General features: G+C 32.7%; 3 protein-coding genes and 1 long non-coding RNA gene across 5 annotated transcripts; 1 reads left to right on the forward strand and 3 right to left on the reverse strand.

Moving 5' to 3' along the window:
• Positions 1-8913: 8913 nt before the first annotated feature.
• LOC143225610 (uncharacterized) lies at positions 8914-75710 on the reverse strand. 2 transcript variants are annotated; one of them, XM_076455362.1, is made up of 21 exons: positions 75116-75710; positions 74903-74996; positions 68910-69007; positions 39768-39907; positions 36861-37082; positions 35790-35918; positions 33061-33146; positions 30317-30393; positions 28829-28910; positions 27518-27688; positions 25967-26102; positions 24350-24481; positions 23550-23622; positions 23213-23347; positions 21889-22046; positions 20930-21486; positions 17848-20006; positions 16861-16999; positions 15998-16153; positions 12898-12989; positions 8914-10760 (listed from the first exon to the last, which is right to left on the reverse strand). In XM_076455362.1, the coding sequence occupies exons 1-21, from the start codon at positions 75208-75210 to the stop codon at positions 10649-10651; spliced, it is 5043 nt and encodes a 1680-aa protein (XP_076311477.1). In that variant the 5' UTR covers positions 75211-75710; the 3' UTR covers positions 8914-10648. The 2 variants fall into 2 exon arrangements, with proteins under 2 accessions (XP_076311477.1, XP_076311478.1); XM_076455363.1 differs by lacking the exons at positions 68910-69007; positions 74903-74996; positions 75116-75710 and adding an exon at positions 45010-45199.
• A 7811-nt stretch (positions 75711-83521) lies between these two features.
• Positions 83522-87492, reverse strand: LOC143227159 (uncharacterized). Its single transcript, XR_013014910.1, has 3 exons — positions 87346-87492; positions 86778-86925; positions 83522-83666 (listed from the first exon to the last, which is right to left on the reverse strand). It is a non-coding gene; the product is annotated as an uncharacterized LOC143227159 (long non-coding RNA).
• A 6760-nt stretch (positions 87493-94252) lies between these two features.
• LOC143227160 (uncharacterized) lies at positions 94253-108310 on the forward strand. Its single transcript, XM_076458664.1, has 4 exons — positions 94253-94401; positions 104116-104188; positions 106857-107020; positions 107576-108310. Exons 1-4 carry the CDS (start codon positions 94399-94401, stop codon positions 108287-108289), a joined length of 954 nt encoding a protein of 317 aa, XP_076314779.1. The 5' UTR covers positions 94253-94398; the 3' UTR covers positions 108290-108310.
• Positions 108311-126910: 18600 nt separating this feature from the next.
• Positions 126911-131935, reverse strand: LOC143227161 (uncharacterized). The gene is made up of 3 exons (XM_076458665.1): positions 131777-131935; positions 127584-127727; positions 126911-127301 (listed from the first exon to the last, which is right to left on the reverse strand). The coding sequence occupies exons 1-3, from the start codon at positions 131786-131788 to the stop codon at positions 126957-126959; spliced, it is 501 nt and encodes a 166-aa protein (XP_076314780.1). The 5' UTR covers positions 131789-131935; the 3' UTR covers positions 126911-126956.
• Positions 131936-144179: the final 12244 nt, after the last annotated feature.

The raw sequence follows: 144179 nt of genomic DNA on the forward strand, positions 1-144179 counted from the left end.
AATGGTATTGCTAAGGGAAACAATTAAAATCCTATTGTACAGAACTGATGCACTTAGCGGAAGGTTTGAGAGGTTATAACAATAAATACTGAGATTCGATACCTGTGTTGGGCAAATCACAGAGAGCTCATTGTGTATCTTTGTGCTTAAAAACCAACAGTACATAATTGATAACTTTCAGCGAGTTGCTGTTTATGTTTTAACTGAATTGGCTAATAATAATTCATTTGATATTTCTCACGGTTTGCGATGAACACATCATGAAGTAGTTTTTGTTTAGCCATCCTTAAATACTTCATGGCCTCGATAATAAACGAAGTAAAAGACAAGATATTCAGTTTATTCATTTGACATTCCACGTGACCGTCGCCGCACAAATCGTGCAATAGTTTCTGTTCATCAGACATCTCTTGTTTTTTTGTGCTGTACAAATCAAAGACAAGATGTAACTGCGTACTGGCCTGGCGTATTTTGCAAAATGATGGAAAATATATTGACTTTATATAACATCGAAATAAGGTCACTGGATACTTTACAACATAATAGAAATATAAGCGGTCAAAATTTACGAAAGGAATGAATACACTTGGGTTTGAGATTAAGTTAAAATAACGAAGCACTTTCAATGGAGAAGTTGATTCACAAACTATTTAACAAAGCTTGCAACAAAATACAGCCCGGCATGGCCAGGTGGTTAAGGCACTACACTCTTAATCCGTGGGTCACGGGCTCGAATCCCCGTCGCACCAAACATGCTCGCCCTTTCAGCCGTCGGGGCGTTATAATATGATGGTCAATCCCACTATTCGTTGGTAAAAGAGTAGCCCAAGAGTGTGGCGGTGAGTGGTAATGACTAGCTGCCTTCCCTCTCGTTTTAAACTACTAAATTAGGGACGGCTAGCGCAGATAGCCCTCGTGTAGCTTTGCGCGGATTTCAAAACAAAGCAACAAAATATAACCAATAGCATTTACGACACAGAGTACTTTCAATGTAGACATGAGAAGTCGCACGTTCGAACAAAAGTAACTCGAATCAAAGCAAAAGTAATTTGGAGCTTTTTTAAAGGATATTTTTCAACCATACAATTATATATTAACTTAATCATTTTTTAATATATGACACCTTACTGCATCTCATATATACAGTTTTAGTAACAAATGACCCCAAAAATGATACATATTCTAATAAATACATTTATAAACTCTGGAATGAAATTTTATATGTTATATACATATATATATATATATTCACTTGAACTTACTTATATAGGAGGATTTTCAATTGTTCAGATATTTTTACAAGTGCACAATTTGTGACCAACTGTACACTAGGAAACCCTGAAATAACTTCAAACTTAAAAAGCAAAAATGAGCCTTCTAGGATTAAACCGAAATCAGTCTAAGTAAAAAATTAGAATTTCAACCTAAGTTAGTGCAATTAAATTGACTTAAATTTCCAACTTTACTTAAAGAAGAAACCCGTAATTTGTTGTACGTACACAAAGATGCAATTTGTAAGGGATTTACCGTTATATATTTATTTTAATATCTGCGTTTGTTTCAGTTTAATGCATGTGTTGGATGTGTGTTGCGCAACTAAATTTCTAGAAGATTCTCGAGAGTAAGAATCAAAAATATATGTTTTACAAAAACACTAGCGTATTTTCGGACATTGTTGAATTTTCGAGAATCTCGCCTAATGAGTGTATAAAAACAAGCCATTACAAAACGCTAAGAAACATTATTAGTAATAGAATATTGTTTGCTCACTACAATTGGTGTATATAAGGCTTGGTAGCTATAATTGTAATTAACGTTTACGAATAGGAAAACTATAGAATTTGACCAGGAAAGTTTATAGATTTCGAACATGATAAACCGTTTAACTTCAGCGAATTAACTTTTGACATTTGCATTTCTTCGAGGATATTAGATATTGTTGTCGGTAAAAAAACTTACCTGTGCTTCACGCTATCTAGCCGTCAAGAGAAGTGTACAGGTGTATCAACAAATATTTATTTCGCTCCACGTGCAAGTTGGTAATAGAATAATTTCCAGACCAGATATAAGAGCCATTATTGTTTTTAAGTTTCTAAAACTCTTGTAAATAAACCATCATTTGTAATAACCGTTATTATAAATTGTATCGTTATTTGTATACTTGAAATATACTTGTGTTAAAGAAGAAAATTATGTGTAACTATCTTGTTGGCAAATATCATAAATTTAATACCTATTGTCATTAAATAAACTTCTAAATAAAAATTTCCATTTATTTGAAACTATAATATGTAAAGTACGTAACATAATAAGTTGGAGACTTATTCGAGATACATTATAATATGTAACAAATTATATTCAAAGTAAGTATAGAGAATTGTGACATCAAAGAATAGTGCATCTGACCCTCGAGCTTTCACAAGTACTCTGGGGGTCGCGGGTTAGAATCCCCGTCCTACCAAAAATGCCCCCTTTCAGCCGTGGGGGCGTTATAATGTTACGTTCAATCCCATTCATTATTCGTTGGTGAAAGAGAAGCCCAATTGTTGGCGGTGAGTGGTGATGACTAGTTGCTTTCCCTCTAGTATCACACTACTCAATTTGGAATAGCTAGCGCAGATAGCCCTCGAGTAGCTTTGCGCGAAATTCAAAAAACAAACAAACAAACAATCTTTCCTTCTCATGCCTTTTCCTCTGATGTAGGAGGTCCGCAATACTTCGTTGCGTCACTTTTGATTTACGTGCTATACGAGAGCTGTTCAAAAAATACGCGGACTGACGTTATAAAACAAAATGTACTTTATTTAGAAGTTACAGGTCTGGGCCCCTTTAAAGTACTCTCCTCTCCAACGCACACACTTATCCCAACGGTGTTTCCACTTGTTGAAACAGTCCTGGTACGCTTCTTTTGTAATGTCCTCCAGCTCCTTCGTCGCATTTGCCTTAATCTCGGGAATCGTCTCAAATCTTCTTCCTTTCAAGGGTCTTTTGAGTTTGGGGAAGAAGAAAAAATCGCAAGGAGCAAGCTCAGGTGAGTAGAGGGGTTGGGGAAGAACAGTGATCGAGTGTTTGGCCAAAAACTCACGAGTTCTGAGGCACAAATTTCGCAACAACGCGGTGCATTTTCAATTTTTCGGTCAAAATCTCGTAACAAGATCCAACTGATATCCCACACTCTTCAGCAAGCTCCCTGACCGTCAGACGTCGATTTGCCCGCACCAGGGTGTTGATTTTGTCGACGTGTGGGTCGTCAGTTGACGTGGAAGGACGTCCAGGACGCTCATCATCTTCAATGGACTGTCGACCATCCTTAAAACGTTCATGCCACTTGAAACATGCCGTACGCTTCATAGCAACATCACCGTAAGCCGTGTTAAGCATAGCAAAAGTTTCAGTCGCAGATTTTCCAAGTTTAACACAAAATTTCACAGCAAGTCGTTGCTCCTTTAGTCATTCATTCTGAAATCCGCCAAACGAAAAAATCGCACTTAACTTAAAACCGCATAGCTCATACACAAATGAAGATATCTGCAATCGGGAAATGGCGTCGTAATCAGCTGATCTGTGCGAACCTAGCGACACCAAGCGGATTCCCCTGAAACCAACTGGAGCCGCGCAATTCAAACAGTCCGCGTATTTTTTGAACAGACCTCGTATATTGCTGATGTTATTCTCCATAAATCTCCAGTCCAACTTTTTTAATGGTTCAAAAAATTTACTGAATAGTATTGTATGTGGTTTTATTTAACTTTGTACCAAACTTAACCATTAGAATTGTTGTTTTGACTTTAAGGCAGTATTCGTATTTTCAGGTTTATCATATTTGATTTAATGTCTTTCATCTTGTTTTTTCTGATTTAATCCACGATAATTCTGTTATTCTACAAATCCCAATTTTAGGTGTTATTCACAAATTAAGAGTGCCACAATTTTAGTTAATTAAAACATTTTGGTGTCGTTTCCAGGAATAATAATGAGTAACTGGGGGTGCTCTATGCAGGAAAAGCATGGTGATGAAATATATCCAGATTTCTGAATCAGGACGTGCTGAGATCTCACGAAGGGATCACGACAGCACTACTAGAATGTTGGTATCCATCACTGGATAGGCGCACATGCAATATGTGGCACCAAATGGTCAGATAAAATATTTGCAGCCAGGATAGCAGTAACTATATCAATGCTGAAAAATCTTTGCATCAACTGCCTTTAAAACACTTACACAGAACTGAGTGGGTCTGGTTGAAGTAAGAATAAGTCACATTAAGTTCTCTTAAGAGTTTCGTTGTCAGTGATAATATACAGCAGCTAGGACAGATGTAGCATCCGCTTCTTGAATGGCTATAAGATAAACAACAGAAAAGATTTAAACATGATGAATGTAAAAACTGATTAAAAAACAGAAATATCCCTTTCTTCACGTGCCACTAAAACTTCAACTCTAGTTCAGATAATGACAAAATTACAATTGCAATGTAATAAGACTTTTCTTGAGAAGATTTTGGTTTGTTTTGAATTTCGTGCTAAGCTACACCATCGTTGTCTGCACTCACAGTCCCTAATTTTGCAGTGTAAGACTAGAGGGAAGGCAGCTAGTCATCACCACCCACTGACAACTCTTGGGCTACTCTTTTACCAATGAACAGTGGGTTGACTGTCCCATTATAATGTTCCCACAGCTGAAGAAGTGAGCATGTTTGGTGTCACAGGGATTTGAACCCATGACTCTTGAATTACGAGTCAAATGCCTTAACTACCTGGTCATTGCAGTGGTAAGACATAAGACTTGGATTAGAAGTAGTGTTAGTAACTATTTTAGAAAGTAGAACCACACAATATTTTTTTTGAGTTGATAATGTCAGAAAGAAAAAGAAGGTAAATTGCAAGACAATTAGGGTAAAGATTAAAAACTTGTCAGATGCACTGACCTCCCACGTGTGATCAATGGGGAGAATGTCTGGAATACTCCTCCAGAGGCACAGTATCAAAATCTTCAAAACATTTTTCAAGATACATGAGTTGGCTCAGCTATTACCAGCAATATGAAATGCCCACTGTTTTGCTAACATTTCTGATAAGTTAACAATTTAGAGATGCCCTGGAAAACATTTATTAGAATAATGATAAAGGGATTAAATAAGGTATGAAACAGGCAAACATTCCCTTACTGTAAACCTTTAACTGAGAAAAAATTAGCACCAAGTGACTGATCCAGTTTTGTAAATGTAAAAAGGAAGAAAAGCTATTTTTAAATCTAATATATTTAGTTGAAGTAAATTACAGTGGTTATTAAAACAAATAAAGTGATCAACATTTATTTTTCATTATGCAATTACAATCATCATATACTGTTTTATCTATATTTAGAAAAGAAGAACTGATGATGGCTTCTCACAACTACAAGCTTAGTTATATGAAACCCTATACATAATTACTGCAGCTATCAAAATGGCTAATAATTTAAGAACTCATTGTCACTAAAATATATACCTATGCTTACAGTAATATAATTTCTTGACATATATTTTAAAAAGAGGAAAAAAAGATAAACACAATTCTTAAATAAGTGTAAGATAGTGTGTAATTCACAAGGAGAAAAGAAACATTAAAAAACATATTATAAAAATCAAACTGTAAGTCGAAGAGTGAGGTTAAATACTAATGTCTAATGATAAACTTAAGTTTTTATAGTAATTAATGTTTTTACACTTCAAGAAAATATATCAACACTAAACTATTGAGTCTGATTTTGCATTGTACCTTTTAAACATAACTTTAAAAAGCTAATTTGTCCTTAAACGACAAACTTTCAAAACTCACTTTTTCTCAATCCAATGTACAAAGAATGGCAAATAATACATTAATAGAATATCAAAGTTTAAAATCCAAAATAAAAATATAACAATTAATGATGGGAATTCAGAATGTAGAATATTTGTGCTTTAAGCAGAATTAATTACAGCACACATGTGCTGTTATGTTACAGAAAGTTAAAACAATGGTAAACTTATGGATAATATCCCAGAACCTTTATGAAAATGTTAATTTTACCAACAGTTGTAAAAGAACTCTGAAAAATATTGACTCTTAAAATTTTTAGTAGAGATTTTGCTATCAGCCTATGAAAAAAAAGGAAGATAAAAGAAAAATTTGGTCACTATTCACAGTAGCTAGATTTTTCTCATTGTTTTCCAGTCTATGCCATCAATTCTTTACTGGTGCAATAAGTTATTTTGAGAAATACTAAATGTGGCAAACAACCCTTTCTTCCATCATGCTTTATGGTCATTGGTTATTGCTAATCATAAACACTGTGAATACAAACACGTGAAGGAACTTGAAGTACACAGGTACTTTTGGAATTATAACCTACATCAGAGAAATCATATATGAATGATCCAAATCGGTATAGATACAGCTCTTAATCCCTGACTCAACTCCATATATTGATTAATAAGACAGTTAATGGTCAAGCTCTAGAGCCTAGAACACTGACCAGAAAATAACTTCATGGACATATTACGATGCTTTTTGTAACAGCGTTTCTTTTGTAATACTGACTAATATTTCATCAGCCAAATTGTATAGGTTCATTCTCCTTGTGTTTATTTAACCATTATTTCTTTCAGAATTTGCTCATTTTCATGCCTCATTCCCGAACCAAAAAAAAACAACTCTAAATGTTGTGTCCATTATAAAGTATCTTTCTATGATTAATTTTTATAAAAACAAGCAACTCTTATATTTGTGTTTTCTATTCATTCTCTGTAAGGACTAAGCTTCAAGTACCTTACAACTCATTTCTGGTTTCTGACACTAGCCTGGATACAGCTTGATTTCTATACATTCAGTCATTTTATTCACATTTTAAGAATACAAACTCCAAAATTCTGTTAATAAATAAGATTTTAAACATAAAACAAGCATTTTCATCTTCACCATCTTTAAATTTGGTTTGAAATAGGATTTATATGAAGGATAAAATGGTAAATGGCATTTATTGAATTTTACGAAAACCAATCGCACATTGAAACAATAGTTGCTAGTACTTTAATCAATATTAACAATTCCTCTTTCTTCAGTAAAAACAGAACATTAGCAGTTATCAAGTCAACCAGAAGGAACCTGCTAAGTACATAATTATTTTGTCCTTTTGTGAGATAGCACACTATTTAATTTTTTGGATTATGTTTAACATTCATTTATTATTTCCTTTTATCATTTACTTTACCAATGAATTTTTAATTGCATTAAAACACTAGCTTATCTTTTAGTTAATCATTTGTAATTTCAGTAAATATGTATGTATGATGAAACTGACACAAGCTTCCCTAGTGATGACATACACATACTATTAATGTAACAGAATATTATGTAAATTTATGATCACATGAGGTGTACTATTGTGACCTACTCAGTAAATAAATACCAGGACAAAATGTTCATTAAGATAGAGAGTTACAAGTTAGCTAGTGAATGATAGAGTTAGTGAATTATTGCTGTTGGTAACTCGATATTGTAATTAATAATTAAAGGTATTTTTATGTTGTTGTAATTTTTAAATTTTTCTTTTCCTGGTTCTGTTATTTGAAATAATATTGATATTTGTGATACATCATTCATTAATGTTAGTGTCAAGTCCTCATTAGACATGTGTTTTGATAAGTGTTGAATTTATTTCTAAGTGTTATTGTAGTTGAATAAATTGCTTTTTGTTATTGAACCCTAATCATGGTTGCATGTTTATTTCAAACTAGTACCTTTTGCCTCCCTTATTTTGCTGAATATTTGCAAGTCACAAAATTATTTCTCTTATTCTTGTCATTAAAATATTTATGACATCATATGCCACAAGTGGTACGTTTGCATGTTGCTTGCTGGATGTCACGAGCTACCCATGGTACATAGTACCTATAAGATATAACTACACTTCTCATCTCAAAAGTCCTATAAAGCATTTGTTTTGCATGGGTAGCTATAATAAATCCACATTTTCCATTGCGTACTACTGATAGAAGGAATGCCATGTTGAAAGGTCAACTGAAATAAAACAAATTTATATGACCAAATCACTTTTTATTTTAAATTGACATCTAGAGAATGGAATTAAATTTATCACTGTAACTGATGCAAGAAAACATATTATTTTGAGACTTCTTTCATAAATAAAACATTGTCATTGAAATTATTTAAATCATAGTGTACACTACTGGTGGCACATAATGATCATAGCTTAAAGGGTAAAAAGACTTTGGGTACTGCTGATCATAACATGGTGAAGTTTTATTCAATTACACATTCAGCTAAATGATATATATATATATATATTTTTTTTTTCTTATTGCACATTCTATGTTATTAGAAAACAAAAAAATTCAACATTGTAGTTATGATATTAGAATTAACAAGACAAGACGGTTTATATTTGGTTTTAAAATTACACAGACTATTTATTTTAATCTATTTAATAGTAAACAAATCTCAATGTGTGTATGTATTTATTGTAGCATATGATGAGTGACTGTAAATGTTTCATTTAAATGTTATAATTGAGTATTGTGATCACGACACCAAGTTATTCCACCACTTTTTGCTTTACATAAACTTATTTGTATCACAGAAGCACTGTGTTCACAAAAAACAACACTAGTCTCTCGCAGGTTGGCATTAACCACCCCTGCTTTTTTCCTGAGTGCTAATTTTGCACTTGTCTCAACCACATATTAGTAACCGAAACTATGTTCTGTTCCAAATGCCAGTTTACCTTTGTAAATACATTACTGTAACTAAATTATGAATGTAATTTTTAAATATTATAAGCATAATTCATAGCCTTCATGTGACATTTAATCAAACTTCAAGCTGAATTATAAATAAAATGAATAAATAAAACATCAGAAGCAAAACTTATTTAGAAGTTATTTATTTTATACATATAGAGTTACATTTTATTGTACAAAAATTTATCCACATTCGCTGTTGGTGCACAATGGCAAAGAAACAAAAACAGAGTACATTCAAGAACAGGTAATGGGTTTTAAATATGTGGGAGGGAAAGGTCAATAATCTTATAAAATATTTATTGAACAAATGTAAAAAAATAAAATAAAACAAAACAACAACAACATCTGAATAGTTCTGCACCCTTACAACTATACTTAAAAATACAAACAGTTCAGAGATCCAGTCCCATGCTAAGCTACTCAGAATTGGAAAAGTATTTTATGTATCAATGGTTAGGGTTAAGGAAAAGTCACATTTAAGGTAAAGAGACAATACATGATTAATAAAAGCCTATCAAGACTTAACCTCAACATAAATAATGTTTTTTGGGAATTCAAACAGAAAGGCAAAATTTATTCTACTTTTTCCCCCATGTACTACAAACTTAAGAAAGGAAAATATTATCTAATTTAATGATGGGTGCTTTGATATAATATAAACATACTTACTATGAACACTGAAAATTTACTTATGAAAACAAAATTTGCTTTTGATTATTTCCAAATAAAAGATAAACTATTTTTATACCTGGAATGCTTGAAAGTTCAATTCTCAATGACAGTACAATAAAGCCAAATTGAACATATCAGTACTAAAACAAAAACAACCAAAAAAATTCAAAAACAATTTATAAAAATATCAAGCAATTAGAAAAAGATGACAACACGTATTCTAAGTACATATGACTTTTTTGTACTTTTATGAGTGAAAACAAAATATCAGATAAAACACGTTTTCTAGTGAATTTCAAATTCTAAAAATACTCATTGTTACATTAAAAAGAAAAATTTAATTTAATTTCCAAATGTTGTAAATGTACAAGAAGCACTTCCTTCTTGTTTGGTCCATGTTTTGTAAAAAAATACACGATCAATGGAAACACAGTTATTATCATTGGCCATCTTACATTATCTTGTAAACAACGAGGTAAAGCATGTATATATATATACATATATAAACAACATTTCTTGTAGTCAAATCTAACAGGGCAAGAAAACTTAATATTACTACTGCATTTACAGGTACCCAATTACATTAAATTCAACTCTTAAATAAAATTTCTTTAGTTATTACAAAAAACATCACCTCAAAACATCTGTAAGATTGAGGTTTTTTCCAATACTTGGCTGGAAAGTTCACCAAGTTGGCTTGCATGACATCACAGATTTTCTTTCATATATACTGCATAAACCTTACTTGTGAAATCAGTAAAATACAAATTTACATACAATCTTGATCCACTTATATAACGGACAAGTTCAACTGGTAAAGTGTATAAAATTACCATAAAGATCATCGTGTGGAACAAAGTTCAACCAATAGTATATATTTAGGAAGAAGTTCAACTGGTCAGATATACATAATAACCCATTGATCAAAATGTGGGAAAGGTAAGCTATACACAGTGACTCACTATTAAACTGATTATATATACATAGTGATCCACTAATTGCACTGTGTGAAAATCCAACTGATAATGGATGCACTGATTGTACTGTTGAAGAAGCCAGCCAGTAACATTTACACAATGATGCATTGGATCACATAGTGCAAGTAGTTCAAAAAAGATATTTTTCACACTAGAGTATGCTCAATAGATTATGTGCATTCATAGTAAACCACGAGATATGTATACAGATGATGTTTAACTGTCTTGAATTCTAGCTGCTTCTGCTAAACAGTGGGCAATAATTTGAGACGCTTCCATTGAAGACATGGCTAGAAGGGTAAGATCTGGTTCATATCTTTTTAAGTATCTAAAAACAAAAGAAAGAAATGTCTATTAGTATAATGGCTGATCTTACTGATCACTAGTTGTTTTTGTTTCTGTGTCTTAATAAATATGGTGTGTTTGTACGTGTTCTGTGGCTATGTTTTCTTTTGCACAAACCATATTTCTTAACATTTTACACTTAAAATCAAAAGGATTCTTCACCATCCTCAAGGGAAGTGATCCATGAAAGTTGATTAATCTGTTCAGTGCCGTAGACGAGATAACTCGTCCAAACCGATCAATAACACAGTGCCATGGACGAGTTATTGTTTCATGTTTTGTATATATTTCTTCATTTTGTGTACTACTATAAGTTTGGCTTAGAGAAAAAATAGTATTTGTCGCTTATTTCCTTTGTTTTAAAAATTACTCATTTTTGCTGAAAAAATCCTAGCATAGGAGCTGCTGTAGCAGCTGAAATACTTGGCAGTCAACAGGTTAAAAAGACTCTATTTAGGATTTTAATTAGAATGCACAAAGTAGATGTTTATAGGCAGACAGATGGAACAATGTCACTTCTATATCATCTCAAACATTTTCAGTCATGGGGAGATGTAATAAAAACAAAGTACTGGGCATTAATTTCATATATAAACAGCTGACATTACATAAAAATAATAAATTTAATTTCACATGCAGGTAGTGAAAAAAATTGTAAAGTTCAATATATGCTTACATACAATAGAAATTAATTTTTGCATTTCAAAACACAAATATTTTACATAGAATGGTGGTAATCATAACACTTCACATATTATTCTCCATTAGATAACACTAAATAAGATTGCTGATAAAAGTTAGGTGAGAATCATCAGGCAAGGGTTGTTATTATCTGAATTTTATGTAAGTGGAATTAGATAAATTATTCCAAAAATAATTATTATCACATAAACTGAGTTCATAGCAATTAGGTGCTCACTGCACACACTGATAGAAAGTTATGATTATTACAGTTTAATGAATCTATAGTTAACAGATGCTGATTTTAAAATATAATAAAGATATTATGATAATTGATACAATTAATGGTGAGTGGATGCTGATTCTAAATTCTCATTAAACAAAAGTTCTGACTGTAATTGCTTATTGAGTTAATAATAAAAAGGTGCTTATTATAAAATTTAATACAAATAAAACCTATGGTTATTACTATTCAAGTCTATAGTATGCAGGTGTTTTATTTTAGAAATCTTTTAAAAAGCTACTTGAGAGCTATCTGCACTAGATGTCTCTAATTTAGAGGTGATAGACTCGAAGAAAGGCAGACATGTTGTTAACACTACCCAACACTAACTGCTGGTGAAAATGAGATTGGCTGTCACATATTATATTACCCACATAGTTGAGAAGGCAAACATATTCGGTGACAGGATTTGAGCTCATGACTCACAAATTGTGAGTTGAACACCCCAACCACTATGCCATGCTATCGCTGAGCAGGGGTTAATTCTAAATTCTGACAGAAACTTTGTGACTACTAATTGTTCACAGAGTACGCAATGGAAAAAATGCTTATTCTTAAACTTAGTGAAACACCTATGGTTATTACTGTGCACTGAGTGTATGATGAAAAGGCACACATTCTTAAATTTAATAAAACATCTATGATTATCAATGTTCAATAGCTGATAATGAGATGCTCATTCAATTGCTTTGTTCAAGCATTTGGAGAAAACATGGATATAGTTTAGAACAAATACAAAAAAAGTAAGAGGATTCAAGAATATTACTTATATATGTTTAAAGCAATCAGACAGTAAAGTTGCAATGAGATTTTTATACAAGTAACATTAATGTGTCATGAATAAAACCTTTAGATACACATCTTGCATACATTACAAGTATGTCAACAGTGAATCTGTATGCACATCAATAATATTAACTAATATAATGTTTTTAGGTAAATTGCACTTTAGAAAAATACATCTGGGGTAAAGTAGTATTATTTTACACATAATATACAATTTACAACATATAAAATCATAAATACTACATGAAGTAAATACTTAAATGTTAAGGAAGAGATATGTCTTACTTACAGTCCACATGAAACTATTCAAAAATTTACTTAAGTAATTTTCATCTTTAAAAATTACTTTTAAATGTTTCTAGAACTTTACCTGCGTGCTAATTCTGAGTTTATAGTAAGATTCCTAAGGATGAGAGCTGCAGTAATTCTAATACTTTTCTCCAGAGGGCTTTCTTTTTTTTCCTATACAAAAAAATAAATACATAAAATAAATCTTGGTACCATAAAGAACTGATACAGTTTTAGGGCTGCTTGCATACAGTTTGTATAACAATATTACAACATTTGAAGTAAAAGAATGCAATAAACTACTTAAATCATCGTTTATATTTTACGTGTTTAAAATATAGTGTAGGTGGCATTTCTATAATTATGAAATGCCATTCCCTCCACAAAAAAACAGAAACAAAAACATTACACTCTATACAAAAAAAAGGTAATACAGAGATTACATACCCTCACCCCACTGCTCCTTTTTGAAGTTGCATACATTTATACTGGATAAAAATGTTGATCCAAATGTTTTTTACATTTATATCCCGTTTTAAGGCAGTGAAGGCTCACCTCTGATATCATTCATTTACAGCTTAAAGAGCAGTAACATTTTAGGGAATATTCCTACTGTCTTTCACATGGTATACCAAAATGTCCAAGAATGGTTCTATTGGATCCTAGTCAGATTTGTGGTTTGCCCAATGCAGATTTCTTGCTGTTTGTTTTGAGCAATTTTTGGACATGATGTGCTATTACACAGGAAGTGAAACATTGTTGAAAACATTTCTATACCACCAAGAATTAATGTGTCCTTTATCTATTGGTAGCTTTCTTGATTTTATTTGTTTCAAGCAACTGATAAACATGACATGTGATAGGCATAGCGTACTATACAGGAAGTAAAACATTGTCAATAACACCACTCTACTGCCAGGAACTCATAGCTCCTTTATCCACTGGTAGATTTCTTGGTGTAGTTTTGTTTCATGCAACTGTTACCATGGTGTGTTATTATATAGGAAACAAAGCTGTGTTCACAATATGACAAACACTAAAACATTCATCGCTCACTTAGCTATTTCCATAGGAAGAAATCAAGATAAGCTAGAAGAGGCTTATATCATGATATTACCTTGCCACTCTTTATGATTAGGATGGCACAGTCACATTCAAACATTTCTCCAGCCAAATGCCAGATTTTGATATTTGCAATAGAACTAATAATGAAAAATTCATTGTTCCACCTTACTCTAACACTAAGGTACTATTATAACCAATGACATGCATTCCTAACTGTGACCAGTGGGTTGTGGACCACAACCCTTCTGGAAAATCCAACATGATCAGTGACCAATACAAATGTGAACATGCTGATTTGTAGTAATGGATTTTCATTACCGTCCTAGGTGAAAAATTTAATGCTGAAGACCAGGATTTCTTTCATGACACATTTGAAAGTTTGCATATAATAGATTATGATGGTCTTTATTTTCTTAAAGACATCACACACAGTACATTTGGTTTCTATAAGTGAGCAGAAATTTTTTGGACACACACGCCAACAATGCATCAAATAATTACTTTTCTTCTTCAAAGACCTATGAGGTTCTTTTTTAGGGCATGTTGACTAACTGATCATTTTACATTTACAGCATAAGACAACAGGAGTAATAATAGTGATAGACTGTATATATAGTTAAACAGTGAGGATGGGATTATTTGATTTTGATATTTGTCCAAAGCTACACTGGCTATATGCATTAGCCATTCCACTTTTGAACTGTCACTCTTATAATGCACCCATGACCTCAAAATGCAGTATGGGATTGCATGGAAATGGGACAATACAAAGCACTACCACTAGGTCACACCCAGCCAATAAGCATGAAAGAAAAAAATAGATAAAAAGAGGGAGTGAGATGAATGAGGTCTCATAAAACCTAATAGCTATGACATAAGTGTTATTAACTATTTATTGCTTTTCACTTTTTACATTTTTTCCTGTATGTGTTTTAGAAACAAAAGACAACAGTTTTTAGATATTTTTAACTTTTCTCATATAATGAATTTTATTGTCCTCATGTATGAAAAAGCAGTTTTGGATAATTTTCATCTTAGTCAAATTTTATGTTTAAAATTTCTTGTGTGTTTTATCGTTTGACATCTTAACAGATGTTTATTTCACAGATAACTTGATAATGTATTTTATTTTCAAATCTATTTAAACATTTTTGTAATGAAAAACTTGAATAAATTTGTTGAAATTTAGAAATTTCTTCTATTACTAGTAAAATAATTAAAAGTGTTTTTAAAATATTACAATACATTTAGCATATTATTAAATTGCCTATACAGGTGGTGGATTATCCTAAATTCATAACAGAATCTAAGTACAAAGCAATTTGTCTCTTGTTTTCATATTAAAGCTGTTTAATATAGAAGAAGCCTTCTTTATACAAAATGGTACTTTTATTTTCTTCAGTTGTCTATACGTAAAATTTAAAAAGAATACGTTTCATAATACATATTACAGAAAAATGATTTAGACAGTTTTTAATCAGAGAATACCTGCACTGTTCTCATAACATATCTACTACAAGGGATATTATATAAAACACTAGACTATTTTCACCAAAATTTTGTTAAATTTGTTGACTTAAAGATTTTTCTTTTTTGACTTTTAGAATAACTGCAGGGTGTAATTATTACTGAAGTATACACTAACGAAATGTTTGAAAAAATTAGCATGCTCCCTCATAACTGGCATTTTGAATATTTTGTTAAACTGTAATTACAGTTTTTAGTAAATTGCAGTTTCAAGGCCTGTAACAAGAACATATTTAAGCTAAATATTTTTAATGGTTGTCAACTGGCAACTTATTTACCAGTTCCCAGGTCTGTAACACAGACATATTTAAGTTGAATATCTGAGTTATGACAAATCACTTTTTTCCCATTTAGAAGCACATGGTAAAATGTAACAAATGAATATAATCAATTGTTAAAGTGACTTATTCCAAAATATTTCAACAGATTATATATTCTATGTCACATTGGCTCTCCTTTCTAAAATCCATATCATAAAGATATTTTCTTCTATAATAATTTCCTCAATTTTATATTCTTTAGCATTACTCTCCAAATAAAACAGTATTTGTTTCTTAAACTCAAAATATACTTTTGTAATTGGCACTAACCATAAACTCCCTTGGATTAATAAACTCTACAGCATGTCTTCGTATGGCTAATCGTGCAGCATCTGGTGCATACCCTGGATGAGGAGGTGGTAAAAAAGGATGGGCATTGGTTGACTTCCCATGATTTTGAAGTACTTGCTCCATACAATGATAGTCCTTTATGACAGGAAAATGTTTGTGTAATATATTAAATTTTAATTACTATTTTTTAAAGACAAACTGAGTGAGACAATTATTATGTGATATGTTACACACATAAATATATTTTGTAATTTTTATTTAAAATATTTATTGTATAACAATTCTATAAACTATAGCAAAAATAATATGAATAAATAAATAGCTTTATATTTTAAATTTTATTAAAAAAAAGCAAACTTAAAAAAAAAACATATTTATATGCATTTCCACTTATATTATTTGGTTTCTTTGATCTGTTTTTACAGCCAGATAGGTATTCTGGTATTTAGGGCAACAGTTATTAAGGCTTTCTGCTACTACTATCCACAATTTTGAGTTACTGTTGAGATGGTAGACATTTACTCAGCATTACTCTATTGCCTACACTAAGAGATTGACTTTTGTTATAGGTGTAGTAATTTACACATCAAATACATTTCCACAAACTTTATAAAAACACTCCTTTCACCTCTTGGACCATTAAAGAGTTATCTTAAGGGTTAACTGGTCTAAACATACAGATATATATGATATTTCAAAATTTTAATGCTGGAAAGGTTGGAGTTGCCAATTTCAGGTTAGTTTGAAAATGATTACAGATTTTTATTTCTTTCTAAAAACTTACTGATAATCTGACTTATTCTTTATGGGTTAAAATGTCAGTAAATTTATAACAGCACTACCTGAAAATGAGTAAGTAATGAGAGCTGTTTCCTTTTCAGTGTGTCACAGCCATTCCACTGACAAATAAAGTCTCCATTTACTGTGGGTGTATGGATTTTATAGGAGTGAACTAATACAGCTGAAGGTGTTTGGAATGTCCTGAGAAGATCAATATTTGATACATTTATAAAAACATTTTGGAATTAAAGATACAGGATTGAAACAGAAAATAAAAGAAGAGAAAATGATACATGGCCTTACAAATTAAAGCAATACTCATCACTTGGAGATTGTAATTTTTTTCTAAAGAAACTGTTATATGATGTGTCCTGAAAGTATTATTGGATGCTGTATTTTTATGAAGCTGTTTATAACATGTTTTTTAAAGGAACTACCAGATTATAATAAAGTCACAGGATAATGTTTTCTAAATACTGGTAATGAAAATAAATAACCACTGAAGAGTTACAAATCATCTGAAAATTCAGTACATGAAGATTGAATGTTCAATATTTTGAAAGTTAAGGCTGTCTCTCAATAGCAATAGAAGTTAGTTAAAAAAAGTTATTTATCAAATATTTTTAGAATGAATGATACACATTTTTTTTGTAAATTATGTATATTGAAAAATGGAAAAACCAATTATAATGCAAAAGTTTGGAGTAACATGGTAATAATTTGTAAAAAAAATTCTAATTCAAATTTGCTGGTAATAAAAAAATCTGGTGAAGATTTAGATTCTTAGATTAAAGATTAACTTTTCAAAATGGTAACTGATAAAGTTACATCTGTTAGAAAAATATTAATCTTCCTCTTATATCAAAATTAACATCCAAAAATGTTTTAGTACGACACTCTTTATCCATATCAAAATCAGAAATTTATAATCATACATATTTGTGTGAAGAGTATTAATTTACACATTATATAGAAGCAAAATGCTTAAAGAAACCACATCATATACACAATAAGTTCCAAGACGAAATTTTCAAGAGTTCTTAACTCACTTTCCACACCCCTTCCAACCACATGTATACTTCATTTCCAGAAATGAACTTGATTTTTGAGGTGGTTTTGTTCTTGATATTGTGTTAGAACTCTTACTGGACTGGACTTCTTCATTTTTCTTTCCTGTAGTGGAGTGTTTAATTGGAGGGCTGTCAGATAACTGATGTTGTTGCTGGACATTTACATTAGAAAATGAAGAGTGTAATTTTTTGGGAACTAATCCTACACACTGGTTTAAATTAATAACTTCTGGCATATCTGTCCTAGAAATAATTGCAGAACTAGAAGATTTCACTTTTTCGTTATTCTGTCCTATCACTGTTTGTGATTCATGCCGTAGCCTCTTAACCTCTGGCTGGTTTGTTGGTGATGGGCTGATACTAGTGGATGGTCGTTTGACATGTTTATTTTCAGAAAAATTAGTTTCAGCAGTTGGAAATTTAGAAGAGTGTTGAAAACACATTAACTTTATCTCACTATTTGGTTTCTTCCGTACTTCATTAGAAACTTTTATAAATCCTCTTTTAGAGTTTTCATTTGCTTTTTTAGTGTCAGGTTTCTTTCCATCACTTAGAAGTAACTTCTGAGAAGTTTCTTTTGAATTTACAAAAGAGGTGATGATAACAGATTGTAATGAATGTTTTTCTGACTCTTCAGTTTGGTTATTTTTAGATTTAAAAATTAACTTTTGGGCACTTTCACTTGGCTTGACATAAGAACTACTAGTAGCTTGCACCAACAACTTTTGTGGAATTTCAACTGGATTGACGGAAGGAGTAGCATTTGTCTGCACAAATATTTTCTGTGGATTTTCATTCAAATTGACTGATGAATTAACAGTGGATTGTATCAAAAACTTTTGAGAAATTTCCTCAAGATTTAGTGAAGAATTAACAGTAGCTTGAACCAAAAATTTCTGGAAATTTTCACTAGAATCAGTCTGAAGATTAGTAACAGGTTTTAAAACTACTTTTTGAGCTGTTTCCTCCGATTTATTTAAGGAATCAACAATTGATTGTAACAAACCTTTTGGGGGAACTTCATCTACTTTACTAGAATAGGCAACTGGTTTTAACAATAAATGTTGGTAATTTTCATTTGCTTTGGTTGAAACTGTACCTGTAGCACGCAGCAATAACTGTTTAGAGTGTGCAGAGTGGCTCGGATTAACAACATTCACAATAAAAGCTGCTTTGGGACAGTTACTGATAGGAAGGTTACGTGAAGTTACAACATTACTGGTGCTGCTTACTGTTGTTGAAAGCACTAATGTGTTGTTTATTGGTAACTTATTTGAACTACATTCTATGTTAGTCCTGGTGATAGCTTTGGATGCACAGTCTAAGGTATGAGCAATGTCAGATATGGAAGAAAGATCTGGGCTTTGACTGGGATGTTCCAAGCTGTTCTTTGAGCCATTTGTTATTTTAAGCCTTTCTTTCAGAAAACCTTTTTGCAAAGATAAACTCCCTGAAACTTCTGTACTGGAAGTCACTGAATCACCACTATCACTAATCTCTCTAAGACTAATTTCCTTAGAGACTGCACTTCCATTTTGAACTTCAACACTATTCATAAACACAGTTTCTGACATTGCACAGTTTTTTTCAATGCCGTCCTTGCCATTTAGTAAATGAGAGCTATTTACCAGTGGTGCCATTGGTAACTTTCCCTTATCTAATAGTCCATTTAAAAGTGGAGAATTCTTATATGCTTTTCCTTTAACTGTCTGTTGGCTACATCTTCCTTCCTCAGTTTCAGATTCCTGAATTCGACTAAGAACTGATTTAAGAAACTGTGTTGATGAAGTGACTTTGGTTGTTGATGTATGATTGGAGAGATGTGAAAGTGATAAAGGGGGGGCAGGATTTACTAACATATTTTCATTTTGATTCTTAATAGTTAAAGTTCTAAACTTAAGTGTATTTTCTACAGGGTTTTCTTTAGAAGAAAGAGGGGGACTAATGGTTGCACTTAAGTGATTGGGTAGTGGTAACCTGTTCTGGACTTTAGATGCATCATCTACTTTCACTTCCTTTGAGGACTGTGCTAAAATTTTGTATTTTGTTGGCATATTATGATCAAAGGATGGACCATTTTTGTGTACTTGATTCTCTGTATTCATGAGATCTTTGTCCTTCTCCTCTTGGAAGAAAACCTATTGAAAATACATTTCATAAAAGTAAAAATGTTTCATAATAGCAAAACTCGTACTTTACATATAGGAGAACAAAAGAAATCTAAATAAAACAACTACTGAACATTACAGATTTTTGTAAAATAATTTTAGTTAAAGATAATTATTATTTTACAAGACAGATGCTAAAGAGGAAAATCAATAATAGCTAATGTAAAAATTGTATGAATTGAAATTTATAAAGCTTATTATCCTAGGTTTAAATAGTGACAATAATAATTTCAAAAAGAGAGACAAATATAAAAACTTCCGAGTCAGTATTTGATGTTCAAAATAGTAAAAACAGAAACAAAAAGAAAGCAAACAAGAATACAGTGATGATATAGTCATGCACAGATCATCTCTATATGACTTTCAATATTAAAATTTAATGTTAAATATAAAATGCATGAATACAAAATGGTTACAAAGTTGGCCAATTTGACCAACCCCTGAGAGAGAGTTTGTAATACTCAAGGCATGTTTTGGCTCAACTTGACTTTCCTTGTACATAAATTCTAGGCTCTTAGTTACACTACATTGATAGCTGCCCTGATATAACTGTGGTATTATGATAAATGGTATACCAACAGTCAGGAATATCTGTTTTCCAACTGTAGTAATATTAAAGTCAATTATGTATTGTACAATGTAACAATAAATTTCTTGGCTTGTTTTTGTTTTTTTGGGGGTTGAAACACAAAAAAACTGAGTGACAATCATTTTTTCATGTAAAATTTTTTGCTGTTGTTTTTTTTAGCATACATATTTTTATTATGCTTATTGAGTATCTTGGCCATAGCTACACACAGAGTTTACAGACTCTATGATATGCCAAATTTTGCAAAATGATGAGGTTAAGTTTTAACTTTTGGCAAAATAACTGGGAAAAGTAAAGCATATACCTTTTTCTGAATTCCATTAAAATGAGTGGGAACTGAAAGTTTCACTTTAGCACACCTAGTATGGGTGATAACACTTTTAGTTCGATTAGGATTACTTGATGAAGTAAACAAGATGGTGGAAGATGTAGGTTTTGTTGTACACCCAACTTTAGATTCTTCTTGACTGGGACTAATATTTATGGATATTGTGGAAGAAACACGTGCTTGAGGAGATTGATTTGACCAATTATTTTGTGTCACTATAACAGAAGCATTCTGTGAATGACTGATAGCTGTAGAGACCTTGCTGGCCAGAAGGCTCTTGATAAGGGTACTAGATCCACTTGTTGTCCCTTTAAAGGATGTAGCACAATGAGAAGATAAGGTGGGCCTTGAGGGACAAGCAGCAAGAACTTGGCTTAGTACTGAGTTGTAGCATGGAGAAGGTGTAGAAGAACGGGGTGGAGCAGACAACTGTGCTTTCAAAATTGGGCTGGTGTTTGGATTTGTCACTGAAGTAGGTGGAGGAGATGGAGTAGAAGGTAGAGGTGAACTCAATACACTTGTATTGGTCATACCTTAAAATTGAATTGTAAAAAAACATATCAGTACAATAAAGGACCCAATATTTTAATTTTTGAGCCTTTATACAGATTAAACATTTTACCTAACATCTAGCTAATAATTATTATCCTAATAAAACAACAACTATGATTACTACAATGTTTAATAAAACTACCTCTCCTCCAATTTAAGAAATGACTTCTTATTAAAAACTTTTAAGATTAGAGAATATGCAAAAACTAATATCCCACACTGAGGTCCCTGATTTTTTTTAATTTTTTGACAGCTAAAGTTACTAATTACAGATTTTCTAAGTATCAATAATTAGCTCACATTTAATATCTCTCAAAAAGTTAATTTTGTACATTTATCACATAAGACTGAAATATTCTATTTCTAAGCTCTAAAATAATTACCTGGCTTTGACACTTGTGACTTTAAGTGGACAGCACTTGGAGATGGCTTAGATGGTATAAAGTTAGGATTTGACTTTTTACGGATACCTTTATGATGGAAGGATAAAAGGTAATTTTCTGACTCTAACATCTTTAGTGCAGACTGAGGAAACATTTTTCTATTAAAGAAAGGGTTAAAATAAATTCTTAAATAATGATGGAATGTATATAAAAAAAGAAACTGTTTTGAGGTTTAAATGATAACCTCAGTCCTTCAATAGTTCATGCTAATTTTTATTATGTTTAAGTATACATAATGAATTTGTACATAATTTACAAAATATTATTTACAATTTAACAGTTTTAGTATACATAAAACAGTCAATTCTGAAAACAAAACTAGATGAGGAACTTGATAAAAAACAAAATAAAAATAATTAATATATGTATTATAAAATTATCAGTAAGGTTTAAATAATCTAACAATAATTTTTATTCCAAATCAGATACAAATAAAAAACATGTAATTTCATGAAATCCCACTATTATTTAAATTAGCTTTTTGAAACTGTACAGAATTGAAACATTTAAATGAATGCAATGCTACTTATAATCATATTTACCAGTTAAATTTATTCTAACCAGCTTCAATGGAACATATTTCTGTTAATATTGAACCTTGTATGTATATATGTATACCTATTGCTAGTGTCTGACTGCATATATATATATATAAAACAATATACTAAATATCCCATTTATGTTTCCAACTCAAAGCTTAATTCTTATGCTCAAAATATCATCCTAAAACTGAAGCAGTAAAATATACAAAGGGGAAAAAAAACTTGTTCCAAATACTCAGTAAATAATCTTGATCCTGTTTCTTTATAGTACCACTATCAGTGTATAATTAGGACATCAATTTAGTCCTGTTTATTTATGCCACCACTTTTAGTGTACAATGGGGACATCAATTTTAGAATACATAAATTTTAAATTTACTTGTCAGTTAAATCTTTTCTAATTTTAATCATAACTGTGATATCTTTTTATTTTAAATATGTTTTATTTTCTCATGATTCAACTATGTGACTGAATGTATATCATTTGAGATTAGTTCTTATTTTTAATTCTTCACTGTCCATTTGTTTTAAAGCTTGAGCTAGGATATGTCAATTAAAAAAAAAGGCAACTGTAGATTAACATATTTTTACCAAATAATTTGCTGTTTTTTTACCCAAGTTTCTTAAGTATAATGATAGAAATATCTCATCCTAATGTTTTATAAGTAACCCTAAGCCCCTGAACAAAATTCACACTGTAATGTATAAAAATTTAAACTTACTTGACACAACTGTTAAAATTTGCAGCACTTAAAACTCCTTTCCTTCCTGCTCTACTGCACTCTTTAACATAGTCAGCATATAGCTCATCTCTTATTACTGAATAACCAGGTGCATATTCATAAAGACTCCTTAACCTAAATGTTTTAAGAAACAAGTTTAAAAACAATGCACTTACATCAAGTTATTTTGTAGAAAATATGTACGTGTTGAATGTGGAATTTAACTTCTATGATTGTAATCAGTAACTTTATCAAGTTTTGCATTACATTATAAAGCATATCTTTACTAATAACATAGGTCATTTCATTTTATTCTTAAATATTTTTTTATACACACCAGTGAGAAGCAAATGATTCAGAGTCCATTTCTGCAACACTGACAGATGATACACAGTGACTGTTGGTGTTACCTAAGAAGAAAACTATATTTTAATAGTGATTATAATAGTAATGTACATTACTACTAATTTTAATTAAGAGGAAAGATAGTGACGTTTTCCTTTTTTTTAAGTAATTCTAAAGGATAAATATATATGATACTAAATATATTTAATGTACAGCATTACATTTCTCTAAAAAGAATAATTGCATTGGCCAAGTATTATAGACATGGTATGTTAAGCTTACATTCAGTGCTTAGTAATTTGCTAAGCAGGCCCAACTTTGTGGTTAGGTGCTCTGTTGAAAAAGGCTGATTACACCACTAAATGATGTATATATCCAAATGACGACTTAAGGCTGAATTAGTCAGAGGGTTTATGGTTTACCTGTTACTCATAGTTTATTAATAATTACTATTAATTATTAGTGTAGATTTTTAGCAGCTTTTCTGATGTACATTTTTCAAAATGTTAAAGACACAAACAACAGTAGGGAAAGATACACCTGAGTTAATCAGTACACTAACTACTGACTAACATTATAAGTATATATATAGTCTGCAGTTTTCCCATTGCTCCAACTGGTTGAAAAATGAAACTTGTCTACATATTAAAATATCTGATCTTCAAGCAAATAAATATTTTTTTTGGAAGCCTGATGCTAGTACTGGGTTTGTATTTATTGAATTAGATACATGAACTGTCATTAACAGAAAAAAAATTAATTACTGATGGAGAATCATTACCATATACATACCATCATTTGACCTGGTAGCATGCTGTATGTTTGACTCATCTACCGGCTCACATACCTCCACTAGCTTGAAGTTTGACTGAGCATTAACACCATACATGCAAGGTTCAAAAGTCAATAGAGACACTAGAATTCCTAAAGCAAATATGAAAATTCAAATAATATACATTTGAAAATGCTTGTATGTATTACAAAAAAATGGCCACTAAAAGTAAGCACAAACCATGGAGAATAAAAATGTACATTACAGTGGTTACCAATGCTTGATTCTAAAAAAAAAAACATACTAAAATAAAATAACACATCTTTTAATATTCCACAAAAAATACATAAAACAGTTTTGGAATAAATGTTATGGTCTGATTCTATGATAAAAACATACCTCCAGCACAAAATATCAAGTAATACAAATAATAATGACACACATCTCTACAGCTTAAACTAGCACTTAAGTGCTACATCATCACAGCTTTAATTACAATAAAGGGACATATGTCATTAAAGTTTACAGTGAAAATAGAGTGAAACATAATTTTACAGTCTCTAGTTAAAGCCAAACAAATGTATAAGTCTTATAATGACAATGAAGTAATGCATAGTTTCAAAACTTATGTTGACAGTGAAATGAATGCACAAATAGTATTTCTAAGACTTGTAGTAGAGGAGAGTGAAACATCGTTTAATGATAATGATTCATTAGTAACAGTAAGTAACACAGCTTCACAGCTTGAAATTTAGTGAAATGATGCAATTTTCAGCTTGTCATGACAGTAAGTTATACAATATACATGGTGCCACTGCTTGTAGTGACACAGCTCCACAGGTTATAGTGACAATAACATAAAATAGCTTTACAGCTTGTCATAACAGTAAGTGATGCACAATTTCAGCACTTGTAGTTACGCATAGCTCCACAGTTTATAGTGACATAACTTTGTAGTTTGTCATGACAATAAGAAGCACACACAGCTCCAGAGCATGTAATAACAAAGCTTCATATCTTAAAATGACAGTAACATGACACAGTTTCACATTTTCATGTGGCAGTTAATGATACATATTGCCACATCTAACAATGATTGTAAAGCCAAACGTTTTCACAAGTTGTAGTGACAGCAAGTGACACACCACACAGTTTCAAGACTTACAGTGACACATATTAGGAGGAAAACACATCTACAAAGCTACGTTTACATCTTATTACCAGTTGTTTAAATAATTCAGAAATGTAATCCAGTATTCAATAATACAATGATGAAGACATTTATAAACAGAAAATCTTTTCTAGTTTCAAAATGATAATTGACAAAAACTGAGATTTGACATTTTGCCAGGCTTTTGAATAATAATAATATATAATACCCTTTCAAGATTAATACATATGACATGAAAGATTTTGACGATAAAGTTTAAGTGCACACAAATGAAATAATATTAAATTAAAATGTTAAAATTAGTTTTCATTTAAATTTGATATTGTTCTGTTGGTGTGCATTTAAAATTTCTTTACTCAGTACTGTGTATTAACCTATTATATAAATAACCTTCTTTAAAAATGTCCCTTAATTACAAACTTTCACACAGTTCTTATATTAACAGCAATAAACTGCCGTGACTTACCTACACATTTGTGAACTCGAATAAGCTTTTCACAAGATCTTTTTCCTAGTCCAGAAAAAGAGTACAATGCTTCCAGGGTATAAATTATAAGCATTATATCGTGGACAGTTAAGAAAGAGAATATTTTCTCCCATATCTACAAGTATGAAGAAAACAAAATATAGGAATCGGGAATGAAATTAAAAGCTCTTGTTCCATTTTACAATTAGTTACCTCCAGTTTTAGTAAGTAGTCAACTACCTACAGTAGCAAACATAAATACATTTTTTTATATTCATTTACCTTTCAACAGAATGACTGTCTTACTTTCACATTACATCGTCTGATTTTACCTTACCGACCTGGAAACTGTGATAATAGACAAGAAACTAAAATAATCAATTTAGATATAAAACAAGCTTCTACTAAATTCAAGAAAATAGAAATTCTTCACAGCTTTGCAACTACTAAAAGATGAAAAAAAATCAAGCTCTTCTATATCAAAACAGTTTGAAGTAAGATAAATCCAGAACTGCTATAGTGAAGTTTACTACAAATTTACCACATTTTTTCATATAAATGTAAGAATTTATGAGCAAAAACAAAGAAAAATATGTTAAAATATGTTAACCAGAACATATCTGCAGTGTCCAGTGCTATATATATATATATTGCTTACTAATGATAATAGAGCCAGGGTTTCACTAGGAATAGAATTTTAAAATGTTACCTAAGACATGCAAAATGCCTGTGGTCACACCTGTAACTAGTTCTTATTTAACCTATAAAATAAGTTATAAATTAAAAAATTCAACTGTGTTTCTACTAACTTTCGGTGGTACAGAGCCAATAATTACCTCTATACACATATACACAAATTGTCATAAACTTTTCCCTTAAAATCTTATTTTTGGAACTAACAATTTTTAAAATCAGATAGTAATTAAATATTTTAAAGAAAGAAAGAGAGAATGTACACACACATATATATATATAAAACTTAAGAGTACAATCACTTCCTATATTAAGATGATATAATATGATTCATGTTAGTTTAAAAAATGAATTAAGACCATGTAAATATCTTTTAACAACAAATAAATATTGATATAATTTAATTTAGAGTTTTTTTTTTATGTTACAAGTTTAGTCTTGAAATTATATGTATAACTGCTATTCATAAACATTAATTTAATAAAAACCTTTTAGTATTCTCCATTTAGTTCTCTTTCCTCTTCAAAAAGTTAATGAATCCTCCCTTGGTTCATGAACAATTCACTTTAATTACAAAAAATAATGTCACTCTCTCCCTGGTTTCTAAATGCTTGAGTTTTAAAAAGATGAGGCATTTTTTCTGGTTTCTAATAACTTTAAAAAGGTGGTTCATTCTTCTTTGATTTAAAAAACTTTATTTCAAAAATTGTTGCATCATACTTTAGTTTCTAATCACTTTATTATAAAAACTGATCTTCACACTAAGTTTTTGAATACCTAGCATAACAGTATGTTTCTAGTCGAGTTCTAACAACTAAAATGAAAATTAATAAACAAATTACAGCATTAATCTCTAACCTGAAATTTCAGATTTGAAGATATTATTTCTTCATTATTTTCACATAAACAAAGCTGGGACAAAATGTCTAGAGATCTGATGACAAGAAATCTGTCTGATGATAGAATGCCTTCTGAAACCATCCACCATACAAGTCTTGAACTTAAACTTTTCTCAAGGTTCAAAGATATCTGTCATGAAAACAGAAGGTGAAAAAAAGTATAAAGGTTTAAGCTGTCATACTATTACATAAACTTCAAAGAGAAGTTTAATGATCCATATACAATAAAATAATTTGTAAGTGTAGAATTAAATATTTTGTATTTATTTAAAATATACATGATTAAAGTAATTTCTCTCTCAGTACGCATACACATATTAAAATAGTAATCATACATACATCTCTTTATGCAAGGAGGTAAAATAAATACCACAAACCATTTCTGTATAAATCAGTATTTTCGTTCTTCTATACATTTGTTTCCTTGTTGTTAAGCACAAACTTACACAGTGGGCTATCTGTACTGTACCCATTATGGGTATTGATTTTTAGCATTACAAGTCTTCAGACTTACTGTTGAGCCACTATGCAGGGCCTTTTATTTATCTAAATTAAGAAAATGTTTGTGTGTTGCATGATCACTGACAAAGCTTTACATCAAAACTGCATACATATCATGTTCAACAGAGTTCCAAGTTATATTCTATATTTTATTTACTGCTGCTCTGATAAACATCAGAAAGCAAAAATCTTTAATGTCACTGCTCTTATTTCACTCATTTTTTCTCTGTATTTAACTTTTCTATACTTAGGATAGATTCCTAATTCAATGAAATCAAAAACCAACTTGCTTTATTTATACCTTCACGTCTTTAAAAGACAGTATATTTGTGAACAAACTGAGTACTTGTTTTTTTCTTTGTAATGTATAAATTCATAAACACAACCACAACCTATAGAGGCTTTTAATGAATATTACTTCTGTAGGAAACAAATGAAACATGACTCTCCAAGCCACCAGAAATTGTAACAAAATATTTCTTAAAGTAATACTTCACATGTTTATGTTTATTTTCTTGACCAACCCACTATAATGAAATCTTTAGTAAAACCTATCAGATCAGTTATTCTACAAATAAAAGCTAGTGTTCTGGATTTGAATGCTGAGAGAAAAAAATACACTATAAAAAAGAAGGCATACAAAAGGGTACTATTTTCTATGTACAGCAACATGATTGGATACTATAATTTTTTTTTGTGATATCTTGGTTTAGATAATACCAACACAATGTAATATATGTATTTAAGTAATTCACAAAATAAAAAATACCTGGGATGCCAGATTTCCTATTGTATCTAAAGCAATTTGCTTTAGTGATGACCATTTACAATGTGAACTTAAAAGAAGAAGCCTAAAGAGAAAAAGAAACAATAAATTTCAAAATCCACAATTATCCAACAAAGAAGCTGTAAATAAGTTACATTAGTTACACACATTAAAGTCACTTCCTATGTTTGAGAAATAACAAGAGTTGGTTAACCACTAAACATCAGGAAAAACTGCAATTACTTTGAAAGAAAAATAGAAGTGTAGTTTAATGTTTAAAATCAATAATAACTACATAATAATAAATAAGGTTCATAAAAATAATTCTAAATGACCTAATGCAACCAAGATCATTTATAATACTCCAACACATGGTCATTAATCCTCTAATTTTAGATACGTATTTTATTTAAGATAATAACTGTGACTGAGAGCAAAAATGTAACCCAAATCCCTGAAGCAGACCCATGATAAAGACTATTAACGCTTATATCTTATGTCAAATTTTATTCCAATATAATAAATATATTATACTTTCTGGTTATGTATCATACAATTATTTTAATATGCATCAAGAGTGTTTTTATCCTTTAATAACAATAACTATTCTTGTATTAAAGTTAGCAAAACTGTAAACAATGTTAGCTGCAGATGAAGTTCTATTTAGATTAACAGTTATACTTAATCCATAAAAGAATTTTGCATTAAAAACAATAAAACCAATTCTAACAAACTACCTTTTTCACATTAGCACAGACAATGTAAATGTATACACTTCTATCAAATTTAAGAAATCTTGTAACACTTTAAGTACAAATACGTAACTCACAGAAACCAATTAAAATACTAGGTTCATTTACATTTATTCAATTGGTGGTTCACAAAGAACAATCAATGCTAAGTCATCAAAAATTACTTAACTAAAATAAATATGGCAAAAAAAGTAATAAATCAATTTTTGATTAAGGTGTACAATAACCTCTGTATCATGATATAGATGACTAACATAACAAACATTTAATAGTACTAAAATAATTTGAAACATAGTGTGTGTGCTTTCTTACATATATTTAGCATTTTGAATAATAATACTCTTATGTATTACACTGTTATGTTATTAAAGTACTATTCATGTAATGAAATTCTTTCAATACACAAATCTTACTTAAGAAAATATTTATTTACTATGTTGCTTAAAATAAGCACTTGTGGCTAATGTGCTTTTTAATGTTTTTTCCAATCTGGCTCCCCATTATCTATAATTCTCAACATGAATATCCAGTTATTCCAATTTTGATATTTTCATTTTAAGTCTGGTATAAAATAGAAAAAAAAAAAACACAAAAAGAACAACACTGCATGTTAGAACATACATTTTTAGAATGCTTGGCCCAAGTGCTATATAAAGGAGAAGATTATTATAAATCACAATTACTTTATTTTTCCCATTTAGTAAAGTTGTTAATTAACCATTCAAAAATAGTGGCTTACCTAATACAGTTTGGGTTTTGAGCCAAAACTTGGATATTGTGTTTCTCAAAAGAAAGATTGTAAAGGATTACAAGAACCTAGAAAAAAAACCAAAAACACCTGTCACATAGTGCTGGTCTATTTCATTGTTTGCTCTAAATCTACAATAAATTTTCCTACAGATAATTTCATTGAATCAATTAATTTCCTTGGCGTGTGTGTGTGTGTGTCTATATATATATTCAATTGAAATATAGACTTTTAAGGACTTCAGCTAGTTATTTTACACAATAATTTACAACCCCTGACAATTCAGAGTACCTTTGCCTTTCATACAAACTGTTACATTCTTTATTATTAGTATTGTCCCTCTCTATTTCCTATGCTATTAAATTTTTTTTTAAATATAAATATTTGGATCAACTATATATGTTCAAGTATTTCTTAATTTTAACACTAGTTATAATATCTGATAAACTTGTTACAAAACAATCATTTTATCCTGTATAGAGAAGACCAATCAAGAAAACCAGTTCCAAGGGAAAAGGAATCACAGCTAATAGAAAAGAGGTTTGCTTTGTATAACTTTGTAATTTCATGTTCCAATACTTTGGTGCTAAAGATATAAGTACCAAAACCATTAAAACAAGTTACACTTTTTCATATAAATTAAAAAAATTTTTAATGCAAATGTTTTAAATTTATCTGGCACAACTAGATTTATAAGGCATTATTTGAAAAATATGTTCAAGTTACAGTAAGTTGCAACATTAATTTATTAGTTAGAATTTTGAGAAACATAAAGTGTCATATAAAATGCATAGAGATTAATTTTACAAAATAATGTTAAACATTGTTAAGAAACTTTTCATACTGTTAACAGGATCAAATCATGATCAACCTCACTAAACATGCCATAAAAGTTATTAGCTGTTGCAACACTAACATTTTTTTTTCTTCAGAATTTGTAGCTCATACTGGAAAAATTAAACATTTTAGCAATAAAGCTAGAAAAACATGACCTTTACACTTCAGATAAAAACTTGTTTTTAAATTCTAGCCAATGTTTTAGTACTGTGGCTTTGTATTGCCAGTCCTTGTTAAGGTAAAAGAAACAAGAATTAGTTTAAAATTTTAAAATATTTAGTCTGTAAGGGTTACAAAACACATAGAAAACTAAAAGAAATAATTAAGCATTTAGTATGTTCATTTAATTTAGCATGTTTCTATGATTAACTTAAATGCTTTCTGACAAGCAAGCTTGAGAAAAAGTTAAGAACACAAGATTACACACTGAGAAGAAACAGTAAGGCTCAGTTTTCTAGAAGTGACAAATTTAAATGCCATATTTAGAACTATGTAATGTGAACTAATTGTTTTTAGGCATATACAGATAATTTAAAAGATGAATGTCTTTTTTATTTATTTCTTAATTAGTCACAAAAATATTGTTGATTTTAATAAATACCACTTGATATATGGATAAAATCCAAGCTACATTGTACACTTTTGCCCTTGTTCAGTGCCCATGAATTATACCACATACTTGGGTGACTATGTATTAGGCAACTGGCCATCAGTTAATTTTTAACCTTCTCTACTTGGGAACACTTTTTTTTAACACAACTCAACAGGTTTCTTTTATTGGTTACTTTCAAGATAATATCCACAAGCAATCTTAGGTAAATGCAAAGCTCTATATAAATATAAGAATGTGAGGCTAAAATTAGCAAAGCTATTGTATAATTTTGTGGTCATAATAAACCTGTCAACCCACTGAACCTGTTATCATCACCCACCGTCAACTCTTGGGCTACTCTTTAAAAAACGAATAGCGAGACTGACCATTAAATTAATATTAATTTAATACTTATTTAATACATTAAATACTAATGGCTGGGAGGGCGAGCATGTTTGGTGTGACTGGGATTCGAACCTGCGACCCTCGGATAACGAGTCGAACACGTTAACACGCTTGGCCATGCCGAGCCCCCAGAATTAAATTTAATACATCTTTAAAGGGCATAATACAAAAACTTAGTGTAAATGGTGACAAACAAACAACAAGAAATATTGATTACATGATTTATGAGTTGTTTTAACAAGGTAGACCAGGTAAATATTTTGAGCAAGTTTTTTTCTCAAGTTTCTTATTTGACAGTTGGCTCAATGCACATAAAAGTCAACTGAATTAGTCAATGGTTCAGGTGTGATAACTGATCATGCATAAGTTCTCTGACATTGAACTATTATTACTATTTTTTTGCCTTTAACTATTGTAGTTTTAAACTTAACTTTGTATGCAGTTGTTTAAAATAAATAAATCCAAACATTAAAATAAAATAAATTATTTTGAAAAACTTCCTTGTTCAATTGCAGGGCCTGATGCAGCTGCTCTTAGGGCTTCCCTTGATAATGCCATGCTATTTAGTTACAGTTGTTGTGCTTACTTTCATTAAGGTTTATAAAAATAGTTATTTAAGTAAATATATAAATAAAATTTTTGATTTTGAAATAATATTTTGTATTATTACTTTTAATTTTTATTTATTTACAAAAAAGTGGAGAAATAAAAAAGAACCATCTCTTATAAATTAGAAAAAATAACTACAATGCACCAAAATTTTCTACCAAATTAAAAAATAAATTAAAAATTATTTGAGCATATAGTATTTTAAGCATAAATTCAATTAACTGCTACATTTGTATAAGATTGCTCAAAGACAAAATGACCACATTTTCCTAAATGATCAATATTTTTATACCTTTAATATTCTTTGTCCTTCTTGGCAGTAATCTTGAAGATCTTGATCTAAGTTTAAGAAATCACTGTCTTCATCTCTAGGGTTAACTTTAAGAAAGAAACTTTGTAGTTAAAACTTTCCAAGTCTTAGAAATCAGATAAGAAATCAAAAAAGTACCATTTAAAAACTATTAAAGGATAATTAATTAATAGTGAACTACTCCTTTGTGTTTTATCATAACACATTCAAATAATTATTTTTTATATACTGTAAACACAAAACTAAAACATAAATATAATTGGCAAAAAAATTGATATAAAGTAAGAGAGCACATAAACTGAAAATATATTAAACAGCATATATCTGTGTAACTACTCATTTACAAATGAACTAAAACTCACAAAGATACCCAAGTAATATTAATTAAAAAGTTTATTAACTTTATTAATTTCCTGAGAAAAAACAACAAATTAACAGTTTTGGTTGTGAAACTAAAACATTCTTTTGAATGTTTATCTTAAAATTAAATTAAGTAGTAGTTATAAATAATTTATTTGAAAACAGCTATGAAAAGAGAATTAACTTTTGCATAAAAATATGATCTACTTCTTTATCATTACTAGTGGGAAGTTAGTAATTAATAATCATAGTATTTATATCTCACTCAAAGAAATTTAGAAAAAGTGAACATTTTCTAAAAAAAATATTTTTCTGGAATGTAATGAACAGGAAAAGTCCTTGGATTGTTTTTATACATTAAAAATGGCACCCAGTTATCAAAAAAATAAAGTTTTTTAAGAACACCATTTTTAGTACCACATTTAAAAGTTACATCAATAGAGATAAAAGCAAATCCTATTTAAAGTTGTGTTCTTTCTGTGAAGAAAATGCTTTTATTTAAAATTGAATTATGTGATAAAAAATGGTTGTTGCATATAACATACTAATTTTGCTAATTGCTTGAATTTTGAACACACGAAGTGCAAATTGTTTTTATGAATTTTTGTGTGTGGTGCTGTAAAACACATGGTACCACACATTATTTATTATTTTGGACACATACATAGATACAAAATGTTAGGATATATTTTGTCATTCTTTTCATTTTATGGGGCTATTTCTTTCATGCCATTAGAGAATGTAAATTTTAATGCTATGATAATGCTTCACTGATTTCTATTGACAACTGAATACGCCAGGGTGAGAATACTTACCATTCTCTAGAAATCCCATCCATATACTTGTACTAAGTCATAAGGGTTCTGCTTGAATAAGCATACATATCAAATTTAGGGTTTGAATAAGTGTCATGGTATCCCATGCAATTTCTTAATTATATAGAAAGAAGCGAGCAATGATCTAGTATATGGTACTGGTATATGCTACAAGAAATCAATTTAAAAGCACTCCACAAATAAACCTTTATCAAAAGCTTTATGTGAAGAGCTGCTCCCCAAACACTGTCAAGTACACCCTAGATCATGAGATTGAGACATGAAAATTTAAAAATAGGAAAGAAAAAAGGCAGAATGCCTAAACTAAATGATACTGAAGACTGAAAGAAGACTGCCACTGACCTCAAGCATGAAAAGTGTCCAGACATACAGTGTCAATAAAGACTAAAGAAGAATGGAATATTTGGTCATGTAGCTGTTAAAAAACTTTACTTAGTCTTCAAATACTGTCAAGAGATCAAATTGTACTAAAAAGTACAAAAACTGGACTGTTAATGATTGAAAAATGGTGTTATGGATGGATGAGTCAAAATTTGAAATATCTGGTTCAAAAAGTAAGTTGTACATTTGGAAGAAGAGAGATGAAAAATACTTTAGTCAGTGCATAGCACCTACCATAAGGCATTGGGGAAGCAGTGTGATGATGTTGTGGGTGTTTTTCTGCAAAAATATGGGATAATGGAACAGCATAGGTGCCATCAGATACTGATCCATCATGAGATACTCAGTGGTTTGTTTATTATTGGTAGAGGGTTTTACTAACAAAAATATAATGACCACAAACATTGTTTACCCAACTTATGCAGAAAGTACTTAGCTAAAAAAAAAGCTACTGGAGTCATTCAAAAGATGCAATGGCCCCCACAGAGCCCTGATCTGAACCCAATTAAGCAGATATGGGATTTGTTAGATCAAAAACTTGGCAAATCAAAAGTTACTTTATAAGAGTGTACTGGAAACATTTGGAGTAAAATCCAAAAGAACACTTTTATTAAATATGTTGCAACAATGCCTGAAAGACTGTCCGTAGTTGTTAAGTTAAAATGTGGATACATAAAATATTAACTGTTTGCTGAATTCAAACACTTTCATTGAGTTTCTGTTGTACTAACTACAATGTTTCACCCATGATTTACCTTCCATTGCTTATTAAATGTAGCACAAAATCTAATTTTTGACTCTGTCTTAACACTTTTGCACAGTATCATCCTTTATAGTAAGAAGAAAGACTGTAGACATGACAGTAGCAAGGTCTATGGAAAGGAACTCAGAATAACAGTTAACACATCATGTTACTCAGTGACATATTGTTGCAACATATGCAACAAAATCTGAAGAATTACTAATTAGATTATTTAGAATGATATGCAACAATGGAACACTCAAATCAGCATATAAAAAACAAAATGTAGCATAATAAAAATGTACATTTAACTGTTGAAGAAGTGAATATATAAAAACTATTTTTATTTTCTTATTTTTTCATGTAAAAAGAAGATTATAACATTTCCTTACTATTCATCCCCCAAAGTGACATTATTTCAGGATTACTACAATCCAAAGTGGTTTTCCAAAATTCTTCCATCTTTCTTCCTTCTATATCTTTCCAGATTTCCAGGTACACTTCACGAAGTTTACAATCATCTAGAACAAATTTACAATAAATTATAATAATTATTATGTTTCAAAACGTATAAAAAATTTTACTTATATGAATCTACGTAACAATAAACCTAAAAAGCTGCTACAAATATAAACAAACTTCATAACTTTTAGATAAAATAAAGCATCAAGTGATTAATCACATAAACATATAAACGAAACATTTCAGCAGTTCTTGCATAAAGTACATCCATGTAATTTTCATTCTATTCTTTATGAAATGCTAGTGTCATTAACAATACTAGTTAAAACTGATTATTCATTTATATTATGGTTGTTTTACAAAATTAGTGAAACTAACCTAAATGTCCAAAGTTGGCCAAACCTTATGAAATATTAATGGGATTATATTTTAAAACAACATTATCAATGAGGGTACCCAACTGATGGCTTAATGTATTTTACTTAATTATATAATAAATAAAATTTGTATACTAAATTACCTAAACTCATTACTAAGTTACTGTTTCATTATTATTTTTGTGGGTAGCTTTATTTGATTTTAATTTAATTATAATTATCTGTAACAAAATAAAAGAAAATTAATTTGTTAACTTTAATACTGTGAACCTTGCAATATTTTAAATTTATTATCAGTACGATAAACACAGCTTTTCTATACTTAATTGAAGATTATACATATTAGTATCTACAGAAAACTAGACAGTTTGCTTTGAGTTAACTTACAGTTAACACAGGAAAGGTCTAGTAATACACAAAGTTATATCACAATAAGAATGATACGTTTTCTGTCTGAAATAATTTTTTTTCATAGCTACTTTCTCTCTCTCTCTCTGCTCAAATTAATTTAGAATAAGAAAAAATTCCTGTTGCAATTTAGATAGATACACCATGTTTAAACTAATATTCTGGAGTTTTTCTGCTTAAGATACATGTACTCAGAGAAGGTATTTATGAACTTACAGTAAGGCCAGATTCCTGTTTGTGCTATAAGTAGGTCCACCAACTGGGGAGTGTGTTTCAGATGAAGTATACGTACATGCTGTTCCTCATTTGATAAGATGTTGCAAGTGTTTAATGCAATTTCTTGTTCATTTGGTAGTCCACTAAGAAAAGATAGGCACAGTTTGTGGTATTCTGTTGTTTGGACAGACTTAGGTTTCCCAGCTAAGTTCCTTAAAGAATCTACACAGGTGAAGAGAAGTCAAATTCCATCATTTTAGTTATTAGAAATGATAGATAGAAGAGTATTAAAGCAAATGCTCTACATTTCATCACTTAAAACTAATACATTTTGACCAGCTCTTAAGTAATGTAAATCATAATTTTGATTTGTTTTGAATTTTGCACAACACTACACGAGAGCTAACTGTGCTAGCTGTCCCTAATTCAGCAGTGAAAAACTAGAGGGAAGGCAGCTATATATATCACCACCAATGACCAACTCTTGGGTCACTCTTTAGCAACAAACAGTGAGACTTACCATCACATCATAACACCCTCATATGGCTGAAAGGCCATGCATGTTTAATAGGATGGATATTCAAACTCAAAACCCTCAGATGGCAAGACAATCACCTTAACCACCTAACCATGCCTATAACGTAGTTTCAAGTAAGACATATGCTACAAGAATGTTTGTAAAAAAGATAAACTAATTATTAGAAAACTGAAAATGTACATGTATATTTAAAGCTTCTCTCATTTCTTTAGTTTATTATCGAAATAGTATACTCAGTAACTGCTGTTATCTACTGTTTTAATAATCAATCTATTATTAAATTACCTGGCAGGCTTTATTCATAGCCTCTTATATAGGTAATCCTTTTTTCCAATTGACCAAGAAAAGTAACTTTCTTTTGAAAATATATGATGTTATAATGTTATTCAAAACACATTTATGTTGATATAGGTTATACAGTCCTTTGTCTATATATATATATATATATTAACAACCAATGATGTTAGGCTAATAACACAATAACATCATCACACATTATACTTGTTTTATGGGTACTGATGGTCACTATTCACATTTTCTGGGTACTGATTGGTTACTAACTTGTATTTATAGATGCTGTATAACTTGTAATTCCAAAATACTCTCTCTTCACTAACTCATAATGTTTTGGTACTAATTTTGTATCAAATGGTCAGTAACATAATTTAAATACTGCCTGTTCACTAATTCATATTTATGAATACTGACTATTTTATTGCTTGTATTTATGAGCAGTGAAAAGTCTCTAACATACAATCAAACTTTGTAATAGTTGTAACACAGATTGACCTGGAACCTCTTGCATACTAGACAAATTCTGTACCAATTAGAGGATTAAGCCACTAGCTGAAACTACTTAAGTATTTCTTTAAAATATCCAATTACCACATATTTAATAGTTACACTGCTCCATCCATTAACTTCACTATAATAATAGAAAAAGCTGTTATTCAGTAGCCTGAGATCTAAAAAAAATACCTTGATAAGTCATTTAGCATTATCTTTCATTGCTTTAAACTTAAATTAGCTAAAATGAAAATACATTAGCTACAGAATACACTTAAACTAATACTGCTGTTTGTTCTTAGAAGCAATTCTGTTATTCTATCATTTTTCTTACTACTTATTATAGCATTATTCAGTTTAGTTCTTTCAGATATTTGTTTTATCAAAGATAAAGTTTTTGATTTAGCAAATTGTTTAATTATATGATTCATATTTATTCATTTAATTTAATTAATAAACAAAGGAGTGATCTACCTAAAAATTTATAATAATATAAAAGTTCTTTGGTTCTACTTGTTGAAAATTTGTTTTCTGTTTTCCAAGTGATATAAAAGAAGATTTCACTATAAAAACTATTTGCTTATTTTACCAAATCAAGAGAAAATGAAGATATAAATCACTATGCATACTATTTCCTAATACGACCAAATGTATGTAGTTTTTTAAATATATGTTGTGTACAGTTTAAAACTTAAACATCCTAAAGGCATGTGCTTCCTTAAAACAAAGCCACATCAAGCTATCAGCTGTGTCCAACGAGGGGAATCAAATCCCAAATTTCAGCGTTGGATCCAAAGACTTTTTTCCAACCATCCCACCAAAGGACCATCTTAAAAGACATCTGGTATATTCAGTTCCACACAATATTATGCGGCTGTATTTTCCAAATTAATAGAATAAACATGTAAACTTTTCATTCTCGAATAACAAACGACACACGACAAACTTTTTTTACGCCAGTAACTTGGTATAAACACTAGGTTTACGTAAATTACGAAAATAGATATAAAACTGTATATTCTGTAAAAAGATTCTAAACTTAGGGAGCTATCCATTGCTATGACGTTACAATGCAAAGTTATTATTATTTTCGTTAGATGTAACTAATAAATGGTACATTTGTGCAATAAATTATAATATTATGTAACCAGTTCCACACGAGATCGATTCCGGTTGCTATGGTCACCAGAATGTGAAATCGTTAAAAGCGTTCGTCGGTAGAATGTGTGAGACTGATAAAAGTCAACAGACACGTTTATCATCACGAAGTGATCGAAAGAATAAATGCGGCCTCGTGAAAGTGCTCGCGGCGCACGTTACTCGATAAATGGAAGAAGTGAACGTCTCTCATGTTATGCTCGAAGTGTCAGTATAGTTACACGCAAAAAAAAAAGAAGAAAAAGACTTATTCTAAGAACAAAACAGATTTAACTACAAATTAAAAACACGCTCATAATATATTTAGTGCAGTTTCTCGACAATAGTTCATACAGAATTTAAAGGTTGTATGCATATATACGTACTAACGACAGTTTCAAACTTAAAACTCCCATTGAACGATCTTATTTCTTATTTTAATTTACCTGAGACTTCGTGATGTACGTAGTTGTAGGCCATGGGCAGCGAGTGGTGCATAGAAGATTTGCGGGCTTGGCTTTCCAAAGGCTGACCATTGTCATGAATCTCTCCAAGAAAATATATTTTCTCGTATAAATCAAGATATCTAGAGTTAAAAACAGAAAGGAAAAATCGTAACATAATAAATCAGCTACTATCCGTATTTTTAACTGTAAAGTTTTCTAAGCTTGTAAAGAATGGAAAAATACCAACTGTAGATTCATTCAATCTGATATCTTATCTGCTAAAACATTATTTTTTCGAGTACACACCAACTTCACACTAACCATATTATGTTTGCTGGTAATTAACATGAAAACATGATCCGCAGTGTTTCAAAACATTTGTGAAATTTTAACGAAACTTTTACAGAGGTTAAATATGACAATTGTACGCATGCATAATAAACTAAGGGTAGTAACAAATTAGAAGTGGATGTCCATGACTCATGAATGATAAGCAAGGATGCACGAGTATTTTCTAAGCAAAAACATTAATGTTCTGGCCAAGTTAGGGGTTAAAAGGCTTTTGCCGAAAGTGGAGTTTCAAAAAAAGAGAAATTTTATACCATGCAGAGTCAAAATAATAATATAAACAACAATATGATATTTAAAATAACAAAGTAAAAAAATAATTATTTTTTAAATGTTTAGCAACAATTTATAAATCAAATGACGAAAGTGAATTCAGGAACGTTTGTTTTGTTTGTTTTTTGAATTTCACACAAAGCTTCTCGAGTGCTATCTGTGCTAGCCGTCCCTAATTTAGCAGTGTAAGACTAGAGGGAAAGCAGCTAGTCATCACCACCCACCGCCAACTCTTGGGCTACTCTTATATCAACAAATAGTGGAATTAACCGTCACATTATAACGCCCCCACGGTTGGGAGGGCAAGCATGTTTGGTGTGACCGGGATTCGAACCCGCGACCCTCGGATTACGAGTCGAACGCCATAACACACTTGGCCAGGCCGAGCCTTCAGGAACGTATCGCATGAAAGTCATGTTAGTGAAATATGTTGTTGACAATATTTAAACTGCGAAATATTTCGCGTTGACAACTGATAAATGACGTTCGTTACTGGAGGATGACCTGGCAAAATTCCAGCGCACCCACACAATACAAAGTGTAAAGTATAGTTCATGATTAGATGCTATTACTTAAATATGTATTTCACAATTACTTATGATTGCAATGTTTCTTGATCTAACTTGGTTACCATATAAACATGTTACAAAAGTATATAGTAAAGCATCAGTAAAACTAGATGGTTTTATTCTGATTCATCACTCTAGAAAGTCGAGGAAATGCCTGATGTTATATACACATATTTTTTTATTTTTTCTCAGCACTCGTGGCTGGCCAAACCATGACCTCTGCAGCTTTTGTTCAAAGTAGCCCATTGCAATATTAATAGTACAACGGCGGATATAATACTGCACTGGGCAAACATCTTTTCAATTAAACTTGCAAAAATTGCACAACTGTATCCAACACCAAGCTTCTTAAAAATACAATAAAAGAAAATCCTTACGTCTAATGATACGCATGCCTCTTCAAACATTACTGAGTTGTACAAAGTAGCCCTTATTCCCCAGTAACGAACTTAACGGCCAAGGAATTTATATTCTGCCTTAGGCCAAACTCAAGAAGTTTGTTTCTTACAGTTTCTTTTTTTTTTTTATTTCGCGCAAAGCTGCACGATGGCTATCTGCGTTAGATGTCACTAATTAGAGGAAAGGCAGCTAGTCATCACCACCCACTGCCAACTCTTGGAGTACTATTTTACCAACGAATAGTGGGATTGAACATTACCTTATAACACACCCACGACTAAATGGGCGAGGATATTTGGTGTCACGGGGATTCGAACCAGCGATCCCCGAATTACGAGTCGATCGTTTTAACCACCTGGCCATTCCAGGCCTCTTACCATTTGAGCCCATGAATAATGAACTGAAGATTATAAACAGCCATGCTGTGTTGATTGCAGGTGTTCATTTCCACGCCCTTGTTACAATGTTTAGTAAACAAATTAGATGTCTGACAGCGTGTGTGCAGCAGCTTTTCAACTATGCTCCAGCAGCCTCTATTTACACAAACAGGTAGCACAGCTACATTATTTAAATTTGAAAACCAGAGTGATTTATAAATCACCCTTGTGTTGAAGATTCTTTAGAGCTAGTACTCTGGGAGGTTGGATCTTGTGGTCTTTTCTGTACACTACCATTTGGGCTTTTTAAAGTCAATGAACTATACCTAGATTTCAGAGATACCTGACACCCACATATTCTTCCACCAGGGCAAGAGCGAAACGTGTGCATAGCTAATACATTTCAATTTTTATAATCTTTAGACTAAATAAAACGTCTATTCCTATCTTTAGTTTTTGGTGTAGTGTACATAGTTATCATTTCTGACGGGATCAATACACCTATAAAGATTACAAATAAAGCGTATCCCAGTAATGAATATACCGTTAGTAACTGAAATGTGGGGTTAGTATCTAACAGTAATAATAAAGGTAGATAATTAATAAGTAGGCTTAAGTGACTGTACAGGTTACTTAAATATCTGAAAGCATTTGACTAACAAAGTTAATATATGACCGTTCTTACTTTATGATGGTTAAAATGCATTAACTCATCAGTTGCGTGCTATCACTGTTAGTGATATTTGACCATAATGCCAATAACACAACACGGGGATCGGCCAACTCTGGAGATTTACGTCAGTCCTAAATTCATAAGTTAATGATGCAAAATAATTCTCATAATAATAATAATAATAAATAAATACATTGTACATATATCGAATATTTAACAAATGCTGTTAACGGAAGTAATATGAAAGAATACTTTAAAACCAAAGAAAGGTAATTTTTCCTTAAAAAGCGTGACACCGGTATAGGGAAAACTAATCTTTAAAAACATCTATAGAGAGCAATGACATATGGAAGTACACGTGACTGCTTAACTAAAGTGTTGATAAACAGAAAGAATAGCATATACTAATTATTATAGAAATAAAAAACTAAAAAACAACACACTGTGAGCACACAAGATAATTTTCAAGATATACGAATCTAGAAGAGATTGTGTTTTTTGCGGTACAGATCTACTTAAAATCGAGTCGGCTTGCTATAGCGAGCAGGCTCTTATCCAATTTAGGCTAACCACCACTTAACACAATATCGAGTTATATTTTCAGGTCGTTTCTATTTTGCAAATTTTGAAAGATATATTTTTTTTACTGTTATACCAATATTTGCTGTTTATTTTGTGCTCCATGCTTCACATGGTAGGTTGACCAAAAATATTAAAAACATACTAAAAAGATTCCAAAACTATTTTAAGGACTAACTTTGCAATCAAATAACAGAATCTCTCTCTATCTTTAACCTGTTGTCTACCGTTAAACAAGCTATGCAGACAGTGAAAGCTTCAGCAAGCTTATCTGCTCAGTTATAGAAATTAAAGGGTTGATTATTGAAATCAAATCGATTCGAACGGTTCCAACAAATCGTCGATCTATTACTTTTTAATAATATCATGAATCATTTGCTAGTCCGCGACAAATTCGGTTGAAAACTTGACACATTACACGTGCATATTAAGTCTAAACAACATAAAAAATGTTACAATAATATATACATACACGAAAATATTTCTAGTATATCTTCCTCTCTCGTGCTGAAATAAATACATACGCAGCATTAAGTTGCCAAGGTAAATAAAGAAAATGTTAATTTCAAGTTCTTAACAAAACTGCTGATACAAGTTCAATCAGAAAGAACAAGTATCGAACCCTTAATTTTCAGTGCAATATAAAACGTTAGATCCTATTATATGATACAAGGAAAACATGCTTGCGTCAAAGGGCTCTATAATACACAGTTGGAGTACAGAAAATTAATCGTTTATTGCACGTGACTGTCAGGAAACAATGTAAAAAACGAAACGAAGTCGTATTTAAGTTGAAGAGATGGCCCTTTATTTATTTTGTTCGATTTTTACTGTAATTCTCATCACTTGAAAGATAAGTTGTACAAGTATTTCTGTAAATATTAAGTTCGGGTTCCTTGCCTCGAAGGCTTAAACACAGCCATGACTTAAATTATGAAATGTAAAAACTGGATGGTTTTCTCTACCCATACCAGCCGTTTTTACATAGATGGGGGAGTGTTTAACAGTAGAAGCTGTTTATGCAAGCCCCTTCCACTGTACTTGTAACATATCAGTTTGGGCTGCAAATGACTGCCTGTCTGTGTGTGTGATCAGTGTGAGTAGATGTCATTTGTATTAAAGGCATATTTATACTTAATACAGGTGTGTGTGAACAAAGAGGAAATGCCGCAGTCTCATTTTCACCCCTAAGGTAAACGTCACGAGCTTGGAAACTGGTTTTGTCCAACAAGTCACAGCGTGGAATAATTCTGTTTTTTTTTCTGTGCAACTCATATTTAAACGACATTTCTCAGTAAACTGCCCCAAAATACTGTTCGGTAAAGTAAGTAAAAACCGCAAAAAATCAGCTCATTATTTTACAGTCGAATTGAATACGCCATTGACATTTAAAAATAACCCCATTAGTTTAGTTACAAAATAACTATTAACAAGAATCATACACGACCGGAAAAAAAGAAAGTCAACACACGAATATTGTGTGTGTGTGTTCATACAGCAAAGCCACATCGGCCTATCTGCTGAGTCCACTGAGGAGAATCGAACCCCTGATTTTAGCGTTGTAAATCCGTAGACTTACCGCTGTACTAGAGGGGGACGATATTGTTATCAAAAGGAACTTTATAATAATAAAAAATTGTTAATGCAAAAATATATAGTTTATTTCATGTTGAATTACGCAATGGTATAAATTAAATAAATTAACAATTGCAAATTTTTTATTCATGAAGCCGTAGTTCGAAACGCCATTCTTTTTCAAATAAAAATATTCAAAAACTTAGCAATTGTTTAACCTATTATTTAATTTTGATATTTTTGTCGCCTATACGATTTTAACTACGTTAGTCTATTTATGCAATGATCTAACCGTATTCTGTTCACCATACCATTGATATCAGAACAAGAATTGTAACATTATGTCAGAAATTAATTTCGCGCAAAGCTACACGAGGACTCTTTGCACTAGCCGTCCCTAATTTAGCAGTGACAGATTTTAGAAAAGGCAAACAATAAACTTCACTCACCGTCAACTCTTTGAGCTAACTCTTTTATCAATGACTGAGGGCATTGTCCATCACGTTATAACGTCACCACGGCTGAAAGGGAGAGCACATTTGGTAACAGGGATTCGAACTTGCGATCCGCAGATGCTAAGTCGAGCACCTTAACCAGAAGACCGAAATTAACTGAAGTTTCCCACTTTCTTTTGTAGGAAACTCAGACAAGAATACGTTATCACGCATGGCATCACACACGACACATCTAGAATAAGTTAATGACAGAATCAGAGTTGATAATAATTGTCAATATTGCTCATTACTACAGTGCCAACTACAGCTAAATATCTTGAAACAAATTCACTGCTGGCTAACTTTTCAACCAGCTTGTACTTTGTACAATGAAAACTGCTAAGCAGAATTCTGTAACACTACAAGTCACGTATGTCATGTATACACAAAATTATTTAACTTGATACACGTAAGCACTTCGAAACTTGTGAATCAAATTATTTATATTTTTTGTAGAAATATATACGGAGTTAAAATACTTTTATTTTGCGAGTTTTTGGGCGACACTGTACCGAATGAAGGCTCTGAGAAGAGGGCCGAAAGCAGTTTAACATTGTTCTGCATATTAGTTAACCTACGACATGAGTATTAAACAATTATTTTTATTTTATTAACTTTAAGTATACGATTACTCTTCTAAAATTTCATGTTAAATTTTTTTCCATGTTGCAAATAAATGTTCATAAAAATAGTCCTTGAGTGAATTACTTCATTATTTTAATAAAAAATAACAATCCACAAAACTGCTGTGCCTCTGGACTTTTATTTAAATTACAGTGGAGTTCTCCTCTTCATAACAAGTATTTTCCATGTTTTATTACTAATAGCGCAACAGTATACTAGTTTTCGAAGAAAAAGTAAACAAAACAAAAAGATGTTGAAAATTTAAATATGAAAATTTCACATGCGAGAGTAAATCGCTTAAACAAGAAACCTCAAGTTTAATTCTAGAATTCCATCCTTAATAAAAACAGCTTATTCTTCCGGGTGACCATCGGTCCATGTAACCCCTTCTTCATGTCTTAAATACATACAGTTGGAGAGTGAAAATGACTTTGACCTTAACCTTGTACAGTGTTGTAGGTAGGACTGGTTATGTGTCTGAACATTCAGTCGCATGTGCAAGGTCATCAACCCATATTATATGATGACGCCAGACAAGTTGGTGGTATAACGTTGTGACATACGATATCTGTATAAAATCAGCTATTATAATGTTACAACGCTTGACTTGGCAATTTCATCATCGTAGAAGCCAAAAAAGTTTTCAAATTTGGCAAATAAAACCCCCATCACATTATCGTGTGTTTTTTTAAAGATTCTTTTTCTAATTTTCCTCCAGTTTTGCTGAAGGAACAACTAGAGAAACCCCTCATCTTTACCAAATTACTAACTGACACAGCTTAAAGAGATAAACATAGATGTTAAAACTAAGGGAGATTCATGACTTAAATTTAAATTACTTTTACCCACAACATAATGAACTTATTTTAAAATAAAAGTCAATAAGAATGTTGTCCAGTGGTATGTATGTCTGGGAACTTACACTGCTAGAAACCGGGTTCTAACACGCGTGGTGGACAGAGCACACATAGTCATTTGTGTAACTTTGTGCATAATACTAAAACAAACAAACAATAATGAAAATTTCCATATTACTGTTTCTTTAAGGTAGAGTGTGACTTAGTGTATGGTTGAATGCCTCAGTTCAAGACGAAACAAATTGTTTCATAACTACGTATCTGACTGTTTCAGTTCGATATAAACAACTTTATAACTATGCATCTGACTAAATGAGCAGGCCATGAAACAAATGATTTCATAACTACATATCTGACTGTTTCAGTTCGATATAATACAAACAAATTATTTCATAACTATATAGGTTATTGTTTCATTTCGAGACGCAATTGGATATATAAATGATTGCTTTATTTCGATACAAAACTCACTATATAGATGATTAAGTTACTTTGATACTAAATTGACGATATGCTTGACTGTTTCGGTCCGAGATGAAACTATACATAGGATTGTTACTTCTATACCAGATTGTCTAACTATAGCCGACTTTCTCAATTCAATACGAAACAAACAATATCATAACTATATATGGTTCAAGATATGACAGTATATTTTGTTTGAGTTAGCGAATATAAATGATTATAAACTGTGATTATTTTAGGTTGTGATAAAGTACATAGCTTTAATTGTTTCTTCTAGAACTGTAAATTATGTCATAAAACTGTTTTAATTTTCTTTGTGTTTCAGCGTATATCATATATCGTTAAGTATTAGTGTACCTGAGTGTAACACTAACAGCAAATTAATGTTTAGAAAAATTATAAGTTCGTTTCCCACTCGTAAATCATAAGTAGGTCTAGAAATGCGGGTAAAACAATATCAAAATAATCAAATAAAAACTATATATTTCTCGTGTCAAATAAGTTGAACAATACGGAGTAAACCTGACAATATTTTTCTACCAACCACAAGGACATTTAACATCTCAACTGAAGCGTAAATATACGTGATAAACGTACAGTTCCCGTTCTCACTTAGTATCTAAGTTCCGGAAGTAATTTTAAAAATGTTCCTTCTTCACCTAGCACATGGTATGATACTACGTGACATTGTAAACGAGTGTAGCACATTCATCAGATATAAGAATTACTTTACCTTGCACACGTTATCTACGTGACAATTTTCATTAAAAATATTTCATAACGTACGGCATAGTGTATGTAAATATCAGCGTACAAAACGTATTTTATTCTCCATTGTCACAGATTTGTATGTATGATAATACGTATTGTTGCACTAACAGCTATACATTTTTTTGACCAATAAAACTATTAACATGTTTTTAAAGCTCTGCCAGTCAAGTGCTTCTTTTTGTAATGAAAAAACCTTACTGGGTTAATTTTATCGATATATATATATATATATATATGTATATCCTTTCCAACTCTGATAACTATTTACATTAGGTAGTCCTGTTTGACTGAAGTTCTAGAAACTTTCGTCATGTTCAGATTTTAAAATGTCTCGAGCAAAATCTAACTGAAGCTTCGTCATGTTTAACGCAATCCAGGCGATCAAAGATGAAGACGAGTCCACACAAACCACAACCAGCGCACATAGAAGCTTAAACTATATACCTTCAGCAAATGGGTAGTAAAGAAAATACATTGAACGCTAAGAAATCAAGAGTTCTACTTGCTGTTTGTGAAAAATTATCATAATTTATTTTAACAAATATTATCTCTATGTTCCTTAATGGGTTGAAACTGGAAATCACTTCTGTAATTTAAAACCTGGACTTTTACCAAAGAGACAATCTTTGGAAATTAAATGATATAAAACTGAGCTAATGTAAGCTAATTAAACTGTTTGTCGAAAAGACGTTGCTCTGCCTTGGGGCTCGGCGTCGCCAGGTAGTTAAGGCGTTCGACTCTTAATCCGCGTCTCGAATCCCCGTAGCACCAAACGTGCTCGCCCTTTCAGCCGTGGGGGCATTATAATATTACAGACAATCCCACTATTCGTTGCTAAAAGAGTAGCCCAAGGATTGGCAGTGGGTGGTGATGACTAGCTGCCTTCTCTCTAGTCTTACACTGCTAAATTAGGGACGGCTAGCACAGATAGCCCTCGTGTAGCTTTGTACGAAATCAAAACAAACATGTTCTGCCTTGCTGTCGTGTAAAACCCATCCTCAAATTCTAAGATACAAGTAATTATAAGTATACAGATATAAATTTGCGCTGTAATTTTTACATACATTTATACATATATATAATAAAACTAATATATTTCAACCAGAATCTCCTCACATTTAGAAGATGGTTTATTAGAGTAGACTTATTCGTCTAGCACTAAAAGAGACGCCCAGTTATAAAAGAATAAAATACGTACAATAAGAAATAAACCACTACCATACGTCCAATGCAGGCTATTTTATCGGTACTCGATCCTTTAAGTGGACCTGGAAGAGTCAGGTATAATCTTGACTTCTTCCCTCGTTTATGGGTGTTATTAATAGTTGTTACGTTTTGGGCAACTGTCAAATGTTGAAAGCACAATACAAGAGTGTATTGTTTTCACAAATGTGTATTTATATGAATGCAAACCCCTATCAGGGCCATGCCCATTTATTTTCTAACGTTCATCATTTCGCTGGGATACACTATATATTACAACGTTTTTCATATTGTTGGCTTAAACTAAGTGTATTTACATAAATACCCTTTTAATACGCTATATAATCCATAACAATATGATGAATTAAGTTGATTTACCAATAGGTGGCATATTATTAAACTTATGGTACAAATTTAAGGGTGACAGGTACTTAGGTTCATTTTCATCATGTATAATATATCGATCTAATGTGCGTAACATTTCGTTTTTATGTAAAGTTTTCTTAAAAGTACGTGAATGATCTGCTTAAAAGTCTGTCATGGAGTGTGTTTGCGTATTTACGTAAGAAGTTTGAATTTGTTGAGCGGGGAACTTTGAAGGTGTGAGTGTTGTATTTTGTTATTTTTGTAGTTTAATTTTAACTTCTAGTTGTAACATTGATCCACGCTGGACTAGTGTACTCTTGTAATATATTGGTTGGTATCGTTCCTGTATCATTTCCTGACAGACTTCTAACTTGATTTATCCTCTTCCAAATTTTGTTTGAAATTTCATTTATTTGTTTTTGCCAAGTTAATTTTGTATCATAGGTGAAATCAACAAATTTTGTTGATATAGCTGACTGGAGAAATATTCCGTTATGATGTAGTTTGAGGTTGATATTAATTAGTTTCTTTAGTTTTACCAGTAATAAGATTTGTGTTTTCGGTATATTAATTTTTATTCGTTTTTCAGAACATTATTTGGCGTTGTCATTTAATGAGTTATAAACTTGCGGCCGCTATTAATAGCGCTTCGGAACTTTTCCAAATAGCTTTATCACCTGCAAATTGTGAGGTGAAGAAGAAATTTTGGTCATATTATGGCTTGTCGCTTACATACGACAATATGTAAAACCACCACCATACGTGGTGTTTGTGAAGTGGATATTGTGTCAGTCCCATACCCTCACCAGAGCAGTTTGACTTCAGAGGGAATTCCTAGGTTCATTACTAGGAGTCTTGTTTTATCTTAGTGAATTGCTTTAATATAAATTGAGTTTGTTGCTAAGACATAATGAAATCATTTGTATGTTTTTGTCCACCACAGCACCTATGAAAAATATTTATGATTATCATACACTTATATTTTCAAAGGCTGAATGAGTGTTTTGCTTTCCTATTTGAGAACAAAGAACTAGATCTTCATGAACCTTATTATGGCAAAAAATTGATGAAAGTGACATTTAACTTGCTCTTTATTAACCTCAGTGAGTAAGAGCATGTGAGTGGTACCTTCACATCTTGATTAATAGTTAGCATAACAGACATGTGAGCATGTTAATGTGATCACTATAATAAATCAAAATGTCGAACTAACTGTCCTTTGATGTTTCAACTAATGTTTTAAGGCCCATATAGTTAACTGCCATTATGACTGATACAGTATCCTCCACTCAAGCAAGGCTTATATTCAACCCTTAAAACACAGCTCAGCTATCTTAGACTTACACTCCATAACTTAAGGAAACAGCAGGAAGTGTGCAATATGATATATTGAGGTAGTTGATGCCAGGCCAACAAACTCCAACACAGTTACAAACCTATAATACACTAAGTGAAATATGTAAGCAAATAGTTTCATTCATCATCTACTCATCTCAGATGACCCCCTTTTGAACATGGTTCATCATGAACAAGATGCCCTTATAATGTATAATAAACTATGTTGATGAAGTTTGGATGCAGGACTCTAAGCTCATATCTTTCCTCTAAAGCCAATACTCTATTGACTGAGCAACCAGAATTTGCATATAGAGCATTCAAGTCTCCCATCATGGCTTTTATAATACTCTTTAGCAACTTCACTGATTTAGAGTCATTGAGTGGTGTTCTCACATCCTGTATATTGATTGCTGAAGAGAATCATAAGGCATATGCAATTAGAATAGTTATGCAATTTGTGTTCTGTTTGATGATCAACTAAGTTCACTAGATAAAGCCTTTGCCACTCTAGAAATCCACTTTTTCTTATGATAAGTAAAAATATATGAGCAGGTACACCTTTATTATCTGACTTTGTTTTTTCAAGAGCCTTCCTGTTGTATACCAGACTTATTTTTGTAATGTTAATATGTAAATCATCATTTAGAAGAAAATGATGAGAGGTAATAAAAATACACTGACATGGTCCACATATGTGCTTCCCAGCTGAACAAGATTTTTCACTGAGATGCATGTAGTTGCATGATGATATAAGATTGTAGATCAACCTGATATGGTGCATTTACAATAGTTTTTCTCTGTCATAGAGTTACTCATAATTATGAAAGTTAAACTGATAAGACAGTTGTTTTCTCCCAATGGCACAGTGGTTTGTCTGTGGACTTGTACTGCTAGAAATCAAGTTTCAATATCCATGATTTGCAGAGCACAGACAGCTCTTTGTGTAGCTTTGGGCTTAATAACAAACAAACTGGACAATTGCCTATGCTACCTGAGCATGTGTGGTCTTACTAAAGTACGAACATAGTTTCAGGTACCTTTCAGTTCCCCTTAGTACTTCCTTCAGAAAGCACTATCCCACATAGAAAAGGGCACATCTTGGGTCATCTAAAGCCTGGCTGCCAAGTTTGATCCTGTTATCTTCAAAGCAGCCATAGGAGTTTGCAGACAAATTCAAAACATAAATGAATAAAAGATGCTTCCCCTTTTTTTTTTTCATTCTTAAGAAGTGCTCCATAAATGTCAGTTTAAAAGTAATTTACAAGTACACTGGTCTGTTAGTTGAACTTTGCTGTGATTGAAGATAATAAAAGTTTTTGAGCCATGTATACAGATAGCTTCAGTATTTCTAGCAATGTTTATTATATTTAATGTATAATTCCTTTTTTTTTTAACTTTTCATGTAGTCATAATAATATTTAGAAAGATTAATTACAGAGATAAATATACATTTTCAAGACTGTTAGCACAACTTATGCAGCTATATTAGTCTGTTTATCAAATTGAATGTATTTATTTTGAATTTAGGGAAAAGTAGGTCATTAGTTAATCCAAAAAACTTTATATCTTCTATTCAAGATTCTAACAGTCTTTTACTTAAACAAACAAATCTAAGAGAATGGTTCATTCGTTTCATGGTTCTGTAAACAGTCATGACTGGGTGACAAAGTGTGTCACACTCAAACAGTAAAGATTAACAATTGGCCTGATGCTATCATCAGCTAGAGATGCTATGTGTTAAGATTAATGATAATGAGTTGTTGTTCATATGACATCTAAAGTAAGGAATAAAATTTGCTTATGTATGGACATTGTAAATATAGAACACACAAGATCAGCAACTTCAAAGCATACAGTACTTGTTTGTGCTTGTATACATAATTTCAAAACAGTAGTAGGTGGACAGTGTTTGCCCTTGAGTCTAACTAACACTGGTTTAACAGTAATTTGTATTAATAGCTCACCAATACTACAATGTGGGTAACCTATTGATTTTTTTTCCAAGTCTGAAATAAAAAATGGTGTAAACAACATACAGGTTTTACTACAAAAAGTATTATGCAGTATATTATATTACTCTTGTTATGGTTACTTCTTCACATACAAGTATATGTGTAAGGTAGTTTCTTTCAATGCTTCACCAACAAAGCAGGTTCCCTGTAGATAGTACTGATGAGTACAGTTTTTAAAGATTTTATTTCATATAATACCTTCACTTTGTGAAGAAGCAGTTGCAGTATACCCACAGAATAATAAGGCTACAAAATCTGTAACAACAGTCCAGAAAGTGTGAAGTTGTGTAAATGGTTCCAAACCCTTTTTTTATAATTCAATAGTAAATCCAGTGACAATTGGAAAATCAAGTTAAATTTATAAAATCTCATAGGATACTAGAACATTTTTAAATGGTTATTATTGTATTTATCACTATAATATTTAAAAATATAGGTCAGTCATTCATTTCTCTACAATTTTCTATGTTTAAAATTACTGATTCTAAACTTTTATTCTAGAAATTCACATCAAAGTTTCATTGTAAACAGTTACAATTCTAGATATAACAAACAGCATAACATTCAATGAATTCACATTTAAGAAGCCTTAGTTGTCCTTACGCATAACACTTCCAAATGATATGTGTGTTGTCGAAGGTGATAAATTATTATAGTGTTTATTACTTTTGAGTCCCCAGTGAGACATAGGTAAGTTTTATAGAGTTACAAGAGTAAAATCCAGAGTTTAGTTTTCTACAATGGACACAGCAGATAGCTCAATGTGATTTTGCTCTAACACAAATAAATTACCTTTGAAAAAAGGGGCATATTTAATGATGTCACAGTCACAAATAACGTGGCTAACAAAACAAAGTTATAATTCTTTATATATATATATATATACAAAGAAGAATTAGGAGAGTGCTGCTAAACTATGGATGTATTGATACAGAGTTGTTTCAGGTTGATCCTTCAGTTTCTAAAGTTCAACCAAATAGTCTAACAGTATTTTAGTATATCAGCCTGGTGATGGTTAAGGCACACAATTAGCAATCTGCTGGTCATGAGATCGAAACCTGATGCTGAACAGGAGACATTATAAGTTAAACATCAGTCACACTATTTCTTTATGAAAGTAGCCCAAGTGGTAGTGGTGGGTACTGTCAACCAGTTGTTTTTTTAGTCTAGTTGGCAGTTCAAGATTAGAGACAGCAGCAGATAGCCTTGCTATCTTTGCCATAAAAACAGTTTTTATCAAATGTCAACCACTCCACATCCTAAAGATTTTTTTTTTAACTCTAATAAATCTCCAGGTTTGAAGTAAAATAAAAAGTGTTATCAGCACATATAACTAGACATTACAAATGAATAAATAAAGAGCTTTGTAAACTATCCTTTTAATAGTTTAGAAGCAACTATTTGCCAGTAGACTTTGGTTGTTATAGTAGCTGCTTCAGTTCTGTAACGTTTTTCATGAATCCAGTAAATCATCTGGAATATATGCATTATATAAAACCTTGTAGTATATTATTGAAAAATGTTGATTTTTTTATAGTATTTTATAGTTACTTCCTCAAAATGTACTTTATATTTTTAAAAATTAATAAAACATATTTTAATGCATGCATGTTTATGAAATATTTAATTAGATCTTTAGATTTATATTAATAGTTATTTTTATATTATGTCTATACAGTGATATTAAAAATGATTTACTTTAAGTGGATGATTTTTTAAATGTTGTCAGTGCTTGTGTTTGGTACTTTAAGAGTACTTTAAATATTGCATGTAACTGTTTGAGCAGTACTCAAAATATGTGAAAACATTTTCTTATTTTGTGATACTGTTTTATAGTAATATCTTATGTACACAGCAATACAAGTGGCAAAATTTCACTACTTTCTCCTATGTGATTCTGTAAAGAATGTTGGAAGCCAAAACATTATCAAGTTGTCAAAGAACACTTCAAAGTGAAAATTTTTTAGTGCCCGGATATTTGTGATATTTCTCTATAGTTTCTTTATTCCATGGAGTATCCCAAGTAGTGTTGTTCCATAATATATATTTGTTCATTTAATATTAAATGTTTATTCAAGCGTATTATAATTTCCTGGCTCATTGTAATGGAAAATTAGGGATACAAAGGGAAGGCGTGTATGAATTGGAGAGCAAATGGTGGTGAGATACAAAATTTGTAATTGGTTCATCTTGAAATACGCTTCACAGCATGAACAGGTTACTGTAGTAACGTTATGTAGCTTGTATATCGATCAGCTAAAGCTTCCAAAACCTGTACCTGTCTGAGAAATCACTATTGCATTGCTGATACGAATTATATATCATCATGCATCAATAACAGCTGCTCTGGGTAGAAAATGTATGTAAAGTTTTTACCGTGTAAAGAAGGTCACTCTAAACAATTTTATATGCCTAACAAGTATCAGCGAGCGATTCTATGAAATACGTGTCAATAATTCTCACTTCTGGCCTGTGTAAATTAACACACTTTTTGATCGTTTATATTTAACTTCCAGTTATTAACGTTAAAATATATTACGAAATATGTACAGTTTACTATAATGAAACTTACATAGTGCTTTCTCCGCTACAGATTCAATGTTTTGCAAATAATTAGTCTACCGTTCAAGCGTGATATGAAGCTGTTGTATTTCCCCTACCAGGAGTTATTTTCTGAATAACTAAAATCGTCTGTTGGGTGAGGCTATGATTGATATTCTGGCAACAAAACAGCGGTAGCTGCTATGCCATCGGTTAGTTTAGGTTTTGATCGAATCTCTGTGGGTGTTTGGGTAAGAAAAGTTCATACCCTGGAGGGTCAGGTTCTCTATGACCTCTTCCTCCTCCCCGTACTTATATTCTTGTCGGATTGGTATTTATAATTGTAGAACTGAATATTATTTTGATCCTTTTTCAGGGTAATGTCCATGTATTGTGGCTCATTTATAGTGATTATTTTATTCTATCAGCAGAATGTCAAGTTTGTTGGTGGCATTTTTTAAATTGTTTAATACATATATATATATATATATGTATACATATTTTTATTATTTTTTATTATTATTTTATATATATTTTTATATTTAAAATATAAATTAACTGGGGAGAGATATTTAGTACCAGCTTCATCATGTATGAGGTACCTGTTCGCATAGTAATTCGTTTTTCATCCAATTCTTATTAAAGTACATTATTGTACTATGTATGAGTCTATCTGGTATGGTTGGTATGTTCGAATATTTGTGAATGAACTGAGATGATATAGTTCTTGGAACTATGTATGCAGTTGTAAGGAGTGCGTTTTGGATTGTTTATAGTTTGGCTTTAATTATTTTATTGCTTACAGTTATCCATGCTGGAGCTGCATAATCTATTACTGGTCTAATATATGTTTTATAGATTTTTAGTATGTTATCTTTAGATGCTCCACTGTTTTTACCAGTTAGACTCCTAGCATAGTTAGTTCTTCGCCAGACTTTATTTTTAATTTCGTTCACATGATTGATCCAAGTTAGTTTTGAATCATAGGTCAAACCTAAAAATTTTGCCGATGGGGCAGTCTGGAGTAGTGTGCCATTCATATATAATTCTGGCTGTTGTTTATTGTGTTTTGTCAATTTCGTAAAGACTACGAGTTGTGTTTTTGCTGTGTTTATTTTTATTCTATATTTTTGACACTATTCACTTATTCTGTTTAGTTGCGGTTGTATGTTAGTGGCTGCTATTGTGGGTGTTGCGGCACTTTTCCAGACTGCCACATCATCTGCGAACTGTGAAGAGAATCCATGATTCGGATCCTTCAGTGGCATATATTTTACATACATGATGAAGAGTATAGGGCTAACCACCCCTCCCTGAGGGACACCAGCTTCAGGAGTAAAGTATTCAGAAAATGTTCCTTCAACATTTACTCTACACTTTCTATTTTACAAAAAGTTAGATAACCAGCGAATAATTCCTCGCGGTAGTTCTATTTCATTCATTCGGAACCTTAGACCATCGTGCCAAACAGTGTCGAATGCTTTCTCCATATCAAGGAAGCAAGCGACAGTACATTCATTTTTATTGAAGCTATCTATTATGGTTTCGGTTAATCTGATTAGGTGGTCTGTCATTTGTCTAAATTTCCTGAATCCATTTTGTTGTTTTGGTAATTTTGATGTTATCTCCAAGAATATGGAAAGTCTATTACTTATTCTTTCAAGAATTTTGCCTACACAGCTGGTCAGGCTGATTGGTCGGTAGCTATTAGGTTTATTTGCTGGCTTTCCTTCTTTATGGAACATTAATATATTTGCAAGCTTCCAAGAAACTGTGATGTATCCTGAGGATAGAGATAGGTTAAAAAGTGAAAATTAGGTTTTGATTTTATTGTGTGCGTTTGTTTTTGAATTTCGCGCAAAGCTACACGAGGGCTATCTACGCTAGCCTCTCTAATTTAGCAGTGTAAGACCAGAGGGAAGCCAGCTAGTCATCACCACCCACCGCCAACTCTTTTTTTATTTTTAAATCAACGAATAGTGGGATTGACCGTCAAATTATAACGCCCCCACGGCTGAAAGGGCGAGCATGTTTGGTGCAGTAGGGATTCGAACTCGCGACCCTCGTAGTATGAGTCGAGTGCCTTAACCACCTATTACGTACGTTTTCTTTCAGTTTAGGTAATTAGCATCTGTTGACTTCAGCTTTTCTAATATTCTAATGTTACGTTATGTCTGCATTAGGTTTGTCACCCGTTATTCATATGTTGGTCTTTTTGGTATAGCTTTAAAAACTACGAAAGAAATTGTTTTGTTTGTTTGTTTTTTAATTTCGGACAAAGCTACTAGAGAGCTATCTGCGCTAGCCGTCCCTACTTTAGCAGTGTAAGACTAGAGGGAAGGCAGCTAGTCATCACCACCCATCGCCAACTCTTGGGCTACTCTCATACCAACAAATAGTGGGATTGACCGTCACATTATAACGCACCCACAGCTGAAGGGACTAACATTTTTGGTGCAACCGGGATTCGAACCCGCGACCCTGGGATTACGAGTCGAACGCCTCGTCGGGCCACGAAAGAAATAGTAGGTATAAACGTTCTAAAGATTAGCAGTTTATTTGTGTTTAAGTATTGTAACTTTCTTGATTTACCTGTCCTTGAAGTCCCATGGTGAATCAGTGTTAAGTTCACGGACTTTGAACGCTAAAATCCATGGTTTGATTCTACGCAGCGGACAAAGTGCAGGCAGCTTCTTTTGTAGCTTTGAACAAATCACACCGTCTTTGAATGTAGAAAGTTAATGAAATGTTTAAGAAATAACTCCATTAATTTTTTTTATCGTCCGTAAAAGTAAACGTAACAGTATAAAACATAACCTTTCAAAACACTTCGTTGTGTGGTTTGGAATTTTGTAAAATCTCTAGATATTTCTCTCAGAATAATTATATTTCACATTTAAATAATGCTTAGTGTGTTGTTCATAAAACCGTGAAAGAGAGAAATGAGTTTATTTAATCACTTGTTATCTGTATAAATATTGAAACTGTGGCTTTTTAAAAGGCACGGTATTTTACAAAAGAAACCTAGTAGTCATTCTTGCGTGATTTTACCAACTTTAATAATCTGAAATTTGGAAATGTTTCGAACACTAGAGCAAATTTCCGTCAAGCCAAATCAATTTGAAAAGTCTAACATCTTCACAAGTGAATGAAAACTTACGATCTTTTCTGAAATTTCTCATTACCCGAAACTTAGTTTTAAGTCTTAATATGATAGTAATAATTTTTATTTATTTATTTTATAGAACTCCATCTGAATAGTGAGGAATTAAAAAGTGGTTTTAAAAATCATCCAACATTAGATTGCTGGTAGAGTGGGACTTTTAGGTTTAATCATTCTCTAGTACCTAACTTAATTGTGTGTATTTGATTATGAAATATTTCGTTGGTGCAGTTTCTTGACATAAAGTTCATTTGAATAAATTTTAAGATGGACAATTACGCCTCTGTTTGGTATGATGAACAATTTTCCAGAGTTGTTAAAATTGAAAATTAAAGAGTTAACAGCAACATGCATTAGATTGTTCACTTTACCACCCTTCCAGTGTTTTTATATATATATATTCTGCTTCCGGGTTCTTAGCTGTAACCTCACACAAACTACATATTGTCCCTTGAATATAGAGAAATTATTAAATAGAATAAATAGAAGTCAAAGCCCTGTGAAGCTCTTGGCTTTAGTACAATGGTTATTAATATACATCTACTTGATCATAGGTTCCAGTTGAACTATGTACGTTCATTTCATGCTCCACGTATTACGTATTCATCAGAAGTATAACGTATATTACGTACCAATTTATTGCATGAGAGGTCCCACCAAGGACTGTTTCGACAATAATTTACAAATAGAACGAAGAGCGTTCCTTGTTTAGAAATTTTACTGGCAGCAATTTGGATAAATTACATAAACAAAAAAGTGTTTGTTATTCTGATAATTAAGAATAGAAATTCACTGACATTATCTTCAACCCTCGTATGTGATAACTAAAACTGATCGTAATATAGTATAATTTCGTATTGATTTTAATATAGTTCTATTCCATTGAAATGTATAATTTTTATCATTCACATTATGATATTCTATTCTCTCGTGAAACACCAACTACACGTTGGGAATTTCATCTCGTACTTCAGGATTTGAAACAAAAACCATACTACTATAAAAAGGTCTGCTTCAGTATCATCAAATATCCGTTTAGAATTGTATGTTAAATAGCTTTCAAAGACTTAGAAACTTATTTACTAACAGTCTTCTAATATGTTTAATGTTGTAATATGAGAAAATGTTTTAAAAAGAACAACTTTTCTGTGACTGTATGACAAGAACAGTTCTTTAACGGTTAAACAATAGGTTTCCAAGTTTGAGTACTAGATTGTTTTTTGGACTATCCTGAATAACTCACACGATTCAACGTTACAAATATGTTCCGGGAGTTTGTTGTATAAAGCCATACAAGGTTCAAGAGACACCTGTTGAATTTTACTTATCAGGTGATATAGAGATGAGTCAATCGGAAAAAGTCAGGTGTTAAATTTATTACCAGGTTTTGTAATAGAATCAGCTGTTTTGAGTATTTGTATAATTCTAATTTTAATGGTTTAGGCAAATGAAGTGAAATTAAAACAATTATGAGATTTCCCTTACGAGGTCATATATCAAGGTTTAAAACTTGGGTGCGCGTGCACGATCACTCACTGCAATCAAGGGTTATTTGTTACTTTTGTAAAATATCACGTTTCTGGTTATACTGTAGAGGCACTTGTTTCAGTTCATATTGTACAATCAAACATGTACAGTCATTTATGTTTTTCGTTGTTGTTGTTTTACCTTAGAGGTTATACAGAAAATTCAATCACAAAATGTTTATGGGTTTTTACATTTCGGATTACATACGAGGGCTGTTCAAAAAATACGCGGACTGACGTCATAAAACAAAATGTAGTTTATTTAGAAGTTACAGGTCTGGGACCCCTTCAAAGTACTCTCCTCCCCAACGCACACACTTATCCCAACGGTGTTTCAACTTGTTGAAACAGTCCTGGTACGCTTCTTTTGTAATGTCCTCCAGCTCCTTCGTCGCATTTGCCTTAATCTCGGGAATCGTCTCAAATCTTCTTCCTTTCAAGAGTCTTTTGAGTTTGGAGAACAAGAAAAAATCGCAAGGAGTAAGGTCAGGTGAGTAGGGGAGGGGGGGAAGAACAGTGATCGAGTGTTTGGCCAAAAACTCACGAGTTCTGAGGCACAAATTTCGCAGCAACGCGGTGCATTTTCAATTTTTCGGTCAAAATCTCGTAACAAGATCCAACTGATATCCCACACTCTTCAGCAAGCTCCCTGACAGTCAGACGTCGATTTGCCCGCACCAGGGTGTTGATTTTGTCGACGTGTGGGTCGTCAGTTGACGTGGAAGGACGTCCAGGACGCTCATCATCTTCAGTGGACTGTCGACCATCCTTAAAACGTTCATGCCACTTGAAACATGCCGTACGCTTCATAGCAACATCACCGTAAGCCGTGTTAAGCATAGCAAAAGTTTCAGTCGCAGATTTTCCAAGTTTAACACAAAATTTCACAGCAAGTCGTTGCTCCTTTAGTCATTCATTCTGAAATCCGCCAAACGAAAAAATCGCACTTAACTTAAAACCGCGTAGCTCATACACAAATGAAGATATCTGCAATCGGGAAATGCGTCATAATCAGCTGATCTGTGCGAACCTAGCGACACCAAGCGGATTCCCCTGAAACCAACTGGAGCCGCGCATTTCAAACAGTCCGCGTATTTTTTGAACAGACCTCGTAGAAGAGTCATTCACTGAAACTACGTTGTGGATTTCTAAGAGTCAATCGTATAAATTTAGCTGTTACTTTGGAGAATATTCTTACTAATAAATATACATAAAGGTGTAGGTTTTTGTCAAATGAAGAACCTGTTGCCTCTTTCGGAAGAAAGAATACAAATGAGGAATTTATTTCGTGATAAAAAGGAAAGCTTAACGTAAGATTAATCGAAACTCGTATAATAAAAACGTAGCAAGAAGGGACAAAAATGCTTAGTTAAGAACTCTAAACCTTGTAATTATAAGACGCTTCTTTGGCTTCGAAATATTGTTGTCACTATTTGACCTATGAAATAATAAGTTGCAAATGTTATTTCATCTGGACAAGAAAAGATACACCCGTACAAGATAAAACAAAATAAGCATTCCTGTGCACTCGTCAGTTGCACAACAGAGCGCAAAATATCATATAAAATGCATTTAGAACTGTGAGCAAAAGAAAAAGAAATCGTAGAGGATGTCTGGACTTGGTATTATATATGACTATTCATGGCCGTGTTTGTTCGAATAACCGCTTAACTAGAAGCTGTCAGTTTGGTGTAATTAAGCTACATTGTGGAACCTATTAAAAACAGGTCTCGCATGTTTCTTTAAAGAAATTTAGTATGTAATAAAACTTGATTATGTTCATTTTTGTCCTTTTCATACTATGTTATTAGCTCAGAACTCGGTAGACTCGGATTATGTTCTTTGTATATTATGCACAATGTTAGCCAGTCCGTACATTTGAATTTTGATGCATATATAATGGCGACTCAAGTTTGTTTTACCAGAATTTATAACTTGTGTTCACGCAAGTGTTCTCTAAAATAATAAAAGCGGCTTCTTTAGCGCCATCATTGGAAGTTCTTATAACCCTAAATGTGAATGTGCATTTAACACAAGGAATTTAAATAAATATCATCAGGAGTGGCTATCTATAGTTTTAGTTAATAATTTTGTAAAACTGTTGAGAGAATAAATCACAAGTACTTACAACTTTTTTCAGCGCTTAATCGATGTTCTTAGCACGTGTATGTTTTTTAGATGAAATTAAAACGAACTGACATTTTCTTCGAACTTTTAGTCAGCTTATTAAAAATATTTGCACAAACATTTAAAAATGAAATAGGTATATAACCTTTATTTTCTTTAAAAGAGGTTATTAACCTCAACACTGAATGACGTGGTGAGAAAACATATCTTTATTTTCGAACTGAGAGATTCGAATTCCAGTTAGCAACCTGATAGCATACTAGTAAATCAGTTCATCAGATACTCAAGTTTTAAATCCCTTTGATGTCTGAATGGTCTTGTGTGTGTAAGTAAAAACAGGAAAGCGTTCATACAAAAAAACAATATGTGTGGACAACATTTTGATGTTAAGACGACGTTTTAGATTATAAGCTTCATCCTTTAGCATATTTAAAAAAGGATTCAATCTATGTATTGGAGATTAGTGGTTTCAGTTAGGAAAGTTGGTCCAGGAAGTTAGGAATAAAAAAACTATGGAGAATAATATTCGTCGACCCTCAAATTTACTGAGGACACCGTGATTGGTTAATAAAATTATGGATATACCAAAAGTGTGATTATTGTTAACCCATCCCGTTTATATATTCACGTCTCTGTTGTTGATGGCTTGGCATGACCCGGTGGCTAGTACTCTTAAATCTCAATCTATGGGCCAGGTTTATCGAAAATGCTCTCATTTTCAGCCGTAGGGTGTTATATGTTATGGTCAATCCATTATTCGTTGGCGAGTAGCTCAAGCATTTGGTGCTGGATGGTTTTAGCTAACTGCCTTTTCTTTAGTACATGACTTTTAAATTAAGAACGACTAGTGTAGATAGGACTCGTATAGTTTCGCGCGAAATTCAAAATAAACTGTTGTTGGTGCGTTATGTCAAGATTTAATCGAACCTTCAGAGGTCCATCCAAAGGACCTTAATACTGACGAATAGAAACAGCGAAAAAACAGCCCACATACGTCTAACAATACACACATGGAAACCGCACAAAAACATGATAAATATGATGAAAGAAATACCCAGACTACGAAGATATATATATATATATATATATAAACACTAAAAGATATAGCTTTGAAACTACAGATAAATATGCTACGTAAAATTAGAAATGGAATAAAATTACTTAAACAGAATAACCGGGATATTTATTGAAGTATCTTAAACGAAGAAAATAGCCCACGAAAATTTTGGAACAACTTAAGAAGATTCACAAAACAGCATATACTAAACACGCTAAAAGCTGCACTATTTAAAGAACACCAACAAAGTATTTTCTTAAACAAAACGATCCGGGTATGAATAGTTAGTATCAAAACCAAGTAAACAACAAAATTCAACAAAACAAAGATATTACACCACTCTTCCGGCTACAAAGTAATCAGAAACAACAAAAGAAACAGCCACCAAAACTCTAGACGAATACATGACAAGTGAAATAACAGTAACACAAGTATATATAATGATAAAACGCCAGAACACAGAACCAGATGCAGATAGCATACAAGTAATATTACTCAGTTTTTACTTGAATATCTCATGATACTCTTTAACCTTCCTCTCCTGAGAGCAAGCGAATATTCTCATGTTTTTAAAAGAAGGGAAACCAGCAAATAAGTCGCAATGCTACAGACCGATCTCCCTGGCCAGCTGAGTAGGAAAATTTTAAGAATAATAATAACTGAAAGATTAAATGATTACCTAGAATACAATTAAAAACTACCTGAAATACAAAACGGTTTCAGGAAATTCTGGCAAACAGCAGATCATTCAGTTAGATTGACTGAAACCGTAATAGACAGCTTAACAAAAACGTTACAGAACTGAAGCAGCTACTATAACAACCAAAGTCTACTGGCAAATAGTTGCTTCTAAACTATTAAAAGGATAGTTTACAAAGCTCTTTATTTATTCATTTGTAATGTCTAGTTATATGTGCTGATAACACTTTTTATTTTACTTCAAACCTGGAGATTTATTAGAGTTAAAAAAAAATCTTTAGGGTGTGGAGTGGTTGAAATTTGATAAAAACCGTTTTTATGGCAAAGATAGCAAGGCTATCTGCTGCTGTCTCTAATCTTGAACTGCCAACTAGACTAAAAAAACAACTGGTTGACAGTACCCACCACTACCACTTGGGCTACTTTCATAAAGAAATAGTGTGACTGATGTTTAACTTATAATGTCTCCCGTTCAGCATCAGGTTTCGATCTCATGACCAGCAGATTGCTAATTGTGTGCCTTAACCATCACCAGGCTGATATACTAAAATACTGTTAGACTATTTGGTTGAACTTTAGAAACTGAAGGATCAACCTGAAACAACTCTGTATCAATACATCCATAGTTTAGCAGCACTCTCCTAATTCTTCTTTGTATATATATAAAGAATTATAACTTTGTTTTGTTAGCCACGTTATTTGTGACTGTGACATCATTAAATATGCCCCTTTTTTCAAAGGTAATTTATTTGTGTTAGAGCAAAATCACATTGAGCTATCTGCTGTGTCCATTGTAGAAAACTAAACTCTGGATTTTACTCTTGTAACTCTATAAAACTTACCTATGTCTCACTGGGGACTCAAAAGTAATAAACACTATAATAATTTATCACCTTCGACAACACACATATCATTTGGAAGTGTTATGCGTAAGGACAACTAAGGCTTCTTAAATGTGAATTCATCGAATGTTATGCTGTTTGTTATATCTAGAATTGTAACTGTTTACAATGAAACTTTGATATGAATTTCTAGAATAAAAGTTTAGAATCAGTAATTTTAAACATAGAAAATTGTAGAGAAATGAATGACTGACCTATATTTTTAAATATTATAGTGATAAATACAATAATAACCATTTAAAAATGTTCTAGCATCCTATGAGATTTTATAAATTTAACTTGATTTTCCAATTGTCACTGGATTTACTATTGAATTATAAAAAAAGGGTTTGGAACCATTTACACAACTTCACACTTTCTGGACTGTTGTTACAGATTTTGTAGCCTTATTATTCTGTGGGTATACTGCAACTGCTTCTTCACAAAGTGAAGGTATTATATGAAATAAAATCTTTAAAAACTGTACTCATCAGTACTATCTACAGGGAACCTGCTTTGTTGGTGAAGCATTGAAAGAAACTACCTTACACATATACTTGTATGTGAAGAAGTAACCATAACAAGAGTAATATAATATACTGCATAATACTTTTTGTAGTAAAACCTGTATGTTGTTTACACCATTTTTTATTTCAGACTTGGAAAAAAAATCAATAGGTTACCCACATTGTAGTATTGGTGAGCTATTAATACAAATTACTGTTAAACCAGTGTTAGTTAGACTCAAGGGCAAACACTGTCCACCTACTACTGTTTTGAAATTATGTATACAAGCACAAACAAGTACTGTATGCTTTGAAGTTGCTGATCTTGTGTGTTCTATATTTACAATGTCCATACATAAGCAAATTTTATTCCTTACTTTAGATGTCATATGAACAACAACTCATTATCATTAATCTTAACACATAGCATCTCTAGCTGATGACAGCATCAGGCCAATTGTTAATCTTTACTGTTTGAGTGTGACACACTTTGTCACCCAGTCATGACTGTTTACAGAACCATGAAACGAATGAACCATTCTCTTAGATTTGTTTGTTTAAGTAAAAGACTGTTAGAATCTTGAATAGAAGATATAAAGTTTTTTGGATTAACTAATGACCTCCTTTTCCCTAAATTCAAAATAAATACATTCAATTTGATAAACAGACTAATATAGCTGCATAAGTTGTGCTAACAGTCTTGAAAATGTATATTTATCTCTGTAATTAATCTTTCTAAATATTATTATGACTACATGAAAAGTTAAAAAAAAAAGGAATAATACATTAAATATAATAAACATTGCTAGAAATACTGAAGCTATCTGTATACATGGCTCAAAAACTTTTATTATCTTCAATCATAGCAAAGTTCAACTAACATACCAGTGTACTTGTAAATTACTTTTAAACTGACATTTATGGAGCACTTCTTAAGAATGGAAAAAAAAAAGGGGGGGGAAGCATCTTTTATTCATTTATGTTTTGAATTTGTCTGCAAACTCCTATGGCTGCTTTGAAGATAACAGGATCAAACTTGGCAGCCAGGCTTTAGATGACCCAAGATGTGCCCTTTTCTATGTGGGATAGTGCTTTCTGAAGGAAGTACTAAGGGGAACTGAAAGGTACCTGAAACTATGTTCGTACTTTAGTAAGACCACACATGCTCAGGTAGCATAGGCAATTGTCCAGTTTGTTTGTTATTAAGCCCAAAGCTACACAAAGAGCTGTCTGTGCTCTGCAAATCATGGACATTGAAACTTGATTTCTAGCAGTACAAGTCCACAGACAAACCACTGTGCCATTGGGAGAAAACAACTGTCTTATCAGTTTAACTTTCATAATTATGAGTAACTCTATGACAGAGAAAAACTATTTTAAATGCACCATATCAGGTTGATCTACAATCTTATATCATCATGCAACTACATGCATCTCAGTGAAAAATCTTGTTCAGCTGGGAAGCACATATGTGGACCATGCCAGTGTATTTTTATTACCTCTCATCATTTTCTTCTAAATGATGATTTACATATTAACATTACAAAAATAAGTCTGGTATACAACAGGAAGGCTCTTGAAATAACAAAGTCAGATAATAAAAGTGTACCTGCTCATATATTTTTACTTATCTTAAGAAAAAGTGGATTTCTAGAGTGGCAAAGGCTTTATCTAGTGAACTTAGTTGATCATCAAACAGAACACAAATTGCATAACTATTCTAATTGCATATGCCTTATGATTCTCTTCAGCAATCAATATACAGGATGTGAGAACACCACTCAATGACTCTAAATCAGTGAAGTTGCTAAAGAGTATTATAAAAGCCATGATGGGAGACTTGAATGCTCTATATGCAAATTCTGGTTGCTCAGTCAATAGAGTATTGGCTTTAGAGGAAAGATATGAGCTTAGAGTCCTGCATCCAAACTTCATCAACATAGTTTATTATACATTATAAGGGCATCTTGTTCATGATGAACCATGTTCAAAAGGGGGTCATCTGAGATGAGTAGATGATGAATGAAACTATTTGCTTACATATTTCACTTAGTGTATTATAGGTTTGTAACTGTGTTGGAGTTTGTTGGCCTGGCATCAACTACCTCAATATATCATATTGCACACTTCCTGCTGTTTCCTTAAGTTATGGAGTGTAAGTCTAAGATAGCTGAGCTGTGTTTTAAGGGTTGAATATAAGCCTTGCTTGAGTGGAGGATACTGTATCAGTCATAATGGCAGTTAACTATATGGGCCTTAAAACATTAGTTGAAACATCAAAGGACAGTTAGTTCGACATTTTGATTTATTATAGTGATCACATTAACATGCTCACATGTCTGTTATGCTAACTATTAATCAAGATGTGAAGGTACCACTCACATGCTCTTACTCACTGAGGTTAATAAAGAGCAAGTTAAATGTCACTTTCATCAATTTTTTGCCATAATAAGGTTCATGAAGATCTAGTTCTTTGTTCTCAAATAGGAAAGCAAAACACTCATTCAGCCTTTGAAAATATAAGTGTATGATAATCATAAATATTTTTCATAGGTGCTGTGGTGGACAAAAACATACAAATGATTTCATTATGTCTTAGCAACAAACTCAATTTATATTAAAGCAATTCACTAAGATAAAACAAGACTCCTAGTAATGAACCTAGGAATTCCCTCTGAAGTCAAACTGCTCTGGTGAGGGTATGGGACTGACTGACACAATATCCACTTCACAAAAGCTGAATATATCTAAATACATTCAGTTAATGACAGTGTACATAGAAGGATTACTGGATCAAACCTTTAAGGCTAATATCTTATACCGAGTGATTTGTAACAGTGAAAGATAAAATAGGAATCAGTGAAAGTAAGTACTCATATTATAAACCAAAAGTCCTCATTGTAGCCCAAGAAAACAGACATTATATGCCTTTGAAAAAGATGAAAATTTGGTGAACCACAGACCAATATATGAAGCACAATACACAATAATAAGAGCATAAATATAGAATGATATCTTCAGAAAAGTAAAAAAATCAGTTTTAAATGTTGATGATAATGATATGGCCATGTATACCAAAGATTTCCTTGAAATAAAACCTAAAATAACTTATAAGAGCATATAAGTAATATAAATGTGTGTTTCATGCACAAAAATAAAATCCAGATAAAGAAATATTTCAACATAATTCAAATTGCTTTGAGAAATTCACAAAGACTGACCTTTGACATGTGATGGTCACTACCATCAAAAGAAAATATTAGAACAAAAGTTCTCTGTAGAACAGGTCACTAGAGATTAAAAAGCAAGTTTTTCACAAGATAAGAATAAAACTTTGTGTTGCCATCCAATAATTTACTATAAGCCAGAAATGCAGGTAGCCATAAAACAGAAATATATGTTTATTAGCTCACCACATTCTAGTACATACTACTATTTAATCAATTATTTAAATATTCATTCAATATTACAAGGTCAAACTAGTGGTTAAAATATGTCAAAGTTTAATATCTAACACCAAGTTGATAACAGGGAGTACTTTTTGTGGTATAAAGTAAGATCACTCTCGGAGGGAAGTATTAATGTAACCTTATATTTAGACATCTCTATTTATATTGAACAAAACAAAATGATACTAAAATGTATGATTATTCATGCTTTAAGTCTATACATGTTAAATACTGTTGTATAAATACATGAAGTACAAAACCTATGGTTACCTAATATAAATCTGTTTCAGGGCCACATCAGCATTAACACAGTTTTTTGCTATGTTTAAGGTTTCAAGAACTTCTTCCCACTTGCGATTGTCATTGACCTGCAAAAGATTTGTTAGAAAACAATTTTAATATGTTCAGTTACATACTTCATTCATCAAAATGTACACAATAACTAGATTTAATCTTAGTCACTTATGATATGAATATTTTACTAAAATATTGAATAAGTATGATGCCCTGCAAAAACGTTCTTTCATCCAAAGCAACTTTGATGGTCTTATTGAATAGCTAAAATCATCCAAAAATGAATTTTAATATTGAGAAGCACAAAGTTATACACTTATAGTATGAGAATTTGAATAGACTAATTAATTAATTTGTTAAAGGAGTGTTATTTTTATGAATAAATACTTAAGATGTGATTGTCAGTAATACCTAGAGGCCATCCTGAATGTATAATTAACATAAAAAAAAAGCAAGTAGAGTTGTTTAATCTGTTTACAGCAATATTTAGTTTAAGACAAAAATTTTCATAGTCTTATAGGAGGTTTTAGTGGCCCTTTTACTGCACAAATAATATCATTATGTTGGAAAGAGTGGGATACGAACCCTGGTTTAAATCATTAAAGCTACGTGTCGTAACAATTTACTAGAATGAAGAGGTGTCTGGACTTAGTCCTGGTGGCTCAGTTGGTAACAGCACACTGATTTCAGAGTATTATTGTAAGATGGAGTCCTGGGTTCAAGCCTGAGTCAAGACAGGTTTCTTCTCAGAATTATACTTATTTTTCTTAAAATACAGAACAGATTAAAAAGTAAAGCAAACAATTATCTTTTCTTGCTATGACCTTTGTACTCAGTTATTGCTAGACATAGGTTACTAAGCCTTTTAAAATTTTGTATGTGGGAAGATATAAAAAATTTTTTTTAAAGTTTTACACGTATAGTGTATACACACACACACACAGAGACAGTTGAATAACCAAAAAAAATCATAAATAACTACACTGATACCACAGAATTCCACTATAATTTATTAAGCTTAGTAACTAAGATGTATTTGGATTTTAAAAAATACGAAACTTCAAGCAGATTAAAGACACAACCTACTTCCTTGAACACAAGCATTTTTAAATATTAAAATAACTGAGTAAATCACTCTAGAGACATTTTAAGCTCTTGATTGGTTATTTGCATGTCATATACTGTAGCAAAAGTATATAGTGGACAGTTTTAAAACATAGAAAGAGTAGAACAGGGCCACTGTGTTTGATTCAGTACACAAGCCATATCTTATCAAAATAAAACGATGTGGGGTTCTAAGTTGTCAATATTAGTAATCTGAGTTCCTAATTTGTATAAAACTATAGATTTAGTATTTTGATATCATAAACATATAATTTTAAACAGTGCTGCATTCAACATACCATGTGACTCACTAAAATCTATACTTAGATGTGTTCTTTTAATGCTTAATTTTAAATTAAGAAATAAACTCATACATAATATTAAAGTTTGAATATTAACATACAATACGACTCCAAACTTATTGACATAAATTCATAAAATAGTAGTTCAATAAAATTTTAATGCAAGTCAACAAATGTGATAACATGACCTTTGACCCATGACCCATCATGAAAGGTTTAATTCTGTCCACAGCAGCTTCATTAACTGCATCTGTTCATGTTCAGTTTTCATCAGTGTTTTGCAAAGTTTTAGACAGAGGCCATATTTACCCCATGTGACTACTTATAATTTTTTACAAGGTCAGTTTATTTTCCTATGATTTTGATTTACTTGATCTTGCATTTTTTTTGTTTGTGACTAAAAGATGTCTTTTTATTCTCTCTCTATTCTTTTTTGACATTTTTCTGTTTAATCATTTCTTTTAGATGAAACATAAATTACTTCTTATAGATCTTCATATTGCTACTTTGGCTTTTATTTTATACAGATGGCTAAAAAAGAACTTTCCACTATTACAATATGTTTAAATGTCATAAGCCATAAGCTAAGACTTGTGTTATTCTATTTGTCTTACAAATAAGATTTGATAATAGAAAAAAAAAGAAAAAAAACATACAAGTTTTCAAATAATTTAAATAAATTGGGGTTATAATGACCTCAGACAACCACATGTTCTATTTTAATATACAACTAATTGAGAGCCAAGGAACAACAAAAGACCTGTTTACCTATCAAAGTTGTTCTATCCAAACTAAAAAGAAAAACACAAATCTAGCCCTGATCATTTAAATTAATCAAGCCTACTGTGCTAAAGTGCACTGCAGTCATCACTACTAAAGACAACCCATTCCAAAGGCCAACTACAATGTTAAAAAATTAAAACTGTCATATTAAACTTTGTTAAATGACTTTCTAAGGTATCTTTTATCAAGTGTCCAAAATACCGTCCACCAATGATGTGGTATTATTAGTCCTATCATTACCTGAACAATCTTTACTACCTCCCTTCAAAATAAGATAAATAATAGCAAACTTCCAAATTCTCTGTCACCTGTTAACTATTCCAAGACTTATGAAAAAGTATTAACAAGTGGCTGACATATCCAGTCCCTAATCTCATGTTTTTTTACAGATTATTTTTCTTCTGTAAGAGTTAAAAACATGAGGAATGGTTAGCATGATAATGTTGCTAGTGCAGTTGCATGTAGTTACTGCACAAGCAACATTATCATGCTTTTGGCTCACTAAAAGTATACACAGAATTTTCAACAAGCATGTCTCAGTCAGAAGAATATTGTTCATTGGTCTTGTATTATACATCTACAACAATGGGCATAACAGTATATCTATCAACTAAAAACATATTTATTTGGTATATTACCAAAGTTATCTTGGTTATAAATTTTAAGTAGTATAAATCTTAGGAGATGTTAATTTAGAACTATCTAGAGCAAACTTACCCTAAATTTATTTTTAAAATTCCTGGAGTTAAAAGTTAAGATACTTTTTATATATTTTGGAATAACATGCTAGTTAATTAACTCTTCTGAATAAACTTAAAAAGTCATAGAACTGTATTTCTAAAATTAAAAACATGTTAAACAGGTTGAGTTATTCCAAAAAAAACATTTACTGACACAGTTGCTCATTGCCAGAAGTTTAACAACAGTCAAGTTAAATTGCCTATGTAATAAGATTCATTCCAAGATAACTACAAACACAAAATGCAAATAACTACTACCCTGAAAATAAATTATAACCTTGTTACTATCACTGCACATGTATATGTAGGTAAGGCATAGTTACATTTTGTTATTAGTCAACTTATAACATTCGTAATGTGTTAAGAATATTTTACATATTATGTTACTGTTTTTTTGTGTGATTCTATATTATGTTTAAATTTTGAGTATTCTTCTTACAAAAAAGTTGAACAATTAAGATTTTTTGACTCACAGAATTTTAGATTTATTTTAAAATATAACTATGAGTTATTTAAACTACTCATTCCTAAACAGTTTATTATGAAATTGTTTTGAAAAGATAATAAAAACACAAGTAAAACAGCTTTTCATTTAAGATAAGCGAGTTTAACATATTTGGGTTCACTAAAATTATGCCATATAGCAAAGTAACATTAATTTGTTTATACAGGAGAAACAAAACAGACCACATCTCAGACTGACTATTCAAAATATACATTTCAGCAAAGGTATGACTTCCTCTCATACTTTATCACAGGTTTCTAAAAGAAAGTCATGATTACACTAGTTTAAGATGATCCATTAAGAATTTTATTTCAGAAAGAAAACATGACTTAAGTCTCAATGAACACTTTTACAAGATTTTATTGCTAAAAATGTAGAAAAAGAGACTTAAGTTGGTCCACTTAAGTGAGAAGGAATTTTCCTTTAAAAGAGGTTATCTTTTTTGCTGTAAACAAAATGTTATGAAAAACTTAAGATGTTTCTTGACAGTAAAGTTCCTTGTCCTGAAGGAAATTTACATTTTTAAAATGGTTAGAAACACATACTGGAAATTTTAAACCTTATATTTCCAAAGTTAATAGACATTAGAAAATTCCTAGTGACAGAGGTTCTCAGAGTGATTTATTTTTAAAAATAAAGTTTGAGGGAAACCTGATAAATTGCAAGCTCATTATTGTCACATAATATTTTTAAATTTTATTTTAAAGGTAACTCAGCTAATTTTTTGTTCTTTTTTCCATTTTAAAAGAGTCTTCCATAAAGTCTAGATTCATTAGAAAAGTAAAAAGTTTTGTAGTGAAAACTACTTGATATAGAAATTAAAGTGGGTGATATAAGGTACCTCAGAATGGCTGGTATGGGTATTAACACTTTTACTGAAATAAAGCAGAGAACAAAATTTCTAATTTCTTAGGTCATCCTCTGGTTAAAACTTAAGAAGGCTGAAACATCATTCTCTGCTTTATTTTGATAAAAGCATTAATGCCATACCAGCCTTCCTGAGATACATTTTCACTTTAAGTGGGTTTCTCATCATCATGCAAGTGGGTGATAAATAACTATTCTTCTGCTCACAAGAATATGATCACTCTGGAGTTTGGTTTGTGGCCATTCTTGTTATTATTTACACCATTGCTTTGGCTTGTTTTTTAGTTTTTTTTGGAATGTAATATCTTTAAAATAATCTGCTAAAGCTAAGATTTTGAAGAAGGAATGATGAGGGTTAGAATATTTCTTTTATTCTGAACAGCCTGGACAGTCTAAGAGATTAGTTAAAAAAAAAAAAGGAAATATTTCCAGTTCTAAGAACTTTTTGTTTTATGGATAAAGATGATTTGTTTATGATCACTGACAAAAGCTAAGAGTTCACTGAAAGTTTAGGAGTCACATTAAAACAACAAATATTCCAGGAAAAGTATTTGAGAGCTTATTTAATTAAAAGCAAGAAAAATTATTGTAAACTTAAACAGAACACTGGTAATGATTCATCATTTATTACACTGAATGTAATTTTGATTCCTTTAAGATCCAAACTTGCTAGATAGTGCTGCTACTAGTATCACACTTGCTTTAAAAATATTGAAATATACAAGAAGAGGCTCTGGAGATAATCTAAAAATAATTTAACTTAGGTGAATACTCCAGTTCCAATTATGATTATTTTATTTTTGTATCATGAACATGAGAAGAATTAAAAAATACTACTGCCAGTCAAACTTTGTTATAAGTTACTAAAAATGAAGTTTAATCCTTAAGTTATTGACTTGTTTATATATATATATATATATATTGTTCATTACTGATGGACCCACATATTGCATATATTGAATAATTTTATGATTTCCTTTGTTACAACAGTCAATGTAAAAAAACTGATCAAAAACAGTTGATTGAAATTACTTATTTTCTAAGTAACATATATAAAAAACAAGTTATTAAAGAGACTAACTGTCTTTTTTTTATGATATTTTGTTGTTTGGGCCAAGGTAAAGAACCGACAAACAAGTTGATGATGTATAGATAATTAGAAATAAATTTTTAAAATGCTGAAGGTAGCCATATAATATATATCTGTCAACCCTCTAATGTTGAACATTAAGTGTGGCAATTTTTTATGTTAGCACATTTCTTTTGTCTTGTTTATAAAGAAAAAGGAATGGTTAAAAAATGGGTAAAATTTCCTAAATATTTAATCACATTTTTCGTTATCTTCAGTTACTTTTGCTTTTGTGTATTTAAGTCCAAACGTTATCCATAACTTGTAAAGTTTGAATTTGGACATTTAATTGATATCATATAATTTTCAACTTACAAGTACTTATTACTATAAATGTAATTATTAAAAAAGCTATACATGCAGTGAAAAACCTTTGAGTTTGAGTTTTAATAAGTTTCAAACCTAGATATTAACATCTACATTAATATATTTTACATTATACCTAACTCTGCATTGTAAAACAAATTGAATTACATATATTGTGATTATCATAATAATTTGATTAATAATATTATCAAACAATGTTGAACTTAGCTTACCTTTTGCCAGCCACCTAAGGCAGTTACATGTTTGTAGAGAGAATACAGATTAATTTCTTTGCCATTTATCTGTGGTACATGACGAAACTTTGTCCTGAAAGAGAAGTTGAATTTAAATGAAGAAACCACGGAACGTTAACGATACTGGTATGTCATAAACAGTTTAAATAAATTCTTACAAATTATACATATTTTTACGTCAAACTTATTTACCCTGCATTTTGATGGAACTGCTTTAGTCCGTTTATGAAAGCATTGTATTCCCTTGTGTAAATGTATGTCGAAGGTTCTCTATGCAACCTTTCCATTAGTGGCTTTTTTCACAACACTTTAAACGACGACTTGATTTAACGAACGGTAACCATGCGGTCATTAACTTGTTAGATATCACAGCACGCCAAAAATATGGGATTCGGAGCAAATATCTGCCACAGTTGCAGTTTGTCTCACGTACACCTTAAACAACACAGATGCGCGCGCGCTACGAGCCCAGCGTTTGTTGACAAGCGGTGTCTGCCACCTAATCAATAGTTACTTGGTACACGATACCTTTAAATTTTCTCTTCATTAAGTTATAGCCACAGCTAACTTCAACACACCAATTCGACATAGTGAAACTTACAACCGTTTTTGTTATCTTAGTTTATAGTATCATACAGAACTTGACCCAGGCAACTTCATATTCGGCACTGACATAATATACCAAGTAGCGACATTGTACACAAGAAATTCAAGATGGCGGATAATTCAGCGGGCATTCTTTTAGTTTTATGGCAGCAGAGAGAATTTAAGTCTTTCTCTATAAAGCCATTTTATAAGCGTATGTACATATATGTATTTTTTATTGCTCATGCAAATCGTACCCCCTACGATTTTCAAGGAGGCTTGCCACATTAGAACACTTTTCAAAATAAGTTAGTCTCGTGCCACTTTTTAGTAAATTCTTCATGAAGCAGGAACGTTTTATCTTGTTTTTGAGTGAGTAAATCGTAATAATACATAATTAGTTGATAATAGATATATTTTAAAGTGCTAAGACTTTATTTCAAAAATAGGATACAAGAAGAAAAAGAAAACCAGTTCTTTTCGTTTTGCACTAATCGAATCACGTTTTATAATTTATATAAGGAACTTGTTTGTTTGTTTTGGAATTTCGCACAAAGCTACTCGAGGGCTATCTGTGCTAGCCGTCCCTAATTTAGTAGTGTAAGACTAGAGGGAAGGCAGCTAGTCATCACCACCCACCGCCAACTCTTGGGCTACTCTTTTACCAACGAATAGTGGGATTGATCGTAACATTATAACGCCCCCACGGCTGGGAGGGCGAGCATGTTTGGCGCGATGCGGGCGCGAACCCGCGACCCTCGGATTACGAGTCGCACGCCTTACGCGCAAGGCCATGCCAGGCCCCATATAAGGAACTTTCATACGGTTTTTGATAAAATTTATGCTGACAAATATGAACTTGAAACATTATTAGTGATATAAATAATCAAACTGTAGTAGTTTAATTAATTAGAAGTTCACAATAAATAACAAAAGTCACTTTTTCACGCCTTTATAATGTTAAAAGATGTTTTTCGTTTTAAAATAATCACAATTTTTACTACGTCCTATCTGACACAATACCAAATTTGTTTACAACCTACAGTCCCTCAGTGGCATATCGGTATATGTGTGGGGTTACAACGTTAGAAAACAGGTTTTGATACCCGTGGTGGACAGAACACTGATAGCCCATTGTGTAGCTTTGTGCTCAGTTACAAATAAACAAAAAATACAATCTACAGTATAAAAAAGCAAACGATTTCATAAATACTAACTTTTTACAAGTTAATTAAATTATATGGAAATAAACATCTTATAATTGTAAGAGATTAAAAACAGATATGCACCAGAACCAAAGTTTTCTCCAGGTTGTTGAAGGAAGTCGAAGTTTATATGTATGTGACATTCATTTTTTTTCCTGAGTCAATAGACAGTGCACAAGTGCTTAAAGATTGGAGAGTTTCTAATGTTACTCCTGTTTTCAAAGATGTAGATAGGCGTTGCACTAAAAAGTTTTGACCATTTATTATTACTTTTGTAGTAGCAAAGTGATGGAAAAACTAATAACCAGAAACTTTACATGATCATTAAGTAGTATATAGGAATTATATATTTAGTAACGTGGAATTACTAAACGAAAATCTGGCCTTGTTTACTTTTTAACTCGAATTTTACTTGTCGTTTGACAGGGGAAGAGAAGTGTAGACTTGATATTCTAGCTTTTCAAAAAAATTGTTAGGACCCTCAGTGGTACAGCTGTATGTCTGTGGACTTACAGTGCTACAAATCTTTTTTTCGATATCCGTGTAGCTTTGTGTTTAACTGCAGATAAATACATAGCTATGGATTGGAAAAGGTTAATTGGATTAAAGGTTGACTGGATGAGATAAAACAAAATGTTATTATTAATGGAATGCAATCAAATCACACTCTTTTTACTTGTGGAGTGCCTTAGGAGTCAATGGTGGGGCCTTTGCTTTTTGTCATTTACATTATTAATTTTGATAAGAGAATAATTAGTAAAGTATATTGGTTACATTAAATTTCGGGGCATTTCTAGCTGTATTAAATACTTTGAGGTACTATTGAAAAGTTCGACAATTGGTAAGTAGGAACAAAATATTTGGAAAATTTCCTTTAATTATAGTAAGTACAACGTCATACACTTGGATATCATAATTTGAATTATATGTCTAATATAGTTGGGAACCCCCTCAATCACTTGACTGAAGGTGAGGTTCTTCGTATAAAAATAGATAAACCACTCAAGCCATCGAAGTAGTGCTCGGTGTGTATTTGAAAATTTACTGGTTACAAGTCAACTAAGATAATAATCTCTCTACATAAAACACTAATCAGACCTTATTTTTGTTAATAAGAAGAACATCCAACATTTTTATAGCCCAGTATGACCAGCATAATTTTACAAAATTTGAATATAAAATAATTCTGCTCGGTTTTATCCTGTTACGAGGCACTTGAACAATTCTCACATCAATGTAAAGTGGTGAAATAGAGTTTACTAGATCACCATAATTATTTAGAATACCAGAAACTTCACTTCCTTTATCGTCAGAATCCTGGTACATAAGGTATCTTCTGTACTAGATACTTGGGTTTTTGCTCCCTTTTTCTATGATAAAGCCTTATGAGTGTTTAAATTTGGCTCATGATTATGGTTATTTCGGTGCATGTTGCCACATCTTGACATTTTCTATCTGACAATTATGTATTTTTAAAATAGCCATAGAGCATAGTTTCTGTTGCTAAATGCCGTGTCGTAGGGATGCCATGTCTAAACAACACCCTTCTTACCTACTGGTTTTCCACAAGCCATAAACTGTGTAATAAGTATGGTTTCCCAGTGTCCATTCTAACCGTATGATTACGCAGAAAGTCATAGGTGCTTTGTCTGGTGACTTGATTGGTTTGTTTGTTTGAATTTCGCATAAAGCTACTCGAGGGCTATCTGCGCTAGCCGTCCCTAATTTAGCAGTGTAAGAGTAGAGGGAAGGCAGCTAATCATTACCACCCACCGCCAGCTCTTGGGCTACTCTTTTACCAACGGATAGTGGGATTAACTGTCACATCATAACGCCTCCACGACTGAAAGGGTGAGCATGTTTGGTGCGATGTGGATTCGAACCCGCGACCCTCGGATTACGAGTCGAGTGTCTTAACTACCTGGCCATCCCGGGCCAAGGCTTGATTGGTATGTCTTCATGCAGAATAGCATAAATACCCATTTCATTCCTGGTTTGCTTGAGTTATGCGATGGTTGAACAGATACGTCGTAGAAGCAACTTGTGTACACTCCACTTGTTTGCTTTCCCAGGTAAAACTTCTTGATTTTGATGTATATATTAATTTCTCTTGTTGTATTAGAATACAAATCTCTGACTGCACGTTAGGATGATTGGTATGTACCAACCAGACTATCATATTTGATTTTGCTGAAAAGCACAACACAGATTCACGTTCATCTTACACAAAAGATCGCAAGTTTGCCTAGGAAGTTTATATAGGCAAATATATATTACAATTCACTGTAAAACTTACGTGATAAAACAGGGTTGCCAAATTCTTTCAGGTCATTTGTCACAATTTCAAGGCATTATTAACAGCTAAGTTAAATTGTAACTTTCATTTCACAATCAGAGCTGTCGCAGCTTTGTATTTAACGAGTTTCACAAAAACTGTGCCACAAAAAATCCGTTGCAATTCAATTAGCCAGATAGAGCAATTAATATGAAATATCAAACTAAAGTATTGCTTCCAGATATTTCCCATTATGTCAGAAAGTCAGAGTTTCATTGGCCTGTTGTAGAATGCAGCCATAACAATATTCCTGTTAACATTGTAGTACTTCTGCATTAGGTGGAGGACCATTTATAAGATCCATTGAAATTTTCACTTTATCTGTAAATATCAGGAAATTTTGTCTTAGCTCTAGTTTCATCATTTTGTTTCAGTTGTCCGTTCTCAGAAACCATGTATAGTGTTGATATAATGGTTGCCTTACAATACATTTATGTGCAGTGACGTCAAAGTGAAACACTACTACGTTCACTCGCCTGAAGTTCATATAGCTCCATAATGTTTTCTCCTTTTTGATAACTTCTACTGAAGATGACCACGCAGTCTCTGAGGGTTGTGTTACTTTATCCTTCACAATCCACCCAATTTAAGTAAAAACTAATAATCCTAGTACTCCAAGAAAGCCTGTGTGGGAACTGTTTATTGGATGTGCGTCTTTTATATCTATGTGATAATATGTTATTGTTGTCCAATCCAATTAGCCGTTTGGTCTCAAGAACACGCCAGAAGTTCCCTCAGTACCTGTCTGTATTCAGTTAAGATGACTTTCGTAATCCTCAACTAACTTCAACTAGGGAAAACTTGTGAACATGCCTTCGTATGTTGGTTCACTTTGTAACATATTATTGCGAATAGCATTGATAACATTTGCCTGTAAGACAATACTAATCAATCAATACTTTACAGGCTTATACTATAGATGACATAATTTATGTTATACATTTGCAACAACACCCTTTAAATACGTAAACATTCATTTCGATCTTTATCATAAGAGAGATACGTATGTTATGAAGCTATACAAACACATACTTAAATTTTTCACATGAGCAATCAAAAATGTAAGACTGTGTGCAAAAATCAATAATGTATATTCTTAAAACAGTTTAGAAGCAACAACAGTATACAAATGTGTGAAATATACGACAAATTTCTGTGTTTAATGACAAACACAGTCATATAATTAGATGTCAGTGAAGTTTTAAATCCAAAACACATAAGTTGTAAATTGTAAATGGTTTTTGATAATTAATAAGTCGGGCTTATTAAATGTCAAAAAGTTGACTTTATGTCATCTCTGTTTTGTTTGTTTTAGCCCAAAGCTACGTAATAGGCTATCTACACTGTGTCCATTGTGGGTATTGAACCTCAGTTTTTATCAAAAGCCTGTAAACTCACTACTGACTAGCTGGGAAGCTGGGAAATATAACCTAAATTTATTTATAGCGATATGTATTGCATAATGTAGTGCATACTCTACATGTATGCAAGTGATGCGTAGGTGTTTATGGTACGCACGAAAAAACAAAATATTATGACAAACAATAAAAAAAACGTTTTGAGTAGTTTTGACCGACATAGCTATGGTGATAAAATAACATTGATTTTTACTTGCTTTTACCTAACTCAAGATTATATAAATGGAAGCTTTCATACTAAACTATTAAAACTTATTAAAAATGGGCAAATTATGATTGACGGATTGTGTAAAACGTGTGTTTGTGTGTGTTTTCGTATAGCAAAGCCACATTGGGCTATCTGCTGAGTTCACCGAAGGGAATTGAACCCCTGATTTTAGCGTTGTAAATCCGTAGACTTACCGCTGTGTGTAAAACGAAACTCTATAATAGAGAACCTAGAAAAAGTAGAAGGTCTAAGAACAAAGTAATTATATTAATTGTATTTTTTTTTCAAACCAATATTTCACAACCACAAAAATGATGTAAGTACTGAATTCAGTTTTGTGAATTTCTTCATTTTAGTTGTTAGAACGCAAAGACTATGGAATATAAATGTTATTCCAGCAGCTTGGAAAGGGAGAAGTGATTTCATTTCAGGAAACTGCTTCGAATTCCTGGCGTCAGTAACAACTGCTGTTGTGTTTGATGCTATGTTTAAATGAGTCTGAATGAAATGTTATGGAGTACCTTGAACTTGACCAATTATGTATTTGAAAAGCCATTAACACAGAGTTATAGTAGTGCATCGAACCAGTATAGAACAGAACCATCTACTGACTAAAACTTAAGGCTCATAAATATAGTATGTTCGAAAACATAGCTGTGCACACTGGGAGGCTTTCATTATAAAGTATATTTTAGCATATCAATAGCTTACCAAAAAGATATTCTGGTTTGTAAGTTGATTGATGTAATGTTTGACAAGTCTATGCACTATTATTTGGGCATCACAGATATCACACACTTGAATTAAATTGTGCTGGTGACAAAAGAGTTTGTGGTGATAATATTGACTAAGTTTACCAGAGAAAAAGAAACCAACAGCAGTAGCCCCAACGGAGCTACAATACCTGAGTTTATCATGTTAAGATAGGTCACGATAGATGACACTACATTCACTGATTCATTGTGATAGTCATTCTTTTCTGACTTCATGGCTATCATAAAGAAAAAATAAGAGAAATATGTTTTAAATGTGTAGAGTTTAGTCATAGACATAACAGGAAAGACTGCTTTCAGCACTCAAGAAGGCTTGTTTGAATTTCATACCTTACCATTCGGCCTCTGTAATGTATCAAATATTTCTGAGGAGCTGATTAAATTCGCGTTGCGTGTTTTGCAGTGTGAACAGTGTCTTACTTTTATTGATGACATTCTCATTAATGTCTGGTCACACGTTTCAAGCCATAGTTGAAAACCTAGGCATATTATTTCTCGTATGTGGCGTAGATATGAAATTGGAGTTGGAGGAATGTCCTTTGTGTGGATGTGGACACAGTAAGAGTTTCTTGAACATATAATAGTGACAACGTACAGACCTTAGTAAAATAATAATACTGGTAGACTGGCCCAAAGATTTAAACAATAAGGAGGTACTAGGCTTACTTGGTTTTATAATCAACATTACAAAAATGACACCATCGCTCTCAGCTCTAACAGTTTCTGGATTTAGGGTATGTTTGTTTATGTGTTTGGTTAGTACCACTTCTTTTTTGTCTTTCTCATAGTGGAAATAATTAACTAAATTTCGTGAATCTTAGTAAAACTTACCAAATAGTAAGATTTAATATTTATTTCGCCAATTCCAGTGGTCATCATTTCTGGTTATAAATAGTAAAATAATCACGTCCAAAACAGACAAGAATTTATCAATGACCTTATACCTGAACTCTCACAATTGAGTCAAACTGAGTGAAAATACTCTTCTAATAATATTCATGGGAAGTATCAATCTATGCCTGGTAAATGTAGTTTCTTTACAATAAATAAGTTATTGTATTTATTTACGTAATATGAATATGATAAACGAAGCAGTAATATTCAATAAATAAGAATTTGAGTCATAATAGTATTTTTGTCTTTCTTATTTACCGTACAATGATCAAAGAACTACTTGGAGTTATAGCATTCATCAAGCATAAGTGCTCAAGTAGAATGTATCATTGAAAAGGGTTATGAATTTTATAGAACTGGAAAGTATGATCGCAGGTTGAACCACAACATTATAGAAATACAACTTCTCTGAACCGAATGGGTGATAGCACGGAATGCAGATAGACTATAGATGTAACAAATTACAGCTAAATCATTAGTAGGATGTGCAGATACTAGATGTAATATTCTGTGAGGTCGAAAGTCTCAGCAATTATAATGTACCTTGTACGTACACGTAATGAGCATTTCATTGACGAATGAATACTGAACATGTAAAAGGAGATTATTTAAGAAAATTTAGACTTAGAGAGGGCTGGTTCGGCGTGTTTTTTCGTCCTGTGCAAACTTTGACCGTAGTGCCCTCCCACACTTCCAATCTTAAAACTTTAAAGAATTTTCCGTGAGACATCTATAGGCAGTGTATTTTATAGCTATATGCTTTATCGTAGAATGCCAATTCTGCTTGACGAGTAATTTTTTGACACTTTTTTTTGTCGATCCTAAGAACATGCTGTCCTGTGTAAGTGCTTGCACTGCACTCTTGGTCATGTCGACACTGGACCTAGATGCATAAGGCGAAGCATTACGATCACAGATTGATGAATTTAATAATAAAGCATTTGAGCTTTGACAATCGTTCCATGAACTAAGGGGCATGTGGGAAGGTGATATGTCTCAACGACATTACAAGTAATTACAGTGAAATATACATCTACGTATGAGATTTTAAATTTTATTTTAATATAATACTTCTAATACTCTTTCAACAATTGTGTTAAGAAACATATGTTAGAATATACATTTTTCCATTTTTTTTACAATTAGTGTAGAAGGAAATGTTCCCAAGATTTCTGACATATGAAATTTTCAAATGCTTCATAGTATCACAGGAAAACATGGTAGTAAATCACACTACAGCCAGTCAGTAGATATGGATCACAGGAAAACATGGTAGTATTTCACACTACAGCCAGTCAGTAGATATGGATTTATCGGCCACATTGCTGCAAAAATTTAGAGTAATGTTGTAATTACTGCATTTTCTGTGTGGCTCAGGGAAAGAATTATAAATACAAAGGAAAACTATTTCAGCAAGTTATAAATTTTCCATTCCAGAGAATAAAAAGGTCGAATACGTTATACTAATACGATTTTGTAGCCTCACCATGTCGTTACAGTCCAGGTCGCCAAATTCAGTCATACACTATCTGGTTATTTTATATGTTGACATTAACCATGTAACATAGTTTCAATTGAAAAAGCTCTGCATAAAGCTGTCATGTCTAAAGAACATCATTCCTCTCTGCTGCTTCCATAATTCAACTATTGTATGAGGATGATAGTCCCTATTCTTTGTTTCAACAGTCTGATCGCACAGACATCCATAGAGGCTGCTTCTGATGACTTGACTAGCAATCTGTGTATAGAATATTATGAGTACCACTGTGATTCTATAGCTCCTTAAATGAATGGAAGAAATGGCTGTAAACCTTATTTTACTGAACTCATACCATGTTTTCTTCTTTTGTAAATAAAATGGGATACTTTGCTCCAACGGTTAGGATTTGGTTTATTGTAGTATGGAAGGTCCTGAAACCTTGAATGATCCACATTCCTTTGTTTTTAAGGGATATCTCCATTCTGGAAATATAAAATACCCCCCAAGGTCGCGGGTTCGAATCCCCGCCGCACAAAACATGCTCGACCTTTCAGCCGTGGTGATGTTATGATTTGACAGTCAATCCCACTATTCGTTGGTAAAAGAGTAGCCCAAGAGTTGGCAGTGGGTGGTGATGACTAGCTGCCTTCTCTCTAATCTTCCACTGCTAAATTAGGGACGGCTAGCGCAGATAGCCCTCGAGCAGCTTTGCGCGGAATTCAAAACAAAGCAACAAAATATAACCAATAGCATTTACGACACAGAGTACTTTCACTGTAGACATGAGAAGTCGCACGTTCGAACAAAAGTAACTCGAATCAAAGCAAGAGTAATTTGGAGCTTTTTTAAAGGATATTTTTCAACCATACAATTATATATTAACTTAATCATTTTTTAATATATGACACCTTACTGCATCTTATATATACAGTTATAGTAACAAATGACCCCAAAAATAAAACATATTCTAATAAATACATTTATAAACTCTGGAATGAAATTTTATATGTTATATACATACATATATATATATTCACTTGAACTTACTTATATAGGAGGATTTTCAATTGTTCAGATATTTTTACAAGTGCACAATTTGTGACCAACTGTACACTAGGAAACCCTAAAATAACTTCAAACTTAAAAAGCAAAAATGAACCTTCTAGGATTAAACCGAAATCAGTCTAAGTAAAAAATTAGAATTTCAACCTAAGTTAGTGCAATTAAATTGACTTAAATTTCCAACTTTACTTAAAGAAGAAACCCGTAATTTGTTGTACGTACACAAAGATGCAATTTGTAAGGGATTTACCGTTATATATTTATTTTAATATCTGCGTTTGTTTCAGTTTAATGCATGTGTTGGATGTGTGTTGCGCAACTAAATTTCTAGAAGATTCTCGAGAGTAAGAATCAAAAATATATGTTTTACAAAAACACTAGCGTATTTTCGGACATTGTTGAATTTTCGAGAATCTCGCCTAATGAGTGTATAAAAACAAGCCATTACAAAACGCTAAGAAACATTATTAGTAATAGAATATTGTTTGCTCACTACAATTGGTGTATATAAGGCTTGGAAGCTATAATTGTAATTAACGTTTACGAATAGGAAAACTATAGAATTTGACCAGGAAAGTTTATAGATTTCGAACATGATAAACCGTTTAACTTCAGCGAATTAACTTTTGACATTTGCATTTCTTCGAGGATATTAGATATTGTTGTCGGTAAAAAAACTTACCTGTGCTTCACGCTATCTAGCCGTCAAGAGAAGTGTACAGGTGTATCAACAAATATTTATTTCGCTCCACGTGCAAGTTGGTAATAGAATAATTTCCAGACCAGATATAAGAGCCATTATTGTTTTTAAGTTTCTAAAACTCTTGTAAATAAACCATCATTTGTAATAACCGTTATTATAAATTGTATCGTTATTTGTATACTTGAAATATACTTGTGTTAAAGAAGAAAATTATGTGTAACTATCTTGTTGGTAAATATCATAAATTTAATACCTATTGTCATTAAATAAACTTCTAAATAAAAATTTCCATTTATTTGAAACTATAATATGTAAAGTACGTAACATAATAAGTTGGAGACTTATTCGAGATACATTATAATATGTAACAAATTATATTCAAAGTAAGTATAAAGAATTGTGACATCAAAGAATAGTGCATCTGACCCTCGAGCTTTCACAAGTACTCTGAGGGTCGCGGGTTCGAATCCCCGTCCTACCAAAAATGCTCACCCTTTCAGGTAACATAGTTATAAGATATGAGTGAAAACAAACTGTTTAGGTTACATAGTTATAAGATATGAGTGAAAACAAACTGTTTAGGTAACATAGTTATAAGATATGAGTGAAAACAAACTGTATAGGTAACATAGTTATAAGATATGAGTGAAAACAAACTGCTTAATTAACATAGTTATAAGATATGAGTGAAAATAAACTGTTTATGTAACATATTTATAAGATATGAGTGAAAACAAACTGTTTAGGCAACATATTTATAAGATATGAGTGAAAACAAACTGTTTAGGTAACATAGTTATAAGATATGAGTGAAAACAAACTGTTTAGGTAACATAATTATAAGATATGAGTGAAAAATTCCTTTGACGTAGATGTTTTGTTTGTACATTTACGAGAAGCCGATGTCAGTTGTTGCGGGTTATGGTTAAAGTTAACATGGTATTATTTTTTTCGTCACATTCTAAAAACGTAAGATATTTTTTCATGTGACTATGCGAAAAAAGACGCAAAATATAATTTATGTAATTTCTTCTTCCTTGCGCTTTTAATTTTATGTATATTGTGAACTGGAGCTGATGACTGTCATGCCATCAAGAGTTGAGAGAGTAATCATCAGCTATGTAAAGTTGTCTATTCAGTTAAGACTTACATGTTTGTGATTCAACTGTAATCCTTTAATTAGGTACTTACATGTTACTTTGGCCCTCTCAGCGGAGTGTCATGTAGAGTGCAGTTTCTCTCAAAACCTGAGAATAAGGCATTTAGCCTGTAGGGTCAACAGCAGTAACGCTTTGAATCAGTGAACACCCAGGTGATTGGATATAGTAGTCCACTGAAACTGTTGTTGGAGAAATAACATTGTTTAAGATGGCATTTGAAAAATTCCTTTGTTTGTTTATACATTGTTAATATGAGAAGACAACACACACTTGAAACGGTAGGTTTTACCATTCAGAAACTGATACTGAAGTATTTACCATTAACCTGTTACAGAATATTTTGACCACTGATAATAAAATCACATTCTTCTTATTTTTCTTTTGGCTTAGGTCTAAATAATAATGAGTGACCATTCTTGGTCTAAGCGTGCATGAATTAGTTTAATTTATTTGCAATTGTGAAAGCTTTAGTTTAACTTCAACCTGCAAGATTTAGTTTATAATAACGTGTAGTTCACCAATGAGATGGAGGACTTGGTCAGTTTATAACTAACTACCAATAAAGTTTATCATCACTAGTAAACATCCAGCTACGTTACCTGTGGAAGTGAATCTTTCACACCACTGTCCAAACTAATGATAGAGCAAAAGACAATATCTTAAAAGCATGGAGTGAAGTCACAGATTCTAACTGTTTCCGTGCCACTCCTGTAATTGAATAGGCTGTGAACACATTAACTGCTTTGCCCTCCATTGATCCAGGCACCCCCTCTACCTTCCCAGTGGTAAAATAAGATAATCAAGTCAGAAAAGACAATAAAAAAATCTCTGGGCAGCTAAAATTAGTTACTTTGTGTTGGACATTTTCGAAGAGCTACATAAGGGTTATTTACATTAGCTGTTTCCAGTTTTAAAGTGATAGGTTAGAGAGAAACAGCTAACCAATAATACCCATTGTCAACCCTCCCGCTACTGTAACTAAATAATATATTTCATCATCGTTTCTATAACCTAACCTCCAAATTAGGATTTGCAATTTTGTAGAAAGGTCACAAACTATAGATCCTTTGATCCGTAGTGGATCATGATAATCTATGATGCCTAGCTCACCATTCAAGAAACATTTTGTTTGTTCATAAGAAGAGTGTAAGGAAACTCATTGAAGAAAATATTAAATCTGGGTCAATCTCCATTGTAAAAACTACCTTGAGAGACAAAGAATCGGTTCAATGGAGCTCTGAGAACACTAAGCAGCAAAAAACAGGCTTATAGTTTGTAAAAACATCAACAGATTTGTCCCCAAATTAGCTTTTCAATTACACAAAATGACTTCTCTTATGGCCTAGCGCGTTAAGGCGTGCGCTTCGTAATCTGAGGGTCGCGGGTTCGCGCCCGAGTCGCGCCAAATCATGCTCGCCCTCCCAGCCGTGGGGGCGTTATAATGTTACGGTCAATCCCACTATTCGTTGGTAAAAGAGTAGCCCAAGAGTTGGCGGTGGGTGGTGATGACTAGCTACCTTCCCTCTAGTCTTACACTGCTAAATTAGGCACGGCTAGCACAGATAGCCCTCGAGTAGCTTTGTGTGAAATTCCCAAACAAACAAACAAAAAAAACCTATTAATTTTATGCTGCTGCTGCCATCTGTTAAACATTACTGAATACAAAGGATTCTCAGAGCAGTTTTGGGTTCTACGTATATTGATTGTTTTTTTGTTTTTTTTTCCATTTCATTCAAATACCGCTAAAATAAATGCTCTGAAGTATTTTGAGCAAAACGAATTTTGTATTACGACTTATCGACCAAGAGTAATTCAACAAGGTTGTAATTCACAGTAGTGAAAAACAATAATTAACTTTAACAGGTAGCTTCATATTGCTGACAACCTATTGATTAATTCTAATCAGTTTAGAGATCACTAGTAAACAAAATTTCTGGCTAACATTAAAATATCAATAGTTTCTTTTTAATATTTTTTTCTATACAGGACTTGTACAGACTAGTCCATGGTCTGTAATACGTAAAGAGCGAACCGTGTCTTAACAAGAGTTTAGTTTTTATCTCGATTGTTTCTATTATCAACATCACTAGTTTCCATACACTTTTTAGTTAAACAAGAAATTTCGCCTTAATATGTCACGTGGTGTATCCTTGATCCATCTACATGTTTCGAACTTGACGTTTCAGCCCTAGGAGACATGAATGATTTCACTACAAACATTTCTTTTCCTGTCAAACTGCAGTATCGTAATTTAAAAGAAGTATTAGGTGACAAAGCCCCACATTACTAAATTAAACTTTTAACAACCAAGGTTAAGAAACAGTGACTGGGTAAAAATGATAAAACTACACTTAGGTGAAACTTATGAGGCTCTAATTAGTGCTACTTGGTCAAAATTAGTTAGACTTTCGTGATAGAGAGGGATAGCATATTATGGTGGAACTAAGGTGGAAACGTACAAAAACCAACGTTTTCGCTGGATGTGCTGATGTTAATCCTAAAATCAAAATTTCAGGTTTGAAAAATTTTATACGAATAAAATGAAATAATGAAAAAAATTTTATTATTACAACGCTAAAATCAAAGGTTCTATTTCCCTCGGTGGGTTCAACAGATAGTGTGATGTGACTTTGCTATTTAGATGAAATTGAGAATATTCTCTTGGTACTATTAGCAATTTAATGGGTCTGGCATGGCCTAGCGCGTTAAGGCGTGCGCTTCGTAATCTGAGGGTCGCGGGTTCGCGCCCGAGTCGCGACAAACATGCTTGCCCTCCCAGCCGTGGGGGCGTTATAATGTGACGATCAATCCCACTTTTCGTTGGTAAAAGAGTAGCCCAAGAGTTGGCGGTGGGTGGTGATGACTAGCTGCCTTCCCTCTAGTCTTACACTGCTAAATTAAGGACGGCTAGCACAGATAGCCCTCGAGTAGCTTTGTGCGAAATTCCAAAACAAACAAACAAGCAATTTAACAAACAAAGAATAAAGTTGACAAAGTGCAAAATTTACGAGCTTCCAGTTAGGTTTTTTTCTTTTAAGAAAGATATTTATGAAGTGGACAAGCAATGCAAAGCTACGGACAAGACAGTTTTTTTTTTTTAAATACAGATGTCAATTGGACAATATCGGTAAGTAAACATAAGAAAAACCTTTTCAGGACGTAAAAACACCAAAACTGCAACCAACTACAAGCGAGACTGATGTTAATACAGCCAGCTTTTGCATACTAAATGTCCAGGAATTCTTATTTCTTTTACATACCCAATTTATGCGCATGCGCAAATTAATCATTCACTGTTGCTCTTATAAAGAGACATGCGCAATGAGTTCACAAGCTACACCACAAAAATTTACAAGAAAAAAATTGCTGCAAAAAACTCTACAAAATATACTTGAGGGTTTTATTTTTAAATTTCGTATAAAGCTACACGAGGGTTATCTGCGCTAGCCGTCCCTAATTTAGTAATGTAAGACTAGAGGGAAGGCAACTAGTCATCACAACCCACCGTCAACTCTTGAGTTACTCCTGTACCAACGAATAATGGGATTGACCGTCACATTATAACGCTCCCACGACTGTAAGGGGTGACCATATTTGGTGTGACTGGGATTTGAACCTGCAACCCTTAAATTACGAGTCGAGTGCCTTAACCCCCTGACCATGCTGGACCTTCATATAATGGGATATTTAAACTTTTCAAATTGCATAATATGTAAAGATGCTATTCCTTTTACTATCACAAGAACATATTTAACACCTTACGAAATGAAATTCCTACACTTTATGGGTAGGATGCCAAGAAAATGTAGCTACATCAAAATAAATGGTGAAACCACACAGCAACCTTTCTACCTACCGTAGAAAATGAAACCTGCAACCACAGTATGCTCCTCTCCGACATATACATGTGAAGTCATACATTACTTTCTGTCTTCGGATTTACAACGCTAAAATCAAGGGTTTGATTCCCCTCGGTGGGCGCAGCAAATAGCACAATGTGGCTTTGCTATAAGAACACACACATACACATTACTTTCTATACATGTAATTTTCTTAAACATGATCCTAGAAGTAAATATTCAGGCACGGTGAAGAAAAACTGTTGAAAGTTTTTCAGGATATGTAGTCTAAGGCTGAACTCGCTGTCCTTTACAGGTGATCCTTACAGTGAAAATTGTGGTGTCTGGCAATAGTGCCAAACCATGAACATCACGCTGAGCACGGCCGACGATGGAGAAAACGATTCCTAGAGCAGCACAAGACCTGGTACATTGTTCTTATAAAGCGCGATTAACCTTACAAAGAATTTCTCAGATGACTTTCACCCAATACTACTTTAAACAATAACAGTATTTACAGTGATAATTTTGATATTAAAGTTTCACTGTGTCGGTATTTGGGTATTGATGTTGTTAAATACCCAGGAGGGTCAGGTACATTTGACCTCTTCCTCCCTCCCGAACGATTATAGCGTCTGTCTTTAGGGTTGTTTTTTTTTTAAAGCTTTGGGCCAGAGTAAAAGTATAACATCATACTCAGGCCCATTTCAGAGCTCAGTCCATGCATGGACGAACAAGAAGTTTTTTTTTGTTTTTTTTTGCTTTATTTAATTTTTTTATATATTTTTTTGTATTTTCATATATATATATATATTTTGTATTTTTCTCCTTTTTCTCGATTGAGAGAATGCTACTACTACTTGTAGTAACACACACACACACACACAAAAGAAAGTAATAATAATTATTATTATTCAATACTTGAATAATAATTCAAAAAGAGAAAAGAAAAAATAATAATAATGATTAAAAAAGAAAATAATAATTATAATAATAAAAAGAAACAAGGACTAAGTGTCTAGTGCATAGTGGCCAGCTTGTGTTACATTTCTTAAATATATGTTAAAAGTGGAGAGGTATTTAGGACCATTTACATCATGTACGTGATATCTGTCGAGATCACACATTAAGTCATTTTTATGCCAATTCTTATTGAAATATTTTAGAGAATTATGCAAGAGTCTTTCAGATATTGTATCTATGTTTGCATACTTGTGCATGAATGTGGTTGAGGTACTACGTGGTACTTTATATGCTGAAGTTAGTACTGAATTTTGTATACGTTGAAGTTTCTGTACATGTGTGGGTGCTATGTTAATCCAAGCAGGTGATGCATACTCTATTGTTGGTCTAATGTACGTTTTGTAGATTTTAAGTATGTTGTCTGGTGATGTTCCTTGGATTTTACCTGAAAGACTTCTTGCATAGTTTGCTCTTTTTCAGATTCGTATCAGTATATTTTTAATATGTGGTAACCACGTTAATTTTGAATCATAGGTTAGACCTAGAAATTTAGCAGATGTAGCAGTCAGTAAAAGTGATCCATTCATCTAGAGTTTTGGTGGAGCTTTTTTCAGCTTATTCAGTCTGCTGAATAATATGACTTGGGTTTTTGGAATATTGATTTTGATTCTGTATTTCTGGCAGTATTCTTCGATGTTATTTAGGACTGGTTGTAGGTTCGTTGCTGCTATTAACGGAGTGGGGGCACTTTTCCAGACTGCTACATCGTCAGCGAACTGTGATGCATAACCTAAATTTAGGTCCGACAGAGGCATATTACTCACGTACATGATAAATAATATAGGGCTAACAACCCCTCCCTGCGGGACTCCTGCTTCGGGTGAAAAGGACCCTGAGTTTGGATTTCTGGTCCATCGCCTTAACCACTCGACCACGACTGCCCTTTTTGATATTAAAGGAAATTTAGTTTGGTTTGGTTTGAATTTCGCGCAAAGCTACACGAGAGCTATCCGCACTAGTCGTTCCTAATTTAGCACTGAAATAGTAGAGGGAAGACGGCTAGCAATTACCACCCACCGCCAACTCTTGGGCTACTCTTTTACCGATGAATAGTGAGATTCACCGTCACAATATAACGTCCCCACGGCTAAAAGAGTGAGCATTTTGGTGTAATGGGGAATCGAACCTGCGACCCTCGTATTACGAGTCGAGTGCCTTAACCCACGTGGCCATGCCGGGCCAGGAAGTTCGGTAATTAATGTTTACCGAGAATTATTTCGTAATTAGAGATATAAAATAATTAAATTGTTTTTTACTAGAAACCTTCAATTGGGTAAAAAAAGTACAAAATACTAACGCACAAGAGAAGTTGTATTGTAATTTGCTAACTTGTGTGTGATTAGAATGGTTTAAGTCATAACTGATAACGCTAATGTTTGATAAAGAACAGGAACAAGTCCATCCTGGAAGTTGAAAAGCAGCTAAAAAGAAAAAAGAAAAAAGGAAGCATTTTATACGTTCAATGCAGACATCAGGTTTGGCTTCCTCTCGTGCTGACAACTACCGGAGATTAAGGTAATTATTATTAAACCATATACACATTTTCAATTATACATGCGATTTTTCCTGTTATTAAATGGAAAACAAGTTACTTACTATTTTAGATTCCCCGAAGAAAAAAAACTGAGTTTGAGCGGCGGGAAAATGTAGCCTTTACAGTGTTCGCTACAGTGCACTACTGATCTAGAAAATCTCGAAATGATGCAGTTTAAACTGAAGTAATAGACGCTGTATAATGTGTAAGATTAACTGTCGTATCATGAAAATGTAAGTAGATATAAATAGACTATAACGGCATTTCCTGCATGTTTTATGCAGCGTCGCCTTTGAAATTTGGGTTTTAACGATCAAGTGCTCTTATGAGAACGTTTCAAACAAACGACGAAAACGTGTCACTCTGGTCTCGTGATAAAGTGACAATGTGTTATTATTCTTGTTGATTTCAAAGCTTCAGGTATAAGGTTTAAACAAATTGATTTTGAAAATGATCAATGTGGTTTATTATTGTTTATTTTATTTAGAGAAAAGTTATATACACCGTGCTGAATTGAACACCAGATTTTAGTGTTGCGCTTCTTCTGATTTACTGTTGACCTATTAGGAGGTTACACACTGATATACCATAACGATTTTGGCCCGGCATGGCCATATGGTTAAAGTGTTCGACTCGTAATCTGAGGGTCGCAGGTTCAAATCCCCGTTGCACCAGATATACTCGTCCTTTCAGTCATGGGTATCTTATAATGTGACAGTCGATCTCACTATTCGTTGGTAAAAGAGTGGCTTAAGAGTTGGCGGTGGGTGGTGACGACTAGCTGCTTTCCCTCTAGTTTTGCACTGCTAAATTAGGGACGGCTAGAGCAGATAGCCCTCATGTAGCTTTGCACGAAATTCAAAGGAAACAAAAACTATAACGATTTAACACTCATGTATTCACACGTAGTGAATAACTTTTTCTTAAGAAGAATCAATAAATAGATCAGTTATGTTTTTTAATCTCGACACTTCTTTTAATTTATGTGAACTTCACTCATATTACAAAACACAGAAAAAGTACCGCCCTCTAGTGTGACATCAGCGTCACGTGATTTAAAAGTTCTTCAGGAATATACCGAAAACGAAGATATTACTCCGTCACTTGACGTGCCGTTAGCGTCACGTAATATATATTTTGTGAGTCTAAAATATAAATCACTGACGGAAAGGTGTAGAAACAAGTTGAATCACAAATAGACAATCCAATATGAACATCAGCATTAATGACGGTGATGTGTCATATTCTTTTGTGCAATGGTAAGTTGAGTTAATTAACACTAATGTCTTCTATCTTATCTTTGTGACAATCAAAACTTGAAATCTAACTTAATGTACTTGGTATTACTTATTAACCAAAATATAAATGTATTCTTCAAACTAGACACAATTCGAAGTTTAAATCACTGTGTCAGATACAAGTAAGTACTTAAATCGGTTCACATAGCTCACAACATCTGGTGTTGTTGTTTTGATTTTTTTTTAAGTTCGCACAAAGCTACTCGAGGGCTATCTGTGCTAGCCGTCCCTAATTTAGTAGTGTAACTAGAGGGAAGGCAGCTAGTCATCACCACCCACCGCCAACTCTTGGGCTACTCTTTTACCAACGAATAGTGGGATTGAACGTAATATTATAACGCCTCCACTGCTGAAATGGCGAGCATGATGTTTTAAATTAAGCACAAAGCTGCACAATAGGCTATGTGTGCTCTGTCCACCACGGATATCGAAACCCGGTTTTTAGCGTTGTAAGTCCGCAGCCATACCGCTGAGCCACTGGGGGCCACAACATCTGTTATACCATTTCACCTAGCATAAAATAACATTTTCTTTAAATTGTCTCCAGATGAAAGTTGTTTTCACTTACAAATAAATCATAGATTTATTACAATCTTAATACAACTGGAATTGTAAGTTATAGGATGTATTTTTAGTGTTTTCACGTAGTTAGGTTTGAAAGTTAAGGAAAATATTTTCTACTGTATTGACATAGTAGAAGTGAAAATCATAGAAAAAATCTTTCGTTTCAGGTGAATTTGTAAGTTATATGTTATCTGTTGTTTCAAAATAGCCGCATTTATAAATGAATGGTACAATAAAGTTTAAATCCATTATTATGACACAACACTAAATTTATGTGAAAAAAAGTTTGACACTCTCACGTGTACTTTCTAGTCCAGCAACCATTGGGGGATGGTTAAACCATGAACAGCTATTTGCGTACTTCAGGCAATAGGAACAAAACTACCTTATTATATACAATTTGGAATTATGTAAAGTTTCAGATCCATTTATTGATGACATATTGTGATTAGCACGCTTAAACCATTTCATTAATAATTTAAATTATATGAAGACTAGTGTGTGTCACGTCACACTCGATTTCTTCGAAATAGGAGTCATTAAATCAAAATGCATTTATCCAGATATAATAGTTTGATTACTGGCTGCTCATTACAATTTTAGTGACGGGCGAGCAAGGAGGACGTGAAAGGGTGTGTGACATGAAACATTATAAGTGTGGTGAGTGTTGGTATAAAAACCCTAAAGTAAAGACGTGGTGTGAGATCACGTAGCCTAGAGTTAAGTGCATAAAATTTATTACAAAATAAAAATATTGATCTAATTTTAAACTTAAAAGGTTTCTAAGTTAAGTTATTTTCCATTAAGTCACCAACGTTTTCATTAAAAAACAACAAACATATTTAATCAACGGAAGCTCTAAATGAGAAATCAATAAAAAAATTGTTTTAGTTATGTTGTCTATACATTTGATTTTATACCTTCGGTACATAGACTAACAGCAATATCATGTTATACTTTTGTTGGTAAGTGACATAGCAAAAAGTAATTATTGGAACTAGTGTTACCAAAACGCACTGTCTTTTCGATATTTTAGAAGTCATTAATCTGAATTTTACCAGTAATTATTCTGTAAATGCGCCATATATTTATTTCATTAATTATCTTAGTTTTGGTTGGCTTACAAAGGAATTTACCAAAATTTGTCTATTTCGATTGCATTTTTCTGTTTCTTTGTTGGCCGAGTTTGATTTCTCAAAACTTATTTATTTCAGTTGTGAAATGTGAGGTTAAGATAAATGTATCTGTTCAAGCCATATCTCACGTAGTGAAACGATAAACCAACCATGAAGACCAAGGACATTTCCAAATAACTCAAGAATAAAGTGGTAAATAAGCAGATATTAGGAGAAGAGTACAATAACATTTCAAAGTTGCAGATTGTCTCTTTGAGTTCAGTGGAGTCCATCGTTAAAAAGTCACTACCCATATCAGGCAACTATTCCAAACTAAGCAGTCAAGAAAGCAGGAAACTAGTTATGGATGCCACTGTGAAACCACGAGCGACTTTGAAAGATTTGCGAAGTTTCAAGTCTGAAATGGAATTCAGACAATGTCCCGGTCCCTACACAAAAAATAATAATCTTAAATTTCACATAGAGTTTGCGATAAAGCATGTAAATTATATTATGTGGCAAACGGTTGTTTGGTCTGACAAAACAACACTGAATTTTTTATTTAAATTCAAAGCATTACATCTTGCGCAATTTCAACACAGCACATCATCCAGTCAACACCATCCCAACTGTCAAGCATGGCGGTGGCAACATTATGTTATGGGGATTCTTCTTATCAGCAGCGACTGGGAAGCTTGTCAAGATAAATGGGAAGATGAATGGTAAAAAGTACAGGCGAATCTTAGAGGAAAACCTGTTTGAGTCAGCTAAGAATATAATACTGGGTCAAAAATTCACATTTTATCAGGAAATTGACCCGAAACACAAGACAAACCACACTGGAATTGTTTCAGAAGAAGAAAATGAATGTTCTGGAGTGAACCAGTGAGCCCTGCCTTGAATACAATATAATATTTATCTCTAACAGATTTGTCAGAATTGGAGCACATCTTCTATAAAGAATAGGCAAAATTACACATTTATATTGTGTAAAGCTGAGAGTGACCTGTCCAAAAAGATACACAGGAGTAATTTCTGCCAAAGGTGCTTCCACCAAGTACTGGCTAAGTACTTATGCAATCAGCAAATTTCAGTTTAATATTTTGTCTGCAGGTTTTGCTGACATTCAACCTCGTTTACACATACCACTGTTAAGTTTGATCATAAGAGTTTTGAACCAAAACAAGCTCATTAGAAAATAGTTTACTTGTACTTCATCAAAATTTCACGTTATAAGTAAGGGGTGAATACTTTGCCAGAAAATTACCTCTTTTTACATTGGACAAAGCAAATTTTAAAACCAGTATGCCTTCAAACCATAGGAAACTAGTAAATCTCAAACTTTATTTTATTTATTACAGATATATTTTTGTATATTTGTTACAGAAATTTAATCTACCCATGAGCAGGCAGATAAAAAGAAGTATTTTTTGGTAATAAGTTAAGACTGCTTTAATAGAGCAGTAAGCAATAACATACCAAGTAGATGGTTACTTTTCACATATCATAAGTTTTCTAAATGATCTTTATTTATGCACATGGAAAACTATTTAGGTAAAGCCTAAGTCAGGTTATTTGAGCTAAAACAAACATTCATAACAATAATATTTCTTACGTTTTATCAAATTCTTCAAAATATTGAAGAACGATAAAGCACCTACAAACAACTAACAATGTGCCTCCAGAATGAAAGGAAATTTAAGTTTATTTAGCTTAATTATCACAAAACTGCACAATGGGCTAACTGAGCTGTGTTTACCACAAGAATCGAATCATGAATTTTGGTATTATAAGCTTTCCAGCTTACTGCTGCGCCTTCGTGGGTGAGAGAGCTAAGAAAACAGTTCTAAGTTCTAAAGTATGTTTGTTAGTGCCATCTAACGTGAGAATCATGAAATTATTAATATTTTATTTTATATGACACCCAACAACGTATACTTATTTTAAATGCACTTTAAAAATTCTACATCACGAGTCTCCTTTATAGAAATGCGTATTAATATATGTGTTCACACAAACATATATGAATAGAAAAAAAATGCATAAGTTATTTTAACCGTTAACATTTCACATTTTGATGCTAAATAAATTTCAAGATCACTGCTTTGAAAATTACATTCGATTCACCAGCCGAAATAATATAATTCACTGAAGTTCGCTCAGATTAGCCGAAAATATAACTGTCGTGAAATTCAAAGACATGAATAGTCAGCTCTGACATTTTGAATTCAGGAAACTTATAATTTCCGTTGCACTCTTTGTAAAAATGCATTATATTTCCGTTATTTATACTCGTAGCAGAATTATTTAATTATGGTGCTATATACACACATACATACGTATATATACACACACACACGACTCTTCCTTGTATTGCCTTGTTCCCTTCATAATCAACTACACAGCTAACTGTAGCATAATAGTAATAAGGTTAACCGTTTATTGAAAAAGACGTTCAGACAACCACATCCAACTGACGTGCTGCCATTGAACAAATACTAATGGCATTTTGTATTTTAATATCTAACGGGGCTATATGAGATTAAATTTTTGCATTTGAGTCATTTTATCAGGAAGTGCATAAAATGTATTAAAATAGTAAAAACATAGATTCAATTTTAAACTTAAATTATTTTTGAATTAAACTATTTTCAGTTAAATCATCAACTTTTTTCAGTAAAAAAAGAACTTTAATCAACGGAAACTCTGAATTAATAAATCAGTATATATTTCTTCTTCCTTAGTTGCTTATACTTTTCATTTTATACCTTCAGTACACAGACTGAGAACAAAGGAACTCAAATAAATATTAATAGGGTAGTCCCCCAGTGGCACAGGGGTATGTCTGCGGACTTATACGCTAAAAACCAGGTTTCGATACCTGCGGTGAGCAGAGTACAGATAGCCCATTGTGTAGTTTTGTGCTTAATTCTAAACAAATAATTAATGGGGTTTTGTTTTTTTAATATCTAACGGAGTTATATGAGATTAAACTTTTGTATTTCAGTTGAATTTTTATGTAACGTTATAACAGGAACGTTAGAAAAAACGTGTTCCATACTTTTCGACTGAGGGTATGTTATGGGGATGACTGTGAAATACCACTATTAAGTTTGATAAAAGCAGCAAGTCGCAATGGTTGTTGATTATTTGTTCTCTCTAGATTATTAGTTTGAAATTAGGAGTGGCTGATGCTGAATTAATTTTTAATATTTTGGAGTAGGTTAGATATTAAATTTATTGATGTACTGAGCAGTATCGAAAAATAAAGATTTGAAAACAAGTTAAGTTATACAATTGTTTTCTCTATTGATAAGGAAAACTCTTTTGACAGAATAAATCAGTATATTTATATTTCACGTAGTAACAGACAAGCAACGCTGCAGGATTTTTTAAGAGTGGTTTAACACCTCTAAAAGTATAAAGAAAAATATGGACGGCTAAGCTTATCACTAATGTAGATAAAAAATAAATAAATATAGATATATTTGTTTAGAAAAGATTCATATCATTGAAAAGTTACGCCCTTTGGCATTATACTGTTTAATAATCGCTTCTGGAAAAGAAGGCTCGTCATGGTTATGGCGCTCGACTAGTAAACTGATGGTCAAAGGTTCGAATTCCCGTCACACCAAACATGCTTGCCCTTTCAGCTGTGGGAGCGTTATAATGTTACAGTCAATTGCACTATTCGTTGATGAAAGAATAGCCCAAGAGTTGGTGATGACCAGCTGCCTTCCTTCTGGTCTTACACTACTAAGTTAGGGACGGCTAGCGCAGATAGCTCTCGTGTAACTTTGTGTGAGTTTAGAAAACAAACAAACTTGTCGGAAAAAATGGTGACATATATGCAACCCCAAGCCATAAGAGTAAACCCTAACGGTATTACGCTTCAAATTGTCACTAATTCGCATGAAATCAAGTACGTATATGCCAAACATGTGGCCCATTGCGTCTTAGTTTAGTTACAGGTTTAACTTGACAGTATTACGCTGTCGAACGGTCTTGAATTCGCTGTGAATTAAATATATATATATACACATACACACCAAACATGGCGCCCGTGGCTTCTTGGATTAGTCTTACGTTTGCTGTAACAGCACTTCACTGTTGAGTAGTCGCGAATTCATTGTGAATTAAATACACATGTACTTGGTCTAGATGTACTTCCACAAGTTTTCCGAAAGTGTTCTGTTTCGATAGTAAATAAAACCAAAATTCAGAGTAACAAATACTTTTATTTCTTTGTTTTGGAAGTTCATATGTCATACTGTGTTGTAACTTCCATAGTGCGTAAATCTTCTCGTGATTCATGGCATGCACACATTTTGCTGATATCACGACAGTACAAATTACAACCCAAAGTCGGATTGACTGTTGCAAAGCTTTAATAACCGGGCCATGGCAGGCCCTCGCTGTTGTGAATTAAATGTTTGTGTATGCTAAAGATGTCGTATACCTGTGGAGCCATGACCCAGTCTGATATTACCTTAGAAGGTATGCGCTTTTGATTGGTTGGAATATTGCTGTAAATCAAGTACATAGGTATTTAATACGTATTTCGTTGGTGGGGTTGCAACCCGTATATGTAATGACACGCCACTGTATTAACATATGTAAACTGGTATTTATGATGTGATTAACCCTTTCTGTAAAATGACTCACGGAAGAACTGTTTTTAAGTTCCCTAGTCTTTCACACGGAGGGAACTTCAACTGCCTCATTAGTTACTTTAATATGAAGTTTCACTCTTGCACCTTTCATGTGTGACTCAAAAGTTTCAAGTATTACCCTTTTTGATATTATGAAAATTATTTCAGATTCTATGAATTATTAATAGATGTCATACTGCAAGGAAGTTGAATAGAGCAAGAGCTGTTAATATTCTTAGAAGGAACTCAGTATTAACATTTATAACTGTTGACTTTGAACACTCTTTAATCATTTATTGGTAAAAGATACTCAACATGAATTATCATCAAATATATTTTTTATGTTTAAGTATATTTCTTTCTTATTACTTGGTCTTTGTTCATTTCAAACGCCTATGCATACGCACATACTAAGATTTACATTACTAAATGAAAACTTTCCAGACAGTCCTTTATGTTTCATAGACCACCAGATGTAAGAGACACTACGACCCAGTATCTTCTTTTTCTAAGAAAAACCATAAAATCATATTTTATACGAGTACAATATTTTATATTGTGACATAAATTGACTTTGGAACACGAAAATTTGATTTTTACCTTAACATTTCAGAAAAGCTGAATGGATTTTCTTACCACATGTCAGTTATTCGCTGCAATTGTCTTGTGTTACATTGTCTACAGTGGACTTGAATAGATAAAAGTGTATGAGGAATTATAAATGAGCAAAAGTAGAGAAAAAGAAACCAATAGATAAAACTAACAACGAACGTATAAATAGGACAGGAGGAGATAGATATATCTTTTTTAGGTTGCAATATTCTTTTGAAATATATTGAACTTTATGAATTTAGTCAGCCATTCGATTTCTTCAGCGAGTTATCTGGCACTATAGTTCTTGCTATGCAAGCCTACAACAGTGAAAATCATATTAATGTCTAAATAAAATTTACAAAGTAGCATAAAAAACAATTACGCTTTATTAATGGTTTTAGTGTAATTTTACGAATAGAATCCCTATAAGTTAATTTTTCTAAATTTTAAAGAATTTGCAGTTACATGTGACAAACACTAGGAGAAGTTGGAACAGTTTTCTTCATCCTTTAGAGCTAAAGAAATTCAATAAAGATATAATTTACCTCTTAAGACACAAAAATGTCACAAGTTTCCGTTGTATACAAAGTAGAAAAAATTGGTTCCTGATAAACTGTGTGGACGTAACTGGTTAAGTAATATACATTAAAGATATAATGGTGTTGATAAAATTCAGTGAAAGAGTAATTGGTTAACTGGCCACAAAAATTACGGATCATTTTCTGGAATAAAGAGACAAATATTTTATCACTAAGGGCGATAAGCACTTTGTTAAATGGACAAAAGATATGCACACTAGCTACGTTGAATAAAAGTAAATACAGCTCATTACTTGAGATATTAAGTACGTTCCATGAACTACAAACGTACAACATTGACTCGTGGGATAAAATACGAGTACTTTTATCTTCATGGACAAGATCTGGGATCAAAATGCGAGGAGAGGGAGAAAACGCCAGACTTAGTTGTTGTGTCTGTTTTGTGTATGCTTAAGTTCCATAGAAAACAAAGTGAAAACAATTGTTTCCCGTTATCTCATCGTACGTAATCTTGCCTATGATTAACTTTATATAGCATTAAAGATATGTATAATTTACTCCTTGGGATGAAAGGTGTAGCCAACTTTTGTTCCATTAGGATCAACAAATACAGAAAGACACAAAATCGTATTAAGAGATGAAGAAAACGGAGGTAAAGATGGTGAAAAGCAAAACAACAATAACAACAAAAAGTCAGTCAAACTTTAAGATACAAAAGCGAAGCGAAATCTAGGGTTACAACAGGATATAAAGACGTATCTGAGGTTTAAGGAAAATTAGACGTATGCTTTGAAACACAGTTTAGTTGTTAGGGGCAAACAAAAAATATAAAATAAAAATCCAAAGTATAATTTTGCAATGAGACACAAGTAGAAGTTATAATATATCAATGAGACACAAGTAGAAGACATAATCAACCAGTGAGACACAAAACGTATTACCTATTAATGTTTGTTTGTTTGTTTTGGAATTTCGCACAAAGCTACTCGAGGGCTATCTGTGCTAGCCGTCCCTAATTTAGCAGTGTAAGACTAGAGGGAAGGCAGCTAGTCATCACCACCCACCGCCAACTCTTGGGCTACTCTTTTACCAACGAAAAGTGGGATTCACCGTCACATTATAACGCCTCCACGGCTGGGAGGGCGAGCATGTTTGGCGCGATGCGGGCGCGAACCCGCGACCCTCGGATTACGAGTCGCACGCCTATTAATGAAACCCAAATAAAAGGTATAATCTACTAATGAGACACAAATAAAAGTCACAATTTAGTAGAAAAGACACAAATAAAATACGTAGCCTGGCATAAGAATGAAAGCCATTGCCTAGCAACGAGTGACGAAAGATGCAGCCTGACATCAGTAAAGAAATACAGTCCGAGACGCAGAAGTAAGGCGGTATCTAACAGTGAGATGCAAAATAATTTGGGATAATTTCACAATGAGACACAACGGAAAGTTATAGCGTAGAAATGAGACAAAATAAACGGCGTGGACAAAACACAAATACAAACTGTAACATGCTCTTGAGTGAAGAAAACAACAACAAAACAGATAACCTAAAGCTTGGACAAAAGATAAAGCAGATAATTCAGTCTTGAGGCGTAAAAGGAATGCCCAATGCAGCTGTCTTGCATTAAGAAAAGGTAAACTTAGTTCAGAGAAAAGTATGAGAAGAAAGCTGATTTTAAATGTTTAAAATGATTTTAAGATGATTAAGTTGATAATATACGACAATGCGTTGTGTCAGGAGGTTATAGAAGTTAGCGTAAAATATACTGCACTTAACACATGAATATGTTACATTTATAAATGATAAATGTTATTCGTATTTTATTTTTTGACCCGTGATTTTAAATTTGTTTTGAGCCCCTAGATTCGTAGAAGAAAATGAATTTCAATTTTCCAATTAACTTACTAATTGGAACTTGTATTGAAAGTTTAACTAACAAAGAAGTAAGCAAGATGAACAAGAACATTATGAACATAATATCGTATATAGAACTTTTGTTTTCCTCCAGTAATAAACTGTGTCTAAATTGACAAAGTAGAAACACCAGTAATGAGTATGTTACAGCGGTGTATTGAAAATGAATTGTAATGATGTTTTATTGTTCTTCAAGGTTTAGGTTTCTTTTATTTCACTTCAGCTATGGAATTTGTATACCTTTACTTTAGAAAAGTTGTTTTGACCTAACATTATTGTTTGTCATAGAATCATCTTTGTTCTGCTGTATTTGGCACAACGAGAATCCTACTTTATGCTTGGTTACTCGATGCTTCAAGAGGTAAGCATTTTTTACATTTTACTTAGGATGTTCTTATTTGTAGATTACAGTATGTAGCATAGGTTTGAAATATCAACTTTTAACCTGATGATGTTTTGACTCTGCCTTCGAGCTCTTGAAAGTTTAACATGATTATTATGCAATGAATAAATATTTCAAAGAAATAATAACTTCACGCTCAAAAAATTCTTATTGTGTTATCATATTTCTTACTTAGAAAGTTCTGTTACTTCGAAGTTTAAATCCGGAGAGAATAATAGTTAACTTATGGAAATCAGACAGCGCTATTGAACTAATTTAATTTATAGTTTGAACGATAAAAATCTACAAAATACTGGAAAACCAATGGATTTAAAACTGTTACAAAAACAAGTTAACTGCATGGGTTTGATGCTTTTTTTCACATTTTTCTTAATTCATCCAATAAGCTTTTACATGAATACCAGAACTCATCATTTGGCCTGAAAGATGAGAGACGAAAGATTACGTTAATGTTATTTCATTCGAATATACAGAGTTAGCGAGAAAGCAGAGAGTTATGTTCTCTCTCAGTGATGTCGAGAAAACCCACTTGTAGAGAAATATATAAGTAAAAACGGCTCGTTGTTCGCTCCCCTACGTAAAATAATTTCTCAACCCAAACAAGCCGTTTTTACATATATATGTTCTCTCTGTTCGGCCATAGAGTCTCTGGATAATGATCGAATGGTTATATGAAACGATGTTTTTCATATAGTATGATACATTAAGGGTTATGTTTTAAACGCCGAAATCAGGCAAAATATTTTGAAACCAATAAACCTAAGATATCTCGTAAAAACAAGTCAAATACAGATATTTTTTTTAACATATCTGATGTTTTAGGAGAAGAAGGCTATGCTTTGAGACACACTTTTGTCGTTAGGGGCAAAAAGAAAAAAGAAAGAAAAGAAAAACGCAAAGTATAATATTGCAATGAGACACAATAAAAAGGCATAGCTTAGCAATGAGACACAATAAAAAGGCATAGCTTAGCAATGAGACACAAATAAAAGGTATAATATAACAATGACACACAAATAAAAGGTATAATTTATTGATGTAGGCAAAATATTTTAAAATAAACAAGCCTAAGAAATATTGTAAAACAAATAAAATATAGATAAATATTTTTTAACATCCTTGTAACTTGTCCGTTGTGACTCGAAATCAGATGTATATAAAACATAACATTTGTGGAGTAGAATGCGGTAACTGAGATATAATATTTAGTTTTAAAAGTTTGTTCCTTTTATTCCATCCATATGAAACTATGCATATTTCTATACATGAATTATCCGTTTACAGTGGTTCCTGAGATCTCAAGATCAAGATAAACTATATAATTTAAACTTCGGATGGCTCAAGCGTTATGTCTTCTTTTGTGTTATATAGAATGTTTAGCTATTGAATAATTACCAGAAAGACTAACCATATATAGTCGTGAGTTTTATACATGGATTTATAATAACAGCAGAATATTTTAAAATATGAATTTGTTGTTTTAAAGTATAATTTTTTGTACCTTTTATTCCAATTGTTGTATATGATGTGTGTTCCCATGTTCGTTGAAAGTGTCTTTTAATGGTAGTTTTATAATTATAATTACGAATGAACACATGAATATTTAAATACATTATTCAGTAAGATTTTGTTACAAAATATTGCTTTGAACTTGTTATAATTATGAAATGTAGAGGGGGTATTTTGTGGAACTAAATTTAATTGAAAGAGCTTTAAGCCATCATCGGTTAATATAGTTTTAACCGTAGTATTAGTTAATAATCAGAGATTTTCGGTAAGACTAGATAGTCATCAGAGTTTAACAGTAAGATTAGCTATTAGTCAGAATTTTTGGTAAGATCAGTTTGTAATCAGTTTTAAGGTAAGATTGATTTCTAATTAAAGTGTAACGTTGAGAGTCAGTTACAATCAGGTTTTTGTAAGGTAATTTATTAGTCTTATGGTAGTATGGTAACTGTAATTTGGGGTATAGTATGCTTCTGATGTGAAAGCGTATACTAACTTATAAATCCTTTACTTTTAAACTTAATTTTCGAGCGGTTTAATGTTCCGGGCTGCAGTTAAGAAGGTTAATGTTTTTAGCTATTGTACACATATGAAAAGGAGTTATAACTGTTATAGTCTATCTTGTCATTTAGTGAAGAACAGTTGTATATATGGCGTGTTACTGACAAGTTTTCTCACTTCTATTTGGCAGTTTAATTCAGATTAGGGAAGCGACTGTTAAATCTTGGGGTCTCTCACCGTCCCTTAGCGCATGTGTCGAATAAAGTGCTGTTCAGATTTTAAACAGCAAACCTAACTTTTAATCACGAGTTGAAGAACAGTACAGATGTAGTGTTTCTAAAGTGAATTGTCGTCCAAGTGGATTATCGATAAATCGACATTCACTTTACACCGGGTAAAAGGCTTGAGGAGGTCACTGAGCGAAATAAGTGTTATTTTGCAGTAAGACAATTAGCATTATATCTTCAACTAGTATTGTATCTTTAATTAGTATTGTATCTTCAATTAGTATTGTGTCTTTAATTAGTATTGTATTTTCAATTAGTATTGTATCTTTAATTAGTATTGTATCTTCAATTAGTATTGTATCTTCAATTAGTATGGTATCTTTGTTTCCAAGGAGAACGAAATGAGTGTGAATATCCCTGGAGTGGAGATAGTGAAGCTTGCTTCTTCTTTTCCGAAACGATGAAATCATTTGACGAAGCAAAGCTTGACTGCCATAATCGAGGTGGATCCTTAGCAACCATAGAGAATGTTCATCAGTTAAAGTGGATAATTAGGGTAAACACTATTATCTTCTTCGTAAAGATGACTAAACGTTCATCAACGATAATCGAAGTAAGCACTATATCTCGCTTGCAATGATTAGAAAACGTTTATTGGCTTAAAACAGATAATCAGAATAAACAGTGATCACCAAAAAGTGTCTTAAAATATTTAATTATTACCGTTTTAGTTCTCATTATAAGCATCTATAGGTATTCTGGTAATTATTCGTGAGTCTTTAAATCATGTCCTAGATTGCAGTACAAAAGTGAATAAAATATCGTTGGCTCATGAAAAATTGATTGCTTTAAGGTAGTTCTGTTGTATTTAACTGCATGTAATCGTCTGGTTTAATTATAACCTCATATTTTGTTCATAGACATGATTATGAATCACACAGTTTATTTCAGTAAATGAAATTTTGTGTTAGTTTACTATTGGATTAAGGCAATAATCTTTAAGCAAATAAACTATGTGTACTAAAGATAGATGTGTAACCAATAAACAAGAACATTAGTTAATGAATGTAGCTTGCTGCTTTAATACTGAGTTGTTTAAGGGTTGTTTTAGGGTGTGCAGACACTTGGGGCAAACTTTCAGCCTCTACAGTGGTTAATTGGACTTTACCAGTACGATGATAATGACAACAACAAATACCGATGGCTTGATGGCAGTAGTTCAAGCTTCCGTTACTGGATGTCATCCCAACCAAATAATCAATACGAGCGCTGTGTTCAGATGGATGGCAGCGCCAATTTTAAATGGCGAGACGCATTATGTAACAAGAGGTCACTTTTTATATGTAAGAAATCATTGAAGAATGGCCAGAAAATAATAAAACACAGCAAACCGACAACGATGAAGATAAACAACAGGAAAATATCAACAAATAAGAATGTAACAGCAGTAAATGCTACCGAAGCGACAACTGGTTGGAAAACCAGTAATAAGAGAACGACATCAAATAAATGGACCACTATACAAGATAGAAAGAAACATAAAACAAGTACTATAAATAATTTGATAATTAGAAAAGATGGAGAGAAATATAGAAAAACTACAACAAGTTACTGGAAAACAACAACGTATGGAATGGAAACGTCAATGAACTATGAGAAAACAAAGGTAAATAACTGGAAAGGGACAAAGCCTCGGTGGAAACCAACGACATATGTTATGGAAACATCGATTAATTACGAAAAAACAAAGCGAAGTAACTGGAAAGTGACCAGGCCTGACTGGAAAATGACGACATATAGGCTGTCAGGTAGGAGGTTTTCCTAAAATTTTAAGCGTTATTTTTTGAACGGGTTCTTTTGGCAGCTGAAAAAAAAATGCTAAGTAGTTTTTTTGTAGGACGATTTGATAATTTCAGTTAAATGCAAAACAATATTATATTTGTTGCCTTTGAAAAATCGAGAGGAAATATGCTTTTACTTTTATTCTCTGGAAAATTTAAACATATATGTTTTAGTTTTGTTATTGCTTACATTCAAAGACTAGAATAACTAAACATTTAATACATTTCTAACTAAAATAATATTTTACTCATTTTTATATACAAGTTCAAAACACTCAGATTTTGTGTCTACATACAAACAGTATAAGCATTATTGTTGTTGTGTGCACCTGTTTAATCTTTTGCTATTGTTACACAGTAGTAATGAAGAAAATATCAAATAACTACATAAAAACGAATCAGTTTTTAAATGTTTCAGAGCAGATTATAGTCTAGTATTACGTGTTCTGGTTTGTAAAACTTGCTTCAAGAACCTAATACTTTAATATTATTTTACTATATAAGCGTCTTAAATTTGTATAGGAAATAATAACATTTAATCAGCCCTTCAATTCTTGGAATAAAACAATAAGAGTAAATTTGGTAGATTAATTTCGTAAACGTAAAATGAATATATTTAACTTTAGTTCGTTTCTACGTATCCCCTTAAAGTTTAAGTTTTTTCTAACCCACATTTTCAAACATATAGTGCCTTGAGTTTTTCCTTCAAGAATTTCAGTCTTTTAACAAAATGTAAAAACAATTTAGATAAACAATATTAATGCCGCGCTTAAATAAAGTGTGTTAAGTTATCTAACTTAAACTTCATTATTTGTTATTTTGTTTCCAAATAAAAATACCATAATGTTTGATACTTAAAAAGTGAATTTCAATTTTTAAATGAGAAATTTTATAGATGTCTTCCAAAGACGAGAAATGGTAAGTTTTTTTTAGTTATTTTTAACAGTTAAATTAGATCTGTTTTTCTTAAGTGAAAGATTGAAAATAGTGAGAAATTTTCGTCGTAGTTACAATTAGAAACAGTTAATTGGGCTAAAAAATTCAATGTACAAACAATGGGAGAGCTGGTGTATTTGTGTGGAATAAAGTTATGTGTATGGATTAGTGTGAAAGTAGATTAATTTTAGTGTGAAAGTAGATTAATAAGTATATTGTTATGGTATGTGTGTGTGTGAAGAAATCTAGATATTTTTACTCTTAAAAACATGAATTACTGTTTATGTGAATGGATTAGTGCATCAACAAATGTGAACACAACATGAAAATGGATTACTACAGAAATATAGTTAACTGAACTGAAGTAATAAGACGAATAATATATTTGTGAGTGACAAAGTGGATTGTAACGTATGAGGCTGAAAGTTAGATTGAAGAAACAGATCATTTACTGTTGGTTTAGAAAGAAATGTTTTACATGTTCCATACGTCACAAAGGATTTTGATTTTTGCAATGTTTATCTTATCTTCTGCATATATCAGGCAAGAATGAATCTGGAGAAATGTTTATAAAAGTATTTGTTTTCGACTTTTTTTTAGAATAGCTATAAACCAAAAAAACATTTCCAATGTGACAGCACAAAGCATTTATACTCGCAAAATAACATTCAGTGTATTGTCAATAAGTATAAACAAGTATTCCTAATGGAACTGAACAAAATATCCCATGAGATAGCTTGTTACGTCATAGACATTAAACAATAAAAAATTATTTAAGATATAAAGTCTTATTCCACATTGCTAAGAAATCTTACAGAAATACCAGATTATCAATTTTTTTATTTTCTCATAACCCCATTGGCAAATATGGGGGATTATATCACTAAATTTCCGGTTGTGATACCCACGTTTGACTCAGAAGAGATGACATTTTGTGTTGTTTAGGGCTTAGCAACAATATCAAAAGAAAGCACTCTTCTGATAACGAATTTCCACATAAAACAGTTTAGGACAATAAGCGACAGAATTACATGCTTCGAACACTTCGATGTTTATATTACACTGTAGTGTCTTATTAATTACCGCGTTCATTATGGTGACTTTAGTTTGTTTTTGTTTCTTACAATAAATTTAAAGTGATGTTTTAAGCTGGCAATCAGATACAATTTTTTTTAATACTGCAAGACCATAAAACTTAAAATATACCTATTAACGAGTTATTATTGAGGATTTTCTATTCTTTTCTCTGCTTCTTCTGTAATTCTATTTCTTTAGGTGCTAATAGGGTTGTGAACAAATAGCATAGTAAAGACTATCATCAGAATAAACATAATAATCTCGTATTCTAACAAAGATATTTTCCAATATGATTAGAGCTCGATGACATTTTATATTGCTGAATTTGTTTTCAACAGAGCCATTTTGGTGTTCGTGAGGTCCTTTGACAGCTTTGTTACATGGAACTGTATTCCGCCATATTCAGTCCTAATTTGGTAGTGATAATGATGAATTAATTATTTTAAACTGTAATTAAAGATTCTGAGAAACAACAACAATAAAAAACACTGAAGGCTATGTTGGTGGTTAACCTGGTTAAGCTGCTCTTGACAATAGTTCACTAATAGAAAAAGAATATTTTTCGAATATCAGTATTTTTGTTATGAATATCGATAGAAACCGTATTTCATAATGGAAACGAAGAGAATTTTGTAATATAAAACTACACAGTTAAAAAAAACTTTTGTAAATAAATTTCAAACAACCCTCGATGTGATTTATCAATCATTTTTAATCGATTCCTTGAAGGACGAACATTATCAGCATTGTTACGGAATAGTCTTAATAAAGCATTTTAAAAATATCAGTTCTATTGCACTTGCTTAGTTTTAATTAAATTCCTCAAAAATTCAGTTCTCGGTAAAATTAATCGTAAAATCTTAATTACATTCTCATTGTTTATCTCGAGTAAATTTTTAGTTCCAATGATTGAAAACTGTTAATCCGATCTTTGAAGAAATGCTTTTTTATTCAGTGTAACTGATCGAATATTCGGCTTTTCAATAGTGATTCTAGTTTTCGTTGTAAATAACCAAAATGTTTTAATTCAGTTCATGAAAATATATCAGTTTTGATGCATGTGTTCAGAAAGGCCTTTACCCAGTACTTCAACGATGTCAGTTGTGGATGCAAATGATCAAAAAGTCTCAATTGAATCTTTCAAGGAGGTAAATCTTCAATGCAATGGACCACCAAAATGTAATAATCCAACTTCAAAAATGTCAACTATCAACACTAGTCAGAGAGAAACTTAATCCAGTCTTTCAAGGATGGTAGTTGGTAGTGCAACGTACCAAGCAGTTTTGTTTCAAGTCATTTAGATGGTTCTGTAAAACTTCTTTCTTTGGTAGAACAATATTATTAACTTCCAATCGAAGTAGTCATGGATATAACACTCCTTTAAATAACATTTACTATTACAGACACTTCACAGTACAATTATTAAACTAACTTATTTGAAATGTTTGGAACGATCGGCTGTTAGTCTACACTGACGTAACATCATTAGTTCTTGGCGGAAGTGAATGAATAGTTTTTATATGAATAAGCAATATTAGGATATTTTTATATGAAGATAACATGTCTCAACTTTTCAACATTTACAAGTTAAGTAATTAAGTCCATTAGGAATTCCATGCAACATTTCTGTTATTGTTTACAACTTGCTTATCTCTCTCTTATCACTTAGTGTTTTCTCAAATAAAAACGTACTATACATGAATTATCGAATAATTTTTACAACTGTATAGCCTGTTGTTATGTTATAAATATACATTCTGACAAAGAATTTTATTGAATTGGTATTTGCTCAGATAAATGACAATAATATAAAGTAATTAAAATAAAAAAACTTGTAATCGGTTTATTCCTCGGGTTTATAATAAAATAATTTAGTCATTAATTGTAAAAGTCTAACTAAGCTTGAAACTTTGTTAAAAGAGGATTAACTAAGTAACAGCTAGGTAACTGAATAAACAAAAACTAATTTAAGTAGTTACCAGCTTCTAGAATAGCACGTAATGGCTCTATAATAGTTACCAGCTTCTAGAATAGCACGTAATGGCTCTATAATAGTTACCAGCTTCTAGAACAGCACGTAATGACCTTATTCATATTTTTATTTTAATTAGTAATTACATTATATATATTTACACATTAAATTATTTTGTTCTGATTAACCTAATTTTTTCATCTCAAAGAATACTCATTTAGGTAACAGCAAGATCAGAAGAAAAGCTGAATTCCCAACACAGTGGTTTTTATTTGGTGAATGTACATTTGAAAAGTTATTTCATATTTACATAATCATTATAAAAATTACTACAAGTACTCAGTTGTTGTCGAGCGCACAGCTACAAGAGCACTTCTAACCACTGGTATTGAAACACGGTTTTTAGTGTTGTCAGTTCTAAGACATAGCGCTGTGCTTCGAGAATAAGATGAGAGATCACAAAATAACTTTAACGTTTCATCTGTTCATAACACTAGAGAATAATATACTAATTTAGAAATAAACTAAATTTGGTGTTAAGAAAACAATGACAAAAAGTTTTGAGTTTTTCAAGCATGCAAGACAATTATTGTCTGAATCGTTACTAAGATATTAATTATTGCTCATTAAACTGATATTGTAGAATGTAAAATAAAAATTCACAAGGTATTAATGTTAAGAAGTTTTATCAGAGTTGTTGTGCTACAAGATATTAAACTCATTTATTAACACTACTTGTTAACTAATCGGAAAATGTCTACTAGTGGCTCAGTGGTGAGTTTGAGAACTTATGACATTACCAGTCGGGTTTCATTGCCCATGGTAGGCACAGCACTGATGGCTTATGTGTAACCCTGCTCTTAACAACAACAAACAGTTATTAAGTACTTCCTACTTGTATATTTTAGAGATTTAAATTATGAAAATGCATGGTTATTTTTGAAAATGAAATTGTCACTTCAAGCTAGAAATGTGCTTCAAATTGTAACAAGTTTGTCTTACAGTCATTTCAGGTTAATAATGTGCTTCAAGGAATAACATGCATGGCTTTCGGTCACTTCAGCTAAATAATGTGCTTTAAAGAATAACACGCATAGCTACTGTACACCTGTACAAAACAGCTTAGCTTCATCTCACTAAACAAGCATAATTTACTGACTCAATTAGCTGAGGACACTGTAACCTCAAGTTACTTTACATGTTAGAAAGCTATGGGCTGTGCTGTATAGAAAATCTTTAAACTTTATTTATATCTAAACACTGCAATCTCAAAATCTTTAAACTTTATTTATATCTAAACACTGCAATCTCAAAATCTTTTAAGTTTCATATATCATTTTAGTTGGCTATACTTAGAACTACAGTTGGAGCCAATTCATTGAGCTACAAAACCAACAAATTACAACGCTGTTGTCCTTTCTTAGCTAATTCACTAGTTTCTTGTTACTTAGCTGCTTTAAAATTAATTCGTCTAGAAACAATAAGTTTTTTGATATTACACTTTATCTTAACAAGCGCGCGACTCCAAGTGGTACAGTGGTATGGCTGCTGACTTACACTACGAGAAACCGGGTTTCGATACGTGTGGTGGGCAAAACATACGTAGTCTTTTGTATAGTATAGCTTTGTGCGTGATAAAAAACAACATCTAAATAGCGCAACGTACATTATTTTCGTATAAAACAATATTATTTAATGTATGAAAATTTTCCATTTCAGAAATGTTGTTTTCAAATAGACGCATTTATACGCTTTATTTATACGTGCGCACATGATAGGTTTTCTGATACGGCGTTGAAATTACTTATGTTTCGATGACGTACTTCATCAAATGTATTCACTGCTAATTCACGATAGGTAACTTTAATAATTCATGGGATACACGGCTGTAATCAAAAACGCTATTATAAAAATTATCAGCGCCCTCTGTGAGCTTACACGAATTCGTCTATTACTTAGGAAATACTACTTGATAAATTAAGTTTCATATGTATCATACTACGTGAAACATAAATAGGTACAAAGAGAAAATATTTCTTATTTGATAAAAGCAGGAAATACCAAAAACAAGATATTTTATGTGATTACGTTTTACTATCTTACTGACTTTCTATTTCTCTTCCTCTCTTTTTTTTTTTTTTTTTTTTGCAATCAGCAATCTGGTTCCAAGTCATACATTTGTTCATTGTACAGAGTTGTGGCATGAAAGAAATGACATATTTGGAAAAAGATTAAAAGACCACATTTGTCGAGATGTGTTCATATAACTTCAATTTTCTGTTAAAACATTATAGAAATACTCGTAATCGAATAACTGACAAAAAAAGATAGTTATGTATAACTGTAGTTCGTTGAGGTGGTGTTGCTGAAATATAAAAATTATAGTTTTTTGGCCCTTTTTTAATATATTTTATGCGGAAATACTACTTCGAGAAACTAAAGAAAAATATAAGAATTGATATACGTATCTATCATTAGCCCCAATAGTGGCTCAGCGGTAAGTCTGACTTTACCCCAAAAAATGGGGTTTCGAGAAGCGTGGAGGACAGAACACAGCCCAGTGTGCAACTTTGTGCTTAAGAACAAACATATAAGCTAAGAACTTTAGTAATTCCGAGTGATTTTAGTTACTAGAAAGCTACCTTTATTGGTTTTAAAAAGTTTCATTTTCTTTACAGCAACTTTTAGCTAAATATCTAATTTACTAGTCGTAAAATGCTGAAGATTTTGTGAAACGTACAATTGTCTTTGTTTTTTTATTCAGTTCCATAATTACAGAGTTTCACCCAGAGCCGATGGTTTAATATATTAATCGTATAAATCTCTACCTTCAACTTTTTTTAACTTTTATTTTTACTAGTAGGCCCAATCAAAAGAACAAAGTATTAAGTAAGGCAAAAGTTCAGTAAAACTATTGCTCAATGGCAGACAAGTTAGCTTATCCTTCAGAATAACGTAAAACTATTAGCTTTGAAGTTTTAGCCGTTCTGTAAGAAATTACTTATGTTTTTTCTCACGTTCTTTCACTATTTACAAATAAACTTAATGTATTTAATAACGTAATTTATTACGTAAGAATTACGTTTTCTGAGCCACCCTCTCTCAAGTGGTACAGTGGTATGGCTGCGGTCTTACAAATATAGAAATCGGGTTCCAATACCCGTGGCGGAAAACGTACAAATAATTCTTTGTACACTTTTGTGCTTAACTTCAAATAAACAAATTAGGTTTTGTAAAATCACAAATATACTTTAGATTACATATCAAATGATGTATCCAAAATTTGTAACGTTCAAGTTATTACGGCCTTGATACATCTGATTAATTTATCCCAACGTGATAAAAGCCCTGGTATGCCTGATTTCCACATTGTTTCTTACTTAAGGTATATCTGAGTGTTTTACCGAATCTTCAAATGGGTTAACTGTGATGAAGTACTTAATTTAAAGTACCCAGTTCCTCAAGAAACCACGGAATTTGAATGTCTACAGTTGGTTAAGAATTATTTCTAATATTAAAATGAAACTCAGTGAAATGGTATACTGCATCTTTTGTTTAAACTGCTATTCACACGAATAACGATCCAGCATGGCCAAGCGCGTAAGGCGTGCGACTCGTAATCCGAGGGTCGCGGGTTCGCGCCCGCGTCGCGCTAAACATGCTCGCCCTCCCAGCCGTGGGGGCGTATAATGTGACGGTCAATCCCACTATTCGTTGGTAAAAGAGTAGCCCAAGAGTTGGCGGTGGGTGGTGATTACTAGCTGCCTTCCCTCTAGTCTTACACTGCTAAATTAGGGACGGCTAGCACAGATAGCCCTCGAGTAGCTTTGTGCGAAATTCCAAACAATCAAACATGTTCGCCCTATCAGTCACGGGGGCGTTATAACGGGGCTGTCAATCCCACTATTCGTTGGTAGAAGAGTAGTCCAAGAGTTGTGACTAGCTACTTTCCTTTCCCTCTAGTCTTACACTGCTAAATTAGGGATAGCTCGCGCAAATAGCTAGCCCTCGTGTAGCTTTGCGCGAAATTTATAAATAAACAAACACATGAATAAAGTCAGACCGATTTAGCCTAGTTTATGTTATACTTCATTTATAAGTAGACTTTGATTTTTTTGGTTATTATTGATGTGATAAACGTCTTCAAAAACTTGAGGTTCTTAAACATTCTAGTTATTCGTATTTGTTCGAATGCAGCGCCGTGATTTATGAACTTTGGTCTCTAACGTATCTGTTGCTTTGCAGTTATATTATTTCATTAGGTTGTTGTTGTTGTTTGGAATTAAGCACAAAGCTACACAATGGGCTATCTGTGCTCTGCCCACCACGGGTATCGAAACCCGGTTTTTAGCGTTGTAAGTCCGCAGGCATATCGCAGAGCCACTGGGGGCATTTCATTAGGTAGTATAGTTTTGAATATTATAACGAGCTGGAAAATCTCTTTAGTGTCTAATCAAAAGTATTTCTGCTTTAGGTTCTTATACGTAGAGTAAAAACTCTCATTTTACCACTTTTTTCTATGGTATACATTTCTGTTATCACTTATCGCAAGAAAAGTTTGTTATTTAGTGTTTATTTTTTTCACTTCTAGATTTCTCTTTAATATTTAGTGTGTGTACATTTATATTTATATATATGTGTGTGTGTATTTTTCCAATAGCGAAGCCCTATCAGGCTATCTGCTGAGTCCACCGAGGAAAATCGAACCCCTGATTTTAGCATTGTAAATCCGTATACTTACCGCTGTACCAGCGGGGTACAATATTTAGTGAATCCCATTCTTTACAAACAATAATGAAATCTGTATTTTGCCTGATTGAAAGGAGTACTTTAAGGCTTAAACAAGTGACTCTTATAACTAATCTGATGGTAAGATTATGTTCTTTTACGTTTTAACATTGTGTAAGTACTCATTTTCTATTGTATCCTTAACTATTATTTTTAATTTGTGGCTGAGTTTTACTCGCATTTTTTATTCCTCCCTTTTTTGTGAAATTCGTGTTCCGAAAGTAAATGTCTTCCAGTGGGACAACGACAAGTTTTCGGACTTACAACATTAAAATCCGAGGCTCGATTCATCGCGATGGTCACAACAAATAACCCAACGTGGCCTTATTATAAAACAGAAATACTAATATTGGTTTCAAATGAGCATTTTACATTCCTTTGGAATAACATTTTTGTATCAAATAAAAAAAATTGGCTAACCTATATCGATAACATATTTTTTATCCAGAACTTCAACTGTTAAGATTCGGCGAGTATTAATGCATTTTTCTTCTGATATTTTGATCAATTTAAATCACAAAAAAATCAGTTGATTTGCGAGTTTAAAAAAAAACATATATTTTTTAAAATGTCCCAGAAATTAATCATAGGTATTTTTGATTAAACCTTTAATATCTTTTGTAATATCCTTTCTTTACCTGGCCCGGCATGGCCAAGCGCATTAAGACGTGCAACTCTTAATCTGAGGTTCTCATCCCCGTCGCGCCAAAACATGCTCGCCCTCCCAGCCGTGTGGGCGTTATAATGTGACGGTCAATCCCACTATTCGTTGGTAAAAGAGTAGCCCAAGAGTTGGCGGTGGGTGGTGATGACTAGCTGCCTTCCCTCTAGTCTTACACTGCTAAATTAGGGACGGCTACCACAGATAGCCCTCGAGTAGCTTTGCGCGAAAATCAGTATAAGAATTTAGTTGTATCGCAAAATTAATTTTTATCACTAAAAATTTCCGGGGTGTGTTTTGGTCAGAACTATATCATTTCACTTTCAGTAACAAAAAAAAATCATTTATGTGTTCCAAAAAATCATATTTTCTTGGCCCGACATGGCCAAACATGTTAAGCTGTTCGACTCGTAATCCGAGGGTCGCGGGTTCGAATCCTATTCGTACCAAAACATACTCGCCATTTCAGCCGTGGGGGCGTTATAATGTCACGGTCAATCCCACTATTCGTTGGTAAAAGAGTAGCCCTAGAATTGGCGGTGGGTGGTGATGACTAGCTGCCTTCCCTCTAGTCTTACACTAGAAACATATTTTCTTTTAAAATTTTCCACTTTAGTGGTTTTTAAATTTTAATTTTTGCAGGAAATATTCATTGAATTTGGGAAACCTGAAACGTTAAATTTATTTTTGACATGTTAAACTGCATAGAAGAATGTTCCACATTTGAGTCATGACACCATTGTACGTTCTCCTCACTTTCAGCTGTGGGCACATTATATAAATGAAATTCAACACCATTATTATATTCAAAGAGATAGATTGAGCTCATTTACTGAAGGAAACTGTTTGTTGATGTCCGTATTCCCTCTGGTAAGTATTTTAAATTTTCGATTGGGCAGTTTAGGCCATGTTCGCACATGATGCCACTCAGTTTGAAAATTACAGTTAAACTTTTCTACTTGGAAATAATTTTTTTTTACCAAATAAACGATCTTATTATGTATTATTTCCAGAAACCTCAGTTGTTTGAAAGAACACTCTCAGAGTTGTCCTCTGCTGAGTACACGGAGGGGAATCGAAGCGCTGATTTTAGTTTAGTAAATCCTTAGACTTACCGCTGTATTAGCAGAGGACAACTCTAAGAGTGTTCTTTGTCATATGTCGACGTGGCTTTGCCATATGAAGATACACACACACCCACTCTCAGAGTTACATCTTTTTTCTGTGTGTGTGAGTATTTCTAAAACTTCTTAAGCATTCGACATTCTCTTAAATATTTTTTTTTGTTCTTTTGTGAAAAAAAAATATTTTGACATATCAAAAAAACTGGTATTGTTTGGGAAGCTTGAGACATCTTCAAAATCTGTTTTTCTTCTGTTGAAATAAATATCTTGATTTAATTTTACATAGTCTATGTACCTTCATTTTTATTCACAAAACACACACAGTCGATTTTCGACGTTTCAAAAATTTCATTTCTATTACTACATAGCACAACCACTACAGGTTATTATTTAATAATATCACAAATCACAGATGTATCATATTTAATAATATCACAACTACTACGGACGTACGAGGGCTGTTCAAAAAATACGCGGACTGTTTGAATTGCGCGGCTCCAGTTGGTTTCAGGGGAATCCGCTTGGTGTCGCTAGGTTCGCACAAATCAGCTGATTACGACGCCATTTCCCGATTGCAGATATTTTCATTTGTGTATTAGCTACGCGGTTTTAAGTGAAGTGCGATTTTTTCGTTTGGCGGATTTCATAATGAATGACCTGAAGGAGCAACGTCTTGCTGTGAAATTTTGTGTTAAGCTTGGAAAATCTGCGACTGAAACTTTTGCTATGCTTAACACGGCTTACGGTGATGTTGCTATGAAGCGTACGGCATGTTTCAAGTGGCATGAACGTTTTAAGGATGGTCGACAGTCCATTGAAGATAATGAGCGTTCTGGACGTCCTTCCACGTCAACTGACGACCCACACGTCGACAAAATCAACACCCTGGTGCGGGCAACTCGACGTCTGACTGTCAGACTATCCTGTATCAATAAATACATACATAAAGTAGGATTCTCCAGACTATCCTGTATCAATAAATACATACATAAAGTAGGATTCAAATCTGAAGAATACGATGTTCAGACGAAACAATTTGTTTATAACCAACTGAGCTTGTTGGGAAGTCGTCCATTCAAGGAAAGTTGTACTCAACAAATATATAGCAACACTATTTGTTGATTGCATTCCAATATGGTGTGGCATTCATGGTGCCATGTTTTAGCACTTAATGTTGTTCTAGCGACCAATACTGATCCCTACAAAGACCAGCATTCAGCTATTGCTGTACCTATTTCCTCACATAAAATTGGGATTGGGTCTAACCTCAGCCATTTTCGAAATATGTATAGTTTTCGTAACTAGTTTTAGTGTGAAGTTTGAGTTGTTTGTGAAAAGGGTTATTGACAGGGACCTATTCAGTCCAGGTACTTGTGGTGTAAAAGTAATTTCACACCCTGCTAATTACTGTTTCTGAGACTTTTAACAGCTGTGAAATGACTTGTTGTGCAGATGAAGTTCTGTTGAATCTTTTACTCTTCATGTAATGAGAATACCCAACCAGCTGTAGCAAACTTCAGTTCAACTTACACAGGAATGGGCGTTGTCCTGTTGCGGTTTCGTTTCAGTTATATAATTTATGATCGTATTAACCTTTTTTTTAGAAATAACACGTCAAAATGAGGTCGACATCTTAATTGGAATGAAGGACTCCAGCTAGGAAAATTTACGCACCATTTTCTTGGTTTTAAAAACAGATTTATATATCTATATGACAATTAAACACATATTTATATATCTATATGACAATTAAACACATATTTATATATCTATATGACAATTAAACACATATTTATATATCTATATGACAATTAAACACATATTTATATATCTATATGACAATTAAACACATATTTATATATCTATATGACAATTAAACACAGTCTCCCAACTAATTTCAAGTTTCAGGTAAAACTCCGGTTTTTTTATTATTTTCATACTTGTTATTTAGTAAACTCTCCATGCTACAAAACTGTTGGTTTGTTTGTTTTTTAGAATTAAGTACAAAGATACACACTGGACTGTCTGTGCTCTGCCCACTCCGTATATCGAAACCCGGTTTTAGCGGTGTGGGTCCGAAGACTTATCACTGCGCCACTGGGAGGAACTAGAGTAAGAAAAGAAATATACTGACATACAAAAATTTAATGCTCGATGCAGGGAACTTTTACTCAGATGGTTTATGTAATGATCAAAGAAGTTTATCTATGTTAAGAATTAAATGTCTGTTTAGAGCAAGTTTATTTGATTTAAGATAGCTTTGTGGTAAGTTAGCTCTGCGACAAATAGTTTAACATAAAGAAATCAGGTTTAAAAATTACGATATGTATTTTAAGTAAATAAAAATCCGACAGTTTAGAAAACGCTTTTTTAATCCTACTGGTTGAAATGAAATATGTTCGCAAAGTATAAAGAAAGACGAATTTTATTAGTTTATAACTGGGCTCAACGCGTCTATAGTTCGTGCAATGTTGTCGTAATAAGTGATAGCTTTTGCATGCCCCCCACTAGTACGGTGGTAAGTCTACGGATTTACAACTCTAAAATCAGGGGTTCGATTACCCCAGGTGGGCTCAGCAGATAGCCTGATGTTGCTTTACTATAAGTAAACACACACACACTCTTTTGCATAGGCAACAGGAAAAGAATAAGTAGAAGCTAGAGAGAATCTCATAAATTCAGGTTTTGTGCTAACAAATTAACATATTCAGTAGAAAGTTGATGAAATGTTAAATAGGTTGTTTATTACAGAAGAGGATCCATTATTTTTAGACTAGGCTTGGCTGTTCAGGTGCTCGACTGGTAATCTGAGGGCTACAAGTTCGAATCCCTGTCACATCGAACATGCTCGCCCTTTCAGCTGTGGGGCGTGACAGTATGATGGTCAATCCAAGTATTCATCGAACAGCTGGTGGTAGGTGATGATGAATAGTTGCCTTCTTTCTAATTTTACACTGCTAAATTAGGGATGGTTAGCGCAGATAGTCCTCATGTAGCTTTGCGCGAAATACAAAACAAACATCTTCTTTTATGACAGACAATAGAAAGTATATGAAATATTTATACTTACAAGTGCTAAGATAATTGATTATGTGTGGTTGAAACGTTGTATTATCCTGTAAAATAAAAATGTTTTACCAACTTTAAGCTGTCTTATTGATTATGTGTGGTCGAAACGTTGTATTGTCCTTTTTAGAAAAATACGGTTTTACGTACGTTAAGCTGATTCGTTGATTGTGTTAAAGTGTATTGGGTTACTTTATTAATGTGGTCAAATACAGGGTGGAGTTCACTTGGCCTATTAAACTATAATTATACTTCCTTGCAAAAATTAAAATGATATAATTTATTAAAATATTTTTTCTAACAATATCCTCATCACTGTCTACATAAACGCTTACTAACAATACAAACAAGAAATGACAAAATAAATCAACTGAGAATGAAAAGAATGTTAACTGATAAACACTACTATATCTTTCGTGACAACAGATAACAATAATGCTAATTGTAGAAGTAACAAAGTAATTTTCAACAAATGCGTAGAAGAAATAACTCCATGACTGATGAAAGACTATATTCATGTAATTATTCAAATGTAATTATTAACATTATTCTACAAATATCTTATAACCATAAATATGCAGAGAGTTTGCATTAACGTACAATTAACATTGTATTACAATAAACTCTCCGTAACAGAATATAAAGATATATTTCTATTATCTCAGCTAACGTTATGATAATTAACTACCGCACACAAAGTATTAAGAATATAATTTACAGATATATTTAAATTAATAAACAGTTAACAATGATATTCAAAAATCTTTCTAGTATAATATACAGATTGCTTTACATTAATACACATTACTGTTGATTGCATTACAAGGATCCCCATAGTATAACTTTACGTTAACACAGAGTACCACTATGTGTATTCCCAAGATTCCCATAGCATAATATACAGACAGCCTTATGTTAACACAAGGTATTGTTGTCTGTATTACAAAAATCCCTAGATCCTTAGTGTATAATATACAGATAGCTTTACATTAATAACCATTACCATTGATTTTATTACAAAGATCACCATAGGATAATAAAGAGTTTGAAAAATTAGGCGTTTTCAGACCAAATGCCACGATGTAAACAGTAAGTTAGTTATCCCTAATTTCGAAATGTTTACTTGAGAGTTGGTAACAAACTATGGTACTCAGTATCAAACACCGCCTACATTGAAACTCTTAACTGTTCCTGCTATAAAGTTCCTACGCTTCAAAATTTGGAAAGTACTTAGTACTTTATCGAGGCTCAAACGTTAGACTTTCTGATCTGCAACCTGGAACGCAAGGCTACACCACGCTTGTACCGTACGTATGAAACACATAAAATTATATTAAACTAGGTAGTTTGAAGATAAATGCATAAATTCAGTTTTATATACAAAATTAATATATCTGCGTTACTGATGAAAGTTGTTACTGTATTAAAGTACAAGATATAACATTAGGCACTAGTTATTATTATATCAAAGTATAACAGATGACTTTAGGTTCTAGTTGTTACTATAACAGATAACCTTACGTTATACTTGTTACCACATCAAAGTACAGGAAATAATCTTAGGATCTAGTTGTTAATATAGCATAGCAGAGTCGGCGACCTTAGATTCTGGTTGCTACTGTATCAAAGTAGAGCTGGTGTCATTAGGTTCTAGTTGGTACTTTATCAAAATACAACAAATGACCTTAGTTTCTAGTTGTTAATATACGTAAGTTGAGTTAGCTACCTTAGGTTCTGGTTGCTACTGATTTGGTTTCTTTTGAATTTCGCGCAAAGCTACTCAAGGGCTATCTGCGTCCCTAATTTAGCAGAGTAAGACTAGAGGGAACACAACTTGTCATCACCACCCACCGCCAACTCTTTGGCTACTCTTTTACCAATGAATAGTGGGATAGACTTGTAACATTATAACGCCCCACCTACTCTATCAAAGTACAGCAAATGATATTAGCTTGTAGTTGTTACTATATCAAAGTACAACAAATGATCTTAAGTTCTAGTTGTTAATATAACAAAGTTGAGTTGGCGACCTTGGATTCTGTTTGATACTGTATCAATGGGCAGCAGATGGCATTAGCTTCTAGTTGTTAATATAACAAAGTAGAGTTGGCAACCTTAGGTTCTAGTTGTTACTGTATCAAAGTACAACAAATGATCTTAAGTTCTAGTTGTTAATATAACAAAGTTGAGTTGGCGACCTTGGATTCTGTTTGCTACTGTATCAATGGGCAGCAGATGGCATTAGCTTCTAGTTGTTAATATAACAAAGTAGAGTTGGCAACCTTAGGTTCTAGTTGTTACTGTATCAAAGTACAACAGATGACATTAGGTTCCAGTTGTTACTATGTCAAAGCAAAACAGATGACCTTAGGTTCTAGTTGTTACTATATGAAAGTAAAGCAGGTGACTTTATGTTTTAGTTGTTATTATGTCAAAGTACAAGAGATGATATTAGGTTTTCGTTTTTACCATACCAATGTATAACAGATGGCATTAGGTTCTAGTTGTTACCATGTCAAGGTACAGCAGATGACGTTTGGATCTAGTTGTTACTATATGAAAGTAAAGCATGTGACCTTAGGTTTTGGTTGTTACTATATCGAAGTATAACAGATGATATTAGGTTCTAATTGTTAGTATGTCAAAGTGCAACAGATAACTTTATGTTTTAATTGTTGCTATATCAAAGTACGGTAGGTTTTATTATTTTAAGGTAATGTTTTCATACAGATTGTAGAAGTTAATTATGAATATAACAAAATAATTAACTTGTAGTTTTATTTTGTTATAGAACATGCAATAGAGATAGCAATAAATGGAGAATTATTTTTTTTACATATTTTCACGAACAGCTACATAGAATTTTACCTTCTCATACAAGTTCGTAATTTTGAACTAACAGACTGGAATGAATGTAGCTTGTCAGTGGCACCCGCCGCCAACCCTTGACTGAACCTCATTTTTATAGTGCACACAGAGCCCAAAGTGCAGAGCGCGTTTTGGCGACAATTCTCAGATTTATAGGATCCATTTCCTCGGCAAACCAACATATAGGCCACGAATTTAGTGTAGTTTCTACTTGTAAAGTGTAAATATATCATTAAACATCACTTTTTATTATAACAGTGGTTGCTTAATCAAACTGGGAATTTAACTATCAATTTTTCAGAATTAACTCATCATCTTATTAAGTCGGAGTAACTTTGAATCTCTCATTCCAATCCAAATAAACTAAAGATCAACATGCGTCAATTTCTAATGCCAAATTACTATGTTTTGTATATATATTAGTGGCACAAAGATTGCTTACTCCAAACCCATATGTTAATTTCGATTCTTCATGTATTGGACAGTTATTAAGTCTTAACAACTTGAGTCTTTCAGTGGTACTGCTGTATGATTACGGACTTACAACGCTAGAAACCGGATTTCGATACCCGTGGTGGGCAGAACAGAAATAGCCCATTGTGTAACTTTGTGCTTAATTACAAACAAGAATGATAACTTGAATCCATAATAATTATTCACATAAAATGAAATCCAAACATGCATGAACTTATACCACATTACTAGCGTCTTTAATACCTGAGCAATACATGGATTGTTTATTCCATATGATAACCATGATTGTTCATGTCACACTTTGTGTTTGTTTGAGACAACTTGATCTAAACAATACAATTTATCATTTAAATTTGGGATAAATTTTCCTTGTCGTTTAGACATTTAAGATGTTAGATGTTTGACAGAAAATGTTGACGTAAGTTGAATTTCAGTCATCCCAAGCTAATAACAAATTGTGAACTGCACAGTGGAAGCTAGCTTTTGGATTTAGGCCAAATATTATTCGTGACTCTAAAATTCAATGGTATTGTACATTACGATGACGCACATTGAATTTAAAATAATTTGGATGGCGATTTAAAGATGAAGTAATCTCGAGTTAATGAAAACTCGAGTTACTTGCGAAGAATCGCTGTTTCAGTTGTCAGTTTGATTAAGTAATTGAAAACCGTTTTTTATTGTTATTTCTTTATCAAGTTAACATACAGTACGATAGGTTCGAAGTATACAATTTATAACAATATTAAATCTCGTGTTTACGCGTGTAAAACAAACAATAACAACATTCAGAATTTATTTCCTCTTTTAAATATGATTACCGATAAGAATTTACTAAAACATACTTTTTATGATCGTAACAAGTATGTGTTCTAACAATTAAAATCGTGTGTGTGTTTTCTTATAGCAAAGCCACATCGGGCTATCTGCTGAGCCCACTGAGGGGAATCGAACCGCTGATTTTAGCGTTGTAATTTCGTAGATTTACCGCTGTACCAGCGAGGGGCGTTAAAATCGTAATAAATAATATATCTTGACAGCCGTCCCGTCATTTACCAATGAAAGACTATAGAGAAGCCAGCTAGTCATCACTATTAACAAATAATGGGATTCACCGTAACATTATAATGCTCCCACAGCTGAAATGGTGATCGTCTTTGGTAGGACTAAGATTCGACCTCGTGACCCTCAGGTTGCGAGTCGATCGTTCTAACCACCTGGTCATGACAAGCCTGAGAACTTGAAAGCTCTTGAAAAATAATTCTCTCTACAGTCAAATGTGATCAAAGCATGAGTGAGAACACATTTCTTTAATTAAAATACTTAAAAGCCTTTATTTGCACAACACCAGATTGCGTTACAAAATACTACATATGTTAACCTGCAAAACCAGTAAGAAAAAAAGTACAAGTCATTTATGTATATAATAAAGCTTTGGACTTGAATTTTTATGCTGCTAAAATTGAAACTTGAATTACAAAATTCTTGATAAAAAAAAGAGTTAGAAGCAAATAGCATAAAGATATAACAGCAAATTTTACTGTAAAATAAATAAATAAAAGTTAACAGAAGCGAATCTAACTATTAAGCAAAAAAGTTTGTAAAATCAGTTTAACTGAAACTGTGTAAGAGATAGAGCTTGTGTTCAGTCCAATATATCGTTTTTACTTTATTTTTAATTAAGTTTAGTGATAGCCATATGCCGGTACAGGGATGTGAATATATTTTACATGCTTTTTAGGAGGCGGAGGAGGTGGTGGTGGTGGAGGAACAACTGCTGGTGGTGGTTCAAGAACAATTTGAACATCGGCAGGAGCTGCATCACCTAAACCGGGTTCATTAGACTTAATCTGAGGGTGGAAGCCAGTGGCGTCAGCTGAGTATGTTACTTGACGAAATTGTCCATTGGCATCTAAGTAGCCGTAAGAACCGCCCACGGCTCCGCTTCCATCTGCCGATTCCTTCCGTGTAATGGTGTTTCCTTCATCGTCTTTCACTTCAAATGCGAATTCATAAGGTTTAGGAGTTTCCTCAAAAGGAAATAGATGTTATGAAATTAACATCTTTGTGACATTTCACCAAAAAACACACAAATAATAATCGTGACAGATGTTAGCATTGATATCAACTTAATGTTTGTAAGTTACAGTTCACCACGTATATTTCGTAGCATATGTAGTATTTCGAAAGATTACCTAATGTTTATGACGAAAAAGGTGTTCCGTTCTATGACACTGGAAAAAGGAAAAATATATTGTGAATTATACTGTTTATTTTCTGGTGTAAAACGTTCTTAAAAGTAAATCACTTACTGGTGGTGGTGGTGGAGGTGGTGGTGGTGGTGGTGGTGGAGGGGGAGGAACGTAATGGGGAACCTTAATGATCTTTACAAATGGACTTCCGTATCCTAACGACTGGACACCAACAACTGCTGTCAGTACCAATAGGAGGACGACCTAAAAGAAGGAACGTATATTACATGTTAGTACAACCTAAAGTATGTACACATGATCATCGCAATATTAATGCTAAAGAAGTTATACAAACAATTACTGGCTTAAAACCTGAAAACGTTAACAAATATTGAAACATATGTTGAATTACATCGAGAGCAAACTTATTTTTAAAATATCTTCAAAAAACGAATCAACATGTAATATACATCATTCGACAGAATAAAGACAAACTACGCTTAAGATAGTTTCTCGATATAAAGGATCATTATAAACTACTCTGACTAAAAGCATATCAGAACTTAGAGATACTGAAAATTATTTATTTATTATTCGAAACTGTAAGGTAAGATATCGTTTTTGCTATTAACATATTTAATTACGTAAAATTACGTATTAAGAATAATAATGTTCTCTAGTTTTAAAACATAGAGTTGAATACCTGATTTTAAAACGGGTTTGAATATGCAAATCAGCAAAACACGTGTCAAATATAAACATTATAAAGTCACCTTGGAACAGAGTGTATAGATACTACTTTTTAATATAGTTTGGCATTTTGCAGGTAGTGTGTTTTGCCATAAAGAGGTTGATCATTTTAGGGAAACGTATGTAACAATTATGTAAATATATTCATACATTTAAATCATGAAAATGAGTTCATATCGGAGATTTCTAATTTTAAGGATGGAAATATCCCTTGTAATTAATGACATTGGAAAGCGAAGGAACGTGGATCAACTCGGGTTAAGACCATGCAAAAATAGGCTTGTAACAAGTCCTATTTTAGTTATAGTAAGCAAACTATGTTGTTTTCTGAGAGGTAAGAATCTTTGAACAAAATTATTAGCGGCAAAAGTCTCCCACATGCCGCAAGTAGCATTACGTAACATAATTAAGAGGGATTTCAGTCTAGAAAACCAATACATTTCACATGCTCACAAGCTGCTTCCGCGAAATATATTTCAACCACCGTATATTTCAAGCAGTGTCATCCACGTATTCTAGAAACGGCTGGTATGAGTATTAAAACTTTAATTAAAATAAAGTACAAAACAACGTTTCGACTTTTTTAGGTCATCTTCAGGTTAACAAAGAAAGTTTACAGAACAGTTGTCTTTAGAATACATTTTTACTTCAAGTTGGTTCTCGTCATTATAAAATATCATTCATGTTACTCATTGCGCGAGCATACAGATCAAGTGGTCTCTTGATGGATCAATGGTAAATCTACAGACACAGCTGAAATCCAAGGGTCAATTTCCCGCGTTGGACAAAACGCATATAGTCAATTGTGTAGTTTTGCCCTGTGTGATCGAATTATTGAAACTGGTTCCGAAAAATCGTCGTTCTTTTATGAGAAGCTCGCACGGGTTAAGGGTTGCTTTGGACATAATAGACTTACGTAGAACAATTTGTAATAGAAACTCCGCTGGAGGACTATTTTCAGGATTCACGGTGGTCAGATAGAGCATGACCAGGAACGACAACATGGACTGTTAAAAAATCATTCTAGTATAACATACTAAACATTTATAATTCAAACTAATTTGAACATTTTCACCCAGCAAAACTTGTACGTTTCTTTTATACCGAAATCTAAAAATAAAATTCAAAGAAACTTAAATTGCAAATTATATTTTAATATATTTTTATTTATGTTAATAGTTAACCGCAAGGCTATACAGTGAGCTATCTGTGCTGTATATCCACTCAGCTACCAGCATCATAAATCAGGGGATTTATCGCTTTGCCACTGGAAGCAAAAGAAATATTTGTAAATACCCGTTAATGTACAGCTCTTTAATTTAGTTAAAAGATTAACGAGATTAAACTTGTTAAAGGAATAGGAGAAGTGAAAAAAAGAAGCATTTCACATAAAATAATGTTTCGCATTTTGAAGACAAGAAGATATAATATTGAATATACTTCACAGTCGAGTTAGACGGGTTTATTAGTGACGATACCTCACTTAATCACGAAAGCTCATCTGCTTCTTAAAGCAAATGTGTTGCAATATGTGATTAAGAAAAAGGTTGATCTCACGTAACCTCGTCCACACCGAGAACAAGCATATCTGTAAACAACGTGAGAGCATTGAAGTTTACTGATTGTGTCCTTTATATTGAAACAGCTCTCCATTCTTAACACTAATTTTAAAGCTACGTAATGCGAAATTTGTGAATATTTGATTTTAAGATATTGTTATTGCTCAAAATATAAGTGTTTTTACCCATAAATGGAAGACTGACGAGGAATGACAATTTTAGAACATTGTTTGTTTTGTATTTCACACAAAGCTACACGAGGGCTGTCTGCGCTAGCCGTCCCTAATTTCGCAACGTAAAATTAGAAATGAGACAGCTAGTCATCACCACCTACCGCCAACTCCTGAGCTGCTCTTTTACAACGAATAGTGGGATTGACCGCACAATATAACGCTCCCACGGCTGAAAGGACGAGCATGTTTGGTGTGACAAGGATTTGACTCCACGACCCTCAGATTGCGAGTCGAGCGCCCTTTGAGACCATAGCAACACCAACTGTTTGATCACAAATACTGCACTTAAAACTGAAATGGGATTTTTTTTAGTAGCAAAGTTTAATAATTCATTGAAAACGTTTTAGTCAGCCATCGCACAACCGTATCATTTTGACAGAAAACAAATAAATCCAATGCTTTCTTAATTATCTCCTGCCAAGAGATGGTGTACATTGGACTCAATATCAAAACTTACAAACCTTGCCAAACTTTAGATCTGTCATTTGTTTGTATATTACAAAAGTATTCATAAATATATATCCTTTCTTTTCAAATTCTTTAAAACAAGAGTTAAAAAAATAACAACCTAAAAATTCTAGTTATAAGTGCATGTATTCAAAGTTGTTGGTCTCATGGGACAATTGTTTTGTTAATTTCCTTAAACCTTAAAACAATCGGTCTGATATCTATGTATGTATTATCATTCATAACCCTACCTTTATTTAATTTGAACGAATATCTTTCCAACATATCTTCTAGTTTTTTTTGGTGGGAAAATTTAGTTTAATCTCATAATACTGCAATTACTTTTGTCGGTTGTTACATTTAAATTTCTTTGATACGAGTTAAAGAAGCTAACGCTAACCCTGAATTATTTGCAATAATGTGAAAAATAATTTCATTGTAGAGCTTTCAAATAATGAATAATTCCAATAGCAAGCAATATGTAACCATTAAGGAAATTCTTACTCATGAAGAAACTTGTTTGTTTTTGAATTTCGCACACTTGGCCATGCCGGGCCGAAATATTCATTCATTGAATGTGTGTGTGTTTTCTTATAGCAAAACCACATCGGGCTATCTGGTGAGCCCACCGAGGGAAATCGAACCCCTGATTTTAGCGTTGTAAATCCATAGACATACCGCTGTACTAGCGGGGGACATGAAGAAACTTAAACAAGAGCTTTGTTCTTAATAATAAACGAACAAGTATTCTAAAAGTTAAAGAAAGGTTACGCCATAAAACAGATTTTACTAATTAAATGTTTATTATTTGTTTATTCGTATCACTATCTGTAGGAAATCAAATAGAAAATGTTCTTCTTCTTATAATTTTTAAGTTCAGATTTTATTGTAGTCGCCTTTCGCAATAAGTCTGAATATTTATAACCGTAAAAACCAGTTTTCGATATGTGAAGTGGACGTAGCACAAATTTCTTTGTGTGTAGTTAAGCATAAAGAGCTTCCTGTGCTCTGCCCTCCATGGGTATCGAAACCCGGTTTCTAGCGTTGTAAGTCCCTAGACGTTCTGCTATGCCACTGGGAGGATGTAGCACCGATATTCATTTGCGTAACGTTGCTTTTAACGACAAGCAAAATTCAAAAATTTATCATAATATATACGTAATATATATAGTAAATAAAACTATTTAAATGATGTGAAACCATATGCTTAACTACTTATAATTGAGAAAATGGCATACTTTCGCCCAGGTTAAAGTTCTAATCTATTTTACAGTAATCTTTGACTAAATTTAAAAGTAAAACTCTATAGGCAATATTTACTTACCTTCCTGTTCATGGCTTGGAACTTCTGAAGCTACGTTAGATAAACTGAAGTTTAGTATCTGTCGAAGCTCTGAAATCATCTTCTTATATAGTGGAGAATCCGACCTACAATCCCAGTAAAGACGAACTAGAACATCGTTAGAGATGAGAGCGAAATGAGTTTTAGAATGACCCAATATGGTATTACAACAAACATTGCAACCCCGCCAGCCAGGGTTTGGTCAGAGACAACTTTCTCTCTGTCTCTCTCAGTAGCAGACCTACAACTAAGAAGTTAATTAGGTAAAAGTCATAAGTTTTGAGAACTGACACTTGCTTAGCTTCCTAAATTTTCTACTGTATATTTATTACCTGTTTAGCTATGTCAGTCAGTATACGGAAATATTACGTTTGTAACATAACTGTAATCATGAACTCAACGTGCGATTCAATAACATGCTACATATTTTGAAGATTTTCTTGTCCTTATTGAAAAGTGCATTAGTTTTCTTTTACTAGCACGGTGTTTAATCGAAAAAATAATTTTTAAGAACAAATATATATCTATTTTGGGTTAAATTAGAGATATTCCCAATAACTTCTAAGAAAAATTAGTTTGAACGTTCAATTTAACGTGGTAGCTGACCCTCATATAATAGTGATACAGACAAATGCTATCAGTTTTAAAAATGTTATTGACATATACACTTTACATCAATACCATAAATCTATTTTACATGACAAGTTATCACTTTTTTAAGGATGAAGAACTGGTACTAACTTTTTAACCTTACATGTGATGATTTCCCGAAATTTTACAATAAGAAACGCCAACCTTATAATCTTAGTGACTTCCATCTTAATCCACACACACGAAGCCATCATTAATTCACATCAGATGAAAGCTGACACCATAATCAGTTCGGCAACATCGCTTTTATAAATAAACTCACTTGCACGTGCACACGTTACAAGAGAACTATCAATTAAGTAAATGTGCAACTTAATTATTTTTTTAAAGGCAATCGCATGCTAAGATCTGGCAACAGAAACCCCAACAGATCCAGTGAAAGTGTACAAGTAAAAGTGAACCTTTAGTCCATAACGGACATTATTTTCGAATCTCTTTAAATGCTTTACGTTAAAAAATGTTCAGGTTATTTTAAGGTGACTGCACTTCTCTGTCATTTTTTCTTTGAAAACGTGAAAAACACAAAAATTCGCCAATCATGAGCAACATATCTGCGAAGATTCCCAGTAACATTCAATTTTCAAGAAAATTGTTGTGAGACAGGGAAAGTGGGTGAAAAGTAAGGAAGAGCTGAAGATTCAATTCTAGAAATTTGACAGACATGGCAAGAGCTATATAAGTTTACCGTTCCTAATTTTAAAATGATAAAATATAATGAAGAAGCTTAGTCTTGGGCTACTTTTTACCAACAAACAGTGAGATTAACTTTCACATTATACAGCTTCCACTGTTGAAAGAGCAAGCACGTTTGATGACGAGTCTCAACCCTGCGATTTAAAGGTTACAATTCGAGCGTTCTAATCACAAGGCCATGCTGGTCCATATGACCAAAAAGGAGGGGTTAATGTTAAACCTTAAACGTGTGTTCTTATAAACAGGCCGTAAAATACGTGTACTGTCGACTGGTGAAGATTACCAATTCATAGAAGTAACGAAACTAAGAATTATTATTCATATTTGTTTATTTATTTAATAATTTAGCGTAAAAGAACACAAGTTCCGTCTACGTGTGGCCATCTTTAATTTTTAATAGAGTCAGTAACACCAATAACTAAATTTTATTCGATCAAATAGTGGGATTTGACCATCATCTTGACAGCACACCCACATATCCATAGTGCAAAACACAGTTTTGCGATGACGGGTCGCGAACAATAAATCCATACATTTACAGTCTTAGCACGCCAGAGCATTCACGGCCATGTTAGAGTGGAATGAACAGATCAGCTGAATAAAACGTATTCACTTAAAGAGTTCCATAGGTAGCACAGCGGAATGTCTACAGACTTACAACTCTAGAGACCAGGTTTTGATACCGGTGGTTGGCAGAGCATATAGAGCTTGTTGTGTACTCTTGTGCTTAATTACAAACATACAACTCAGTCAATGGTTCTTATAATTAAGTAGTTGAAAGTACAGGAGGAAGATGCATTAGCTTAAAATGAGTATTCAAACTAATTTACGATTTGTTTGCCTAATTCAATTCTCATCCATAAATAAAAACAATTTTTATGTTTTATTTATGACCTTAAATAAAGTAGCCCCCTTTCCCTGATTTCTAAACTTTGTGATTAATCGTCACTATGGGCACATTTTTAATGTGAGAAAAGGCTGTAGAAAACAAATTTTTAGATTTGTTTGTTTGTTTTCGAATTTCGCGCATAACTACACAAGGGTTATTTGCGCTAGCCGTCCCTAACTTAGCAGTCTAAACCAGAGGGAAGGCAGCTAGTCATCAACACCCACCGCCAACTTTTGGGCTACTCTTTTACCAACGAATAGTGGGATTAAGCGCACATTATAACGCTCCCACGGCTGAAGGCGAACGTGTTTGGTGTGATGCAGATTCGAACACACAACCCTCAAATTACGAGTCGAGCACCCTAACCACCTGGCCATGCCGGGCCCACATACATTCTTAAGTGTTATGTGTCAGTTTTTGTGTAACATAGTAAAAATAAATTGTACAGAGAACATTTATTTTTATTATTTTCTTTAATTTTCGTAACTTTTTTATCTTGTGACTTATATCTAAATGTTTTGTTTCTATTTCTTTGAAAAAAAACAACAAAAAACGATAACAGAAGTATGTAACTTTCCAATCTCTAGTGAAGTCTAGTTTTAGGCTTACATTCATATAAGGTGTGTAAGATTGGAATGTACCAATTAGTAATGATTAAAAGCTTTCCAAGTCGTTATAATGTTACGTAAGCATTACGAATTATGTGCTAGTTTTAGGTAGTTCTAGATACGTCTAAAGAGAGCAAGTTCCCCAGCAAATGATTTTGTTACGGACGCTTGACTCGTAATTTGATGGTCGCGGGTTCGAATCCCCTTCACACGAAACATGCTAGTCCTTTCAACCGAGAGGACGTTATAATGTGATGACCAATATCACTATTCGTTGGTAAAAGAGTGGCCCGTGAGTTGAAGGTGGGTGGTGATAGCAATCTGCCTTCCTTCTCGTCTTGCACTACTAAATTAGAGAAGGTTAGCGTAAATAGCCCTAGTGTAGCTTTATGCGATAATTTCAGCATACAATGATTTGGTAAATACTTAGTTCAATATTTTCAGTCGTAATATGATGCAGGGTTATCACACGCACAGAAAAAAAAGCTATCTTGTCATGGTATTATCACTTTTAAAGGTGTTTAAGCGCCGCACGTTTATGTATATTTTAAGTTAAATATCGTAATAAGTTTATTCATATCTTATTTTGATTATTTAATTGTCACATAATGAAACAGTAAGCATTGACAGAAAATACTAAGTTAAGTACTCTTTGTTATGTAGTTTATTCATAATATTCTCAGATTTAAACTAATATTCTCAGGTTGCCACTTACGTAAAGTTACTCAACGACTGACTTCGCTTGTCTTATGATAATCATTTATACAGCTAAAATGGGCACGGTTAAGCTAGATATATATCTGTGCTACAAATATATTTGGACTAATATTCGCAAGAGGGTTATATTAATTTACTGGTGCCGTAAATCATTCATGATTTACAATGTTCTTAACCTCAAACATTGCGAATGTAAAAACATTGAAGTAACTTTGTTTTGTTTGGAATTATGCACAAATGGCTATCTGTAACTTTGCTTAGAAAAATAAAACAAGAAATACATGTTATTAAAATTGAACCCTAATTTCTTATGCAGTAAATATTTGTTTTTAGCCATGGCATAGCAGCTGATAAAATGGCTCTACATTTTTTTCTGAAGTATAAACTTTTAGCTAATAGCCCCATCTTTTGACCGACTGGAGGACTAATTAGAGCCGCGGTTATTGAGGATTTCTTGTTTATTTAGAAATGAGTACAGACAGCTTTCCGACTGTTGATTGTCTTAAGCAACTCCAAACAAAACTTGAGTGTTCTTCCTAACTCCTGGAACAAATCTTAAATATCTTTTAGTTTGTTTTTGTCAATGCAATTTCTTTCTTTATTACATTTGACGTGTGGATGTGATGAACAAGTGTGACGTAATATAAATGGAAATTACAGAAACTTCTGACCCAGATGTTGATTGCTCAAAGGTGAAAGTAATTTTCTTTATTCTATATAACTAGCCATAAGAAATTAATGTATATGTTTTAGTTACGTTCCACATGTTTGTATGTTTTATTAAGGTACGACTTTTCACCTTCATTTAAATAAGAAATAAGGTGTTTTAATAAAGAACATTGTTTGTTTTGTATTTTACACAAAGCTACACGAGGGCTGTCTGCGCTAGCCGTCCCTAATTTCGCAATGTAAAATTATAAATAAGACAGCTAGTCATCACCACCCACCCCCATCTCTTGGACTACTCTTTTACAAACGAATAGTGGGATTGACCGTCACATTATAATGTCTCCACGCCTGGAAGAGCGACCATGTTTTGGTGTGACGGAGATTCGAGCCCGCGTCATTTAGATTGCGACTGTAGTTCCCTAACCACTTGGTTAGTCAACTTAACAGAATGAGTAATAGAAACAGATGCATATATGTTACCATTGTGAATGAGAACACCTTGGTTCACAGACTGCAGTTTCTAGCATTGGTATTAATTCATCAGTATCTTGGTAACAAACCACTAAACCTTTTGGAAAAGTGTGGGATAAACTCCTTCCCAAGATTTCTATACCGTTAAAATGGTTTCCCAGGGTGGTATTATTGCCAAAACATCAACACTAAATATCTATCAGTTGTTATATTTATACTTACTACAAAGAGAACCCAACAGTGTTATATAAAATATTCTATTTCAGTATCGACGTCTTTAGTCGACTTACGGTCATGTGCAAGTGTTTAAAATACGAAGTAACTGTTATGGGAGCGAGCGATAAAAAATTGTTTGTGAACTTACGCAGTATATCCATTCTTCTTCTTCATGTGTCAAATCTGCGGCAGACATCGACGACCATGGCATACCAGACTTCTCTGTTGTCAATCCTTCTTATCAACTGAATGTTGCTCATTGAGCTCTTGGTGACATAATTATTGAGGCTGTCGATATATTTAGTTCTTTGACACCCTCTGCTTTTCCTCCCTTCTATTTTTCCACATAGCATCTGTTTCTCTATCCCATTCTTCCTACAGATGTGTCCTAGAAATTCCATTTGTCTCTTTCTTATAGTTTTCATGAGGGACTTTTTGTATCCTGCCAGTTCCATGACTTCCAGATTTGTTTTTCTTTCAGTCCATGATATTTTTAGCATCCTTCTAAGGAACCACATTTCAGCAGCTTCTAATCTCTTCTCTGTATCTTTGTTCAGTGTCCAGCTCTAACAGCCATTTAAGAGAACAGACCATACATATGATTTCAAGGTGTTAATTTTAGTGACATTTGTTATGTTCCTGTTTGTGAATATCCATTACAAACTTTACTCTTGCTTTAAGCGATTTGAGACAAATAAGTTGAGTGTGTGTGCATTTCTTTTTATATCATAGCCACATTGGCCTATCTGCTGGGAGATAAGGCGCTATACAAGCAATCTGCTGGTCGCTTGGCTCGTACCTACGTCACGTGCTCGCCCTTTTAGTTGTGGGGATGTTATAATGTGGTGGCCAATCTCATTATTCGTGGGTAAAAGAGTAGCCCAAAGGTTGGCGGTTGGTGTTATTGAATAGCTGCCTTCCCACTTATTTATCAGTACTGAATTAAGGACGGCTACCGTAGATAACTTTCCAGTAGCTTTGCACGAAATTCAAATCAAACCACACAACACAGCCATGAGGCAGGCATCGCTCGAGAAGAAGTTGTTAACCCCATACTATTAATCATTTACGTTAGTGGTATGCCACTGTCTGATCCAAATTTCTGCTTCTGCTCCCAGTTTATTAATGATGTGGCGATCTGGAAGAAGTCCTGCACTCCAACCATAGTAGCGACAAATTTACAGCCACCGTTAACTGAAATAGAAAACCACTATAACAGATGGAGATTTAATATAAATACCTCTAAAACACAAATATTATTATTCATAAAATCGAGACAGTTTCCAAAATTATACTTATATGGAACTCTTCTTTAAATCACACATACACACCAATTAAATTCACCTGCCTAACATACGATTTTAATTTAAATGGTACTAAACATTTAAACGAAATTAGATGTAAAATCTGGTGAAGCGACTGTAAATTTACTGACTTATAATATTGAAATCCGGCTCTTTGTTGTGGACAGAACGAATTCATCAAATTATGTAGCTTTAAGCTAAAAAACAAAGCAGCTGGAATGTAAGAGTGAGGTTTATTGATTACTAGTCTTTGTAAGCACGAGGTCCTACTGGCAACGCAACGACCTAAAACATAAACAAAATCATAAAACACACACACGTCTAGCGGTATAGTATGTCTACCCAGCATGGTTAAATGTAACCAAATTGTACATACACATGTCACATACAATCGCAAATACAATAATCACTAAAACATATAGAGCTCCTAGATACATAGACGCAACTTTTACCACACAATTTTGCAAACGTCACCATGTTGTCACATAAACTCTGAAATAAATCAATAGACTACTTCCACAAAATTCTTAACACAAATATGTCATTAAAAACGCGAAAATTTTTGATACGTAATGAAAATAAACCTAAGTACCTCTCACCGTTAAATCTAGTGTACTATTTATGTAACTTATGGCCCACTTACTACTAGACAAACCGACTACTAAATAAAGTAATAATGTTAGTTTTATATGTAAAAATAAGTTTGTTGCTCTACGTTTTTCCTTTGGTATTTATGGAACTGTTTGTGTGTATAAGCTTTACGTTGACAACAAACAAAAACAGTGTAATATTTACGGGAAAACAAGAAAATTCTACTTTGTAGGTTCATGGACATGGCCTGAAAAGGGCCACTCGCATGTTATGATGAACTACTATAGCGCGCATGCTGTTGCTGCATGGTATAATAACGGGTTTTCCAGTTATCGAACCGAATTACATTGGAGAACTAATGTGAGTTTTCACAAGAATTAAGAACTAAACCAACAGTTAAAGTGGGAAGTGGAGTTCCAGGGTGTGCCAGACCCCTTCCAGGTCACTTAACCAAAAGAAATATCAGAGATCAGAGGTATGTCGCAACACCCTGTGGTTTTAGCGGTAAATCTGAGGGCTCATAATGCTAACATCGGGTTGCGTTTTCCACGATGGGTAGAGCATTGACAGCCCATTATGTAACTTTCTGCGTACCAACTATCTAGTTAATCGGCTGTAAATTTAATGGCTTATAATATTGAAATCCGGAGTTCGACTCTTTGTTGTGGGCAGAATGAATAAGTCAAATTATGTAGCTTTAAGCTAAAAAACAAAGCAGCTGGAATGTAAGAGTGAGGTGCATTGGTTGCTAGGTCCTAAATACTTGTGAGGTTGTATGTGTGTGTTAATAATATAAGATTCAAACTAACCACCACACAAGGTGTGTTCAAAACACATGCTTTGTATTTCTTATGTTTACGTTTGAATTGCAATTTCAGCTTCTATCACCTGCGTAAAATTATTCGCGACGATAGTAACAATATTGACAGAAATTAACCGCTGTCTAAAACATATCTGAATACAGAAGCATCACCTTTAACTGAATACAGAAGCATCACCTTTAACTGAATACAGAAGCATTACCTTTAACTGAATACAGAAGTATCACCTTTAACTAAATACAAAATTATCACCTTTAACTGAATACAGAAGTATCACCTTTAACTAAATACAAAAGTATCACCTTTAACTGAATACAGAAGTATCACCTTTAACTGCCCCCACGGAATAACAGTAAGTCTATGGAATTTCCACTTACATTTTAGGTTTCGAGTCCCCGCTGTTAGCACAGCAGGTAGCCTAATTTAGCTTTGCTCTAAAAACAAACAAAAATGAACAAGTCACCTTAAAATAGGGGTCTAATCTTGGAATTCATCCCAATTGGATAAATACACATTCCTTTAGAATGTAGCTGCATAGCCACGTGTCTGCGCACTTATAACAATAGAAACAGGATTTAGGTACTCGTGTTGTTAGAGCACATATAACATATTTTGTAGCTAGAAACAATCAAACACACAAACTATCCTTTATAGAATTGTAATTGCATTAATAAAAGATCAGAAAAATCTTGCGTAGTCTCAAGGGACCACTCCAGACCATTACTTAAAGTAATTAAATTTTCACAGCTTAGGCTTAATTATAAATTATATATGAATTGATAGATTGAATACACGGAAAAAGAAAGTTTTAATACAAGGTGAAACTGTTAGCAATAAAATTAAACACCTTCATCCACATTGTGTAGCTTTACACTTGGGCCCGGCATGGCCAAGCGTGTTAAGGCGTGCGACTCGTAATCTGAGGGTTACGGGTTCACATCCCCGTCGCGCCAAACATGCTCGCCCTCCCAACCTTGGGGGCGTTATAATGTGACGGTCAATCTCACTATTCGTTGGTAAAAGAGTAGCCCAAGAGTTGGCGGTGGATGGTGATGACTAGCTGCCTTCCCTCTAGTCTTACACTGCTGAATTAGGGACGGCTAGCACAGATAGCCCTCGAGTAGCTTTGTGCGAAATTCCAAAACAAACAAACAAAACTTTACACTTTACAACAAACATGTACTTCTCATCTCTTCACTTCTACTCACTCTAACAGTCATGATTGCACAATATTGATCAACGTTGCGTTTCCCATTGAACAAAATATACTAGGCTTACAAAATCAGTTTTATACTCCAACTCTTATACATTTTCCTCAGACTGTAAGTGGACGTCGACTTCCATAATCACGTCACATCAAACCAAAAATCATTAAATCATTTTATGGTGCAGGTGTAAAATTGCTATACTTTCAGTTTTTTTCAGCCGTCTTTTTTTGTAAAATAAAAAAACAACTAATGATTTCTGAGCATGACTAAGAGTTTATAAACTTTGGATTGTGAGTCATCCTCAACTTCAACCTTTGTTACTATCTTGTTTTTTCAAGCTTCATCCAACAACGTTCTGGTTTCTTGCAACCATAATTTTTACTTTGCAGATAAAAGTCTAGTTCTTGGTTATGGTCTCTCTTAGGAGCCTGCAATGCGATTTTTTCAGTTTCCTCGGAAAACATTGAATATTTTGTTCTTCGAAATACTGTTTCCTTTGGTTCTACATCGTTTAACATTTATGATGCTTGAATATTTCTTTTTCGAAACTGCTTTTTTAAAAGCTTTAATCTATAAACTATCCCTAATGTTATTATTGATAATTATGCTTCAACCAAATATAAAAAGGGCAAGCGTATTGCTTGTAACGTCATGGTTTTCATCTACTGTTTTAACTTATAGTTCATACAACATCACTTTGTAGAGTCATTATCTAACTTGTGTAGTAAATATTATTGTATAAAAGACATTATAATATCAGAACTAAACGACCATATATATCTGTTCAAGAATTTCAGAATAACTTTCGTATTTTATAGTGTGTAAGTTTTATAAAAAGCACTACAAGGTTAGGGGTCAGACCCTTCTTTTTTATTCCATCAAGACTCCTGCTGAACACCTTAATATAGTTACATGTAGTTTCTTTACGTTTCATATACTGATTACCTAAAATAGAAGAATAAGTTTCAAGTATTTAACAGTAACCTCACGACAATACCTAAGACGAAAGCTAAAGAAAGTATTTGTTAACTTAGAAACATAAGTGAACTCTTTAAGAAGCATCTAGATGAACTTAAACCCTCTAATAGCCGTATTTCAGAATTACACAGTTTACCAAAAGAACATAAGCTTGATATGCAACTAAGACTCAGAGTCTGCTTTGGCTTGTACATGCAATTATAATTATCTTACTAAATTACTTTTCAACGCACTTAACTAATACACAAGACCTGCTGTCGCGGATCAAGGATGTACCTCACGTAATGAGAAACACAACAATACATTAGGCGTCGTAACTTGCTACCCATCTATACAGACAGAAGATAGTGTGGATGCAGTGCAAGAATTCATGTTAAATCACATAAATAATTACGGACTGATAATAGACGCTGTCAGAGAAATCTTACATTTCATGTTTCACAATGGGTATTTTGTTTTGACTAAAACTATCTCTTCAACTAAATGATGTCGCAATGGGTAATATACTGGTTATTATTTATATCGTAATATTCATGTATATTTTTGAAACACCAACTCTTGACAAGTATCGTCAAAATACCAATAATAACCCTGATTTTTGGCTTAGATACATCGACAACGTGTTTTACCTATGGAACTATAGCCTTCCTTAGTTAATCAAATTCTTAGATGTTCTGAATTCCACATTTTGCAACATGTAATTCACCCGGAATCACTTGAATGACAACAGTATAGATATTCCTGAACTTCCCTAAGGATCGTCAACCACAATTATATACAATCAACCTCATTTCACGAAAATCCAATTTAAAGACTTCTTTTACTTAACTTCTGTCCCTTTATCCCAAACCTTCAAAGAAAGATGTAATTATTGGAGAATTAAAAATATTGATTTGGTTTGTTTTGAATTTCACGTAAAGTTGCACGAGGGCTACCTGCGCTAGCCGTCCCTCACTTAGCAGTGGAAAACTAGAGGGAGGGTAGGTAGTTATCACCACCTATCGCCAACTTTTAGGCTACTCCTTTATCAAAATAGTGAGATTACTGTGCCAATTTTAAATGTCAGTGTGTGATTTGATACACTGTATGTATTAAAGGTGTAATAGCGTTAAGTATTTTGCATGTCATTATGTGAATGTTGAAAATTTGAAAGTAGTATTAAATATTTCAGTTAGACGTATTCTTGACGTCATAATCAGGCAGTTTAATTTTAAATGTCATCGGACAGAATATTACGGAAATCCACACGTGTAAGAATTATAAATACATAATAAAGTTTATTATACAATATATTGAAGACAATTTGTGCACAAGGCAAACATTTCAAGTAAATAGTATAAGCTAATCTTTATTTCTGTAGTAAAGTTAAGTACAATATTGTAGTAAGCTGCACATTTCTGAAAAAAAACAAACATTTTAGCAACACATTTGTGAAAAAATATTTTGCCCAGTTGTCACATTGGCAGAAAGAGTTCACAGTAAATCATGTAATTATGGTTGAACACAGTATTAGAAAATGAAAAAAACGTGTTTGTTATTAACTTTAGATTCTTCTCAGTAAGGACTGTAAGGAGAAGTAACCTTCAGAACCAGATGGTGGTATGCAGGAGTGGAAACCTTGACAGAGGAGATATAAGCGGGGGTTACAATTTGACAGAAGAAACATAGCAGCAGGAGCGACTCTGATGAGACGGTAAAGAATAGGTTTTCGGGCGCTGTAACTTTTGGTGCGGTAAGTTACAAGGGCTTGTTCTGAGGTAACTTGGACATCAGTGAGATTTTGTTTGTTAATGCTGGGCTCGTTGATCCTTACCACGAAACAGGCACTTGCTTTATCGGCACTGTACTTCACCTGTCGGTAGACACCATTGAGTGTTACCACTATTATTCCTGACCTTGTAAGAAAAATCTTAAGATTGTTTTTTCCCTAAGAATAAAACAAAATAAAATATTATAAATTATAAATTCAAATTGCTTTTGGCCCGGCATGGCCAGGTGGTTAAGAAACTCGGCTCGTAATGCGAGGGTCGCGAGTTCGAATCACTGTCACATCAAACATGCTCGCCCTCTCAGCCGTGAGAGCGTTATAATTTGACGGTCAATACCACTATTCGTTGGTAAAAGAGTATCCCTAGAGTTAGCAGTGGGTGGAATGACTAGCTACCTTCCCTCTGGTCTTGCATTGCTAAATTAGGGATGGCTAGCGCAGATAGCCATCGAGTAGCTTTGCGAGAAATTCAAAACAAACCAAACCAACTTGCTTTGTACAAAGGTAGATAGTATTGATTACAAAGAATATAGGAAATGTTTATCATCTGATTATTAACAGCAACTAAAAGCTCAAATAAACGTTTCTTATTGAAAAACAAAAACGACTTATCATCGGTTCTGTGATGTAACCAAACAGGGTAGGTATGGCGTGTGCTGTCACGACAAGTAGACAGATGGCAAATATCTGACGATAATTATTAATCTTTAGTCAATTTACGAAAATGGAACGAATAAAAGTAGAAAGTCTACAACATTTAGACGTAAAATATCTACACTTTTGCTCAACTTCAGTTCATGG

Source organism: Tachypleus tridentatus, chromosome 9, assembly GCF_004210375.1.
Source record: "Tachypleus tridentatus isolate NWPU-2018 chromosome 9, ASM421037v1, whole genome shotgun sequence".
Taxonomy (NCBI): domain Eukaryota; kingdom Metazoa; phylum Arthropoda; class Merostomata; order Xiphosura; family Limulidae; genus Tachypleus; species Tachypleus tridentatus.

Excerpts from the sequence above, each read along its gene's own strand:
- LOC143225610 (XM_076455362.1), bottom strand. The coding sequence starts at position 75,210 with ATGGAAAGGTTGCATAGAGAACCTTCGACATACATTTACACAAGGGAA. Across the intron at positions 23,348-23,549 it reads GAATCATTTGCTTCTCACTG|GTTAAGGAGTCTTTATGAAT; the intron begins GTGTGTATAAAA and ends TAAAACATTTAG. Across the intron at positions 16,154-16,860 it reads CATTACTTACTCATTTTCAG|GACTATCATTGTATGGAGCA; the intron begins GTAGTGCTGTTA and ends CCTGTCATAAAG.
- LOC143227160 (XM_076458664.1), top strand. Across the intron at positions 104,189-106,856 it reads GTTACTCGATGCTTCAAGAG|GAGAACGAAATGAGTGTGAA; the intron begins GTAAGCATTTTT and ends TTTGTTTCCAAG. Across the intron at positions 107,021-107,575 it reads AGTTAAAGTGGATAATTAGG|GGTGTGCAGACACTTGGGGC; the intron begins GTAAACACTATT and ends GGGTTGTTTTAG.
- LOC143227161 (XM_076458665.1), bottom strand. Across the intron at positions 127,302-127,583 it reads CACCTCCACCACCACCACCA|GAAACTCCTAAACCTTATGA; the intron begins GTAAGTGATTTA and ends TTTCCTTTTGAG.